A 107,503-nucleotide genomic window follows, 5' to 3' on the forward strand; every position below is an offset into this window, starting at 1 on the left:
ACTTTCATGGATGTACTTTTATAAAAGTGCTTTTACAAGAGCACTTTTATAAAAGTTATGCACTTTTTTGCATTTTCTGTAATTTGTTGGTATTTTCTGCATTTTTTGCTATTTTTCTACATTTTTTGAAAATTTCTAGTATTTTTCTACATTTTTACAACTTTTTGGTGCTTTTCTGCATTTTATGGTGTTTTCAATATTTCATGCATTTCCTGCAATTTTCTAGTATTTTTTGCATTTTTTCTGCAAAAGTTCTGTGTTTTCTAGTATTTTTCTTCATTTTTCATAATTTTCTGGTATTTTCTGAAATTTCTGCAATTTTTTGCATTTTCTGCTATTTCTTGCATTTATCTACAATTTTTGCATTTTCAGGTATATGGGTTGACCTGACCCTTTTTTTTTGGTCATGTGGCAATCTTGAGAGATGATTCTCTCAAAAATGTTTTTTTGAATGTACGGGTCAACCCAAACCCATTTCTGTCACGTGACAACCTTAAGAGAGATGAGTTTCTCAAAATGTTTTTTTTCGGGTATACGTGTCAACCCGGCCCGGTTCTTTTACGTGGAATCCTTGAGAGAGATTATTCTCTCAAAAATTGTTATTTTCAAGTATATGGGTTGCCTCGACCAATTTTTGCCATGTGGCAATCTTGAAAGATGTTGCTCTCAAAAATTTGTTATTTTGAGTATACAGGTCAACCCAACCTGTTTTTTCCATGTGACAACCTTGAGAGAGATGTTTCTCTTAAAAATTATTATTTCAGGTATACGGGCCATCCCGACCCATTTTTGTATTTATAGGTTAGGGTAGATGGATCAGTATGGGTGAAGGTGGTTAAGGGTCAATATGGATAGGTCAAGTGGACTAATATGGGTGGATTGGGTTAAAGTGGGTTATGACCTTTTAACAAAGATTGATGATGGATCATGATGAATTGATGAATCAATATAGATGAATTAGTATTTAACTCTTATCCAATCCAACCCACCCATTTAACACCCCTACTAATGGATAGAGTTTGATACCAAATGTACCATCCCTATAACCGTATTAGATACCAATAATGGTTTGCACTCATCATAAATTTCACAATTATTGTATTATACCATGGTTCGTAGACAGTAGGGAGGGATGTCAATAATGTCTGAAGTCTGACACTAGATCTGAGATTTCATTCAATTATTTTGGACTTTGGATGATCTGTTTAATTATCTCATTTCATTCACCATTTTGGATGATCTGAGATTAAATGTCAATAATATCAAGAGGCATATCTTTTATTATGATATTGTGTATTCATATACATGTATATAACCCCATATCTTTTTTTGCTTTTTTTTTTCCTTAGATCACTCATTGTTGCCATAGTAGTCTTCTATGCTTCAAAGAATTTCATTCCTCCATTTTATTACCTATCGGGCTACTCCTAGATTCTCATCAAATTGCAAACTTGTCATTCATTCACATTGACACACTCAATTCCTTTATGCTCATTTTATGGAGTCATTGATTCGTGGTCCTCAACCATTTTAATAATAGTAAATTGCACTCATCACATTGAATAATTAATTAAAGGCATTTAAATGAAGCTTTTTTTTTGTATTCCTTGGGCTTTATAACTCATGAATCAAATATGGTCCTGATTAACAAAACAAGTGGGTGGTATTCTGTTAGTAAATCATACATATGTTAAACCTTTTCAAAATGTATGATAAGAAAAATTTTCTATAAAACAATAATAGAAATCTATTAAAGAATTGATGATTAAATATTACACATATATAGTAGTGTATGGTTTTGTCAGCTTAAAATTAACGGTGGGTTGAATCCTTTGTAATGCCATGGATCTTAGTATGAGGTTATAATAGAAAACCCAGTAAAACCAAACAAAATTAAAAGAGCCTCACCCTTCTCCGCACTAAAATAATTATTTGTAATGTTTAATTATCGAAGACTCGTGCAATGTATGGAATTTGTTAAGTTAAAGATAAATACTAGAAATATGTAAGAGTATACAATTATTTTATATAATAATTAATAATTATTTATATTTTATATACTACTTTTAATATTTTTTACAATATAAAAATAACAATAATTAATTTTAGATAGAATTATTTATCAAACTTAAAGATGACAATTTTTCACATTTCCCTGATCCTCCTGGGGGTTTACCCCAAATGAAACAGAAATGGAGATGATTTCCCCCCCACATGGATCCCGATCCCCACTTTATATATATATATATATATATAATAAGAGATTTTTTTATGCTAACTTATATAAAGTTATAAAAATCTCATATGTGACAAGGTGGCACCATTTATTCTCAAGTAAGATTTAATTGTTATTTCCCATTCTAATAGAGTAGCTTCACATTTAATTTCTTAGGCTTTATGGGTTTTTATTTATTTATGATTTTTATGGGTACAGCCGTATAGGCTTTATGGGTAGTGCCTATGGGAATAAAACAAAATCTTCTAGAATGGCCATAATACCGAGTATATGGGAAAATGTATTCAGTGATCATAAACTTCATGGGACATGCATCCAAAACTTTTACTGATCAGCTATATTCATTTAACACCGAGGGTCTGTTTGATTTGATAACACTTGGAATGGATGACTGAATAGCTTATCGCTTTGTCATCTAACAAATAAGTCATGCATTGAGTTGTGACTTGTTAGTTTTTTAATGGCCAAATGGGATGTTGGGTTGATTATTATACCCCCTAAGTTTTTTCTAGTATATTATTGTTTTTATCCATACAAGACAAAATAATAAGTCATTCAGCTCTACCACCTTAGCCTCTTATCAAACAGCCCCTTAGTTGATGAAGGTGATTTTTCAAGTACATGGTCCGAGTGAAAATTGTATATGATTAATTTCATGAAGGGTAGGAGGAAAGGAATAAAACAAACCCAAATTAAAGCAACCAGTTTTTGCTTTTTAGACCCATTAATCCTTGAGTCCTTGACTACTTGACTAGTACAAGCCTACAAGGGTCGTTCATATAGAACTCTGCTTTTAAGTTTTAACCAGGGATTGGATAATTTCATTTGGTATTGGACTCATGCCTATCCAATATGAGGTTTATCACTTCTGCTACAAAAGGAAAAGGAAAAGGAAGTGCCATCTCATGTCAGTCGTTGAATGATTGATTCAAGTTCAAAACCCTCAATTCTTCTTTCTCTCTTTGTGTTTTTCAATAAGTATACAACTTTTGCTAGCTCACAACTCAATCTCGAGTCTTTCGTCGCACAAAAATCACCACTTGGGTTGTAGGTCATATCAATGATCAGCACAACTGGCACCCAATAAGCAACAAGAATGTCTATGACCCCCAGACCCCAAACAGATGTAACAAGGCATCTACCTCTGCTACCGTAAATTATTAATAACCCATCAATGTCCATATACTACACAATTATTTAATTAGAAGTTGTATGGTACTCCCCAGATTTGAACCACTCAAGCAATTATATTAAATCAGGCTGAAGTCTTATCTTAAGAACCAAAGTAGTGGCAACAGCATATGTTGTCTTACTATTAAACAAAACCACAAAGCAAACGTATTGTTGTTTTCAACTCACATCTTGTCTATTCCAATGTGAACACTTGCTGATCATCTCTCAAACATATAGTAAGGAATTTTCTGGTTCTGACTAACCATGATTCTCTCTTCATTTTATGTGGGGTAGGGTAAGAGTTGACAAATTAAACTTAATTATGCTCTAAAGCCAAACTTTTCCCATTGATGTACATAATATGGTTTTTTTATGCATTCCATTTCCTGATTCTCATGCTCTCATCAGATTTTAATCTGAGAAGTGATATAGCTCACTAGCTGCTCTCAGACATGGTGAAAGGTATGAATCCACCTCAAACACCTATGGTAGTGGCTAATATGATGGAGTGCATGGTAATAAATTTGGCATTTTAGAAATAGTGAGACCAGCCAAACAGTCACTCTCCCAAAAGCAGTGCTGAAGACAAATGTGTAAAAGGCATCCTCCTTTCCCTCTCCAAACAATCTCTTGGCAATCTGTTTGTTACTTGGGAATTACAAAATGGTCTTATTTTCCTTTAGCTTTTAAAAGCATATGCTCTCATACAAAAAGTAGTTCTTCTTCCTCCTCTTTTTGCTTTTTTTCTTTTTCTTCTTATTCTTCTTTTATTTATTTTTTCCTTCCTTTCATGTTGTCATGCTGTGAACACCGATTGCCTATTGTTGATCACCTAGATTCAAGCATCTTACAAGAAAAATAAATAGATGGAAAGGAACACACTCATTGGGTATGTGACACGTGGCAATCGGTAACATAGATTTGGGATGTCAGAGGAAACATGGGAGATGGCAATGGCCTGCCTGCATGGACTCTAGATGCCATGTGAAATGAACCATTTCATTTTAATCTAATTTAACATTTTAATTCACATTATCATCATTCAGTCAGAACAATTACTTATCTTCTACCTAGTACTTTCAAATTAGCTATTAACAGTGGAAATTGGAAAAGAGTGCCATTTTTTTTTTTGTAAAATGTCAGTATTAAAAATGATTTTTTTCCTTTTGCATTTTCCTGTTAAAATTTATTATCATTGTGATGATAACTATTCTATTTTAAAAAAAGAAAGACAGAACAACCCTGGCAGTGGATTTGCGAGCTCAACAAGTGAAGAAAGTTGTCCAGCTAACATAAAATAACTTGCCTAGATCGATTCCTAATTTTTCTTAATTCGCTTTTTTTTTTTTTGCCTAATTTTTCTTAGTCTGCTAGAACTTTTTAAAGGGTTGATTTTGTATTTGGCTATTTAAACCCATGTGACTTCCATTCATCATACAGTAAACAATTGTAGACGGATCTTGGAAATAAGATTGCCTTTAGTGTAGCTATTGATTGACTAAAAGTTTCACCTAAATGAGGAATGCCGTGGGGACTCTAGGGGCAGAAGAATAATGATAAGGGCATTGTGGTCCTATCAAATGAATTTGACTATTCTAGTTTTGGATTTTTCAGCTCTGTTTGCCTCTCCACTATGTTTTTGTATCTGTTTACATACAGTCTACACTGATGCACATAAACAAAGGGAGGGAAGGAAAGCAAGAAAAAAAAAGTGGGGGAAGAGAGAAAAGCTCATATGCTTTTGTGTCTCCTCCACAAACAGTGAAGTCCAGGTTGGTGTAAAAGGCAAGGGATGAAATACCCAATTCTTTTTTTTTTCTCTCCTCTAATTCCGGATTATTTCCATTTTTATCAGTTTTTTTTCTATTTCTGCAAAGTTCATGCTTCTATTTATTTTCTTTTATTTTTCTCCTGAACTTTGAATCTCTTCTTAATGTTCGCCCATCAACCACGTAAATAATAAACAAAGAGATATTTCACGATAGCATTGTTCTTTTTAATATTTTTGATCTGAAAAATATTCTTGGGTTGTTGTGGTTGAGGTGCTTTATTTTGCCCACTGCTTGCAGGCATAGATTCTATCGGTATTAGAAATCGAGAGACCCTCTTAGTTGGGGGGTCTCATTCATGCATGATGTGCTTTGATTTATGGTGGATTCTCTGCTCATAAAGATTTCCTGCTTTCCCCCCCTTTCTTTCTCTCTCCTTCTAGTGGACGCCTTTCTCTTTCTGGGCTTCTAGGTGGTTCCGGGCACAGCTTATAGCTGGTGTAAGCAAGAGCAGCTGATGTAGATTCACCAGTTTTATTCCATTTTCACCCACCCAGCTGGGTATAAATAGAGATTGCCAATTTGGTGTTTCTTCATCGCAGGAACTCTTCTTAATCATTGTTGCAATAGGCGGGCCCTGTTGGCGCAGTTCTTCGGGCAGTCGAGATGAGTTTTACTAGCCATTCTGCGGGTTCTGGTTAGTCTCTTCTTCCCCTCTCCCCTATTGTCTTATGTGCGTCTGGATTTTACATTTGGTGTAGTTTTCTATTAAGAATGGCAATGCATGTTGTGGATTCTGGTTATGTTCACATATTTTCTCTTGGTATTTTCTTAACCTAGGGATTGAATGTATTGATTTTTTATAATATTAATATGCGAATGATGATATTATTGGTCTATATTTTTTGTACTATTAGTTTTTTTTCCTGTGCTTGACTCCAATTATGCAAAATATCAGGTAGTAGAGCTGCTAGAAGGACATTCGAGTTTGGGAGGACCCACGTGGTCAGACCCAAAGGAAAACACCAGGCAACTATAGTTTGGCTACATGGTCTTGGTGATAATGGCTCAAGGTATTATTGCCATGTTTCAGTTGCCAACCCCAGATGCCATTATAACGAATGCTTGTTTAGCATTGTTGCTATTTAAAAATTCAAGGCCCGTGGTTTTCTTTAACTGCTTTTATTTAGTACTTGTTTCAGAAATGTGCTGTTCATTTTAGTCTGGATTTACATACTGTGACTGGTGAAAATGGTATACATGGTTAACTTCATTTATTAATTTGTTGATCAAACTTGTACTTGATATGTGATATAGTTGTTCCTTATTCATGGTCAGTGACAACGTGCATGAGTCAACAATGGGTGAGACAGGGACTAGGATGCATTTATAATTGCCTGGATTATTGTGTTCATCCTGTCCTTTGCACCAATGTCTGTTAGATTCCATTCTTTATCTTTTTATCTTGAGTATATTCTTTGTGTGGAAGACTGGGCGACCTTTTGTACAGGAGAAAGAGAGTCAAAATGTCAAATGCTATTTATGTTCTCTTACAAGGGTGATTTATATTTAGCCATCTTGATGAATACATCCTTTTCATCAAGATTCTTATTCTGAGTGATTGGATGGGGGAGAAACTGGTTCCATGAACTAATTAGCACATGATTTTTTGTCTCTCTTTTTTCTCTAAGCTTTGTTATGGAAGCCTCGAATAAGAAAAGTGAATATGCTGAAATATTTGAATGGGGGACCACTAGCTCACCACTTGAGTCATCCAGCCAACTGAACAAATAAATTAGTTTGGCCTCATATGGAACCCCATCTCCCAAAAGATATTTATATCATTATGCAAGTAAGTAAAGGATGGAATCTGTTTTGCTTGCATGCTTGAGCACTTTTAGACATTCATTTTAACAGAATTTGTAGTTTTCTGCCACTAGGATGATAAAGAAGATGCTCCACTTTGAGTGTGCTACCATGATTAGATAGATTAACACAACTGTAGCTGGTGAATCTTTAAGTTCTGCAATAACTGTCTTCAAACTTCTTAAAGAGTAATGAAGACTATTTCAAAATCTGTTCCTCATATTTCATATTCTCAGATAGGTTATTTGTCCTGCTCTGAAAAAGAATATTTTTCTTATTGAACAGAGTAAAAAAAAGTTTTCTTAGTGTTGTCTTTGTTTTTGTGCAGCTGGTCCCAGCTCCTGGAAACACTTCCTCTTCCAAATGTAAGGATAATAACTATTTTCCCATCTTATACAGTGTTTCACTAGTTTTCATCATTTCCATTGACTGAAAATTTCTTCCTTTATTGATCAATTTGTTATTTGTGTTTATTGAAATTCTGTGCTGCAGATTAAATGGATATGCCCAACAGCTCCTACTCGACCAGTAGCGATCTTTGGTGGTTTTCCTTGTACTGCATGTAAGATTGATTTGCCTTGGAAAAACTGGATTTGGAATCACCTTCTTGTGTTAATTTACTGCAATGGAATACTTTTTCAAATGCTTCAAAGTTGAGTTTAGCTACTGCACTAATGCAAAATATACTCTAACAGTGCTTATGTGATTTACACCAGGGTTTGATGTGGGAGACCTTTCAGAAGATGGTCCTGATGATGTGGAGGGTTTAGATGCTTCTGCAGCACATGTTGCAAACCTGTTGTCAACAGAACCTGCTGATAGTATGTTTCTCCTCTAGTAGTTTTCAGCACTCTTTTAAACTCATTATAATGGGAAAACTTCTTAGGTCTGACTACTGTCTTTTATGAAGATGGATTATTTTATGTAGACCTAATAATACTTCATCAATTTGAAAGTCTTATTTATTTAAAAAAAAATGAGAAAGTTTAATTCACTAGTTGTTTAGAAAGTTGAAGCATTTATAGCTAAGCCTGTTGTCAGGTAAGTTTCTATATTATATTTTCATTGCTGATTCTTTTTTTTCTTGGGGGAAAGGGACAGAGGACCTTCGTTATTTTTCTCTCTTCTGGTGTTTGTATGCTTACCCACTGTATCATTATCAACTAATCGTATCCCTCCCCATTTTTCCCTTGTAAATTAATTTCATAATAACAAATCTTTAAATATAACTATCAAATTATTTTGATATACAAGCGGTATTCATATCTCGCATCATGCCTCGTTATGTATGCTCATATAGTCAGTCTGTAGTTCAATTGGTCAATCTTCTACCTGTAACATGAGGTCTTCAGGTTCAATCCTTGCTTATTCACTGGTTCTGCAGAAATACAATAACCACACCAAGAACAAAGTACAAACTTACATTATCTCAAAATTTCATTGCCCTGGCACTTATCCTCTATTCCTCTTTCTTAACAGTTAAAGTTGGTATTGGGGGGTTTAGTATGGGTGCTGCAACTGCCCTCTATTCTGCAACTTGCTGTGCTCAAGGGAAGTATGGGACTGGCAACCCATACACTGTCAACCTAAGTGCAGTTGTTGGTCTAAGTGGCTGGCTTCCGTGTTCAAGGTCTGTATTTTTTCAGCCTGATCTTTTGTCCATCATCCACTGCCCACTTCCACTCCCACCCGTGCACTGTTGTAATGGCCATTTATGCACTCTCCCTTGATATATGTAGTTCATTTTTACGCTTATAGGTTGATGATTGTTGTTTTCTAGGAGTTTGAAGAACAAGTTGGAAGGGTCAAATGAAGCTGTTAGGCGTGCCACATCTTTGCCCCTTCTATTATGTCATGGCAGAGGTATTTTATATTTATTTCACTGTGATATGTTGATATGATAAGTTAATTCACTCAGAATTTATTGTTTAATTGTTTTATAGTCTGTTTATGAGAAAGCATGCAAACTGTTGCACATAATGAGTTCAACCACCACTTCTGTGATCTTAGGCTGACTTAGTTTTCTATTTTGTGCCAACACCACACTAATTTTAACGTAATGTGTATGCTTTCCTTTGCATAATTGATAGGTCTGACAATTATCATGATGTTAATTCAGACCATTTTTCGAAAGTTTTTCTTAAACCCACTGTAAAAAATATTCTTATTTTCCCAAAGTACCAGAGAAATGATTTGCTGTTTCCACTTTATGAAACTTGTACATCAGTATGACAGAACATTTTCAAGAAGCATAGGTCTGAGGAACTTATTTCTTGTCTTCACATTTTTTTAGTTCCTGACTTACTGTATTTCCTAATTTCATATTTTTTGCTAATTCAAGAAAAATAGTTCATCAAATTTGAGTATCAGTGGACTTATTTCAAAGCATAGTCAAATATTTAATAGGCACTGAAATCTAGAAAAGGGCAAAGAATGAAAAGATGGAAATAATCATTTTTTACCATATCAACTGAGATATCAGGTACCTAATTATCACAACAAGATAACTGTGGCTGCTCATCTCATGTGTTTTAACTTTTAAGACTTGATTCAAGATTCCCTTTTTTGCTCCTCCTTGATTCAGGATTTCCAAGAACCTCTCCTAGAGCCAGTCGATTTAGAGGAAACTTGGTCTAATAATTTAGATACTTGGAAAAATGATTGTAATAGCTGAAATAAGCATGCAAAGGCTATTGGCATCATCATCATTGTAGTCCTTAAATTATCCATTTCAAACCTCCTATGATTTGCTTAAGGTCCCAAATTCTAAACGAGGACCATCATGCTCCTCACTGATGTTATTCTAGGCCTTAAATTCTCCATTTCAAACCTCCTACGATTTGCTCAAGGTCCCAACTTCTAAATGAGCACCATCATGCTCCTTACTGATGTTGTCGATGGTTTTCATTGCACGGGTTGAAATTATATCATTTAATTCTCCTTTATTTTATGACATATTGAATTCATTATTGGTTCCATTGGACAAGATGAAGCTTATTTATGATCTTTCTCCTCAATTTCTATTTGATATGATCATTCTCATTCAATCTAAATGAACAATAAAAAAAAAAAAAAAAAAATTGCTTGTAATTTCCTGGCCACCAACAGTCATCTCCAATGCTCTATAGCCTATAGATCATAGCCCTTTTTTTACAATTTAGAAATTTACCCTTTGTATTTCACAATGTCAACCACATAGCTTGCATCCTAATTGAGGTTGCTTCTTGTGCTGCCTTTCATTTAGGATGCAGTGTCGAAGTCAGGTTCTGAACTTCACATCAGGCTTTACCAAATGTGCTGATTTGCTCATTATAAATGCCAAAATATTGTCATTTACTAAATAATTACCCCTATACATGCTTTAACCTGCAGAATGCAGAAGGTAAATTAGAAACGTTATTTTTTATATGGAGATTGTTGACTTGTAATTTTCTTCTGGCAGCCGATGATGTAGTCCTTTATAAGCATGGAGAGAAATCTGCAGAAGTGTTAAGTTCATCCGGATTTCGTAATCTTACCTTTAGAACCTACAATGCGTATGATTCTAGCCACAATGTTCCTGATTAATATTTGCAAGAAAGAGACCAATCTACTTAAAAGTATTTGGTTTTACTATGCAGGCTTGGCCACTATACGGTCCCAGAAGAGATGGATGAGGTCTGCAATTGGCTTACTGCAAGGCTGGGGCTAGAGGGGTCCCGCCCGTAATCATACCGCCATTTTAATTTTCAAATAATAGCTTAATTACAAGAAGTGTTAAGAGGGTGCCGGGAAATGATATTATTATCTATCTGTAATGAATAGAAAGTGAGCAGTTAGGAGTAGATGTGGGTGTGGAGTATATGGTATAGTGGCATCAATCTAGTTCTTCCCTTTTGCTCTTTTTTGCCTTTCTTAAAAGGAACTTTTGAATATGCTCCTCTCTTATTTAGGAGTAGATTTTGGCACCTAAATGGATTGGTAATGGCGCAGAAGAAGCATCCAAAGTTTTTCATATGGTACTCGGAATTCTTTTATCAAACCTAATGTGCTAAATCCCTTGGCATCAAAGTGTTTGTTCTAATTATAGTATTGCTACTTTGCCTGTTCTAATAACAATATTTCTTGCACAGGTAGAACTCAAATTCTGAATTATGGTTATGTCCAATTGATTGGGACATTAATAGGGTTAGTTCGGTTTTATGAAAGCCAGTTATCGGCTTGTTTGTTCACTCGCCATTAATCAATGGAACAGCTAGTTATGAGTAGTTTTTAAATTGTAGAATAATTAGGGAAATTTGAGAAAAAGAAACCAATTAGAGGGAATCGGACTTTGTTAAACACTCAGCCTCCTAACAGTACAACACATTGTAACGTTCCCACTAGCCCTATAATCACTTTGATAATTAGAAGAATAAATTCAAATAACACAACAGTCAGAATCAAAAGAAAGGGGGATCATAACCTTGCCCACTCGTCTGTTTCTGAATGAGATGTTTTCAATAGAAAGAGAACATGTATACGTGTATCATCCTGCGCATCAGTGAGTCCAAGTCGGGGATATCAACCAATCAAGGGTGTCAATGGACCGGTTTTGGATTGGATCCCGTCCAGTCCAAAAATCAATTTGGATGGACCAACAAGATATATTGGATTGAACCAATCTGGTCCAAAATATTTATTAGATTGGATTGGACCTGGTCTGTCCATAACAAACTTATATTAGATTGGGTTGGATTAAGCCAATATCTAGTCCATTGATATAAAATAAGAATACATGTGTCAATGGAATGGATTGGGTTTGGATTGAAATCAATCTAAATCAAAATGAATTTGAACAGATTGAATGGTCCAAATTGGCCCAAAACATTCATTGGATTGGATTGGACTCACATTGGACTGTATTAAATTGGACCAAATCCAGTCTAATTGACACCCCTACAAGGCTACAACCAATTCCTGCTTTTAAGTTGAAGAGATAATGAATGGATTTGGAGGATCCCCTCGGACCCCTCCATTAGGGCTGCAAACGGCTTCTGTTTGCAACCAAGATTTTTGCAGACCTTTCATGTCTGTCACTTTTCTCCATGACCAGGAATGCAACACCTAATCATGCAACGCACTCGTTTGGTTGAAACATGTCATGAACAAAGCATTTGAAGTTTTTGCTTTAGCATTTTGCCATATCCGACGGGGGGCATTGTCATGCCCACGTTTTACGATCATTTCTGCACAGCCATTGATGTGGTAAGCTACTAAGCTCATTGTCATGAAAGGTAGTCCGTAGTCATGCCAAACACTAAGGCTGCATTTGTCATTCCTTATTTTAAGGACTTGTCTCTTTTTTGCTGTTAAAATGCCCTTATAAACACTGAATTTTTAACACATAAGGAATGCCAAATGCAGCCAAGTGTTGTAAAACTGGAACGGTAAAGGCGTAAAGCTATAAATATCAGTGTAAATTTTACAGCCTACAGTCTAGCATTCATGTTACCACTCAGTAGTCAGTACCACAAAATGTTTTGTTAGAACTTGTTAATCTATCAAAAGCTGTTACTCTCATTTCAATATTGATTTAGCTGCATTTTTACCTAAATTTTTTTAGCTGCATTCATGTTACCAGTACCACAAATTTTTTTATCTAAATCAAGAACCAACTACCAAGCCAAAGAGGATTATGACAAACATTGGCCAGTTAAATTCGTATCACTTTCCGGCCGTTAGGGGCAAGAAAGCAGAAGTGCGGAATACCAACACGAGACCCATCTCCATAATGGTATACCTCTTTTTAGTAAAGGAAATGTTTTATATTAAGCAAACACCAAATAGAATAAAAAAGAACAGAACAGGAACAGCGAGAAAGGAAAGAAACCACACACAAAAAAAAGCACGGAAACAAGCTAAAGAATTTAAAAGAAAGATCTAAAATATAACAATTTTGACAATAGTCAACTATGCTGACTTTGTTACATTTTAAGAGCTAAACAACCAAATCATAACTAACAGCATAAAAGAGTCGAGAATAACAATCAGATCATAACTAACAGCATATAAAAGAATATAAATGTTTGAGCTTAAAATGAGAATTTATTTTGACCACCCAAGGCATGAGGACTAACTTCATGAAAATTAGTCTATCTCTTTCATCAGCGAGAAGGAAGCAAATCAACAAATAAACGTCCGAATGAAGAAAAAACAATATCAAGGACAATAACAGGAAAAAAATGGTTGACAAATGATGATACTTGCACTGTCACCATATTTGCCCACTCTAGCACATTAAACTTTTGGACAATTGTCTACATGAGTTACCATTTTCCTTGCTGATAAAACAAGCACAGAGCACTATTGATAAATATGGGGAAGTTTACAAGTGCTGCTGGTATCCAGTCCTACTACCATTCTTTGATGTTTGAAATGCTGCAGTTCCTTGTTGTAAATGATGCCATTCTGAGTTCAACCATTGCCTGGCTACCCAAACTATAATAACCTACAGGACCCTCCAACAAGCAAACATCAGTTGTTAGCACCTCTATTAACCCTGGAAAGAAGGTAATAAAATCTAAGTACAAGCATGATTAGGCTTACCTCATCTCATGTGCATAACTCACTTTCCAGTGCCACTACATTTAGGTTCACTATATGGAGTAAGAGGAGGAAATGAAGGTACAGCCTGCAATATGAACTTGCGCCCACTTTTCAAGCCAGGAGAAGAGCTTGACCTCAACTCATGCAAGCGACTGTGAGGAGGAGAAACTCGCTTCTGATTCGGGGAGCTTGCTTTCACTGCCTTGATGGGTGTCCGAGTGTCCTTCAGTATATCAGGTGTGTCATCCTCCAGGATGTCAAATAGCCTGTTATCAGAATCAGACTCTTGGGGTAGCTCACAGCCACCTAACCTAGAAATAGGAGTGATCGGTGAACTCCGCCATCGAAGGGAACCTATTGCTGACAAACGGCCACTTCCATGACATAGTTGGGTTCTTGAAACCTTGGTACAGTCTCTGGAATTGGATGAAACTGAAGAGGTTGAGAAATTGTCTCCACTCATTTTTTGTCTTCTTTCATTGCTGTTTGATTTTAGTGGAGATACCGGGGACTTTCCGTAAGATGATAAAACAATTGAATCAGATTCTGGTGAGGGGAGACATCTTATAGCAGGAAGCCTGGATTTTGATGCATCTTTCCCATGGCTGGATATAGAAAGAAATAAAAATGACAATATGATATCAGATCATTGTAATAAGTTCAGGCCCGAATCCAAATCTATGTTCCATCAAGGAATTTAAATTCACAACCACTGAAACCATACCTTGAGTACTGAAATGATGGTGTGAGGGGTGATAGGTTGTGTGGATGAAACTGCTCCGGGTCTAAAATATCATGTATTGTCTCCTTATCCAGCTTCTCACTAGATGTATCCTCCCATCTTTCTCCAGCCCTTTTGTATACCATTTCTGTGATTTCACCATATCCTATAGAAAAGTAAGTTTCTTGGTACAGATAAATGGAAAGAAGGAAACGCAGTACAAGCAAACCAGCAACGAAAGATATTTTAAATAAATTGCAATATTTAGTTACAAATTTCAATTAACTAAGAGTCAAGTGACTCAGGCAAGACTGACAAGAGTCATCACTTGGACTCAAAGGAGTCATGGCTTGGAGTCAACACCATGACCTAGCCCCCAATGCTTAAGAGTGAATTTGTGGGAGTCAAGGTATCAACTTGGGACCTGCAAGATATACTCTTCCGTAAGTAAAATCCTATTTTTGAAGGACAATTCTGAGGTATTTAACCATGGTTTTGAAAACCAGACCGGAAACAGAAGCATTTTGGCCACTGGTTCCCGGGTCAAACTGTCCAATTGCCTGGCCAACCCCAGGCCGGGGCAGTTTAGGGGTCCAAAACCAGACCTGGACCCATGGACAGTTCCCAGGTCAACCAGTCCAACCATCCAGTTCGATCAGGTTTTCAAAACCATGTATTTAACATAAGATGGTGAAAAGGTTTTTAGGGGTAAGTTCCATAACCAACCCTCACTCCCAAAACAATCATATTTTTACTGAATTGTTATTTGGATGGAATGAAGGTACCTTTGCTGAATGCGGATAAATTTAAAAGATCAGGGTAAGATAAAATACTGTTGCAGGATGTACTCTATAGTTTAATAAAAAAAAATTTAAGGTGGCCACCAGCCACCCGGAAGAAATGGGTACAATATTAATGTAACAGAGAAGATAGAGATAAAAACTAAAGAAACCCTGAAGGAAATCCTTTACTTCCAGGTAACCCAAAAGCCTTTTACGTGATTCTTTTACTTGTTAAGCTCATCAAGAAACACTTCCTATCACTTCAAAGTAACAATTTCTTTTTAAATTTGTATCAAAATGGGTGTTCAGCTGTGGAAAAAAAAAAACAAGGCCCTGGCTGACTTGCTTCGTCATCTTCTGATGGTTTGGCTGTAGTACCAAGAAGTCATGAAAGTTAAACTCCTAGAATTGACACCTACTTTATAGCATGCATTGTGCATGGCACAGGAAAAAGAAATTGAACCTCAACCAATATCAGGGAAACCAAACAGGAAAACAAATGGAAACTACATAAATAGACAAGTTAGCTTCTATTGTCAAGAACTATAGATAATGAGAAAAGAGGATGAGAATGTTTACGCAGGTAAGGATTAATGGTAAATAGTTTTCACCGCCAATGGTTATAATGCACTTGTTTAGAATTATGTGCAAATAATTATTGGACCATAGTACCATACATGTAAAGACGGTCCAAATCAAATATCCCACCACAGCAACGTTATATTTGGGCAGATGAGTTGCCTTCATATGGAACCATGGATGCTGGTATAGAGTGTTTTATTGCTCTCCAGTGCACTTGAAATATTGGCATTTTCAATCACAAATTTGTCCTATGGAATGGAGAATGACTTTGTTCTCAAATAGCACCACCAAGTATTTCAGACTAAAAAAATTGCAAAAAGATGAAGAAAACATAATGACAATTTTGATATACTTCCCCCATGACTATCATTTAACAACTCAAAATCCATGAAGAGCTGTTAGGGTGACCAGCACATTTTTGAGACATTTTCCAGTAATGCCCAAACCTGTCACGGTACAAGGGTATCCCCCTTACACTCATTTGCTAATTTTACAGGTATAGACTCCAAGAAGGCATCAGTGGAGAGGCTTTAGGTGGGCATCGTTTTTCTGTTGAAAATTTATCTTTGTGATTTTTGTAAAGTTTGCATCTACTTTTTCTAAAGTACTAATTTAACTTTGGAGAATAACAGTGAGACAAATTATGTTTCTGTATATGCACTAACATGTGAGACTCGGGCCTTGATTTCAATAATGATTATCAACAAATTGTATGAACTAATAATATAGTCATTCACTACCAACTATGGCATCTGTTTGGCAGTTTTTTTATGTCTCAAAACAAAATTGGTAGGGGCACAAATGGATCGGATCACCCTGTCTGATCTGAACTGGCCTATATATTATATATTTATAAACATATTTACTTATAAAAAGACATGTATATATTAATATATTTATTAACACATTTATTTATAAATATGTTTATATTGCGTTTTTTGTAATTTTTTTATAAAAAGACATGTATATATTAATATATAATGAAAATAGTTGAAAAAAATACGTATACTTTTTTCTTTATATAAACTTTTATGTTTTTTCTTTTAAAAATTTATCAAATTTTTCATAATTTGAATCAAACCGGATCATATTCGAATATCTGGCACCCTTAACGGATTCGTATTCAAATTCAATCACCATTTATGGGATCCGAGCGGATCTTTGATGTGTGCATCGGACCAGATCCCGGATATACCCTGATTTGAATCCAATCCGATCCGTTTGCATCCCTAATAAATGGAATGCTGTTTTCCCAAGCCATACTACCTAAAATAACCGGCTACAGGAAACAATACATAATATTTGCATCCCAGTTTGCTCCTCCAGAAATATTCATCCTATTCTTCACTTTACCAGGAAAAGACTTCAATATAGCATGAACAGTGATTAAACATTGTTATATTAGTGAAAAAACATAGATCAATCTAACAATAAGTTTCTAATAAAAAAATACTTACCTTCCTTCACACCAAAAACATTTTTGCACCCCTCACATCGGCATCCATCAGAGCATCCAACACCAGCCTTTTATTGTCAAGGAGAAGGATGCGTCCAATCAGAAGAAGTTCAAAGCATGCATAGCAATACATGAGATTAGAGAGAGCGAGAGAATCAAACCTGATAGCACTCACAATACTTTTTTAGACACATTGATTTCTTGCAGTTACATCCTCTTTTGTGCCTGGCAGAAGATGGTGTCATCCTGTTACCGTCTTCCTGCAGAAACATGACTATGAAGTGTCTATTTCAACAATGCAAAAGAACAATATTCCCATTGATTTAGAGAAATAGAGAATTGTTACCCCAGTGTTTGCTGGAGATTCAGTCACATGCCGTACAATCTTTGGAGCGAATGCAAGTGGGTTGCGGGATTCAATCTGTTGTCGGGTCCCAAGAACTGTGTCCTCATACTCAGGCTTGTTGAAACACTCTAGGCATGCACAAGGTTCTGCACAATATACTCCAGCTGCAAAGCACTCACAGTAACTGCCAGAAGGAAGAAGATTGCACGTGAATTGCAATGACAAGAATGTTAAGTTGCACTCATGACCAAACCTCATATCACTTACAGTTTCAAGCATTTTGACCTCTTACAATTGCAACGCTTGCAACCCTCCTTCTCAATTGTGTGTGATGCCCTCTTCCTGAAGATATCAATGCTCATCATAGTGCTTCCAGTAAGGCAAAAAAATCAAAAGGCATATCTTTTAGAACAATCATTTACACTTACCTCTTCTTTTTGGGGCTCAGTTGGTTTATCTCCTCAAACCTATCAGCATTCTCTGAGGCAGACCTTTTCGCATCAGGAGTCATGTGATGCTCAGCAACCTTCAACTTCTGTGAAGGGACCACCACTATAGCCAGACTTTCTTGTTGATCATCAGAAGTATTAGCTGAAAAGTTCTCAACTGTATTTGTTGCAAGAGAGATCATCTTTGAGTCTTCGGGTAAGTGGTGGTCAATAACAGCCTCTGACTTCGCCTCTAATATTCTAGGATGTTCCCTTTCAGTGAATTTCATGCTTGCAGTTGCACTAGAGCCCATCGCAGCAGCATTAACAATGCTATTTAGGTGCAAGCCAATACCAGATGGCCTAGGAACAGACAAGAGAGCATTTCCACTCTTTTGAACAAATCTATCAACATTATCTACATGGGCTTCTGTATTTTCAACTGCACAACGAGACAACCTGGAAGTTATAGGCTGGGATAACTTGACCGGTTGCCTCATGCTAGAAGTCGCACTTGATTTGAGATGAGATGAATCCAGAATCTCCAAAATAGCAGGTAACTGCAAATTGTCCATACTGTTCTCCGAGTTGCAACTATGGCTGGTCCCAAGAATGTTCCTTTGAGCCTCAGCTGCCTCAAATTGAAGGCAACGCCTACGGGTGCCACGGTTTTGACTGGCAGCCTACATTATTGACTGATGCAATTATTCTACTGCAAGGAATCTTCAAAAGCATTGATAATTTAAAAATAAAAAATAAAAGCATGCCAGAATTGCTTGCTTCGGTTCTCTCAGGATGGGGGGAGAGAGAGAGAGAGAGAGAGAGAGAGATCTAGCCTTCCGTCAGTAAAAAAATCAATTTTCCAACAGCATTTCTATCAAGGATGATAGCCCAGGAAGAAACTAGAAGAAGCCATGGAGTACCTTAAAAACAGAAAAGAAAATGAACTGTGGTTTCTGAAGTAATATTAAATTTCTGAAAGCAAATGCTTCACATCCATTCCGTACGGATAGCCTTAACCCCATTCGCCCTTACTCTAACTAGCCTGAGTAAATCAATTACCACAGCCCCATCCATCCCCAAGAAGTTAAAATAAGCAAATAATGGTAAATATCATAAGAATTCATAGAATCCTTAAAGAAGCTAAATGCTACAATTTCAACAATAATGCATAAATATCATATAAAACCCTTGAATATCAAAACGCTTGATAATAAAATCTTAGCATGATGCTTCAGTGCAGGGGGCCAGGGCTCAAGGAAGTCGTACCTGGCTTTCATTGACCACTGCTACATCCAATGCGGTTTGATCGGAGGAGTAACAGTGGCAAAGTTAACAGGGTAAGGAAGACAACCCAGAAGTTGGCACTCCAGCACCCATGACTAGGGGTGCTCATAAAAAACCCAAAAAAAAAAAAACAATCAAAAATGTGGTTAACCAAACCAACCAGTATATCTTTTTATATTATATATATAATATATATGCCACATATTATATATAAATATATATGCATTATATATATATATGATATAAATATAAAAAATCAAAAAACCGAAAAACTGAACCAGTCAAAAGCAGAAACTGGTCAACCAGTGGTACTGGTTCTGTTTCGGTTTGGGAAACTGCAAAAACCGTGAGCACCTATGCCAATGGTTGTTCAGAACAGAGAACTAGTTGTCATTCTGTTTGAGGCTAGATAGGATGGTGACCACATCACTCGACATTAATCAAAGAGTGATTAATACTCCAGGGGTGCCAAAGGCCCACTAATGCTCTAAGAGAAAGACGTAAGTGCCACCATCACCAGAGGAGACAGAGGAGACCAATGAGAGTTGCTTCGACATTGGGTGAAAGGGGTGGTGTTTGGGTCCAAAGACTCCAAACTATGGTGCAATCATCGCAAGGACACCTAGCGGTGGTTCCTATGATGTCAGTGGTCGGTGGAGGTAATTTGGCACCTAGTCAAAATCCCAAAGCTTTTTTATTCAATTTCAAATTTTGAATCACCCTCATCTCAATTGGAAACACAAGCAGAGAAGATGGAATCATGGAATCATGCTTGAGTTTGGATGCATTTGGCTAATGTTGTTCATTCATTCATTCTAATAAAATATCTTCTTAAAAGGCAATTAAAGTTATAAATTCAGTATTTTTTACGTGAGAATTAAGAATTTAGGACCCTAACATGGATTTTTTTGGCTTGCCTCGAGGGGCATGATTGAACCCCCCCCATCTTGAGGGGGAGTGTAGAAATAGTTAGTAGCCACGAGTGTGAGGTTCCATACCCACACTTAGGCTCTAGTGTGTGTGGTTCCATACCCACACTTAGTTATTTTAATCCTTTTAAGTTGGGCCGGCTGGCCTTATCCTATGTTATGATTTGTTTTATTCTTGATAGGACTAGAATTTATCTTTTTTTCTCCTATTCTTGTAAGGAAACTAAACTATATAATGAAATTTATGGGGCAGCAGAATTATCAACCAAACCCCTTTCTCCTCTCTTCTCTTCCCTTCTCTCCCTCTTCCCTTCTTCTATTCGAAGCCTAGTTCTTTTCTTTCCTTTCTTTTCTAAATTGCAGTAAGACAGAAATCTACTAGCTTTCTTTCAAGTCAGGTCCTGGTTCTGATTTACCAAACAAAAATAAAATCCCAGTTCTGATGTACTCAACTCAGCCTTAATCTCAACTATTTTCCAGTTCTAATTTACAACAACAAAAAATCAAGTTTCCTAGGTAACCACAAATATCAACTTCAGTATTGACCGGACATAACCGCAAGTAGTTGGCTCTAGAATCCCCCCCCCCCAAAATCGGGAAGACCATGGTTAACTCTAGAGAAGTTGAGTTTAGTCCAACTTCTAATATCCAAAACCATGAGAACACCTAAAACCCTTAAACAAAAATAAAAGATAAGTCAACAGAAGACTAGGCAACAACTTCTGTAACTTTTACCAACATACTTGCATAATTGTAGATTTGTAGTTTAAGCTTAGAGTAAGCCACATAGAAACAGTAATTGTTGTGACATCTTCCTGAGTAAACCATGTGAAACAACTATTTGGTTCAAACTTTTTTTCCTTATAATTAAAATGAGATTATGATGTTACCTCATTTAAAGAAGAAGAAGAAGAAACAAATTAAGAGGCATGTTATTTCTACCTCAAGATCTTGTGGCATCTTTTTCTCAAAAGATCTCCTTGATATTACTCCTGAGTTCTTATCATGATCTTCATCTGCCTGAGCAATATGCAATGATTCATTCAGCACCTCAGTAGTACAATCCCATTTGTCCTGTTTCCTCACCTCCGTATTCTGCAGCTTAACTTTTTGAGATTTATTGTGACAAACACTTATGGACAAAGTAGACCTTTCATTGTCAAGAGACTCAAGACCCACAGTTTCATGCTCCGTTTTCTTTGATTTTATGAAGGTAGATTCTGTAGAAACCTGGTCCACTAAGTTTTCATCGTTCTCTGTAGCAGAAGCAAGTTCAGGAGACAAATCTGATTCAACAAAATCATTGACTTGCTCGGACAATAAACATGGAGACTCATTGGACAACCTTTCAGCATCTTTTTGTTTGTCTTTGGTTTCAACTAATTTAATAGGCAACAATGACCTCCCTAGATAGTTCCTTCCACTTTTCTCTAAAGAGGTCTCACATGCCAAAGCTCTAGAATCTGTATCTTTCTTGGCATCAATCTCAATGTCAGACTTTACGACAGTTTCTTCTGAGCTGGTACATTGATTTTGTATTTGTTGAGGTGTATCATTAGATTGTTTCAAATGTGAATCAGCTGAATTTGGAGAATCCGCATCCACATGATCAGCCAGATATTCATCAATGTACCCTGAAGGACTGCATGAATGAACCTGTGGAGAGTCATTGCTATCACATTTTTTCTGAATATTATTGCTTATATCAACCATTGGTTCAGTAATAGATGGTCCAGACACATCTGAACTTGCTATAAGCATCTTGACTCTATCATCATTCTGAGAAAACTCTGTATTTGATGAGTGAAAATATTGGGGCCTGAAATATAACCAGGATTTCCATATGACCAACTTTTTTTATATTGTAGTAATGAACTATTCAAATTATAGAAACAGAAGAGGTAAAATGAAGGAATGAGGGAGTCCCAAAGAAGCTTGCCCTATTAAATTAGGAAATGCCTATAATGTTTTTTATTAGCAAATGCCCTATTAAATTAGGAACATCCAATACCTCTTCAGGAAGCTTGCTTCACGCTTAGTATTGATGCGAGGTGAGGTAAAAACAGGTGCTGGAGCAGAAAAATTAATCTCTGAAAACCCTTGTGCAACACGTACAGTCTTGACTGTCTTTATAGGTGACAGATTGCTAAGGTAATTGAAGAAGGGAGAATCCTATAATAGAAAAAAAAAATACATATACACAAAAAAAAAACATACTTTAGAATGTTATGTGTGCAAAAAAGGCCAATTCAGAGCATATTTTGTCAATTTCAGAAATGCACAGTCCATGATAAGTTAATCCAGAGAGCAATGACCCAATAAAGATGTCAAACTAATTTAATGCTCAATATCTTCAGAGGTTGGTGCCTTGTTCATCCGAGGGGGGAAGACCAAAAAAATTCAGAAAGTGATTATATGTTGAGCTTTTCTCCATTCAGCTTTCTACAGTAAGATTGTCATTCTCTAAGCAATTGTAAATCTATAAACCCTCACCAAGAATCAATGGACAAAGATGCAAATAGAAATAAGAGTTGAAAGTGGAAACCATTAAATGATTAACAAAATATAAAGAACAATTGAAATCAGAGCGTAACTTCATGAAAAATCCAAACAACGATCTTATTTCCAACCAAAATTACTCGGTAACAACTCGATCTCACAACTACCTGGTACCCAACTAAAAACTTCCCTTTCAAAATCAGTAGAACCGTCTTTCAAATCTACTTCACTCCTCAACCCCCAAACCAAAAAGGAACCACCAGATGCTACAATGACAAGGATCAGAACCCTAGACATCATGTCCCAACAAAAGGTCCAGAACAAAGCCTCAAACTCAGAGCATTAGAGCATGAACAAGCAACTAACTCCCACGCTTGTTGAAAAACAAATGGACCAAATAAAAACTGAAAAAAAAAAAGCATCAAACAATAAAATGCAGGACTAAATGGCATGCATTCATGCTAAACCGCTGCTGCAGATTAAGCAAAACACCAATCAGCAAAGAACCAGGAAAGTGCAAAAGGACTAAAATATTTAAATAAAAAATAACCGATTAACTGCTGACAAGGGAAAAAAGAATACTTGAACGGGGGGAGATGATGATGATGTAGTGACGATCCGGTTGTTTTCAGGCGAATCCATGATTCGAAACCCTATCCTTATCCTGGAGCCCTCTCTGCATCTTCTCTCTCTCGTTGCCTGAAACCGACTGAAGTCTCTAAAAAAAATGAGTTCCTTTTTTTTTCTTTTTTTCCCCTCTTTACTCAGGAGATACAAGTGAAATGGAGAGAGAGAGAGAGCGCCAACTCTTAAATCCGGGCGGGAGTTTGCTTACGCCGTGATATACGGAGTATATACGCTGTATTTAATAGAATAATGTATAAAGCACCTGTTTTATTACTACACTAGGGTTACTACCTCCAATTGACTTGGTGGGAAACTCGAGACAATCAACAAGAGTTTTTGCGGTTGTCTTAGGTCAGCCTAGGATAAACATTAAACGGTCCACGCACAGACCCTTGTCTGGATGATTAAAATTCATCTGCAACCAAACAGGCCTGTAAAATCGATGTGTATATTCAAATTCAGTAGGGTTGTCAATGAGTCGGGTCGACCCATGGACCTGAACCATTTGAAGTGATTAAAATGGTTCTGGCTCTACGATTTTGTTGTAATTAATAATTGAATATGTTCTAATTTTTGCTTGTCTCAAATTGATTAAAACATATAATCAATTATTTTATTAAATATATATAATATTTTTTTACTTTTCTTATAATTTGTATCATAGTTTAAACTTAAATGATAACTTTGATAAATAAATAAGATAATATTATTTAATTTATTAACACAAAATAATTTAATATTTTTTATCATTGTTATTAAGATTATGTTATTAAAATTTAAAATTTAAATTATTATTTAAATAAATAAGTATATTTTCAATATAATCGAGACTATCAAGTCTAGACTGTTCAGATTAAACTGGTCGGGATAAATAATGTTGTTGCACGGTACATCAAAAAAGCTCCCATCCTCCAAAAAGAATGTTGCAATAGGCAATAGCCACATTTGTAAATCATCTTTTCTCTTGGGGTGTTTGGTTGTATTGTCTTTGCATTTTAAAGTTTAAGTCGATCAATACAAATTATCTTATCGAAAATATTTTGAGTTCGTCAATATAAATTGATCAAACCAAAACGCAGGAAAAACAAAACACCACCTACCAAACACCCCGTTTGTTAACAAATTTTTCACCTTTCCTTCTCAAAAGAAAAGAAAAAAAAAAGTTCATGTTGATCGACATTTGACAAAAGTTGGATTGTATGTTCATTTTTCGAGGGTGTTTGGTTCCGTTTATGTTTATTCAATAAACGTTTATTAACGATGTCACATAGGCGCCACTTCAGCATTTTCTCTCTCTTGCTCTTCTGCATGCATAAAAAATGAATATAGTCAACTTTGGCATTTGTGCATGCCAATCGTTTGTGGAAGTTATTTTTTAAAACTTCCACAAATGGCTAAGTGTTTTTTTCAATGTTACAATCTGGTGGTGCCTATTTGTCATAAACGGTTGTAATTATTGTATTTCTTAGTTTTACCAACAAATAAGGTACAAACATTTATTCAATAAACATAAACAGAATCAAATACATACTTCTTTTCTTTTTTCCCAATAAACAAAACGACTTTAAAATATGATTCATACATGGGATGAATCAACACAACTTCATTAGGTTGGGCATAGTTTTCATTGGATATGAATTAATCCATAATGCTTCATAAATGGGTGTTTAAGCCAACTTTTAAGTGTTGGGGGTTGATGGCGTGTGATACTAGTTTTTTTTTTTATTATTGATTACTGGCCTTTGACTCCATAGGGGCCCTAATTCAATTTCCATGGCATGGTACAGCACTTTTTTATCTAGCAACATTATACTCTTCTCAAAGGTAAATTTGGAGTCATTAGTAACGGGCTCGAAACCACATCTCGTCTCGGGCTTACCCAATTACGTGCCAACTAAGCCACCACTCGATTGAGTGTGGCACAAATTGAACGGCTGAAATGTTGTTTTCATACTACAGATTTTTTTTTCCATATCCAACTTCAGTTTTTTTTTCACATTACAATTGCTATTATTTTTCATCAACTCAATATTGACCTTTCATTTGTATTTGTACTCTTTCCAAACCAAGCCTCAAATTCAATTTCAAATTCAAATTTGTTTTTATCATTAACATATATTCTCCATCCTCTCATTAACCCACCATTAAAATCCCTTGATTCTCTTTATACTAGTATTAATTGCATTAAATTCCCGGGATTAACTATTAACCCATAAACTCTATAGTATAAAATATACAAAGAGTATTCAAACCTTTTTTATTTTTTGTTTGTCAGAAGACAACAAATTCACCGTATATCAAGTTAAAAGACACTAAGACCTCGTTTGTTTTTTGGTAAGTTACTTACCCGGGTAAATGTACTTATCCAGATAAGTGTTTTCCAAGAAAGACTTACCTGGGTAAGTGTATTTACCCATGTTCTTTTTATTTTCCATGCAAACAAGACAATGGGCATTTTAGCCATAAAAATCCATTATTACAAGAGGCAATTTTGTCCCATTCAAGTGTTGGCAATTTTCTCCCAAGATGCGAAAGTTATTTACCCACCTAGGAGATGGGTACCTAGTAAAATAAACTTTCCCTAGTCCCCACCTAAATATGAAAAAAGAACATGGGATTCTTGGCCAATGGGAATCAAAATCCCATTGACCAACTTTCCCCCCTCTCAAAATCCAGAAAAAGAATGCCCCCCTAAGAATTACAACTAATGAGAGATGGGCAATAGACCAAGTGTGCACATCTGAGAATCTCCCTCTAGTCTGAATGAGGACGCCCCCGCCATGTAGCAAGAGCTGCTCGGGCCTCTAGCACAACTGGATCACTATTCACTAAACAGACATTTAACAACTCGACCAGTAATGATCTCTAATAGAAACCCTAATTCCTCCACAAGATTGCGCTAGCTGAAGTTCCATCAAAATTTACTTTTATCTGTAGAAACAATAGGTTTTTGCCACGATGAAAATAATGACTATAGTGCTGAATTCAATGAGGGGATCAGAAACAGTTTGTGTTCTGTGCACCCATGGGTACACTGGACGCATGAACCCACCAATAAGGAGTTACCCCATTAACATTTTGAGTTTTGGCTTTAGTTAACAGGCTTTCTCTCGTTAGTAACTGGAGTCCGATTGAACCGAACACAAAAGGACAAAAAATACATCAAACCACTAAAGGATTTCATTTGAACTCATTCCTTTCCTCCACCGAGCCTTAATTCAAAAACATCCACATCCCACCGGCATTCGTGGATGCAAAATCCACTAGCGGCGGTCCGGCGGTAAGTGGTCAATATTCTTCTTCTTTTTCTTCTTCCTCTCCTTATTCATCTTCCTCCAATCTTATTCTTCTTGCTCTTATATGAGTTCACGCTTCCCGAATTCGAACTCTTTTATGCAAGCTCAGTTCCACTGATGCATGTCTTTCCAATTTTATCAATGTTCTTATAAATCTTTCTCTCTCTCTAACGACCTAATTAATGACTGCATGTCTTTCCAATTTCCTCTGGTCTCTAATTTTTCCCTTTTGATTTTATCGCTTTAAAAGTAATTAGTGATAAACCTATTGATTTTTCCTCTGATCTCTGATTTCACTGTTTATGTCTTCATCATCTCGTATTGTTAAAAGCCTCTCTAAAAGCCTTTTCTGTGAAAGCCAAAATCTGGTCTGAATCATCTCATTGATCTTAAAACAGTGTGTAGATGTCGGCAACATGGAAGCTTGTTATACCCTAGCCAATGGGACGTGGGATGTGAGATGTTTTTGGGTTAGGATTCGGTGGAGTAGAGGAGGAAGAGGGAGTTTAAAGAAGCTTGGAAGAAGAGGAAGGAGAGGAGGATGAGTAATGGGAAGAAGAAGAAGAAATAAGATTCTCTGCTTACTGCTAGACTGTCGCCGGTGGATTTCGCATCCACGAATGCCGATGTAAAGTGAGATCGCCGGTGGGATGTGGGATGCTTCTAGGTTAGGGCTCGGCAAAGGAGAGGAGGAAGATGGAGTTCGAATGGATTTAATGTATTTCTTGTCCTTTTGTATCTGGTTCAACTGGATACCAGTTGATAACGGTAGAAAGCTCGTTAACTAAAACCAAAATTCAAAATGCTACGTGGTAGCTTCTTGTTGGTGGGTTCACGCATCTAGTGCACCCATGGGTGCATAGAAGGGTGACTCAAAGAAATATGACATTCAATTTCTTCAATCTATGCATGCGCTAAGATACCCACCTAGAGATGATCAAAACCATGCCTATCCATAATCCATTGGCACTAGCATTTCCATATGTGCCACATGAAGATCACTCATTATCTATGGAGAACAAATGATAGAGCCACTTTGATAAATTCCAATCCATCTAACTATGAACATGAAGAGAAATGTTGGAAGCAAACCAATTTGGTCGAGTAGCTAGGCATTTGAAGAATAAGTGTTTTTTATCCTCTCATTGTCATGATATTCTTCCCTTCGAGTGCAGCTATGTTAAGGCTGCAATGTATGAAAGAAGATGGTCATAGAGTCAAATCCATATTAGAGGGATGGAATGGTTGTTTTCTCTCCCCAGTTCCCACCCCAAAAGAGTAGTGGTAGTTGAATCTCCCCTCTCCCTTCTTATGCAATGGCCACTAAAATTTTTCCATATAACTTTTGTGAGAAGCTCACCTCGCTCACTAGAAACTTCTAGTGGGGCTTCACTGATAATAACCATATCTAATTATATGAAGAGATCAATGGTCAGTTGTTTCTGATTCAAAAGAGTTTGAGTGCATGATTAGGCTTCACTAGAAACTTCTAGTGTTTTGTTTTTGTTTTTTTAGCTAAAAGGTAATAGATTTCATTAATATAGAAGGGTACATAAGAAAATGTACAGTGGGGAGATTACAAGGGCATAACTCTCTCAATGTGTAAAATGCTTTTATGAGTTCCAACTTTAGCCAAACTGCCTACTATAGAATTTAACTCTATGGGAATCCAAAGCAATGATGCATTCAAGGATTCCAAGATATCTCTAGCCTCATCCAAATAATGAGCTAATCTCCATGATCCTCTAGTCTTTTTCCCTAACCATCTGATGGTGTAGATCAAGTTCCCTTTGATAATTAGGGAAGAGAGTTAAATTCCCTAATGCAATGGTTTATATAGTAATTTTTAACTTATCAAAATATGCCATGGGCTATTGTAAAAGTATATAGAGTACCTTTGGTAATGGAAGAAACTATTGGAATGTAAAATCTAACACCAGTTGCAATGATTTGTATGTGGTCCATCATGTTAAATTGTTGTATGCATTTCATGCAAGGTTCAACTTGGGTGGTTGGTAATGGATGATGGATAAAAGCCTTTTGGGACCCTTGGCTTCCTACAAGTGTTGAAGCACCCTTGGTTGCTAACAATATCAAAGTATGAAAATGGTGAAGATTGGTTATAATTGGTACAAAAGGATACGTGAGTTCTTTGGTGAGGGTTCTACCAAACTCATCATGGTCATTCCCCTTATGGTTGTAATTAGATTGGATTCGGATCGAATTAAGCAAAATTAGAGTTTGATTCGATTACTGAAACATACAGGCCATATTCGAATTTAATTCGGCTTTGCTCTATTTTTTTAAATACAAACAAATTAAAATTTAATTATTTTCAACTTTTATATAAAATAAATTAATATAAATATAACATACTGAATTTATTACATATACATATTTATATATAATATAATATATATTAAACATATTTTATAATATTAAATATAATTATATCGAATGTAGAATGTAACATCCAAACCCGATCCGATTTCATAAATACATCACATGAATATGAGATAATTGGATTGGATGTTGGATCAAGCCTCAAATTTCGATATCATTGAACGGACTAATTCCCATATCCTTCATCCTAAAACCATAAATGATGCATTGGGCTGGAGAATAACTTTTAACAACTACTTGACTACCTCTTCAACTTATAAGGAGCTCTCATTGGATACCTATTATTTCTTCAATTGTATCGTATCATTTGGGTCCATCTAGGGGTGTCAATGGACTAGTTTTGGGATAAGACTCGCCTAAATCAAAATCAAGTTGAATGGATTAGACGAACCAACAAGACACATCAAATTGGACCAGTCCATACATAATGGTCCAAAGTATTTATTGGATTAGATTGGATTTGGTCCATCCATTATGGATTTATATTAAATTGGGTCAAATTAAACTAATATTTGGTCCACTGATATAAGATAAGAATACAAGTGTCAACGGGCCAAGCTTGGTTTGAAACAAAACTAAATTAAAACCAATGTGAATAGATTGGATGGTTTGGATGTTGAATTCAACTGGTCCATAATGGTGCAAAGTCTTCATTAGATTATATTGGACCTGGTCCATCTGTAATGGATTTATATTAAACTGGGTCATATTGAACTAATATATAATCCATTGATAGAAAATAAAAATGTAGGTTCCAATGGACTGGGCTTGGATATAAACAAATATAAATTAAAGTTAATTTGATTATTTGAACATATTGGATAGTCTAGATGTTGAATTGGACCAGTCCGAAATGGTCCAAAGTGTTCACTAGATTGGTCTGGATGTAGTTCATTTGCAATGGACTCATACTGGACCAGATTGGATTGGACCAAATATGATCCAATTAACACCCTTAGGTCCATCACTTGGAAACTATTTTGGCATAAAACTCATCTCCCTCCTATGGTTCATTTATTTCTTTGTGTTATAGAATACAAACTTGTTGAGGACATCACCTAACAACTTAAGCTTTTAGGTTGAACGGTTTATTGAGATGATATCAAAGTACTACTTGACCAAATGGTCTAGTGTTCAATCTCTATTGCCCCCATTACAATTAATTAAGTTTCATCACAAGGGGGTGGACTTGTGATTGTTCATGCTTACAACTGATGATGCACAATCCAGCCGATCTTAACTGTCAACGATCTTGCCTCTGAACTGAGTGACAGGGACCTGAAACGGAAGGAGAAGAGAAGCTCCGGGGAGAACCCGGCGTAAGGGCTCCGAAGCTCAAGTTAGAGTCTTTCAAAGGCAAGATAGACCAGATAGCGCAAAAGTTAGCATACCTCGCTTCTGGGGGGTAGGAGCCTTTTATAACCACCTCACGCACTCACTTCCAGGCTTCCGTCAGATCGGACATGATTACTTCTGAACCCCTGCCAGTTCGGATGTCATTTCCTCTGGCTAGACAGAACCGCCACTGCTCCTGTTGTCGGAGCCGTCTCTGCGGCTAGTAACGACGGTTGCAGGTGGCAGTAGCAGGAGGTCGTTTGAAGTGCGGCTGTCAGGCGTCAAATCCCAAATCAGTCAGGTGCGTTGCCCTTGGATACGAACGTCCTTGGTGTCGGGTACATTTGGTCAGCCTGGTGTTTCGGAAGTGAAGTGTTGGAGTGGCAAGCGAGGTGTCTTGAGTTCGGTTTGGAGTGTTCCGAGCTGCCATGGGCCAGCTCGGGTCAGCTTTGTGAGGCTTGGGGCCCAATATAGTTCATGCTCCTTGCAGGGAGCTCGGGTTCTCAGTAGGGAGCTCGCTCTTAATAGGGAGCTCGGACTCCCAGTAGGGAGCTCGGACTCAGTAGGGAGCTCGGGCTCCCAGTAGGGAGCTCGGGTTCTTATTTAGGGAGCTCGGACCCTTAACAGGGAGCTCGCTCTTAACAGGAAGCTCGGGCTCCTAGTAGGGAGCTCGGACTCTTGGTAGGGAGCTCGGACTCAGTAGAGCGGTCTGGAGTTCGGGCTTGGTAGTGAGCTTGGACTTGCTTCCGATGTTCGCTTCGGGCGCTCTACTGTCCCGAGTTGCTTGCCTTTGCCACGTGTCGGGCGATTGCGAGGTCGGGCCAAATTTCCCTTCATCAACAACTGAATAGACTTTTGCGTGAGGGGTGATGTTAGATAATAAAAGGAGGACATCACCTAAGATCTTAAACTTTTAGGTTGAATGGTTATAAATTATATGGGTTATAACTTGTTATAATTATAGGGGTTATAAAAATACCCCTATATCATATATGAGTAAATTTCTTAAACTACCCTTATCGTTTAGCTAATTGACTAACTCTACCCTTACTGTTTACATATTATCTTAGAGTAGATCTATTCATGGGGTGGGCTTTCACTCTGTATTAACAGATTTTTCTAAAGCCCGAACCCGAACTTGGCCCGACCATCGGACCTATAACTTGGGCCCGAGCCTAGCCCTCATAAAAAGTCCAAAGCCCAGGCCCGAAATTTAGCCCATGTTGTTACTACTGTTGAAGCGGCTGAATAGAGAGAGATAAATTATAAAGAAAAAATGTATATATTAAATTATAAATATATATATATATATTTTAATAAATATTATATTATTTATATATTTTATATAATATATAAAATACACATTATGTATTTTATAAAATATATAATGCTGAATCGGGCTGAGTCGGGCTAGCCCAGCCCAAAACACAATCGGGCTTCCTGTGTTAAGCCTGAGGTCAGGCCCGCGGGCCTAATTACATGACCAAGCCCGACCGGGGTGCGGGCCGGGCCATCAGGCTACCCGGCCCATGAACAGGTCTATCTTAGAGTACCCTTACTATTAGCTTTCCGTTACATGTGACATCACATGATTGATATATTTTTCAAAAATTCCTAAAATACCCTATCATCTAAGTCCACTTCATCTCCATCTCCCCCATTAAAATCTACCTTGTTCTCGAATAACCTTGGGAGCATGTGGTCGCCGATGGGGTTACGACACAAAGAAAGATAAAGGGGGGGAGAGAGAGAGATATTGGAGGGGAGAAGGGAGTGTCATTGCTTCGCTGCTAGGTCAATTGTTCTCAGTTTCAATTTTGTTGCTATACGCTTGATTATCAATCAAGTATATATGAATCATTTTCACACAAAGTAAACCTTTCATTGTCAAGACCCACATCTTCATGCTCCTTTTTATTTGATTTTATGAAAGGTAGATTTCTGTAGCAACCCGGTCTACTTAAGTTTTCATCACTCTCTCTAGCAGAAGCAAGTTTAGGAGACAATTCTAATTCAACAAAATCATTAACTTACATTGATATTGTATTTGTTGATGTGCATCATTAGATTGCTTTGAACGTGAATCAACTTAATTTGGAGACAAATCTTCATGCTAATTTTTATTTCATTTTATGGAGGTAGATTATGTAGCAACCTGGTCTACTTAAGTTTCCATCATTCTCTGTAGCAGAAGCAAGTTCATGAGACAAATCTAATTCAACAAAATCATTGACTTACACATTGATTTTGTATTTGTTAAGGTGCATCATTATATGTTTCAAACATGAATCAGCTGATTTTGGATCCGTAGGATCATACAAAAAATGGTTTTTAAAAACCGACCTGGAGACTGAACCGGTCAGGGGCCTGATTATCGGGTTGAATGGTCTGACTGTTTGAATCAAATAGTTAGCCCGTTTTGACAAAAAAAAATTACAAATAAAAAATGGTAAAAACTGTTCAAACGGTTAACCGCCTAGGTCAGCGGTTTGCTAACCAAAATCAACAATTTTTTGAGAAATCTCGGTTTTAGGGAAAAATGGAACCGGTCACCTAACCGGTTCCCAATTTTTTGGTCCGACCGTCTGGTCCAGTTTGGTTTTGAAAACCATGATACAAAACATAAACCCTTAGTCTCAATATTGCAACCTCAAAGAACTAAAAGGAGGCAGACCTCAAAGAAGCTCCCCCATAGAAAAATCAAGAGGAAGGTTTCTTCATGCAAAGAATAGAACTACAATTGGGCATGCGGTTTAGCAAACACTATCATATCATTACTTCTTCCTCTGTCTTCGTCTGTCGACTACTAGTGCAAGGGCCGACGCAATCTCAGCTGCAGCATAAAGGATGCCATGTCCTTCCTCTTGATACTCGAAGATCCACCTAAATGAATGTTTCTCCTTGAATTCCAATTCTTAGTGCCAAAAGTTTGGCGATTCCAGTGGTTCACTTATGGCATCGGGGAAGACAACGAGAGGGAGAGGGAAGAGGAAGATTTCAACAAAGTCGTCGGATTTGGGTGAACCAGTTATAGCAACATTTGAAATTGGTCAATGGATCTGGTGTGCTATTTTGACCTCAGATTGACGATGGATCACCTGAAGCTCCTCACTTTAGAGTTTAGAGGCACAGGGGAAAGAAAACAAGAGATGGGTGAGATGAACAATACTCTTGGTGCACGTTGAATCAGTTATGGAGTGCATTTTCTTTTTCTTGTGTGCATTAAACATAAAGGCCCCGTTCGCTTTTCAGTAAGTTACTTACCCAAGTAAATGCAATTACATGGGTTACCTGGGTAAGCGCATTTACCCATGTTCTTTTATTTCCTAGGTAAATAAGGCAATGACCATTTTAGCCATAGAAACTCATTATTAAAAGAAGGCATTTTTGTCCCATTAAAGTTTTGACAACTTCCCCCCTATGTAGGAAAGTTATTTACCCATCTAAGAATGGGAATCACTTTTTTGGGTAAGTGGTACATAGGAAAATAAACTTTCCCTCGTCCCCACATAAAGCCAAAAAAGGAACATGAGATTCTTGATCAATGGGAACTAAAATCCCATTAACCAACTTTCCCCCCTCTTAAAATCCAAAAAAAGAACGCCCCCAAAGATTTTTTTGAAGGTTGAAGCCCTGCAAGCCTGAAAGTTGTGTTGACCACTAGTGACAATTGCACTTAAATCTAAAGCATTGTAATATAAGAACAGAATTGTGTTCTCCCTGTCTCCGCTCTCTTTTGTTCTACCATCCAATAGTGATGGCTGCGCTGTTGGTACACATTTCCTCCCTCCCTCTACCTGCTCTCTCTTTCTCTCTCTCTCTCTCTATCTATCTATATATATATATATATATATATATATATATATATATATATATATATATATATATATTATATATCATGGTTTATTTTGAAAATTGAATGAAAATAATGGATAAAATAGTCATTTTAGTATCTCTGTCAACGGATGTTAATGGCAAGGAGATCTTAAACAATTGTTAGAAAACTTAGGAATACTCTAAGACAACATGTAAACAGTAAGAAAAGAATTAGTGGTGCATCTCTCCGACAGTAAGGAATACTCTCATGCGGAAATCAAGAATTTGTTGTAGGCAAATTTTGTTCCTCTATGACACATACTATTGCTGATTTCTTAATGGTGCATCTCTCTCACTGCTTAGTCATTTGGATATCCATGAAGTGCAAAAAAGGTGCCCATGTTTTAGCCATAAAAGCACTTCACATACCTAGAATGTTCACTTGGACTATGGCACCTCATTTTATGTTTGAAACTTTGGTACTTTATTATATTGGGAGTTTATGAATGAATTGAGGCCCGTGCATGCTGCATCGGAGCCTACTTTGCCATAAAAAAATTATATGGATTATAAATTTTAGGTAAATGTTTTAAACATCATCTTTCTTGTTTTATGACAAATGTTTTTTAGACCTTCCATGTACTTCAATTTCTATATATTTCTCCCTAGAGAATTTATACAAATAGGCTCATTTTGTTCGTTTAATGTTATGAACCAATAAAAGACCATGATATCATGCTTCCAAACACTTTAAAATTCCTAACATGCTAACATATGATAATATTGGAGTTAGAGGCGTAAATTGGGATGTACCGCTTGCTGCTCTGTCCAATACACAACACGGTACGGCCCATGGGCCCGCAATGGGCCGGGTGCAGTCCATATGAGAAAACTAGCCGTTGGGGCCCTTGGGACCCCCCAAATGACTAGTGTTAGTTTTTTAGGGGGGTTTATATAAATGCCCCCTCAATCAACAACTATAAGCTTAAAAATAGTCATATAAGGGATTATTTATGTATTTTGTCTTTAAGGGAATAGAAAGACAATAATGCCTTTTCAACAGATATATCCTATAATATAACAGTTAGTTTGAGATTTTGGGGCATTTAGATAAAGTGATAAATAACTTTACAATGACCAAAGTACCCACCCCAACAATTTAAAAACGACTAGTTTTTAGAGTATTTTGGGTAATTAAATTATTTTCAATTTATATAAATAACCTTATCCTTCACCATTCTCATCACACTAATTCAACAATTCTCATACTCTCTCAGTCTCTCATCTCATATTGTCATATGCTTAGCAATTTAGGAGCTTTTGGCCTTTGAGGCTTCAATAGTTCAAATCAAGTTTAGATTTTGAATTGGTAATCTGACTATCCGGGTAAGTGTAGTTAAATTAATTTTATTTATTTTTTAGAATTAAAAAAACATCGGGTCTTCCTCCTGAAACAAATTCCTCAATGGTAAGTTCACTAGCCCGATTATAAAGTATTTAAAGTAGAGGAGGTTGCCAAAAATGTAGGATTGACTTTGCCAAAAAAGGTCGGGAAGGGAAAAAGAGTTGTTTGTCAAAAATGTATGATTGACTTTAGCTTCAATAGCAATGGTGGTATTGGCCACTTGAGCAAACATTTGCCCTTCCATGAGAAACAATAAAAAGACATATACTTTAAAGATTTGTTGGATGTTGAAGTTAAATTACAAGACAAAGGAGGGCATGACACTACTACACTTGATGAAGCAAATGATTAAAGTCAAGGATATGGAGTGTTTTTTTTTCAATTTTATTTAAATTATTTGTTTTTTTTCAACAATGTATTTTTTATTTTCATTTTGTATTTTCTATATTTTAAATAAAATAAAATTCCTATTTTTTTTCCAATTTGTTGTCTATTTTGTATTTTGGTAAGTTTTTTTTTCATTTATTTGTTAGATTTTTTATTTTTTCAATTTGTTTTCAAAGGAAAATTAAGTATTTTAGTTTTACTTAGAACAAAATAATAAAAAAAATCAAAATGTCAAAAAAAAAGTTTAGGATTTTTTGCCCCAATTCAGCCTAAGCCTACGATACAATCTATAGCCTACCCGGTCTAGACTTGTGGCATGGCACGGGCCTATACGGGCTTGGACCATGGGCCGTGCCAGGCCAACCCCCTAAATTATCCCAATGGAGGGAGGTACGGCCGGTCTTGGTCCCGTGTATCGACATGACATGGTTTTGCTCTTTGCACAGGTTGTGATGACCTAGCACGGGTGACCCTAAGGTTGTGTTTAGTTGTAATGTAAATCTATTTGAACTGATGTAGAACTATGGTAGTGCAAACTACAAAGTATTTGGGTGTAAATATATGGTTTATTTTTGTTTCAAATTTTACCTTGTTTTGTTTGATTGCATTACAAATGAAGTAAAATAAGACATGAAACAAAAGGCCCCGTTTGGCGCGTCTTTCTAGGTGGGTTATCGATAGTTTAAAAGCTTAGCGGTCTACGTTTTGGTCTTTTCCTATTTGGTTGGGAAAAGATCTAACTGCCAAAAAATGCCACTCAAAAAGACATACGAAGCCCATTTTGGGCTATTCAAGAAGCTCCAAATAGAGTTTTTTGACTTTTTTCATCGCGTCTTCACATGAAAATATGCGTCTTAACCAAGCAGTCTTTAGGCTATTAAGATCTTAATGCAAAATCTCACATCATCTTTTGTTTGCTAGATCTATTGGAAGATCTTTCAAAGAAGACTTGTCAAACAGCACCTAAATTAACACCCAAAACAAAATTAAACCAAAATTTGCATACTTTTCATTTGCACTCACATGCATTTGTACTAGTGCAAATAAGCGTGCACTGACCAAATGCAGCCTAAAAGGGTTTGTGTCGGGTGACTCGGGTCGCCTGGAGCTAATGGGTCGGTTCAACTTCCCCCGCAAAACCGCGCGATCAGAGAGCTCTTCGTTTTAGGGTTTAAAAGTGAACCAGAACGGTCAGGGTTTAGGGTTTAGTTTACAAAACATCTTCTTCGTTCTTCACCGGTTTGCAGGAGTGTCAAAGCTCAGAACATCGAAGCCATGAATTTCCGATTTCAGAACCTTCTTGGCGCTCCTTATAGAGGAGGAAATGTAGTTGTTTCCGGCAACTCTCTACTTATCTCTCCCGTCGGCAATCGAATATCGGTCACCGACCTGATAAAGTCCGAAACATTCACTCTACCCTGTGAGAGTTCCTCCAACATTTCCCGAATTGCTGTCTCTTCCGACGGTAACTTTCTTATATCCGTTGACGAAAATCTTAGATGTCTATTCATCAATTTACGTCGTCGAGTCATTCTTCATCGTATGTCGTTTAAGAAGCCTGTCTCTGCAATCAAGTTCAGCCCCGATGGGGAGTTGATTGCGTTCGGTGTCGGTAAATTGCTCCAGATATGGCGGTCTCCTGGGTTCCGTAAGGAGTTCTTTCCGTTTCAGTTAATTCGAACTTTTGCCGATTGTGATGCCACAGTTACGTCATTAGATTGGAGCCCGGATTCGAACTATATTCTTGCTGGTTCAAAGGATTTGACGGTGAGACTATTCTGTTTGAAGAAATTGAATGTGTTTAATAAGCCATTTTTGTTTTTAGGGCACAGGGATGCCATAACTGGTGCTTTCTTCTGCATTGATAAGAAGTTGAATAAGGTTTCTAGGGTTTATACAATCTCACGTGATTGCGCGTTATTCAGCTGGACTTACAATGACAATGAAGAGAAAACTGACGATTTAAAGGGGGAAGTTTCTGATCCTCCTTCTCCGGGCACACCAGAGCTAAGACCTCAGGGAGACGCGAACAGTGATTTGGTGAGCTTTCCCAATGGCAATATTAAGAAAAGGAAGAATATTGATGATCATGCCGACAATTTAGATGAAGAACGCGGATTTCTTCATAGAGGGAAGTGGGAGTTGTCCAAGAAAGACTATTTTACTCAGGCATCAGCAAAATTGACAGCCTGCGATTATCATAGAGGTCTTGATCTCGTAGTTGTGGGGTTCTCTAATGGCGTTTTTGGGCTTTATCAGATGCCTGATTTTGTATGCGTTCATTTGCTTTCGATATCAAGGGAGAAGATCTCAACTGCTGTTTTTAACGAGCTTGGGAATTGGTTGACATTTGGGTGTGCAAAACTTGGACAGCTGCTTGTGTGGGAGTGGCGATCGGAGAGTTATATTTTGAAACAGCAGGGTCACTACTTTGATGTTAATTGCCTTGCTTATTCACCTGATTCACAACTTTTGGCCACTGGAGCGGATGATAACAAAATAAAGGTGAATGATAATATAAGTGAAACTCATGGTATTCTCATTGTCATTTATTTGTTATCTGATGCTAATCCTCCATATGCAATTATACTTATATTTTGCACAATAATATATACCTGCATGCATGCATAACATGTATAGTCAAGGTTTAGAAGGCTGAGTGAATTGGTTGGATTTCTGTGACACATGTTTACCTTTCCTCCTGTATTTATATGTATGTTCATCAGTTTGTATGTGAGCTTGGTCAGCAGATTTATTGCTTCCTTGCACCAGGTATGGACAGTTTCATCAGGTGCTTGTTTTGTAACCTTCTCTGAGCATACTAATGCAGTCACAGCAGTACACTTTATGGCTGGTAACCATTGTCTACTTAGTGCATCTCTGGATGGTACTGTTCGAGCTTGGGACTTGTTCCGCTACCGAAACTTCAGGACATTTACCACTCCATCTTCTAGGCAGTTTGTCTCCTTGGCATCAGATCAGAGTGGTGAAGTTATTTGTGCTGGAACTCTAGATTCTTTTGAGGTATTTACTTTCCTTTATTGATATTTAAGGCAGCTCTGCATTCTTATTCCTGACAGAGTTTGTTGTTAAATTTATAGATCTTTGTTTGGTCAATGAAGACTGGCCGATTGTTGGATGTCCTTAGTGGTCATGAAGGGCCGGTTCATGGTTTGATGTTTTCGCCTACAAATGTAAGTGCATCTAAGTCTAGTTATGTCAGGTTGTCATAATGTTTCCTTACATTCAGTTATGTTGCTTTGCTGTGACTCTAGATTAGTCACAGGATTATGTGAAGCCAATCCAAGTGTACCATTCCCATGTTAATGGGAGATTTTACTTACTAGTAGGCAGAAATAACTTTTTCGTTGTTGCTTCTTCTTATGTGATGTAATGCTTAACATTTTAACAAGATATTCTGCTTCTTCCTGTAGGCTATATTGGCTTCATCTTCATGGGACAAAACTGTTCGATTGTGGGATGTTTTTGATGGAAAAGGTGCTGTTGAGTCATTTCCTCACACACATGATGTTCTCACACTAGTTTACCGTCCTGATGGAAAGCAATTAGCTTGCAGCACATTAGATGGTCAAATCCATTTCTGGGATCCTATAGATGGCGTATTAATGTATACAATTGAGGGTCGTAGGGACATTGCAGGTGGGCGACTCATGACTGATCGAAGATCAGCAGCTAACTCAACTTCAGGGAAGTTTTTTACCAGTTTGTGTTATTCTGCTGATGGGAGTTACATTTTAGCTGGAGGGAGTAGCAAATACATTTGTATGTATGATGTTGCCGACCAGGTTAGCTCCCATGCCTTTTTACCATTCAGGATGCATTTCTTTATATGTTTTTTGTGCATCTATAGTTGATTATGAGGGTGTGGTGATGTGGAACCCTTTTGACTCTGAGTGGACCTGGCATCCAGAAGCCTTCCTAGGTTGATTATTTCATTAACTGCATTTTCGCGGATGGTCGAATCAACATATTTAACAATAGAAGCTAGTGAATTGTTGCCCTAAGGTTGAACTGGTGAACCGGTGAATCAAAAAGATATCTGGCTCCCATTTTATTTGACAGTTTTTGCAGATTGAATAATTGAACTGTCAGTTAAACAATAACAAAACAATAGAAAAAATGTTACCCCCAGGTTCATAGGAGGGTAATGTCATACTGTGAAGATGAGTTGATAACTTGACAAATGCATGTGGATATCCTATTGCAGTTCTATCCTGTCATTTCCATCCATTGGGAAAGTGATTCAAGAGCAACCTTTTTGTCAAGAGATTTGTTTACAGTTTGATGGCATCTTGCTTGGCACCCATCACCCATGGGTCTTGTGGTGTATGGGAATTCCTGATAAGCAGTAGGTAGGCCTTGTGGGCAGGATTTGATGGGGGAAGGGTTTTGGGAGGCGTCCATGGTAACTGTTGTAGGAAAACATTTTTTAGGTAATGGCAGAGGTTGGGTCCATATCCAGTCCATCCTCTCAGGACCCCAGATAGCTGAGACCAACATTGGGTAATGCATTAATGGCCTTTTTTATGCACATCCGGAGATTTGAACTCCAGTAAATAGTCTAATTGGGTCTGGAGTAAACAGGGGGTGGATGTAGAGCAGATCTTCATTGTCTTAAATACATGTATAGCTTATTTCTTTGTACTTCTATTTATACAATTGAACAAAGTTAAAAAAGAAGTAAATCCTGTTTAAAGAGAAAAAAAGCATGCCATGCCACATGTGAGGCAACAAGTTGGTTATTGAGGTAACAACCTTTGATATATTCCTTTTTTTAGCCTAGAAATCACTGATGGTAGCTTTAGAGGTGGGAGGGCCAAGGAGGGGATCATAAAAAAAAACCTGGAGCTGCTATGGCAGCAGTTTCAAAAAGTAAAAAAAAATCACTTAGCAATAGATATAGACAGATTGGCAAAAAGAGAGAAAGGTTAACACTTAACAATGATAATCTGTGTTCTTGCTGATGTACTTACATGCACTGATTGCATGTGACTGGTTCTTGTACTACTGTTTTGGATATCATGTTAATGAAGCCGACTATAATGGATGATTTCTACTGTTTTTCCTTTTATTCTCTTGCTCGTGAGATTTCAGATTCCTATACGAAAAATGCTTGTGTCTACTACAGTATTTGTCAACTAAGACGTTCGGTTATTCCATTTTATATAATAGGTATTGCTGAGAAGGTTTCAGATAACACATAATCTCTCTCTGGATGGAGTTTTAGACTTTTTAAACTCCAAAAAAATGACAGAAGCTGGTCCTTTGGATCTGATTGATGATGAGAATAGTGATGTAGAGGAGGGCATTGACCAACAAACCCGAGCAAAGTTGGGGTATGATTTACCGGGATCCATGCCAAACCGTGGAAGGACAGTTATTCGAACAAAATGCTTGAGGATAGCACCAACCGGCAGGTGTTGGGCAGCAGCAACAACAGAGGGAGTCCTGGTGTATTCTATAGATGAATCTTTTGTCTTTGATCCAACTGACCTTGATATTGATGTCACACCAGAGGTATCTATCTTTTCTGTTTGGCATTTCATGAGCTTCTGAATGTGCTTTTTTTGTATTTGTGCTTTTACCTTAATGTTCTCTTTATTGTAAACAGGCAGTTGATGAGGCTCTTAATGAAGATCAACCTGCGAGAGCGCTATTGCTTAGCCTTCGTCTAAATGAAGATGCTCTTATTAAGAAATGCATTCTTTCTGTGAATCCAGTTGATATACTAGCTGTTGTTTCTTCAATCCCATTCAGATATTTGCAGAGGCTAATTGAGGCAATTGCAGATCATATGGAAAACTCTCGACATTTGGAGCTTATTCTTAAATGGTGGCAGGTCTGTTTATGGCTGTGGTTTTGGGACTTTCTGCCATTTGTGTTAGACATGGTAGTTTACACTGCACGCGTGCTATATCTATATAAAAAAAATCTCATCAGCTTCTTTGTGCCACAGGAACTCTGCAAAGCCCATGGTCACCATATTCAACAGAATTCCAGAAGCCTGCGCCCGTCTCTAAGATCCTTGGAAAAGGCAATTATTAGGTCACATCAGGATCTGGCAGAAGCTTGTTCTTCAAATGAGTATACTCTTCAATACATATGCTCAACAGGTGCTAAGAGTTGATGCTGGCCTTTCAAATTGTTAGACATGTATGGTAAGATTTGTGGAAAATACTGTAATGTCTACACTATTCATTATGTTATGTGGATCTTATGGTGTAAGATTCATGTATTTTCTTCTTTGTTTAGTGATTGATTCCTTGGCTTTTATTCAGTTATTGTTTTCAATGTTACACTTCCGTGTTTATTTTTACCATTGTATTAGTAAATCATCTGTTAATAATTTAAAGCTAAAGTGTCTATACAAGTCCGTTTGTTATGCAGTAATTTGCAGTGTCAGTGTGTCACTTCATAGTTTTCCTCTTCCAAGGCAATCTGGACACTGCAAACTTCCTATTTTATTTTATTAGAACAAAATACAAATAGGCTGAGGACTTGAAACAGTAGTTGAATATTATGTCCATTCAATGCTTGCTGGAAAACTCTTGTGGTTGCAAGAAGGTTTACGAGTGGACGAAACACCAGGTTCCTCAAGATTCTTTTTTGCTTTTTGTTTAAAAAATGCTTCTAATGGTAAATTGTTAATTGTAGAATATTTATTAAAATAAAACTACAGAAAAGATTTAGAGGATGAGAGATGTGATGATGGAATACCCTAACAAAAAGTGTTATTAAAGCTCAGTTTGGAAGGAGTACAAATATAAATATGTACAGTGCAGATACATACAAAATAATACAAAATACAAGTTTTTGTACTCTACATATTTGTATTTGTACTCCTTCCAAACTGAGCCTAAATACATACAAAATACAAGGTTTTGCACTCTACATATTTGTATTTGTACTAATATCCTTCACAAACCAGGCTGTATAAGGACTAAAAATCCAGTCTAGAATAAAAAAATCTAGTACTTGACACATAACCTCCTTGTTGATATTTTCTTGCCCTAAAGGTTCTTCCATCTATCTCCCTGTAGATATCTAAAAAAGAACATAAAATGATGCATTCTAAAATATTTTTGCCTTGAGACCCTCATAGAAGGTGGGCCAACCAGAGATATTTTCAGGGTGTCCATGCGTGAATGTACTCCACCCAGAAAATTCATCAATTTATTTCATTCCTAAATACACTGTGAAAGGGATGCCTTAAAATATATTCTTTTTGCCTTGCAACCCTGCAGAACAGGTGGGCCATCTCGAAAAGTTACCTTGATGATGTTAAAGTATCCTTCCAAAAGTTTAGAAGCAAATGAAAAGTCCAAACCTTTTGAAATGGATAAAACTGTGACTATATTTGCATGGAACTTTGGTGGCACACTTAATCTAGCTAATTTCTTTGCAACAGATATTAGTATGCTAGTTTTTTTATAGTAAATACAAAAGAATTTATTTTTTAAGAAAGGAAAAGATGTAGTGATTACAACCCGAGGCACTACCAAGACAATAAGCAAAGAATCATACCATTCTGCACATCTATGGTACCCCACCCTATAATCCACCACCAAAAACAGCAAATTAGAAGTACCACCACATGCCCCTACTAGTTGCCTTCTGCAGATTGTAAGGTTGTTCTAGCATTGCCGGGTGCCTTCTGGCAAAAGGTTTCTCCTGCAAACTATGATTAGGTTTTCCAATTTTAAGTTGAACAAGAAGTAGATTAAGTATTGGCAAACCTTTTCAAGGATTTCCAGGATTCGTAATTTCACTTATGTTGAATAGTTCACTCTGGGCTAAAACTGACTTGTCATTTGGTTGTCATCATGCATTCAGTGTCAAACAATGTTGGTTTGATATTCTGGTAATCTGATGACCTGACTTCACAGTGTGCACATTAAAATTCCAGTTAAATTTGCAGTTAGACCATGCACCTCATACACATGGAATTGGTATCCCTCCACCACAAAGAGATAATAAAGGAAAAGGGGGAGGGGTCTTCATTATCAATAAGCCACGGAAGCTTTATCTATTGCATGTGTTCTACTAGAGGTACATATTCTACTAATAATGCTTTGTGATACATGATTTGCAGTTTTGCACTATGCATTTTGTTGCTTCTGGATACCACCTTTTGGGCATTGCATTTTAGGCTGGTTGCCTATCCGGCTATCCCTAATCTGGGTCATTTGCAAGAACAGAACTATACTTTCATCTGATCTATATTTTCCCACTTGAGAAATGCCATTTTATTCTGGTTCTTCCAATTTTTCAAATGGGCCCAAGTTCTGACAGAAGATGGGGGGAGACCCTGGATTTTAGAAGTTATATTTGATATACTGGATTTACAGAGTTAAAGATGTTAGAAAACTTACGGTGAGCTGAAGGGTACTTGGGAGGTGACCAATACTGAGGTGGTCGAGTTGTCGATTGTGCTGCTAAGCTCTTATTGGTGGCCTTGTGTACTTTATGACTGAGTTTTCTGCTTGGGAGTCATCCTTGTTGAGAACAACACTCCCCATTTTGATAAGTGCAACATCTATTGATGGCCAGCTATTCAATTTTGATTACATTTCTGAAATTGACAGAGGGTGCATAGAAATCTGAATGAAAGGCAATTTTCCCCGTTTGTAAAAGGTTGTTTTCTAGTGTTAGCTTTCCTGAATTTTGATCTTGTTTTCTGTAATAACTTAACAAAGCCTTATTATCCCAGTCATCTGGTTGGTGTTTTTTTTTTTTTTGTATTTTTTCCTGAAGTAATTATTTCCATGATCCATAATTTGTACGATAGGCATGATTTTAATCCAATGTACTTTATCATCCATAATTAGATTGTTTCCATAATCTAATTTGTACGATAGGAGGCAACGCGAAGGCAATGCCGTGACATTACACAACCACACTAAAAAACACAGAAACTGGATGACTGTCTGCAGCAAGCTCATGGTTGAAAGATCATGCCAAGTAAAAAAAGGTCCAACAATTCAAAGAAACTGTCCAAGTGTCCATTACTCTTATAATACCCTCAATCCGTGAGGAATTCCTTTTTGCTCTTCTTGGGTACGGGGAGTAAAACAAAATGCAGAATGCTCTGTTGTAAGCTCGAAATAACTCGTTATGAGTCCTCTCAACCCTGGTTATTGAGGAGTCCATATGTGATCCTTGAAGGAATGGAGTGGATGACAATCCATATCCAGCATTGCAAAACATGGCCACGTATTATGAAGTTAAAGGTTCCTATTCTCTAATGGTTTTTAATCCATCGGCAGAACTCAGAAGTATCGTTTCTCTCCCTAAGGAGTAAGGAGCAAATGTTCATTAGTCTCAGTTTGGGAGGAGTATAAAATACAAGTGTTTAGAGTGAAACTTTGTATTTTGTATGTATTTACACCGTACATATTTGTATTTATACACCCTCCAAACTGAGCCTTGGAAAGTGTACAATTACAAATATGTATAGTGCAAATTAAAAATAACAGTATACATATATTTGCACCGTACATATTTGTATTTACACTCTTTCCAAACTGAGCTAAATGATAGCCGAGTTAGGAGCTGGGACCCGGATGACGAGGATTAGGCCTACAAAGACCACAAGTGTGTAACTCCTCGTATACATCCATGAGAAGACTAAGCCGTGGTGGGATTCTCTGAACACATGGAGCTTGTATCAATCAAGAATCAATGGGTTGAGACTTGAGAGGACTCGAATTTTGTTTTATTTTCTGCTGAGGATCAGGGGCGAGAATCCTCGTTTCCGTTCAAACATGGAGACGGGTGCTAAAAGAACAAGAAAGTAGTAAAAATTTCAGGGAATTGCAACTGCAAATCTTTCCATGTTTACGAAGAAGTAATAAAAGAAAAGCTCTTTCGGTGACTCTAAAATATCAAGCAGGAGTTCGAAATATAATATCAATGGCATATTTAAGCATAGCAGTCCAGGATGTTGTAGCAAATATGCAAGAGCATCTGGCTCGGGTCCATATACTATATTTATTACATACCCACGATAATAATAATTGGAGTCTGGGCCCCCATCAACCACTGTCTGGGTGGCTCTGGGTCTGTCCAAGAGTTACTGCTTCTACGATATGCATTTTTGGACGGTGGTCAGAACTCAGAGGTTCTACTACTCCATGTGATAAGACATCTTTTAACATATTATTGCCTTTTTGGTGGTTGGCGTGTTGTCCCTCCCTAAGGTTATGTAGGCCCTGGACGGCAATTACCAGTCCTCTGTCGCCACTCGCCACATTCAATTCCATCCCATGTGTGTTCTCAGCTGTACAATGCATCCCACCAAAAAAATGCTTGTAAGTTGTAACCTTGTTTGTAACGGGCTAAAACGCTGTTAATACAATCTCGATTGGATGAGGATGTATGTTGTAACTTGTGAACCTTTTCTGTGTTCAAAACGTTTTGGAAAAAGACCTTGACAAAATGTAAGTGTTGTATCGTGTAGGGAAAAAGAATATAGATATTAGTCTGCATATGTTACCCAACATTCCATAACTATGCATGGTGGGGTGGGATTGGGATAGTTAATTATCAACTAATAGTTTGTTACCTGTGGGATTGGCAACAGGAGGCTTGTTCAATAACTGTCCTTTGGGACTACAACTTGAATACTTGATAAAACTCATGTCTTACTCTTAGCCTTGACCCCAAGATCCCAATTGATATTTGTTAACGACGACATCTCCATTGCTTTTTGGTAATGTCCCCCCCCCCCCCAGTTACTCAGGTTGCAATTATTCTCAAACACCCTCTGATGCCGTTTAAATAGGACAAGGGGCTCACTGTCCAGTACAGAGAGTTAATGCCCACCTCTCAGAAACAATCCATACATTTTCAATGGCAACAAGAGAAAGAGAGAGAAACAGAAACAGAAACAGAAACAGAAACAGAATTCGGCAATGCCTTGGCCAACATCTAAATGGATTATGAAATATTTGAAGAAAAACACAATTGATGGTAAGAAATAAATTTCAGACTCAGAGATTCAGGTTTTTTCTCTATTTCCGTTGCTAATCTTTTTTGTCTATAATATCACATCACTAAAACCCTTCAAGCCAGAACAGTTTCAGCACTCTGCTGAGCAGTCTCCGTACTCAAAGTGAGAGTTGAGAAAGTTAGCTTTGATTGCTTCCTCCCGACCTCCCTCCCCCTTCCCCTGAAATGCCAACATATATTCAATAAAAAATTTGCACTTTGTAAACATGAAACAGTCAAACAAGGCAACGACGATCGACGTGAGAGGAAATAGGATATTCCAGGGGGTAAAAAGCATCGAGTGAGGTGTCACCTCACCTTTGAAACAACCCAGACCAGCTGACGAGCAAAAACACATAGGAATGAGGCTGTTCACTTTCATGGCTCGTTATCTGGTGATGTCCGTCGTCGTCGTCGTCGCCACAGAAGCGACACACTCTCCAATGACTCGATGTCACCCTCTGCGGTTGGAGACCCATTGTCTGTATCATAGCTCTCTCCCCACAGGGTTGTTCTCCGGCGGCTCCTTGGCTGCCCTCGAGCTCTTGAGGCACCAGACCAGCTGCTGTTACCGGCACTGGAACCATTCTGGACGCTGAAGAATAAGAACACGAGCAGCCTTCCTCCAAAAGGCAAAAAATCGTCATCCCCCATCCCCATCTCCTCCCCAAGTGCTGATCGAATCGTGCTGACCACATCCCCAAGGTCCCTTTGCCGTTCTAGCCTCCGCCAATCACGCTGTCTCTCGGGGTCCGCTTCTGATGGCCGCACAAGGGGGTGTACTAGTCTTGCATGCTTCCTGAGGTCTGTATACGTCCCACTGAAATCGCACGTCTCACACGAGCAACTCCTAGATTTTGCATTCATGAACCGGCGAGCAGCCTCCACAACAACCCACCCGTTTATTTTCCCGCGACACAGTGGGCACACAAGATTCGTACTCGATTCGCCCTCGCAGAACAAACTGGTGTCTTCGGGGTCAAGTTCTCCACCTGGTTGCTCTTGTATATCCATTGGAGCAACAGCCGAGGTCACTCTACCAGAGGCCGTGCTCGATTGAAGAGCCTCATTTTGTGTTGCTTCTGCTGATGGGGTCTGTGAAAATGCCTTGCGGAACTGGTCAAGACAGTTCGAGTGGCGATAACTTGTATCACACATGTAAGGGCGGCATCCCTTCTCATGGGAAGAACAGAGGAGGAGGACTGCGTTGTGGGGATGTTCCATGCAGACAGGGCATCTAGCTTCTTCCCACTCTTTCACATCCTCTAAGGATTCCGACGGCTGTTTGGATGAAGACCTAGCCTCTTCCCATTCTTTCACATCTTTCGCGGGCTCCGAATGGTTTTTGGATGAAGACCGCCTAGCGCGACTAGAGCTGCAAGGAAAAGGAGAAGCCCTAGATCTGTCAGAAGACAGCGAACGGTCTCTTCTCTCCTTCGGCATTCTGCCACTTTCAGATACGATCACCAAACACTAACTATACAGAATGTCACTCTTTTAATCTCAGAAGAAGCAGCAGCAACAGCGGCAAATTGAAATCTTGAATTTCTATAACATCATATCAACACAAAAAGCAGTTCTTTAAGTATTCGTTTACTAAAGACTAAACGCCCAAAAAACCACAAGTAAAGCAGATAATACTAAGCGAATCTGATATCCCAACACATCACAATCGCATTCAATTTGAATCTAAAACATACAAAGGAAATTAAAGAGAAAACCCATCATCTTTATAAAATATTAAGGAGGTCTGGGGTAAATACGAGAATACAAGAGAGAAAAAAATTCCCCCGATTGAGAATAGAAGTGAATCCACGACTAGTCAAACAATTATAAGAAAAACGAATTAAAATCCACAGAAGATGGTGGGTGGAACAAGAATTGAAGACTCAAAATTTAAAAGTCAAACTAACAAAAGTATATTTATTGGGTGGAGCTTTCATATAGTTCCTCAAATTAAAGAGGCTGAAAGATCAACACCACTGTAACCGTGTAACGAAGCTTCCCTTTTCTTTTTAGTTTTTTCTTTCTCCTTTTCCAAGTGAGAGTATGAAATAAAGAAAAGAAAGGCGTCACATCAAATTCCCAACCATGTACACCAATCGCATACATCTCGAAACAACAAACCAATTGCGAAACCCCGATCACAAACAACAACAAGATCCGAATTTCTTCCTTTGCAATACAAGGTACCATCCTCAAACACGAAACCCTAATCAGACACGGGAAACGAACGGAAACACCCAACACCAAACCCCAGAAAAAAGCAATCCGAGACTAGAACGACCGACGGAAAGCAGAAATCCACCGGATCCCACCGGATCCAAACCATAAACGGGGACTAAAGTATTCTGTACATAGGGTTTACCAGAGCCTTCAATGATCCGGAAACGATTGGATAATTAGATCCGTTGTCCGTCAAAGGCAATCGCTTTCATTTGCTGGGATTGAGTTGACACAGTCGGAAGCAGCTTCGAGCAGGTTAAGGAAGAAGATAGTAGTTCCTTTTAGGGCTCCTTCCCCTGAGGAAGGAGAAGAAGACGACGACGCTTGAGAGAAGAGAGGAGAGGAGAGGGAGAGAGAGTATTAAGAGAGAAAGGAAAAGAAATTATGTGGTATATTTATAAGGCATCTCTATGCTGACGTGGATGGCTCGGCTTCTCACATGCGGTGTTGAGGAGTGAGAGTCTCAACAAACTTTATGAATTTTATTTAATTTTAAGTCGGCGGTAAATATTTTTTTTTTTTGGAAAAAAGCCGGCTTCCCTAGTTTAAAATTACCAAAATAACTTTATCATCGAAAAGTATTTAAACAGAATAACATGGTAAAAGGTTACAAATCAAACCTGAGGTGAGGGCAAAACGGACAGTCAAGAGAATAAAATCTTTTTTTTGGACTTTTTGGGGTGGCCTATGGATTCCATCAAATGGAGTTGGATGTTAATCGAGTTCGAAGGGTAAGTTTTTTTTATTAATTATTTATAACTCGGATTAATCAATAAAATTAATTAGTGAGTTTGATTCGATTAAAAAATATAAAATATAAGAATATATTTTTTTGGCTGAATTCGAATTGATGGAATATTAGTTATTTTGAAAGGTAGTGGAATATTACTAGCGCTAACCCGTGCATTCACGATAAACAATAGAAACATGTAAGAGTATATATGTTAATGAGTTGGATTTAATATGGGTTTGTCTCAATCCTAACTCAACTCTCCAATACTCCAATCTGAATTTGATCCAACCCAACTTAAAAATACATAATTCTTGAATCCAACCTGATCATATAGGGTTTAACTCGATTTTGACCCGAATTGACTTGTACAGTTTTAAATGTATTTTTTAACACATTTGAAGACCTAAAATACATTAATTTAAATAAGGAAATTGTTTTATAGATTTTAAGGTGTTATTTTTTTTTCATTTATAAAAAAGAAGAAAATCAAAATCAATATATAAATAAATTATAAAGCCTATAAAGTTAGAAGTCAAAAAATTGCAAGAATACTTAATATATATGCAAGATATCATGACCCTATGGGGGCAGGTCAATCAAAACCCGAACTCGACTCGAGTCAAAGAATCAAAACTCTAACCTGACCCTAAACCAAATATACTTGACCCTAACCCAACCCTATAGGGTTGGGTCAAGTTGGATTTACCATCTAACCCGACCCATTGGTATCCTTATATACAATTATTTTATATAATAATTAATAATCATTTATATTTTATATACTACTTTTAAAATACAAAGAATAACAATAATTAAGTTTAGATAGAGTTGTTTATCAAACTTAGGGATGACAATTTTCTCCATTTCTCTAATCCTCGTGGGGATCTGCCCCAAATGACAAGAATGGCAATGGGACGTGGTGGGAACAGAGAACCTCTCCCCATCCTCGTTCCCGCAAAAATTCCCATCCCCGTCCCCACGAGGATCCCCATTCCCCATGATTTGTTATAATGTTAACCATTTTGTTTTTATTTTATTTAAAACAATAAAAATAAAATAATTAAAATTTACAATACTATTATAAAAGATTCAAACATATTGAACCATATTTTCAAAAATATTAATATATAGATGTATGTGTACATATATACATATATAAGGTATGCATAATATAAATATATATAGTAGTGGGGATCCCATGGGGCGGGGATCGGGGTCCCTACGAGGCGGGGAGTGCTCTCCCCATATAAAATTTTCCCCATCCCCATCCCCACCCCATTCAGGGCAGATCCCCACGGGGATGGGGATGATTCCCCCCCCGCGCTTGCGGGGACGAAGATGGGAGAATTTTCACACCCATTGGTGGGGATGGTGCGGGGACGGGCAGAGAACTCCTTGCCCCATGTGGACCTCGATCACCACTAATATATATATACACACACTTAGTTTATATATATATATGTGCACATACATCTATATGTTAATATTTTTAAAAATATGGTTGAATATGTTTTAATTTTTTATAATATGATTGTAAATATTAATTAATTTATTTTTACTTTTTAAATAAAATAAAAACAAAAACATAATAGTTGACATTATAAAGATCATGGGGAGTGGGGATCCCCGTGGAGACAGGGATGGGGATAACTTTGTCCCCGTTAGTAGGGATAGTGATGGGGACGTGGATGGGGATTTTCGTAGGGATGGGGGATGGGGAGAGATTCCTCATCCCTGCTCGGCCCCGTTGCCATTCTGAATCAAACTAATGAAACTAACCAACTCGATTTCTAATATTTATAGTCGGTTTTGGTTCAACAATTTCCTATCCGGCTGGGTTGGATCAATTTCGCTTTGGCCATTTGTAAACTAATTAAAATCTAACGACTCGACCATAGATATATATTAATATTTTATATTTTAAATATATATTTTTAATACGAGAGTGGAAAATGCCAATATTTCTTAGTTTAAAATAGTTTATACCATAAATTTAATTTTTAATAATGCCATTGTATTTTTTTTTAATTTAAATTTAATTTTTTAAGTTTAAATCTTTTGAACCGACCGACCAAACAAAAAATTGACCCAAATCGATATAACTTGAGTGACCAACCCCCCAATTTGACCAGGTCGATTTGGTTGGCCAAATAACCTACAACTGAAATGAACCAACCCGTGAACAATAGTTTAATCTCCAATAATTATTAAAAATGTATAACCAAATACACAATAAATTAAATTTAAAAATCTAAATAACAGTAGTTTAAACTCCAATAATTATTGAAATTTTTTTTATTAAATAACAAAACAAAAATAGATTTTTACATAATTATTGAAAATATATTTATCACAAAAAACAATAAATAATTACTAAAATACAATAAATATTAATTTTATTATAGATAAATATATAATAAATAAAAATAAAAATTTTAAAATTATATTAATAAATAATGTTTTTTTGAAAGTTATTTTCTATAATTATTAATTGGTATAAATGAAATTTGTTATTTACAATATTATTTATTTATTTAAATTTTAAAATATTAATTACTTATTAAATTTAATAATTCATTAAATTATAGTATTATTAATACATAATTTTGTTATTTTAACTATTTAAACTATATTATTATTTGAATAACATTTAGATTGAATAATCTAGAAAATCATAATTATATTATTTGTACATAATTTAGTGATGAATTTTGTAAAAATATGTAATTATTAATAATATTAAATCAATTATATTTTTTGTCTTTTTAATAAATATTTCAAAGTTATTATATGTTAGAATATTTAAATAATTCTTAAATTTTTTAATTCAAACTTTCTTTAGATAGATGTAGATAAAAAGTGAGGGAGAAGATAAGTAAGAATCAGAGATAATTTAGGGGAGAAACTCTCTACTAAATTAGAAATAACTTAAGAGAAAGTTGGGGATAGTGGGGGAGGTTGTTTAGGAATAAATTTTTGTGTGGAGAGAGAGAGAGAGAGAGAGAGAACTTTTGGTTGGGTGGAGAAAAAGTTCTTTTTTACATTTTCAACAAATAAGAAAAAAATGGCATGTTTGATTGGTTGCTTTTCGGTCTCATTTTTTTTAATTGTTGTTCATCTTGACCAAGAATAGGCAAGAGAATGAATAACATTAGAGCGTTTGGTTACAAAATTCTTGTCATGGGCTTCATTTTTTTAGAATGAAAAAATAAGCCTATAACACAAAAATTGAGGTAATCTGCAATATGAAAAATAACCATGGTCCATGTTGCTCATTTTCATTCTTTGAAGAAACTCTATGCCAACAGTCATAAACTGCGAGTGTAGGTCTTCAAAACTGTTATGATAGATGTTTGTTGGCGGATTGCCATGAAAACTTACACTAATGGACAATGATCATTGATCATCTGCTTGTAAACATCTATACCAACAGTTTTGGAGACCCAAATGGACAGGCTCTGCAAGGAACATAAATACAAATATATACAAAATATAAAGTTCTGCGGTCTACATATTTGTGTTTGTACAAATAAACTGGAATGAAAGTTAAAGAAGGTAATTGTCATTGAGCAGCCATACAGTACATAGTACAAGTTATGGGGTTTACGTCTACCTTCAACTCAAACTCAAACTCGACTACAAAAGAATTGAATTGAAGTCGAAAGTGAAACGAATAAGACGCGCCCAAGTTCCACTCGACTCGATTACAATTTACACCGCTTCTGAATTTTGATGATGGCCGGCTTAAAAAAGGGTTTTATTTTGCTTTCTCTCCGTCAAAACCACCACCAACGAAGAAAGTAATGATGGGCGCACACCCATGACCCATGACCCATATAGACTACTGGAGTCTGGACATCCGGTTTGTTTAGTGGATAATTTTTTTGGATGGTAAAGAAAACGGTCGAGGTCAACTTTCCCGGAAGGAAGGTTCATCAGCCAAATTTGAAAAAATTAAGCCATAATACGGTCACATATATTAACGAGGAGTGTTGAAAGTCGAAACATGATGAGATGATGAGAATCAATGGTGGATTGGTTCATTGCATGGACACCCACCCATGCATAAATCGAAATGTCCCACTTCCTACCAATACCATGAATGTTCTCAGGTGTCGGCCGGGTCACCATTGTGACGCCATCGCGATTCGCGAAGAGGAGACTGCATTGACATTGGCATTCATGCACGTGAACCGGACGACGGAATCAAGGTCTCTGATGAGGCGGCGAACGATGTTGGCAATAAGCATTTTAGAGAGAGGGAGAGAGATAGAGATGCATTGCTTACAGACAGGTGGCTTGGAAGAATGACGAGGAGTCACGATTCAGATTCCGAACGTTGGGTTCGAGTTTGGAGTTAGTAATGGCATTAAGCTTGTTCTGGGATGATCGTTTAGGCTGAGCCATTGTCGGAGATGGAAACCATTGCATCTATACATTGACTAAGATCGTCCCCGTGGTCAATCACACGGTGCAAAGCTACGGTAACCTAGACATCATGTGTAGCATCGCTGGTACCTTCTTGAACATTTTCAATAGACTCAGCTAGCTGCTGGGATTCACGTTGGTAGTGCATGGTGAGATTATTAAAAAGGAATAAGAGGTTCAACGGATTTATATACAAGAAAAGGCCTATAGTTCAATAGTGGGGTTTTTTAGGTTGTAATCTTAAATGGTGTTCTTGTCTTGTATATAAATTCTGCCTGCATGTGTGTGTGAGCCTGAATCCGGATCTCCTGCCGATACAAACTTTGCCCATGTCTATCCACATAATATTGCAACTATACATGGAGAACATCTCATCCTCCTACATAGTATTATGTGGGGGGAGATGTTCCCAATCCACAGAGGTAATGTGTTGTGAATAAACGTGGGCAGAATTATCGTGCACAGGAGATCCAGAGTCTAAAACTAATGGTGCTGTGGGGGTTTGAGGAACGTGGAAGTGGAGGGCAATTGCAATTGGATGAGAACCGATTATGAGATTGCAATTCAGGCCTATGGTGAGAATGGATCAATCCGTAGGTGCCAATTTGAATATCTCACTCAAATTGGTTCCAAGGAGTGTCAATATGTTGGCAGAGGGCCTTGAATTGTTAGGCTTATGTCTGCCTATTTCTGTGAGCAGTTTGGTATTTAGAGTTCAGATTGGCACCCGACAGAGCGTGCCCCACACACGCACATCTCAGCGTGCATTGGAAGCATCTTCGGTAGTCGTTATGGAAAGATGTTCCCAACATGTATTGCAAGACGCCCATGCAACTTCTGCTATTTGTTCCTTTTTAATAAAATATTCTGTTATCTTCAATTATGATACCGGAAAACCATGATACCGAAAAAACTTACAACCAAGAACCAACAAACAGGCATCATAAAAGTGATACCAAACACATGGATTTTCATCAAAATTCACGGAGGTTGTGACTGGTCAAAGCCTTTCCGGCCCCTACAGAAAATTCTTTTTAGCCAAAGATAAGCAAGGGACTGCAAGGGGTAACTGTCATGTACAGAATGCTCTGCTCCCAAACAGTGCAGGATGTTTTTAACTTTCCTCATTTATTTGAATATTTGGACGTTTTCATGGAAAAGTTTTAAGGGTAAAAAGCCTTACTCCAAAGAGATTGATATGAAATTCTTTTCCTCGATCCAGTACAGAAAAAGTTCAGCTTGAGAAGATAAAACCTTCTCTGTGAGCCCATGATAAGCTTTTAAAGCCAAACAGCCAAACAAAACCATCAGGATTGATGTGGATCTCGGGGCCCATGTTTCAACTTATATCAATAGCCAGATTTTTCTGTACGTTGTGCTCACACTTGACGTTGTTTGCTCACACCTTCCCCCCTCCCCCCTTCCCCCTTTCGGGTTAAAAGGACTTTTGGCTCAGTTTGGGAAGAGTGCAAATACAAGGTTTAGAAATACTGTTTCCATGGTTTTGCGCTGTAAATATTTGTATTTTGTACTCTTCCCAAATTGACTCTTCATTTCAAAAAACCAAACCAATACAATAGAAACAAAGAAAACAGAGATCAACAAAGAAAAGAACCAGCACCAGACTCAACACAAGACTCGGAACCAACAAAACAAACAGAAGACCTGAACCACTAGACTCAGAACCTAACAACAGGACCATGAAAACAGAAGAGAAACACTCAGAAATGATGGACAATAATTCAAGAAGCAACAGCCTATCACCCCTGCTGTCTTCACCCAAAACAGCTTCTAACCAACTTGGGATACACCCTGTAAAAAACCAGATTCAGATAAACCCCTTTGAGAGGCAGCATGAGCTGCTCTATTTGCTGATCTCTAACACTTCACTGTCACTATTCCTGCCCTTCTGAGCCAACCAGTCCATAACTTCATAATCACACATCACAATGATCTGATCTAGGAGCAATTGCTTAGCCTGCCCCTCAAATTTCCTCCAACAAATTTGTTCAATATCCTTTGTTACCCTCTCATAATTGCACAATGCACTCATACATTAATGATCATGTCTTTAGAGCCTGAAACCTCCTGTATGGAGTGAGTTAACACATCAGAACCTTTATGCGACTATAGATGAGCAATGGATCCTTCTCTTAAACAATCACTTGGAGGGTACTTTTTAGTTCTTTGGGATGACAATAGAAGGGGGCTAATAGGGATGAAATAAGGTATTAGCTCTTCTAGTGGATGATGAATCACTAAGGTTGTGTTTAGCACTGTTGGTGTTTCAACTTGAAGCGTTTTGGGTTGATGCACTCTCCATCTTTCATGCTTGTATCCTGTTCAGTGGAAAATACGTGTTTAATGGGAAATGTGTTTCCTCTTGGAGAAAAAGTGTCAATTTGACATTTCTTCAAATACACCTGATATGGATTTCCATGCAGAGTATTATAATTATTGACTGAACATTTTCCAGCCAAAAGAAAAAGCCTATGGAGATCTTAACACCCATGTGGCATTAATACAATTGACTTACTAATCACAGTACCAAACACCTCCTAAAGGAGCAATGCTAGAACCAGTGGCCCTCAAATCACAAAAGGATAAAACATACACATGTTTTTGCACAAAAGCAGGGAGAGTTTGTGGACATGTTGTCTTTTAGTGATTCAAGGACTCTATTGCAGGCAAGCTCATCAGACTGGGATTTGTCACACCAAAGTTTTCTCTCATAAAGAATGCAATTGCATGACTGTCAGGTTCATAGGAAGAAGGAAAACAGAGAAAGAGATGTGGACACGCTTTTTCAATGCACATAACCTTATTCTTTTCTAATCTATCTCAGGTAAGGAAATGATGTAAAATGATATTGATAAAAAAAAGATGGAAAATGACAGCATTTCATGTTGGTCTGCTAATTGAATCATTTAGTGAAGGATGAACAATCAAGGAATGTTGTGGCATCAACTTTGGGGCCTCACTTACTGTTTGTATATATTTAGGCAAATTTGAGCCCCCAAACCCTTGCCACAAGGCCCAAACAAAGCTCTTTTTGGGAAAGTTTAATATAAAAATATTGAAACTTAAAATGGCCAGTTTCACTTATGGCCCTGAGAGAAACACCAATAAAAGGTGGGATGTGTTTTAAAAGATTTTTATTAAAAATAAAGAAAAAATGAGATCCCCTCTTCCTCTTCATCCTCCTCCTAACCCCCCTCCTCTTAAGGAGGCTTACACCTCCTTGTGTTTGGGAGGCTTACGCCTCTTGCGTTCTGAACTACACCTCACGCCTCTAGGTAGTGGAACACCTTGCGTCATGCCTCCGCATTTTAAAACATTGGTGGGATACAGGGTAGATATGGATTAATGGAAGATTGAACAGGTGACCAATCCAGAAGAACCCTATTCGGTGGATGGCTTGGATGGTACCTCCTATTTTTGTTTGGGGTAGCTTATCTTTGTATTTCCACTGGTTCTACTTTTTATTAAAATCTGAAACAATCAGAAGAGAGTGGTGGCAAAGAGGTAAAAACACCCTTGTGGACAGTGATAAACTGATAATAATATCATATAAAAGAGACTACCTACAAGGCTACAATTACAACAACTATAGTAGTATGCAACAAGAAAAATCATTTTGCAGAATTGCAGTCTGGCATGTATTAACACAAAAATAGCAATAAAAACGGATATAGCATGCTGGGGCAACAATTAGCAATAAGCAGTCCTTGTTACAGGCTGGGAGTATTATGTAAGGGTACAAGAATGTACTTCCACCTCTTAAATTAGAAGTAGCCCTTTCCAAGACAGTTTAGACAGCGTTGCACCCTGTAAAACCATGACAAACCTATAAGATTATGCACATAGGTTTAAAACTCAGAATCAAATTCAGTCTACAACCTCTTTTTGAGTTTCAATGCTTGAAAGATCATTTAATGATTGAGGTTTTCAGTATGGGATCAATTCATGAAAGTCAAGCCTCTTTGACTTTATCTGAGTCATAATGGAGTTCAACTATCTTGACAAATTTCCAAGTTTTTGACCAAATTTAATTTGTGAGAAGCCCAAGTCATGTAGCATATACCAGAAGAGAAAAAGGGAGGAGTATAGACCTGTTTCCTTCACATGTAGGGCAAAGACAAGGATTTATGACAACAGGATCATATAAAGGTGACCATTCTATTGTAGATTTCCCTTTGCATAATTTGCACGGATAGAAACCTTTTCCTTTACAAACTCCACACGGCATTGCGACTTTTTTCTACAGAAGCCAAAAATGAAAAATATAGTTAAGCACAATAAAGTAGAGAGTTGTGAAAACAGAATCCAAAAGAAAAAGGAGGTTCAAAGAGAGGGAGGTTATTTTGGGATAATATTAACTTCAAATGGTGCATTGACTTGGAAGAATGACTCCAGATGCTAACCAACTCAAGTCTCTTGCATTCTCTTTTTATCCTCTGGCAGTACATGGATCAATCTCCACAAATTTTATTTAGTCATCCTACATCTAAAATATGTGAGGGCAACTATATATTGGCTGGTTAAAATTTCCCTTGTGTGTGGTAGAACTTAAAATTCAGTCTACTTGGCCAAATTCTTTGTCAACCAGTTGACTTTTCCTATGAAAATTAAGTTAAGGAGATGAACTAGAACTCAATATCCAAATGGGTTAAATTCTTCTCTAGAGTCTAGATGACCTATTTCAGCCATGTTATGATAGATATTGATTTGATGTCCCACCATATACTGTTGAACAGTTCAAGTTTATAATTCCCAATTTTAGCATGCCCCAAAATGTCTTTGCATTGTCATATGCAGGGCTTCTAGACTGAAACTTGTCCCTTGAACAAAGGGTGGAGCAGGAAATATGTAATCTCTTCTTGTCCACTAAAAAATTTGTTAGGTGGAAGGTTCCTGATTATCTACATGAAGCATTGAACTAGGCAGTGGAGATATGACCAGGCCAGGTCATCTTTAATCTTGTGAATGGTTTGTGAGGGTCACATCTTCCTCCAATGGCTGAAATAGAACTGTTAGTGGGTTTCTCATTGCTCCTGTAAATTGCTCTGTCAGAGCAAGAAGGCTCCCTTGCTTCAGGAGGCTTCACTGGGAACTTTGCAACATATAGATAAATAAGTCAAAGTATCCATCTTAAAAAAGGATAAATAATTCAAAGAAGAAAGTAACATTCTCCATCCTTCTCAGGAATCCTGGCTAGGCATGACATTACTTTTAAAGCTTGATATTAGTGGCATTTTTTTTATCAGCAAGAAAGCTTGATATTAGCATTAAATAAATAAATAAGCTTACCCGTTTTGCTTCGGAAGTAGCTTGTAATGCTCGAATGGTTACAGAAGATGCAAGTGACATAGTAAACACTCCCCCAAAGAAAATAGCAGCAGCAGAAGCTACCATGCGTAATGGATAAGGAATACCATTTGCCATTTCTGTTTAGCTTCTCATTGACATTACCTAAAGCTGTTAATAGAGTCACAAGCGGTTGAGTAAAATGCATGTGATAAGAAATAGATTGCTAACTTTTGAAGGAGAAACATAATTTATGATCTACTATACTTAGGGTTGAATTCCATAATTTTTAATTCATCTTAACGGAAAACCTAAAGTATTATCTTACAACTACGAAGATTCTCCTGATTTACATTTTTTGTTAGAAAGAATAGATATCATTCATTCAAGGTGGAAAATAAGGAGCACAATCCAGAGGGATAGAGTTCCACCAACTGGGCCTAGGGCCAAGCTCATCACTACAAAATAGGGTAATAGACACCTGAGAAGTAAGACAAGGAGCCAGCTTGTTAGCAGTCCTTCTAGAGCAGAAAAACTTAAGCTGGGTAAAATGGCAAGATAACTGCAGATTATCTCTGGTAACATAGTCAGACTGCGATGGAATTTTTGTGTTTTTCTTTGTAATTTCAGTGTTTACTCACAATGCATCAGACTCCAAAATGGACTGGGAGAATAGAACCAAGCAACTTGTACGGCAGAATAGAACCTTGGGAAATTGAATTAATGACAAGATGTAGGATTGGTGGGTACAATTTGGTCTGGAGGAAGTGTTAACAAATGTCTGTTGAGTAGAATACAGGCTTTGTATGATGTATTTTCCCACAAGGAGTAAGAACATATTTAACAAGGAGACATAGAAGATAATGCCTTCCGACTTGCATAGTTATAAGGGTAGCTCAACTCTTTTTTTTTTTTTAATTGGAAATGGTAAAATTCATTAAACCGTTGGATTAAGGAGTACAATTGTCAACCACCCACAATGAGGCTAGCACAACTATTTCTTAAGCATACAAGAAAATGCAGCTTTCATCAAAACAATGTGCATGAATTTACACCTAAAAGTCTGAAAGTCTACCCACTATTAAAGGGTAAGTAAATCATTACTTAACAGGAATTTAAAAATGGATTCCTTTCTTGCAGAACAAGAGTGAGTGCTTTCTTAGAACAAAGGATACGAAAAATGTGTTATAATCAATAAATCACCTGGGCTGTGAAATTAATCATTCCAGATATCCACAGTCACAAATTCACAATCCTTATCAGCTTTTGGTAGATGTCATTAAGTACTCTACTTGTAGTCTCCTGTCTCCATTTAAGCCCTGTGCCAACTATAACAGAATTCAATTTCATTTTTTCAGCTTCCCGAAAATGAAAGTAAGAAAAAAAAGAAACTTTTCATGAGGAGAATCAGATCCAAACATGCTATTAGAGTGCTGGACTCATAATCAGTACGTGCATATTAGATAAGCCTGTGTAGAGTTGTGAGTAGCCGATAACTCTCACCAGATCGGCTACAATGGAGGATAGGATGGAGCAGATGCAGCTGAACTATCACAAGGTGGCTTCGGATTTGAGAGAGGTGAAGGAGACTCTGTCGGTTATGGCGACGCAGTAGGAGAAGGTGAGAAAGGGTAGTAGCCGGGACAGTGATCAAGAGGGCTCCAGTCAAGGGAGCAACCGAAGGGCTGGGGGTCCTTTCTGCAACTTTCCAAAGCTGGAGTTCCCTACCGTCTCTAGCAACGATCCCGTGGTTTTATAGGGCGGAGAGGTATTTGATTTTCACGAAATACCCAGTCACCAGAGAATTTAAGTGGCGGCAATCTACCTACAGGGGGGGGCGGTACTCTGGTTTCAATGGTATCGCCGTTCGCACCCTCAGGTGTCTTGGACGGAGTTCACGGAGGCCATCTGCATTAGGTTTGGTCCTACAGCTTTTGAAGATCACGATGAGGCGCCAACAAACTGGTACCTTGGGAGAGTACTAAGCAGAATTCGAGAAGTTGGCGATGAGGGCGCACGGGTGGCCGGAGAAGGCGATGGTGGGTTGGTTTATTGGAGGGCTGAAGGAAGAGATACGCATAGAAGTGAAAGCTCTGCAACCTCCAACAGTCATGGGCTCATGGCGACGGTGGGTCTCGCACGTCTCCAGGAGGAGAGGATAAAACGGTTCAGGTAATTGAACCGACCGGCTGGACATCCAAAATTACTTTTATCAAAATGTTTATTTTTCAAATATTTTCTTCATATTAATTGTTACCCCAACCCTCCCGATCTTTTTTTTTAAATTGATTTATTTTTCAAAATTGCCTTTCATACCTTAAAGTATTTAAATAAATTAATTAAGCAAAGTAAATAAATTCCACTAATTAAGATCATTAAGTAAACTAAATAATTAAATAAGCAAATTAAATTAATCAGGAAAACAAAGTTAATTAATTAATTTAAATAAATAAAACTAACCAATCTAAATAAATAAATTAGACCAATTAAGCAGTGACGGGATCTGCTCTTCACCAATGGGCGCCTCACAGGCACATCCACTCTGCATTATGAACATCTCCCGTGAATAATAACAAATGAGTGCGGGAGATGTTCCCAATCCAGGTTTGAGGAGAAGATCCGATCTCAATTAAGCAAGGCTTTAAAAAACAGCCCAAAAGAGAACCACTTTGGTCACTCGTTTCTAGGTCAATGGTTCAACCGTCTAGTCTAAATGGATCAGCCATGATGTTTTAAAAAATAAAAAATAAAATATAACAAAAAAAAAAGAGCCAAAACCCATTTATCAGATTAAACAATTGGACAAATTTCTTAAACTATCCCTAAGATTTAGAAAACTGAGTAACTATATTCCTCCTATTTCAATATTCTCTTAAAGTATCTAATTATTGCCATCGTTAAATTGTAATGGAGACATACGAAAAGTTATTTTTACCCTTACATTAAGAAAGGATGTCAAATACTCATCATAAATTACTATTTGACCCTATATTTAACACAATAGGCGTAGAGTGGAGAAAAACATCGTTGCCTACAACAACCGTTACAACTTTTGTCCGATGGTGAGACGGTGAGGACTCTCTCTCCACATTAGAATTTAGAAATCCTGCCGTTAATATTGCCATCCTTGAATGGTCTGCTCACACGGCCCTCTCTCGGTCGGGATTTGGATTGTTCAAACAGAAGGCGTTGTTGCTCTCTTCTCTGGCGTTTCAACTACCATCCTATGGCAAATACAATACTCCACCATGTGTATGGGTCTCTACGATGTCATGAAGCAAAAATGGTCCGACCCTAATTAGGCAATATGAAGGATGGGTAGGAATCGGAGAGGAAGGGAGAACCAGAGAGAGAAATAAGAGAGAGGGGAAGAAAGTGAGAGAGGCGTTTAAATCCACTGTTGCAACTTGCAGCGGTGGTGACAAAACAAGGATAAGGGAAAAGAGAGGATGAAGGGGAGAGAAGAATGAAATCGAGAGGGAAGGAGAAGAAAGAATGGTGGGGAGAAAAGCATAAGAAAAAGAAGCAAAGAAATGCTTGCTGGTAGTGATAACAAGGAAGACTAAGAGAAGATCACCGTTGAGATTCATTGTTCTTGTTGGAAGACAATGAACAATGGCCAAAAAATGGAAAAAGAGAAAGATGGAAAGGAAAAGAGGAAAATATATATATATATATAGAGAGAGAGAGAGGATGATGATGGAAGGATAGTCATCACCACCGCCGACTTGAGTAGAGAAGAGGATGACCTTCGCTGGAAAGCAGATCGAACATGGCTAGGCCTTTGCTAACTACAACATCCAGAAATAATCTACATTGCATATGGTTATGGGGCTTTGTGGAGGAATTATTAAGCCTTCTTTGATGGCTTTGAATCGGAAATACAATTAGGACAAGATGATTTGTAGGAAATGCTATGTAGTCCGCATCCCAGGGTTGTCAATTACAGAAAGAAGAAATGTGGTCATAGCAAGCAGCTGAGGCCAAAGAAGAAGATCAAGTGAGCACTTGTTAAGGGTTGTTTACATCTATCCGGTGGGGGTATTGCATCGTAAAGTATCGACTAGTCACTTTCTAACAGAACGGATTGCTTGGTTTCAAAAGGATTTTGTCTTTGTAATTCCTTTAATGCGTTAAGTTGAATGCTTTGTTCATGACCTTGGAACAGGGGCTATTCACGATGGTGTTGTTCGTGACCCTGGAACGGGTCCAAAAGATTCTCAAGGATTTCTAAATTCTAATTTGGAGAGATGATGGTGGTGACTGATGAATGATCTGTTCACACGGTTCGTTGATGTGCATGCTACACAAAATCCAGTGTACTTGCGAATGACTACCACATGTTTTGGTCTTCATCTCTTTGTGTAAGTGAAATGGGCATTTATGACCATTAAAGGGTATTTTGGGTATAATATAACATTAAATCAAACACACGAAGTTATGTGTAAACAGTTTATGATAGAGACTTAACGGGAATGGAGCTATGCGATAATTGTTAGAAATAGTAGGGGTACTTTAAGACAATATTAAAACAATAGGGGTATAGTTAATCAATTTCCTAAACCTTAGGGGTAGTTTAAAAAATTTGCCCCAAACAATTTAGCGGTTCAATCATCTGGGACAGTAGTTTGTTGATTAAGTCAATGTTTTTTTTTTTTTTGAAAAATTTTGGGCCAAGTATAAAATGGAATTGAGCAATTCTTGGGTTGAACTGTAATTTTAAACTTAGTCAACAACCATTGACTTGGATGGTTAAACCACTAAACTGTTTGATCAAGTAAATGGTTTTTGGGTCATTTTTTATTATTTCAAAACATCATAGGTTGATCCGTTCGAATTGGAAGATTAAACCATTGACCTAAAAACTAATGGCCAAAGTAGTTTTGTTTAGGTTAAATTTTAAAACCCTACTTAATTAGCTTGATTTTACTTATTTAGATCAATTAGCTTTGTTTATTTAATTTAATTAATTAATTTAATTTGCTTATTTATTAATTACTTAATTATCTTATGGTCTGTTTGGTTGCCGAAAAAGGATGGGATGAGAAGGGAAACTTTTTTTTCTCAATCCTATCACCTGTGTTCGGTTGCTAAGACCAATTATCCTGCCAAATCTGCTTCCCAGTGTTTGATTGCTGAGAAAATTTTACAAGATTGTTGGATCCATCACAGTTTGACAAATCCATACACTCTCCAATTACAGATAGACACAAAATCTAGAGGCCCACCACAATTCTTTTGCATTGCCAACTTGACCACAACTCACCCAAACAAATGAATGTTTTTCACTCTTTACTGTTTATAAAATAAGTATATTACATATAACTTCCAAAAAAAACCATTTTGATTAATTGAGAAGTTTATGTTCATCAATCCATCCATGTGTTACAATCAAATCAATGGTCATGATCATAAATAGATCATACTAGGGGACCCCAACTCCAATTGGATGGAATGGGTCAGTTTGTATAGTCTATAGAATGAATGAAGACATGGAATCATTCAGCTTTACCATTCCTTGGTTCCATTTTTCATCTTCTTCCTAGATGATTGATATTTACCAGTCAGCTTTAAATTTTACATAAAAAAAATGATTGATATTTCCATCACGCAAAAGCCAACTATGTCTGTAAAGAAATCAGTTTGACTAACACTCAAGTTGTATACTATTGCTATTCATACTACTGCTATTCATCATCTCAAAGCCAACTCAGATTGGCTCAAACTAGCATATACTACTGCTATTCATCATCTCAAAGCAACAGAGTACGAAATACCCAAAGTATATACTACTCCACTACAAAAAATGAAAACCCCTTGCTTGGGTTGACAGAGATGTATTACCTAGCTTAAAAACCCCTTGGGTTTCTTGAGATAACCTGGAACACAACAAAAAATGAAAAAAAAAAATACGTATATGAGTTTGAGCATTATTGAGAAGAAGATGAATGTATTTGAAACCAAATCTACAACAGATCTAAAACAAATCTACAAACAGAAAAAATTTAACACAGACAAATGTATTCGAAACCAATATAATCAAATCTAAACGACAATTCTGAAACAAATATATAGCACATAGCAGGTCTAGAAAAAGCAACAGATCTATAAAAAGACAGATACCAGATGATAGATTTGGAGCTCCGGCGTTAAAATAAACGCCTTCAATGGTAGACCAGGCGTGTTTTTGGATCTGGACGACCATAGATGGCTCTAGGCGTTGGGAAAATCTCATGGAGAGCTCATTCATGAAAATAGATAAAAATGGTACAGAAAGGAGCAGAAATCGTGAGAGGAACACAAATATGAGCTTACCTCCGAGAAAGATCGTTGGAAATGTCGCCAATGAGAAGATGGTTGGATGGCGACTGAGAAGAAGACGACGCAACTTTACCTCCTTCGATAAAATTTTTGCAGTAGTTTCCAGTCGCAGTGGGGCTGCACCTATTTGGTGAGACCCCGTGTCCTAAAAATTGAGAACCTAGTTCTCATCGCATCTCATCATTTCTCTCAAAACAAACGTGGGAAGAATATTCCTATTTTCCTATCCCAGTCACACAAACCAAATGGACTGTTAAGGGCAAATTTCTTAAACTACCCCTACTATTTAGCTAATCGACAAACTATTACCCTTACTGTTTAACTATTGTCTTAGGGTACCCCAAGTTTTTTTTACAATTGTTTAGCTCTATCCTTGAAGTCAGTATCCATTAATACTCCGTCAAAATCCGTACACACGTGACACCATGTGATGTTTATTTTTTTTTTAAAACCCAATATTACCCTTGTCCTCTTCCTCTCCACCGGCAACCCCTACCTCCTCCTCTGACTCTCTCTCTCTCTCTTCCCTCCATCTTTCTCTTTCTTCCTATTATCCTTCTCCTTCTCCTTCTCCTCCTTCAAATTTGCCCTCCTTATTTCAGGCTTCATTATTTCAGATTGGGTTCTTCAGACTAAGATGAGAATTATGGGAAAGGGAAGTGGAAGGGACTGTTTTAGAGAAAACAGAGGGAGAGACGAGGAAAGAATTGCATAGGGTTGCCTTCCTCATGTTACTCTTTGCCCCTCTCTCTCCCTCTCCTTCCCCTTCGTTCTGAACCTTCTAAACCCAACCACAACTTCTTTCTTACAACCCCAGCAAGTTCACGCCTACATTCTTATAGGGTCAGTAGTTTGGAATGGGATTTGACCTACGTTCCCCAAGCTTGGTACTGTACACATCTAGATAAAGACAATGGTGTTTTTGGTCCTTGGGGACCCAAATCTAGAGAGAGAGAAGAGGAGAGGGAGAGAGTGAACTCTCTGTAAGGAGGCTGAGATACTTACCTCGGAGACCCAACACCATTGATGTCTCCCTCCTTACTATTGAAGAAGGTATCTTTGAGGTGAATGCCACTGCTGGAGATACTCACCTCAGAGGGGAGGACTTTGACAACTAAATAGTGAACCATTTCGTTCAAAGAGTTCAAGAGGAAAAACAATATCAGTGAAAACCCCAGGGCTCTAAGGAGGCTGAGGACATCATGTGAGAGGGTCCTTCTACAGTGGTTCCAGATCCCAGTCTTCTACAGAGTTCAAGAGGAAGCATGACATCTCTCTCTCTCTCTTGCAGGTCCCAGCTCTGCTATTGGAACACGAAACCTGGTACTTCTACAGCGGTCTAGAACCTGAAACCTGCTCCTACTGCAGCAACCCCATTGTTCCTGCGGAACCAATCCAGACAGTGGAACCATTTTGAAGTGTGCCATTGGCCTCACGATCTCGAACTCACCAGCGAAATCCATGTCCACGAAGTATCTCTCTCGTTCGCAGGTCCCAGATCTGCTACTGGAACACAAAACCTGCTCCTTTTACCGCAACAACCCTGTTATTCCTGTAGAACCAATACCAAACAGCGAAACCAATCCAGACAACAAGGAAGTGCCCGCTCTGATTGTTGAATGGAGAAGTGGCGGCAGAGCAAAAAAAAAAAAAGAAGAGGGTAAGAGAGAGAGAGAGGAAGGGGTAGGGTAGGGTGGAGTGGGCCGAAGTCGGATTCCAAAATGCGTGAAGGAGATGCCGAAGAAAGATGGATGAGGTTTTATAGGAGGGTAAAACTGACATTTCATGCTTTTGTCAATATTTAACGGCAATAGTAATTTTTCGAAGGGTAAATTTTTTAAATTACCCTTAGTGTCTAATCAATTGACTAACAATACCTTTACTATTATCTAATACTATCCTTACTGTTTGAAAAAATGGTCATTGACGTTAAATATTAACGGGAAATCTGAAATGCCAATTTTACCCTTTTGTTAAATCCCTGATTCTCTCTCCTCTCGCTCTTCACCTTCTTCGCTCACGGTATAGTGTCAACGAAGCCATCGTCACCACCGCTGCAACCTTTGAAAGCGGTGGTCATCACTGACGGAAACCAACCGATACCATATGAGCCACCGGTGCACAGAAATTTTGTGTTGACATCGATCCTACATGAACCAGAAGAGTGAATGAGTGTTGCAGACCAGAGGATGGTGGAAATGCTGCTGGTTTGGCGTCTGATTGGCTCGAGGAAGAGATTAAGAGAATCCATAGCCCTTGAATAGAAGCCTCTATGTTCTGAAATTCAAAGAAGAAAAATAGCACCGCCAACAAAACTTGCGTCAGAATATTCTGATCCCCTCTTCACACCTCCTCCGTCAAGCTCCCTCACATGGTTTACTTCCATGGCGGTAGCTTCGTCCTCCGCAGCATAGCTTCCACAACCTATCACGACTTCTGCTCAAACATGGCCATTCAATTTCTTGCCTTGATCGTTTCCATCGAAAACCACCTTGCTCCCGAAACCCCCTCCCAGTGGCTTACGAGGATGCAATCTAAATGTTGCACTGAGTTATGAAACACGCCTCACATAGCACCGTTGGAGGTTGAAATGCACTTTAGAATATGGAGTATACCTTTCAAATCCATATTCACAATTTATTTTTGCCATTTTGTGTTCTTCAAACAAGAAAGAGAACTATAGAGTAACGGCCTTGTTCACCTTCTTCAAGCTCGTGACACCAAACAGAGCCGGCAGTGAGCCTTAATGGAAGTCGTCAGATCAGAGCCAACGACGAACCTCAATAAATTTCTGGTTGTTTTGTGCTCTGAGTTCGAAATAGGTAATGGGTGAATGAAAAAAAAAATCAGGTAGTTGGCGGTGGCGATGGAATCGTTGAGAGGCTTCTGATGAGGCCAGAGAATCGTTGAGATGAATTGGGTTGTCGATGCTTAATGAAAGCTAGGAAGAATCATTCGAGTAGGGATTTTGAGGGACTTATGGGATTTGGAGATTTAAAGAAGCATCGACAACATCGCCACGGGTTCGGAGGAATCAACACTACCTAAGCTTAATGGAAGATGCAGAAGCCTCGACTTGGCGCTGAGAAAAAACAGCTCCAGAAACGGATATTGGCAATCTCAGCATTCTAGCGCCACTACCAACACCCCTCGAAAGAAGTAACTATTGTTGAAGGGCCATCAATTTGGTTGTTGGAGAATTCCGCTTATCTGGTGACGAAGACGGTTGGAAGAAGATAGAGGGAAGAGAGAGAGAGGGATTAGAGGAGGAAGGGGTCCGGTCAAAAGGAAAGGGACGAGGGCAACATTAGTTTTTTTTAAACATCAGATGGTCACGTGTGTACGGTTTTGAGGAAATATTAACAGATACTAAGAGGGTAGAACTAGTTAATTGTCAAAAACAATAGGAAAAGTGTTAGACAATAGTTAAATAGTAGGGGTATACTTAGTCAATTAGTTAAATCATAAGGGTAGTTTAAAAAATTTACCCTTTTCCAAAATAGTAGTAGTAATATTAAATAATAGCCAAACAATAGGGGTATATTTAGTCAATTAGCTAAACCATAAGGGTAGTTTAAGAAATTTACCCTTATCTTAATTAATATAATGTATTTAATTTACTTATTAACTTAATTAATATTTTAAGGTCATTTAATTAATTAATTTAGTAAATTAAATTCTTAATTATAATTTAGGATAATTTAATTAGACACAAAAGTGATTTACTTGATTAACTTAATAAAGTGCCCCATTTTTAAACTTTAGGATCGAAAGAAGACTTTTTCAAATTTTTGCAGTGCCACATAACATTGCCTAACGCATTTGTTAAGTTTGCCTACAAATGGTCTTTTTACCAAAATTTGTAATTGAAAATGACATTTTTTTTTTCTTTTGACTCCATTTGGAAGAAGTATAAATACAAATATGTAAAGTGCAAAACCCTGTGCTTTGTATATATTTGTGTTGTACATATTTATATTTGTATTCTGGTATGGATCTCTTCTTTGATGAGAGAAGGCATCTTCTTCTTTCCCCGAGCAATGGTGCCTGGCACCGCTCATAGAGGAGTATAAGGACAAGAACAATGGATATTTAATTCACTTTGGTGATTTTATTCATAGACAGGGGTGTTTATATAACCCAAACTGTTACAGTTAGTAGTGGATGATAACTAGATTGATCCTCTACCACTGGGAATATTCTTCCATGCAAGGTGGCAGGTTGCATGTGTGTGACCCTCATGCAAGGTAGTGCTCGGGTGGTGGGTGCCCTTGCTGGGTTGTATTCGGAATCGGGTCAGCAGGGTTCGGGATCCGTATCAACTCCCCACCCCTAGAACTCTTGTCCTCAAGATGGGTACCGGGATATCGTTTCAGAAGATCAGTATAGAGCTCCCATGTGGCATCTGTCGGAGGAGTGCCTTGCCATTAGATCAGGAGTTCTGTTGCAGCTTGCTTTCCCTTCTTGATGATGCGTCGATCCAATACTGCTATTGGGCTGGGTAGGAGAGTGCCTTCAGCTGTCAAAGGCAGCAAGGTGGCCATGGGGTGTATATGGGCCCCCAGTTTCTTCTTCAACTAGGAAACATGAAAGACTGGGTGTAGCTTACATCCTGTTGGTAGGTCCAAACGATAAGCTACTGGGCCTATCTTTTCCAGAACTTGGAATGGCCCAAAGAACCGGGCTGATAGCTTCTGGGAATTCCTTGTAGCTATGCTGCTTTGGCGGTATGGTTGCAAGCATAGATAGACCCAATCTCTGACTTCAAATACCCTCTCTGTTCGATGCTGCTTTGCAAAACGCTTCATCCTTTTTTGGGCTTGCCTCAAGCTGTCTCTGAGCTTAGTTAGGATGACCTCCCTCTCCCTGAATTCTTCATCCACTGATTGTACCTTAGTGGTGTCGAGCACATGATAATAGTGTTGGAGGGGGATACCCGTAAACTTTTTCGAACGGAGAACTTTTAGTTGAGGAATGGTGTATGGTATTGTACCACCATTCGGATAAAGAGAGCCATTTGGTCTAGCGATGGGGGAGAGAGTTGGTAAAACACTAGAGGTATGTCTCAAGGGTCCAATTCAGGACCTCAGTTTGCCCATCGGTTTGGGGGTGGTAAGCTGAACTCATACAGAGCTTGGTCCCCTGAAGCTTGAAGAACTCCTTCCAGAACTGGCTAGTGAAGGTTGGGTCTCAATCACTTATGATCGATATTGGCATCCCATGCAGCTTGAATACCCCGTCTATAAATGCTTGAGCGACATCCTGGGCTGTATATGGGTGGGACAAAGGGAGAAAGTGCCTGTACTTACTCAGCCTGTCTACTATCACCATGATCACTGATTTGCGATTTGAAGTTGGAAGTAGGAGTGGCAACGAGCCGAACTTTTCACGAGCTACTTGAGCTTGGCTCTGCTCGGTTTTAGCCGAGTTCGAGCCCAATTCAATGGCTCGATTGTTAAATGAGCCGAGCTCGAGCCTATTAGAGCTCGACTCGTGAGGCTCGCGAGCCGACTCGAATATATATATATATATATATATATATATATATATTTGATATTTAATAATATATATATAATAAAATTATAGAAAATAATATATAATAAAAATATTATAATTCTTAAAATTTTAATTATAAAATAAAAAAATTTATATATAATTTTTATTTTTATAAAATATTTTTTCATAATATCTTTATAATAAAATATTTTTATAAAATATAAAATGAGTTGAGCCGAGCCGAGCCGAGCTCGAGCTTATGAACTCTTGACTCGAGCCGAGCTCGAGCTCAAGGTTCTGGCTCGAACCAAGCTCGAGCTCAAGCTCGAGCCTTATTGAATAGTCATGAGCCGAGCTCGAGCTTGGTACTATTCGGCTCGGCTCGGCTCGAATCCACCCTTGGTTGGAAGGCCTTCAATGAAATCCATGGATATTTCAGCCCACACCTTTTCAAGGATAGGTAGAGGTTGGAGTAGTCCCGGGGTTGGGAGATTCTCGGCCTTGTGTCGTTGACAAGCATCACATTCTCGGACCCACGCTCACACTTCCTTCCTGTAGCTCTTCCAAAAACAGATCCGCCTAAGGCGTTGCAATGTGTTCTGGTACCTCGAGTGCCCACTTGTAGGGGAATAATGGGCTTCTTCAAAGAGTTTGGTTCCTGGGAATTTGGGCTTAACATCACCCACCCATTCTTCCAAATGAGCCCATGCTTTACTTCATACCTTGGGCCTAGCTCGTCTCCCCTTAGTATGCCTCATTGAGCACTTGTAGGTTTGGATCAGCGGCCACCTCTTCTCTAAGTGCTTTAATCCAGCTAGGAATTGGTTTTGAGAGGACATGCAAAGTTTTGGTGTGGCACCTTGAGAGAGCATTCACAACAAGGTTCTCTCTCCCCTTCTTGTACATTACTTCAAAATCAAAGCCCATTAATTTACTTATGAGTTTCTACTAGGATGGAGTGTGGATTTTTTGTTCTAGTAGATATACTAAGCTGCGGTGGTCGGTCCAGATAGTGAATTTCTTTCCCAACAAATATGACCTCCATTTTTGAGTGGCCATCACCATAGCTAGGAGTTCCTTGTTATAGGTCGAGAGTGAGAGGGCCCGACCCTGTAGAGCTTTGCTGAAATAGGACAAGGGTCGACCATTCTAGGAGAGTACTGCCCCAACCCCGTTTGCTGATGCATCACACTCAATGGTGAAAGGAACTAAGAAGTTTGAAAGAGACAGTAGGGGGGCTGTGGTCATTGCTGTCTTCAATTTCTGGAAAGCCAGATCAGCCTCTACCGCCTAAGCCCAGCTTCCCTTCTTGAGCAATTGGGTAAGTGGCCTTGCTAGAAGCCCATACCCCTTAATAAACATGCGATAGTAACCTGTAAGGCCCAAAACCCCCCTTAATTCTTTTTGTGTCCAAAAAACCCCTTAATTCTTTTTGTGTCTTGGGCTTGGGCCAGTTCTGAATGCTTTGTATTTTATCTAGATCCATGCCTACCCCGTCAGCTGAAATGATGTGTCCCAGGTACTCAACCCGATCTATGGAAAACCTGCACTTCTTCATTCTAGCATACAATTTATTTTTTCTTAAAACCCCCAAGGTTAGTCTTACGTGAGTTATGTGCTTAGTGGTGGATCTGCTAAAAACCAATATATCATCAAAAAATACCAGAACAAATTTTTGAAGGTACTCATGAAAAGTCTCGTTCATTAACACCTGGAAGGTTGAGGGGGCGTTACTAAGGCCAAACGGCATCACTAGAAACTCATAATGCCCTTCATGAGTTCTGAAAGCGGTCTTATGCTCATCATCGTGTTTGATTCGGATTTGGTGGTAACCAGACCTCAAGTCCAACTTAGTGAAAATACATGCTCCCTACAACTCATCAACCAGTTCATCAACTACCAGAATGGGGAACCTGTCGGGAATGGTCACTCTATTCAGAGCCCGGTAATCCACACACAATCTCCAAGACCCATCCTTCTTCCTAACCAGAAGCACTGGGGCTGAATATGGGCTAGTGCTGGGGTGGATTATGCCCTCACGGAGCATCTTCTTAATAAGTCTCTCAGTTTCGTTCTTCTGGAAATGGGGGGTACCTGTATGGACGAACATTAGAAAACTCAGTTAGTATTTTATCAATCTTCATACATGGGCTGCTGATTTCTTGTGTTACCATTTGGCCCACCATCTGTAGTAATTAGACTTGATGGGCCTTACTAATGGCCCGCTGTATGGAATCAGTCTCTTGGGCCTCTTGTTGTTTTGTTCCCTTAAGGATATGTGTACCCAACTTATCTGAAAACTGAAGGCTCATTGTATTAAAGTCCCATTGGACTGGGCCCAATGTTTTAAGCCAATGAGTTCCCAGTACCGCATCATACCCCGTTAGAGCTAGGAGGAAGAAATTTGCAGTAATGGTGGTGCCTTGGACTTGTATATTCACCCCCGGGCAGACATCGTTTCCAGTGAGCTTCTCACCGTTGGGAATTACAACCTCAAATGCCTGATTTGAGGTAAGTGTGATATTGGCTTTTTGGGCCAAACGTGGGTCGATCCACTATCCACCAGAATGTGCAAGGGATGTTTACCAATCCTACCCAACAGTCTCATAGTCTAGGGAGAATTGCTCCCGATTAATGCTTGCAGAGAAATTTCGGGTGTTACCTCATAGTCACCTTTGTCCACCAATTGGCCGGGTTCATCATCTGTGACTTCTAATTCCTCCTCCTGTGGCCCCACGATCCAAAACAGTTTGGGGTTCTTACAACGGTGCTGGGGGTGGTAGAATTCATCACAGTGGAAGCATAGTCCCTTGGCCCGCCTTTCTCTAGCTTCTGCGGGAGTTATCTTCTTGATCTCCGGCACCTTGGTAGTGGTCGAACTGGGTACAGCCTTGGATTTCTGGAACTCCGCCTGGTCGAGCCTCCTCCTCGCATTGCTCTCCTCTTCCTCGAGAAGAGCCAGCCGTATGGCCCGGGACAGTGTGGCGGGCTCAAACTTTTGACACCCGCTCTGAGGTCGGCTCGGAGTCCTGCCACAAAACAGCCCACGAGAAACTCCTCCGACAGCCCCTTCATGCAGCTAGAAAGTCTCTGAAAATCCTCCAGATATTCTTGAACTCCGGTCACCTGGGTGAGCTTGGCCAACCTACCAACATAGTTCAATCCCATGGGACCATTGAACCTCCCGTCCATAGCCTCGACAAACTATCTCCAAGTGGGTAAGGGATGGAGATCTCGAAACCAACAATACCATTCAGATGCCTTACCTTCAAAACTTAGACATGCCACGGCTATCCACTGTTCCTCCGGCACCTCTTGAATCTCAAAGTATTGACGGATCTGGAGGAATCATTCGTCCAGGTTCATTCTGCTAAACCAGGGAAGGTCTAGCTTGAGTCTCCTCTGGAAGCTACTGTGAGAGCTGCTACCCCTGCCATTTTCACCGCCCTAGTTTTGTGAAGCCTCTGGAACACTCCGTCTAGAAGCCCCTTCGCCTGAAGTAAGAAGGTTGAGCTTCTGAATGATCTCGTCCAGCCTCCTCCCGAAGTCTTCCTGGTTCCTTTCAAGGCTGCTGAGCCAAAGTTCCATGTCCCCCATTTCTGGCTGCCGAGGATCCGATGGCTCTGTTACCAAATTGGTATCGATCTCTTCTCCGATGAGAGAAGAGATCTTCTTCTTTCCCCGAGCAATGGTGCCCAACACTGCTCATGAAGGAGTATAAGGACAAGAACAATGGATATTTAATTCACTCTGATGATTTTATTCATAGATGGGGTGTTTATATAACCCAAACCATTACAGCTAGTAGTGGACGATAACCGAATTAATCCTCTGCCACTGGGAATTCTTCCATGCAAGGTGGCAGGTTGAATGTGCGTGACCCTCATGCAAGGTAGTGCTCGGGTAGCAGGTGCCCTTGATGGGTTGTATTCGGAGCCGGGTCAGCAGGGTCCGGGATCCGTACCATATTCTTTCCAAACCGAGCCTTAAGGTCGAAATTAACCTTTTCCTAAAAAAGAGTTAAAACTATCTACTTAGCGTTAGGAATCACCTAAGAATGAAATCAAGTGAAAGACACCTATAAGACTATAAGTTATCAAAAACGTAAAAGACACCTATATTGATTTTTGAAAAAATAAAATCACCCAATATTATTTTTCAAAATGATTTACTTCATTGGTTGATGTGTCAAGATGAGAAAGCGGAATTACTATTTTCGCTTTTTTCCGAATGTCAGAAATCTAAATCGACTTTATAGGCAAACACACCCTAAAACGTCCTCTGCTTTTCTATACCTCCCTTGCAAAATTTTTGGCCGTTAACAAGTAAAACCGTGTATCAATCATCACCCTAACTTTTAAAAACTAAAAAATATCCTAATTCAAGATTCTTTGGCATATTAAGATGAAAGTGCTCAAGTTATAAGAAGAAAGAGAGACGACCCTAAAAGCCTTTCATCCTTCTTATAGGCAAGTGCATGACAGTGGAGGTTGACCAAACGAAGGAGGCGACTAACATAGATCCCACTGGCACGATAAGAATTTTCTGGGTTCAATTTGGTTGTATCTGTTATTCAAGAACAGCTTAAGCTTTTACGTTGAATAGTTCTTTGAGACGGTTATCAAAACCATTTTGATCAAGTGGTCTAACGTTCGATTCTTGTCACCCCTATTATAATTAATTAAGTTTCAGCACAAGCTATGGGTGGGCCTGTGTTGTCCGCCCATACCCATACCTGCTAATAATGAAGATTACAGCTTCTTACAATGGCAACTTCTTGCAATCCTACAACAGTCCCAGTGGTTAAATTTTCCCTTATCCTAAACTCGCCAATATCTTCTCTAAACATACTGTTATATTATCAATTTTCAAGAATTTTTACCCTATTTTCCTTAATAATCTACAAACTTCATTACTTCTTCTCTATCCACCACGTTCAACCTAGGACTTCTCCTTCCCATCCTACAGAGCTTCATTCGGGAAATTCCCAACACATGGATAATAAACGGAGAAAAAAAATGTCATGATTGACCCTTCTCAGGGGGCTAGGCAGGGTACTGATCAGCCAAGCCTAGCCCCATCATTCCTAGAGTGGAAGAGGTCAGACAAACATGAGAAGGAAAGGATTAACTCAACCAATTGAGCCAAGTTCTTGAACGTTGGCTTTAAAGCTTACATAAAGTGAAAGAACAAATATGTTATCTGTTTCGCTTCAGCACCACATTGTAGTGCTTGAATGGTCACAGCAATGCCAGTGAGAGAGTGAACAAACCCCCAATGAAAACAAGTGCAGCTGCAGCTACCATGTGCACTGCATAAAGAATCCACTCACCCCTTCTGTTAAGCTTCTCATCAACCTCTCCTCATGCTGTTAACAGAAATAGAAGAGTGACTAGCCAGAATCAGACAATTAAGAAACGGATAATTAACTTCTGAAAGAGAAATATAATCTATAATTTTGTATAATTGTAGTTGAGTACTTGAGTTTCATAACTATATATTTTGCATAAAATGAAAACCCAAAATATTATAAGTATTGGCCAGTTGCCTGATCCATTGACATCATGGAATTCACCATCACAAAGGGAGCAAGTCATCTTTGTCCCTATAGATCCTAGAGGAATCCATGACTGACAATATACTAGAAACAAGTGACCAACTAAACATTATTCTAGAAATAGGTAATGGGTCAAATCAAGTGGGTTTAGTGAACACAATTTGATTTATGAAACTGTTTTTGCAAACATGCCCACTCAGATGGAAAATGAACACTATGTAATGTGAGACAATGAAAGGACCATGAAACATATTTAAGAAGGCACCATATAATAATAAATCTCTTCCTGTCTTGGTAATATAGGCAATATGACTATTTTGAATCAGAAACTCATGCATTTATTTATGCATATAAGAAAGATGTGCCCTTGCAAGGACCAATAAAAATTGAAAACCACAGAGGAATACAGAATTTACATGGTTCATCAATAGTAAGCTTGTCAATGTGATACAGAGGCTACAAATTCCAATCTGAAAGTTCCCAGGAGACTGGTTTCTAACCCAACGAGAAATGCAATATGGATTTTCCACTCCTAAATAAGAATTCAAAGGATTTCCATTTTACAAAATATAGCATATGTAGCTTTGGAGGTGCTGCTCCTAAATCCTCGCTTGAAGAGCCCATAGAAACAGAAATTGGCACCCCCAAAACTCCCCTTGCTAACCCTTATATTCTAATTGTCAGGAATGAGGAGGTCCAACTAGGATAGAACTTACACACACTATGAGTAGAAAAACTTACACCTAAATTTTGTGAACTAAGAAGAAGTAAAAACAATTTTCCACAGAACAAAGGAAGGGTTCCTTTCTTACAGGACAAGAGTTGGTGCTTGCAATATAACGAAGCTGGAGAGAAAATGTAACATAAACAATGGATAACATTAGCTGAAATATTAAACCGTTTGTTTTCTTACAATCAAGAACACACCATCTGGTCAACTACAGCCTATAAAATAGGGCACTCACTGAAGTAGAGTCATCATAGGATTCAGTTATACCCCAGGTGCTAACTAATACAGAATTCACAACATAGTTGTGCAGCAGAGCTGTACCTTCTGTGCCAACTAAACAGATCTGGTTAATACATTTTATGTGCCTTGAGCAGAATCAGGTTCAGAAATGATACTAGATGATTAGGATCAGTCAAACTCACGTGCATAAGAGTTGTAACATTATAATAAAAAGGTGGAAAAGTAATGGGTTGTTCAACTACAGTTTGAAGGTATATTCATAATTGTCTGAAGTGGTATCTTGGTATGTCCATGCAGTGACTTCAAGTTGAGGGGAAGGGAATCCATGCTACTACTCTGCTCATGAAATTTATAAACAATACTGGCATTGATTTTCTTTGGAAGATTAGGGATTCAAGTTCAAACACAGTGTGAGGGATATATACATAAAACAATACAATCAATTAAAGTACACAAAGGTTGTTATTCAATTTTTGACATATAGAGTCTTAATCTTTATAGGAAATAAACTAGAAAGCAACTGTTAGCTAGATCTTACAAAAAGTTGGTGTGTGTGATCAAATAAATCAATCTCATGGGTTCAGAAAGAAACAATTAGTGAAACTAGCAAACATAAGCTCATAAGTAACTAGAGTAAAGCATTTCCAGGAAAAACAAATGGGAGAAGATAAGGGTTGCGGAACTTACAATCACTGAGGTATTCTGGCACTGTCAAAGTATTTTAGCTAGCAACTGCTTTTCGTAAGTATCATTTTCTCATCTATTTAAATTCTAAGTGAACCTTAACCACATAAGACAAAAATAAAAAAAGAACGTAAGATATTAAATAATGTGAAATGTAGTAATTTTCTCTAGGAGGATAAAGCAGGAAGTAAAGAGAAAAAAAAAGGCAACAAAAAACAGTTGGTAATTGAAAGTTAAAAGGGCTAGACTTGTGAGTTTCTCACTTGTCATATATGTAGCTTTTTATACCACATTACTGCACACATGGAAAGCCTAGAGGCATCAGTCAAGGGGACCCATCAAGGAATGTTCTGGTATGGGCCAAAAGAATGAACTGATCCATCCCCTTTGCCTAGCTCCATGTGAGCTTCATGTCTGATAGAGGCAAAAATTGGTAAGGACATCCTCAATTTTGAAGCTTCTATATACTTCCCATCGATTTTGCATATTCATGGGCCTTAAAACAATTCCATTTAACAGACATACCTTGAGGTCCAGATGTCCTCCTCTTCGTCGGGGGTGTATTCTTCAAACAGGGGTTGGAATGTGTTATGAGTGTCCACATCACCCCACTGTAGTTCCTTCCACCAAAGCCTGTCTCCCTTGATTTGAGAAATGGTCCTTGCATTATGGCTTCCCAGTGGAAGCTTATGGAGCCTTGGGCATTCGCAGACTTCAATCTGCCTAAGTGAAGGCCAAGCCAACACCCATGAACAAATGGATCTCAATTTTGGTAAATTGACCAATGATATGCTCTGAAGTCTTGGGAGTGCATATTCATTAACCGCCTTTGCTGCTATCACTTCCTCCATTGAATAACAAAATGTTACCTCAATTTCTCTGAGATTCTCAAGTTGTTGAAGCAAAGCATAAGAAATCAAGCTTTTTAACCTTGGACATTCATGCACTTTTATCTTCTTGATGTTCCTGAGGTTGTCTCCATCTGGAACCATTCCTTCCCAGACTCCCTCTAAGTTCTGCATATGGTAGAGGTTTAGTTCCTCTAAACTCGATAATTCACCAACTACATCCTCTCCTCTTACAAGGTTAGTGATCCCATCACAACCCATTACTGTGAGGGACTTCAATTCCATCATACTTCGAATACTTAACTCAGATATCTCACTTATGCCTTTACATCTCTTCAGAACTAGGGATTTTGCATGCTTCAACAACTCTTCCACTCTTCTCCCCAGAAGATCAACATCTTCAAGAATCACTCTTTTCTCAACATAAGAACTGGGTAGATAGCTGGCATCATAACTTGTTGGACCGATGCATATGCAGAATCTTTTCAAATCCTTCAACCAATTAATTACGGATTCTTGGGCTATCAGATCTATGTTATCCACTCTAATACTAAGAAATGCTAATCTCCTTAGTGACCCAAACTCCGGCAGAGTAGCCTTTTTCCTTTCTTCTAATTCACCCCACCTATAAGCACTGGAAGACATGTCCAACTCCTCTAGACTGTATAAAGAAGAGATGATGCCAGTGCCAATCGTTTCAAGATGGTGTGTGTAGGAGAGGTTCAAGTGTTTTAAATTACACAATTCCTCCATTCCTTGAGGCAAATCTTTGATGTGAGCAAAACGAAGGTCAAGCACTTCTAGTTTCTTTAGGCCAGCACAAGAAGGCAACTCTTCTAAGGAATGACAATCACCTAGGAAAAGAGCTCGAAGGTTTACCAAACTTGATACTGAAAGGGGCAGAGACCTGATGTGCGTTGCACTTAAGTTTAGAACGGTAAGATTCTGTAGCCCAATGAAGAACCCTTCAGGGATCCTTTCCTTGAGAGGGTTACCTTGTAGGAATAATGTGGAAACTTGCGAGCATTCCAAGAACTGATCTGGGAGCCTGGTTATTTTATTGTTTATTAGAGAGACTCTCTTAAATGATCTCCATATCTCTTCCTGTAGTGGTAGCTCTCTCAAACCCATACCTGATTGAACCATGAATTTTGTATCCTCTATACCAGAGAACCCAATCCATATGGCCACATCACGTATTACATCATGCATTTTAACAGTTCCCTCATATGCACCACATTCTAACATGCAACAATCTTTGAGATATTCAGTCAAAGCAATTCCTTTGTTTTTTGATTCCTCCATACTTTGTTCATCGATTAAACCTTCAGCTACCCAATATTGTATTAATTCACTAACTTTAACTGAGAAATCTTCAGGAAACAGAGAGCAATACAAGAAACAGAGCTTGGTATTTTTACCTTGTAAAGAGTCATAACTCCATTTTAAAGGTAGAAAGACCTCCTTCTCAATGCCCTTGATGTAAGGAGCTGACTTTTGCAGTTCACTCAGTGCATTCCTCCACAACTCAATTTTGTTCTTTTCCCTCATGGCCTTCCCAACAGTGGTGATAGCCAGTGGTAGCCCACAACATTCCCTACTAACAGCCTTCGCAATTGGTTCTATATCTTCCAGCTTAGTTACCTGGCCTGCATTTTCACAGAACAATCTCCAGGACTCTTCCTCATCAAGCACTTCAACTTTAATTTGCTTGTTGGTCTTCATCTCTCTACAGACATCTAGAAATCTAGTTGTCAAAATGATTTTACACCCCTTATGAGCATCCCCTTGTGGAATCCCCACATCATCGAGGTCTACCTTTTCCCACACATCATCAAGGATCAGAAGAACCTTCTTCTCCTTCTTCAACCTCTCAAATAATCGAACTGCTCTTCTCTCAGTGCTCTCTCCTGCCCTCAGTTGCAAATTCAATCTCTCAGCGATTTCGAGCTGGAGCCTTCTGAGGTCCAAGTCTCTAGACACTGTGACCCAAACGACGACATCAAAAGGATTTGTGGAGCTCTCAAGGCTGTTGTTCAAGTTCTTCACAAGCGTTGTTTTCCCAACTCCACCCATCCCCCAAATGCCTATGCTTGCAATTCTGCTATCCTCCAACAAATCCAAAACCTGATTTAGCGTATCAGACGCCGCCTTTTGGTTTATGATGGATGGGGCAGGAAGTGTTTCCACCCCCTTGGCAGGTGAATCCATAGATACTCCTGCCGGAAGAACCACAGAATCTATAACTTTCAAGACGTCCTGGAGCATTTTCTTGGCTCTTCTGCTCAACTTATAACGCCGGTAGAAATTTGGACAGAAACCACGGAGACATGAGTTATTGGTCGCAAGCTTTCTATCCAATAGATCTACTTTAATTTCGGTATCTTGGACCTCCCTTAGCCACTCTTTGACTTGAACTGTTGGCACTCTACCTTGCTTTTGATCTGATTCAAGTTGCTCGTTTATCTTAATCTTCAGATTTCTGAGCCTCTCTGTTTCTTGCCGGAGGAGGTTGACATTCCCATGGAGTTTTGTGACGATCGTTACTGAAGAAAAGAGTGAAGAACATGCTTGTTTGGCAGCTTCGACCACTAGTGAACTCAATAACTCCATTGCTGCCAGGTTAAGATTTTTTAAAGCACCAAACTGATAAAAAAATTCTGAAGAAAAAATTACCAAAAAAAAAAACAGGCTTTTCGAATTGCAGATGAAAAATCAGAGACTAAAGAAAGAATTGAAATTAGAACAGCTCACTGAGCAAAGAAGAAGAGAGAAATGTTCAATATGGGATTGTTTGGTGCACCTCCAACTCTCCAAGCAGTCGTAGAATATCCCATAAAGAAACGAAATTGCTTTCCACGCAGTTGGAAGTTTGAAGAGGTTTCTTTCACATGGGAAACGGTTGGTGTCGACTGTCCGTAGAGTGCAAACCGAATATCAAACATTGGCAAGATGCAACTCTCTGATTCTTCGCCCTACAGACAAGGAGGGACCCATTCACATTGGTTACTATTCAGTATTCACTTTATGGGTCATAGCGAAGAAAAGTCTTCTTTTTATTTTTTTATTCTTTTACCCAACTGAGCCAGTTGGCACCTTGGAAGAAAAGTCAAAGTCGATGAAAGAGAAAGTGCTGCCATAGCTAGGTTTACAGCAGAAACTACACCCATGCTGGAGACCACTGTTCACTGAGCACCAACCATCCGTTGGATAGGAATCCAGGAAATTTTGTCCGCTTTTATTAATGTAAAGCCGAGGTTTGCCTTGGCTTCAGGTCAAAACTAATATCCCAAAATTTTGATCCATTATTTTTTCCATTCATCTTCTCCCCTCTTAAAGATAAAGTCATCTATATATTTATAAAGAAATAAAAGAAATTTCTTCCCCCTATCCTTATACATGTTGATTTTTTCTTTAACTTTATACAAGTTGATAAAACTCTATATCATTGACATCAATGGATAGTGTTTTTTTTTTCCTTTTCCTTTCCTGCTAGAATGACAAAAAAAAAAGAATTTTATTGATCAATAGGCCCAAAAATATACCCAATACATGGTGTTGGGCTATTGGGCTATTGGGCTATTTGTAAGACAGTCTAGGTACCGCAATATACTAGAGGGCCCCAGAATGGCCTAACAAGTATCAAATATGCCCTAAGATGAATGTCTCTGATTTAGGGATGCAAATGAATCAGATTTGTTCTTATTCGAAACAAATTCGTTAATTGGGATATTAGTAATAAATAGGTCAAATTAGATGAGAAGATATGATTATTTTATTAATCTGATCGAAATATTAAGCGAGAAATTTGGAGAGGTAAGGGTCCTTTTTTATCTTTCTTTTTTGAGAGGTTAATTTGCCCTTTCACAAAAGTATGCTAATTTTACATAAATCTATTGATGTTATAATTAATTAAATGGGGGATTCAAATCATATATCTGGATAATCTCTCTCTCTCTGATCCAAAAGAAGTGACCCTTCTACGAACGAACTGGCTGCAAGTAACACTCTAACATGGTGAAGAACAGATCTATCTTTAAATTTATTGTCATTAACAAAAAAAAAAAAAAAGAAAAAAAACAGATCACACATTGGCACTGGTAGAGGGGAAACCTTATTTAAGATTACATTTTGATGGAATGATAAACCAAAGAACTTACAATTCTTCTGGCCACAATCCAGTTCCTCTAGTCCCCTTTCTGCAAGCGATTAAACATCAAACAACTCCCCAGGAGCTCACCAAAGACACAGAATATTAATGAAATGATGCGCCACATCACACCCACACATGACAGGAGTCCATCACCAACTTAATTAGTTAATCCCTTTTGGCATCTTCATTGCTACTTCCATCCAGGCCCAAGCTGTGCTTCACGGCATCAGCTGCACCCTGAGCCAGGTTCTTCATCTGATCCCCTGTCTGCTGCAGGATACCGCCCGTCTTCTCCTTGCCCGCTTCGGCCGACTGGCCAGCCTCCTCACTCTTCTCCTGCAGGAAGCTGCCCGTCTTATCTTTGCCTGAACCAGCGTTGTCTCGTGCAGATTGGGCAGCCTTTGAGGCCTTGTGTTTTGCCGCGTCGGTCTTCTCACTGATATAGCTGCCTGTTTGGTCCTTCATCTCTTGGGTACGGCCTCCGGTAACTCCGCCACTCCCTGATACATTGTCTTTCGCCGCATCGAACTTCTCCTTGAGATAACTCCCTGTTTGATCCATGCTCTCCCGTGCCCGGCCTCCGGCAGCTTGGGCAGTCTCTGATGTCTTGTCCTTCGCTCTGTATGTACTGTCTTTCATTGCCTCTCCGGCCTCTCTTCCCTTCCCCATCATCCGATCCGTGCTCTCTCGTGCCCGGTCTCCGGCAGCTCGGGCAGTCTCTGATGTCTTGTCCTTCGCTCTGTATGCAGTGTCTTTCATTGCCTCTCCGGCTTCTCTTCCCTTCCCCATCATCTGATCCATGCCCTTTCGTGCCCGGTCTCCGGCTACCTGGGCAGTCTCTGATGTCTTGTCCTTGGCTGTGTATGCACTGTCTTTCATTGCCTCTCCAGCCTCTCTTCCCTTCCCCATCGTCTGATCCATCTTTTCCTGCACAGAACGAAACCCATCCAAACACAATTTAAGAGTAAAGGAAAGCAAAAGAATTCCTTTAACTACACACTGTTACAGACTCCAGTGCTTATTGTGATCATCACCATGCACACTGCAACTACTCATATATATAGGTCATGCATTCAACCTCAAAGTGCTTATTGTGATCATCACCATGCACACTGCAACTACTCATATATATAGGTTATGTATTCAACCTCATACATGATATATAATCACTACATGGGTCGTTCCAGAAGCATCCCCATGATCGTTTTGATTTAAGTACTTAACTCATATATACCTGAGCTTGGCCTTTGGTCTCGCCTGTTTTGTAGCTCTGCTGGTGGGATGACATGGAGTCGGACTAGAAAGAAAGCAAAGCAATTCAACAACGCTAACTCTCTGTAGGAAATGCTTCGAAAAAACTGATGGATAAATGGGGAATGAGATCTTCTGTTCTATGTGGACACAATGGGTTCTAGCTTGATCTTGCATGCGCATTTATAGGCACTGTTGATTGGACGCGTGTCCTGCTTCCCGACACGTGTTACCTTACGTGTGCCGCTTTCCCTTCGTAAAATGCACAATCATCAGAAATCAGAATAGCCGTTTGGATTCTATTTTCTGCTCTGCTGCCTTCTTGAGACGATCAGATAAAATATTAATATTACCATCAAACTGAAACCGTCAGTTTAGTTGCAAACCAGACACAAGGAAAGACGGGGGAGAGTTTTTTGACTACCTGTACTCATATAATTGGATGCTAACCCTTCACTATCACTTCTACTATATTATATATTTTTATTTACCTATAAAAATATATTTTTTATATACTGGTGTGTGGCACGTGCATTGCACGTGAAAAAATCATATATATACTGGAGAAAGACAAATAAATGGGTTGTTGGGCGTAATTTGATGATTGACTAATGTTGTGAAGTGTTGATGATAGAATAGTAAATTATATATGCAAGGGTATTTAGATAAACAAAAGTTGAAATTATTGGTTAAAATTGGGATGCAAACAAAGGATAGAATAGAAAATGAAGTAATTAAGATGTTTTAAATATATAAGTTTGAATATGAACCCATTAATAATTTTTTAATAGACCTATAAATAAATTAATATATTATAAGAATAAAATGAAAATTTGTGTTATTAGAAAAGGGTATTATAGGTATACAAAAGTTGGACCCCAAGGGGAATGAGCCTAAAACTGTCTTTCTTTTTACTATATAGAAGTGGAAAAGTTTGAATATAAACCTATTAATGAATAAACATATGATAAGGATAAACTAAAAATTTGCATAAATAGAAAGAGCATTATAGATATATGAAAGTTAGACCAAAGAGGATTGGTGTGGAACTGTCTCCTTTATATATATATATATATATATATATATATATATAAAGGAGAGAGAGAGAGAGACTTTTCTTGGTTTTCTATAGTTCATAAAAATTAAATTAAAGTATTTCAATACCATCGTTTAACACTTACAAATGATAGTTGTTTAAATATTTTAATTTTTAAAATCAATCAATGATCTAAGATTTCAAAATTAAAACCCCTTTTCATTTTTCTTTTTGGTTTTTACCTTTGGTCTTTAATTGCACATTTAACTACACATGCACATGACACGTATTATTACATTAGTAAGGGAAAAATTAATCCAAGTTCCCACAATGTGATTTCTATTTACTCAAATCTCTGCTGTATTTTGACTCCTCTTCAAACCATCCTTCACAATGTGGATTGTGAAAATAATGAGGTTTTAGCCGGTATTTTCTGTGGTTGATTAATCTAATCGATCCTCTGAAGAGTCACTAGGCAAAATCAGGATGCTAGAAAACTTAAAGCCTCACGTCAATGCTTTCCATTAACCAAACTAACAGAAGGGGTGTCGATGTTACTTTCTTTGAAGGAGGTTTAAGTAGAGGTCAAGGTACACATTATTATAACCGTGGATCCATATTTAATCCACATTATAAATTAATTATATTCGGATCTCCTTAATCGGATCGTGTTGAATTTGGATTCAGACAAACGAATACCATTTCATCCCTAATGGACAGAGGCGTATCTTATACATAATTTTGCTTACTTCTTTTTTGGGTAGTGCATAATTTTGCTTACTTAAAAGAAGTGATTAGGATCTGATAAAATAATCCAAAGTTTATGTTTTCCTCAATTGATGAATTTGACTATTTCGAATGGGGGTGATTATGGGCTGGGCTTAGCAACTGTTATAAGAGTTATAGACCAGGCCTGGGCTCGGCCCAGCCCAAGTTCCGGGCCTCTGATATATATATATATATATATATAATATTTTATATTATCTAAAACTATGTATAATTATAAATATATGTGTAAGCAGTAAGTAGAGCAGGGTCTAAGCCCAAGCCTGAAACTTCCGGGGCGGGCTTTCTGGGCCAGACTGAAAAGGGAATTTGTGGTTCTCCATTACCAAGAGTTCCTTGAATAAAATCATCAAGAGTTCCTTGAATAGGGATTTGTGTGGATAATTCGTTCTCCATTACCAAATCTGTAGGGAGAATTTGTGGTTCTCCTCCCAATTCCGAGACACCAGTGTTTGAAGGTTTCATTGTTTATGGTCCTAGTCAAGCGGAAACGATTTTTGAGGGTTTGTTTTCACTCCATATGTAGAACAAGCCATAATGAGGCAACAAGTATGGGGAGGGATACATGTGTCATCGCTGCAGATAGACTCAGAAAGCTATAAATGCCCCATTGCAAGAACTTGGCTTCAACACACAATCCAAGAATTCAACAAACAAGAGCTTCTCGATTCCCCTTGCAATCTCTCTTTCTTTTGTTTTCGCTTCTATCAAACAAAAAATGGCAAGCCAAGATCTTAGCTACCAGACCGGCGGTGCAGCAGCTGGTCAAGCTCAGGTGCATTTACTAGCATCCACCCCTGATGATGATGGTGTTATTGATTAATTCATGGCTTTCATAGTATATATTCATGGTATCATGATCAATTTTTGCTAATTTTCTTTTCTTTGTTTTCTGAGCAGCTTAAGAGGGACGAGCAGGTGTCCAATGCTGCCCAAGCCGCCCAGGGAGGGGCATCTGAAGCTGCACAGTCTACCCAAAGCTCCCTCCAAGAAGCCAAGGAGCAAGCAACCAACTTCCTTCAACAGGTATATAATAATAAACATCTCTAATATGGGTTAGTGCTTCTCTCAAGCCAAACCAGAAAACCCAGATTTTTCAAGGTTTAGGGTTGGCTTTTCAAATAGATGATCAAGAGTTATATGAATTCAATTAGCCTGACATTTTGATTTTGTGTTACTGAAAGACTGGGGAGCAAGTGAAGAACATTGCACAAGGAGCTGCAGAGGCAGTGAAGAACACTCTGGGGATGAACAATAGCAATGAGCCCAACAACCCAAGCTTGGACTCAAGCGCCCACCCTAGCAACCCCGGCGGCCCAGTAAGCCACTAAGAAGATTTGATCCAAGCTTCTGTCTTCTTGTTGCTTCTGAAAGTTTATTTTTTATTCCCAATTCTTTCTGAGGTTGTTAGTTATGGGCCTCAACCAATTCTATTGTGGAAGTGGTTATCTTGTTTGTTTCTTGTAAGAAGAGAGTGCTGCAATCTCTCTCTCACTGACAATGAAATTATAATTTTCTTCTTTTGTTTCTTCTCCCGTAAATCAGAATGCTATTTGTTTTTTTTTTGTTTCTTTGAAGGATTTGACTTTGTTCCTTTCTCTTCAACAATTAATTTACTCCATACAAAGATCCGATTTGATTAAGAAACTAATTGGGTCCAAATGAGCCATAGGGTATATTTGCCAAAAAAAAAATAAAAGAAAGTGGTAAGCTGAATTAAGTTTTATCTCAAATACAAAGTGGGTTGGCCCAGATGTGGCAGGCTTTAGGTAATATCCGTGCCACGTGGCAAAAGAAAGCACCGCCATTATGCATAAATTTCCAGACGTGAACCAAGTGAAGTACTAATGTGGTCTTCAAAGCTGCCGAAATAAGCCCTCAAAGCCAAATACAAGCAGAGAGGTCCAACCCAGAAGGTGGGGAAGCCCACACACAGAAATCATCCAAATATTTGGCCTTTTGGGCCACAAGGTGAGCAGGCCTAGAAAAAGTCTACGAATATACAAAGCCTTGCTAGCACTGGCCGGGATTCTGGGCTTTCTGAGTCTATAAACTTATATATTGCATATTCTGGTTCGACCCATGTTCTGGTTTCTGAGAGAAAATTTAAAGGATCAAAGACAAAAGAGATGATGGGTCTCCTTCTTGGAGAATCCTAGCTCTCCAAGTTAACTTTTGCTTGGTAGGTTAAAAGACAAACAAGAAAAAAAACTGTAAACACCAGGTGAGAGGACGGCGCTTTGAACTACAAGCGGCCTATGAGGTGTGTGCACCAAATGACCCACACCTTTGGGCTAATGGGCTTAAAGGTGTCACTGGACTGGTTTTGGGTTGTACTCTGTTCAAATCAAAATCAATTTGGATGACTTGGATGGATCAATAAGACATTGAATTGGACTAGTCCAGACTTAATATTACAAAATATTGATTGGATTGGATTGGATTGGACCTGGTTCATCCATAATGGATTGATATTGGATTGGGTCGGATTGAATCAATATCCGGTCCATTGATAGAAGATAAGAATACAGGTGTCAATGGACCAGTCTTGGGTTGGAACCAATTTGATCAGATTGGACGGTCCAAAATGGTCCAGAGTATTATTCATCAGATTGGATTGGACCTAGTTTATCTGTAAACTGTAATGGATTCATAATGGACCTGATAGGATTGAACCAAATCCGGTCCAATTGACACCCCTAGTCTGTAGTCTGTACTATGATGCCATTGAAAGACCGTTTACGTGATGAATTATCTGCAACTATGTTCTTATTTGGTCCTATGGTATGAGGTGAGAAACTAACTAAAGGCTAAAGCTTTTCTGAAGAACGGTTGCCTATTCTGTCAGAGGAAGCAATGCAATAGAGATGGTCAGGAGGAATAATCAGTGAGTATACCGGGAGCTTCCAGATTCATGGGCTCCGAGGCAGTCTGCAAATGAGTCAATTAGTCGAAGGAGTTTCTGTTGGCATCAGTGGCCGGAGAAGAAAAAAGTTGTTTATTATGTACAAGTACAACAACAATGTCTATTTTTGAAGCGTATATCCTGCAATTAGTCTTATGTCTGCTGCTTCATCTCCTCTTTATTGTTGCTTCTTTCTTCCTCTTTTCTTGTTTCTTTTCCCTCTTACCTTGGTTTTTCTTTTTTGCATTAGACCGATAGTATATGGAGATGGAGCTAGGTTCAACTTCATGAGCCCATGGCAGAGTGCAAACATTAATTATAGAGTAAAAAAAATCTTGGGAAAAAGGAACTAATGGAAATATTTAGAGAATAACTAAGAAAACCCATTGAAGAAAAAATATTTTTCTTTTTTGATATTGTGAATATGTGTATTGATCTGAACATTGAGAATACGTAAGTGAATGGAACATGCATGAGGATTTAATCACAGCCATACATCAGGAATAGCCACGTGTGCAATAAAAAATAATGGTTAGAAAAATGGAGCACAGTAAAAAAGACTCAAGAAAAGAAAAACAAAGTTATTAATATATCAAGGACTAAAGCCAGTTTCAAATGCATTTAATACTTGTACAGAAGAATAAGACGTAAAGTTGCACTGAGACAAAACGAAATGCAATTTTAGTAACGCCAGGAGTAAAAGTAAGGAATTAGTTAATGCATGCTTAATAGTCTAGAAATTCCTTAAAAACTGTTTTTTCTCTTTTAATCCAAATTGGTTAATTATTACCAGTAAGGAGAGGGATAGAAGGGGAAATCATCCAATGAATCTAGATTTGTGGCAATCACAGAATATGTCCACAAAGTGAGCATAGTAGATATAAGAATGTTGAGATACATATATAGCCAAACCAGTAGGGACAAAATAAAGAAAAAGGAGTCAAAGTATAGTAGTAAGAAAACAATTCTTTAGCAGAAAATATGGTCATAGATAGACTAATTGAGAAATAGGATTCAGGTAGAAGATCCCACACAGATTGGATAAGAAGAAGAAGATGATGATGAAAAATGTTTGAGGAAACATTAGGTAGAATTCTGTGAAAAATAAATAAAGCTTATATATTGTGATAAGGTTGCTTAACCTCTAAAATCAGACTCAACCCCACCTATAGAAATTTATGTGGGCTAAAACCTTTCAGTCTATTCCAGCAGAAATACCAGAGTTTATTCATTTTTCTCCATTTCATTTCCTGTCTTATTTTCTACTTGGTGTTTGAGAAAGGATCATAAATTTTACCTGGCTTGATACAAGATGTATATTCTAACAAAGGAGTCTTTGTATGAGAAACAGTGTTTGGAAGTTGCTTCATGCATGTGCAGGCATGTTCTCATCCATGTCGATTTGGTACATGAGAAATTGACACTCTTTCAACATGATATGCTCATAACCACAATGATGATACTCTCTTTTCCCTTTTCTCTTCAGGATTGATGATGATGATGATGATACACAGTTAGGTCCCTTCTTACCTGTAAGTCCCCACCTCTGTCTATACCATCCTAAAAAGGAACTAAAAGGACCATCTTAATGGGAAACATTATAGGTGAAGAAACAATCAATCTTCAATAGGTCTCACATGGATGGACAGTTTAGTTGTTTGTAGGGTGGGGCTCCAATGCCATCTTCATCTAGCTTCAATTAGTCTACAGAAACTTCAGATTATCTTTGTTTCTTTTAGTTCTTCCTTGCTATGAACTCTGAATATTAATGCTTTAGAAGTAGATATTATGAGAAAGAATTAATTGCTTTAATTGTTGTTTGTTTCTAGCTAGTTCAAGCCTTTGGGTAGTGCAAATGAGGAACACCTCACATCTGTTTTGAACTCAACTAACCAAATTTCTGCTACTGTTAATATTGGGTAGTCTTTTCCTTCGCTTTTTCATGGCCCCTACCAACCAGACACAATGTTAACTGAATTAGACTGCAGATGCAAACGTGAAGAAAAAGAAAACAAAAGGGGAGATGAATTGTAGATTCCAGTTTTATACTTAATTACTTAGAAAAAAAAAATAGTGCAAAATTTCTTAAGTAACGGCCGAAAGCTAATCATTTAAACTGCCAAGTGTCAGACATGATCTACTGTGATAAAATGAGTTTGAATGTAAGTTATATATAACATAGAATTTTGCAACAATTATTTCTACACTTTGAAATATATGTGGATGTCATTGATTAATTCTTGCTTGCTTATCCTGCTTTCAGACAGATATGCATGTCACCTTTTTGAATGAAAAAGGGGGGGGGGGGGGGGGGGGGAGGAGTGTTACCCTATGAAAAAAAGCTTTAACTCCTCCAATTGACCAAAATGTCCTTACCTCTTTAATGACTAAAATACCCTTGTGAGCCAAATGGTCCTCATCCTCGCTGAGACATGGTGGAATTGTAATTTGGAAGCAAATTTTTAAAGGGAATGATTTACCTAGGGTTGATATGGGATTTGATGGATGGGAAATTTGGTATAGAATCATTCCATAAGAGAAATGTGATGGATCATATATATTTGCTAGAATCATTGGACAAATCTCGGTCTGGACTGGAGAATTCCTAGACAGGCCTTGAAGAGTGGTCCCAATCCTCCCCCTCACCACACAAACTCACTCTATACCAATCTCTACTGACTACTGACAACATGAGCATGGAAAGACGGGTTTCCCATTCTTCAACTTGACAGTGGATATTCCTTTGAAGAGGTAGAAAAAGTTAGGTTACTTCAAAACAAAACTGCACCGAAATTTACACAGGAACAAGAGGTACATCTTGGATTTGTTCAAAACAAAACAAAACTGCACCGAAATTCTCATGTAAGTTCCTTTATTATATATATATATATAACTTGCAATGATTTGTATTTGTTTTGAAGAAAGTAAAGGGCAGTTAGGAGATCTTCACTTTCATACTCAATAAAAAAAGAAAAAAACATGAATGTAGTATGTATGTATTTGTTATGTAGTAATGAACGTAACAAAGAAGAAAAATGAATATCTTGGACCACATAGTTTGGATATGCTCCCCGACAAGTCTCTATATGATGAACAGGACGAGTAGATAAGTTCCATAGTAGATGCTGGTATAAACCCTTTAGAAATTTGTCCACTTTCACTGAAAGTCATGGATCCTCCTGTTAAATTGTTTTTAAGAAGAACCCATTTGGATTTTCTCACAAATTGTTCTTTTTTCTTTGGTGTTGTGGGGTTGTCAGGTTGGTCATGTCTGTCTGGTATTCTCGGCACATAATGGGAGTGGAAGTCTGCAGTTTGGTTGTTATTTTAGGGATGAAACTCCCCATCTCCTCAGATTCTGTCCTCTTATTGTTTTCTTTTGTTTCCTATTACTTTGAGCTGAGCCATTGACATGTTTCCTGCCAAGTTTCATTCTGTGGGTTTAGTGGTGCTGAAAGTTCACTTTCGAATTGGTTGCTCATGCAGCTGTTGTTTTCAGGAAAAAACCAGTTCAGTTCTGGTTGAAGCCCACAAAAAAAGAAGAGCTAGCTAGGGAGGCATGGTCCTTGTACATAGTACATACTCGATCGACAGCCCAACTACACCACTTTGTAAAGTGATTTGTTTGCTCAGCTTTGCTCAACACGTCTTCTACTTTAATTTGTTCTTGGGGGATTAAGTTTCGGATCCAAGCCACAGGATGGATATCAGACCAAGACCCCTCCAACTGTAAGCATTGGACACTTGGACAGAACACCCGGGTTGATGGGTCAAGTTAAAAATTGCCACCTTTTAAGTATTATCCGTGCACCCACCTGATTATTTCTCTAATTTATTAATGGGCCTCACTAATCCTCATGTAGATAAAAAAGTGGTAGAAATATTAATTGAGCACTTTCTTTTGGGTGGTGGGTGTGGGAGAGGGTTAAAGTGTTAGCTAAAAATCTGTCTCCTTTAATAGTTAGTTGGGGACCCTTTATCAACCCTACCCCACCCCATGCACCCAGAAAAGGATGAGACTTGAAGCTTTCTGAAGAGGGGAATGAAATTTAAACAATAAAAAAATAAAAAAAGGATCCTAATGAATGGGTTTGCTACCGAGTCAAGTCTTTCAGTGACCCTTCCTTCCTTTAGCAGAATTTGATGGATTGATCATTTAGATATAGGGAATAGAGAAGGGCCTTCCTTGATCTCATTATGTTTATATAGTTTATGGTATACACAACAAATAGACAAGGAAATGACCAAGGAGAGTGGATGGGTAGTTGAGAAGTAGCGGGAGAAGTGTATCTATGGACAAATGATGGAGTTTTGAGTTTTCCAATATCTTTGGTTCTCTGAGACGACGTTGCAATTAATTCTCGCTTGGCCTGCTTCTTGGAATTGAAACCAAAAGGAACAAAACAAAGATAAGATCCTCTGCAAAGAAGAACGAAGATCTATCTGCTGCAATAAATATTCAAATAAAGAGTGAGAAGATTCATGTTTTATTGTTTTCTCAAATTTCAATGACCTAGCACCTCCAAGTTTGCGAAATATTTTAAGGATCAATTGATAAGAATGGGTCTCAGTTGAGTTGTATATATTTGATGGCCCACCACTTCTGGGTTTGATGGAAATCCCAGAAACCAGACTGATGAGTGAAGAATCTTGAGCTGATACCAAGTACTCAAAAAAACAATAAAGATAATTTGGAAAGCAAGAGGGATTAAAAAGGAGTGGTAGACTGCAGAGTCCTCCTGATTTTGCTTCAACTTGGCCTGAAGCCAAGGGAGATGAATGATGGAGATCCATCAAGTGAAGGGTCTCTATCCATGAATTTGTGAGCCATCGCCATAGCCATACGTACTGCTCTTGCTTGGGCTTAGGAATAGGGTCCAACGTGAAGCAATGAACCTCCAAAGGGCAAAGGCCATCCATCATGTATTCTTCTTGCTTTACCTTTTACTCTGTGTTTTTGTATCTTTTGTTTTTTGGACCGTCTTGGCTTTCGGACCACTGACTCGTAGGTGAGACTTGACCTCGAGTTGTCTCATGTTAAAGACTTAATAAGGGGATTGCCGGATTGGGACCCAACCACTCAGCTCTCCTAACAAATTCCAATTAATTAATTTGTCATCCTCGGCAAGCATATTACATCCAATTGGGTCTCATTAACGATCAAGAACCTAACCTAATCTCTTTCCTATGAGTTCGGATTCGGATCCGGGTTCGGGTATGTATACGAGCGGTTCGTCTTGGTTCTAGCCCACTCTCCCATAGCCGGCTGTGGATTCCACTGGTCATTAGACTTTGAAATCCAAAAACTCTATGTATTGCTGCAAGTAAAAGGCAAGAAAGTAAGCTAATTCAAGCTGTCATCATGCCAAATTATTGAGCAGAATATTAAAAAGCACCACCAACAGATCAGAACCTAAGGTTAATTATTATACCCTACACCACATATGAAAATGAAACTAATTGGAGGGTTGGAGCTGGTAGTCTGGCACCCATAATTCTGACCTGATGGGCCCGTTTCCTAATCGGGTACAAAAGTATGGACCCAAATTGGACCCAGATCCCATTAGCATCGGACGAGGGTAATTGAGTAACTGAATAATTAGGTACCAACCAGACCCTATGCATCCCCAAGTCGGGTCCTACATGAGATGGCCGATGGGTGTTTCAACTCTCAATAGTTGGTAAACCGGCCTAGTCCATCCATGTACATAAATCAACATGTAATGATAGAGTAGGGAACTACCGGCTAGGGATAGAGTAGGATACACCTGAGGCCCATTGTCCATACCACGGAGACTCTCTGAGAGTATGCACTTCCACACTTATTATGGAGGGATGGTGACCGACCATCTGAGCTATTAGGTCATCAACCCAAGAATGAGTCAAAGGTCCCTCAGTCCTTTGGGATAGTATTATATATTAGGTGGAATCAGACTGGGTCATTGGTCGGTTAGCCCGATGGATTGGTCCGGTTCACCCATTTTTGGGTTCGGATTTCATCAAATAAGCTTGGATCGATAATATTATATTATTATTAATAATATAAGTTTATTAAATTATTACCAAATACTAATTTATAATTTAAGAAATAGGAATTAATTTATTAGATTATTAAATTACATATAGGAAGGACTTTTCATGTCCAAATTGGGCTTCGGGGTTTATATAAGGATGGGTTTGGGCTTAAACATAGACATTTTCTGTTGATGAAGAGATAAATCTCAACCCGGCCATGAACAGCTCTTCTTGGTGCGAATTCCCCATTAATTCATTTATGAAAATCGTACAGATTTTTTTGATAAATTAATTATTTATGATTATTTTATAAGATATTTATATTTATATTTTTGGAATATTGAATGAAATAAATGACTGCTCCTTTTTTGTTCTACATATTATATAGGAAAATAGGAAATGATGCGGGTATGCCAAGGATTGGAATGGAAGTCGGCACCGTAGTCCGGCTCTACAGGACCAGAGGTACGCCATGGTGGAAAATGATGTCCTTCACAGTTCAAATATTGCTTCTAAATTCTAATTCAATTATAGCGCCACGTGTGTGACAGCTGACCGGTAACGGTTTTAGTTTTACATTTTACAATTCACATGCATGGCAAGCTACCCGTACTGTAAACAGGATTTGAGGTGGGAATTTATTGTGACCACGGGTGCTGCATGCATGCACCTCCCATTCATTCCAAGCTCCGCTCTCCACACCCCCCCCCCCCCCCCCCCCCAAACAGTCAAACCCTACTTGCATGCCCACCTCCCTCTACAACTGCAACAAATACGGTTCCAATTGTAGAGAAAGTTTCCCAACTTTGGAAGTAAAGAGATATTAGAAGTGGGGTTATGATTTAATTAATTGGGTGTTATTGGTTCTCATAGGAGGGCTCTTTTTGTCCATTGGATTGGTATCAGATGAGGCTGAAGGGGGGCCCTCCTCATGCGAGGGGGACTGATTCTCACTGAATCAATCAAAGTCTCAAAAAGAAGAATAATAAATTATTAAAAAGGATGCCTCATCTTTTGACAAAGACAGGGAGGTCTCATCTCCGTATTTCTGTCTTTCTGCAAGAAAATACCCAAAATGCCACCAGTCGTCCCAGACTGGGCTCTGGGATATTTGTATTGTATAGAGCTTCAGTGGCAACATAGTAATATGATGTAAGGCCAAGGGTATTTATTGCCCTTTGTTGTTAAAACATGGACACTTTAGTAAAGGTGGGTTTTTCAAAGCTTAAACTTCATGCATTAAAGGGAATACTCATATATATATAAAGCCTTGCAGGCCAAGAGAAGAAGGACATAGATGTTGCGTTCCACAGCCACAGGCCACAGCCATGACTACTACTACTACTACAACAAGCAGAGATGAATCCGACTACGACAGTAGCTGTTCTTCGACCACAGTGCTGGACTCCCGCCACAGCTGGATAAGCGATTTCAGCTTTGGCAGCAGGAGCTCTATCTCAGTCTGCTCTTACAGTGACAACTCCCTCTCTTGTGCTCAAAAGCCGCACAAGGCCAACCAAGCTGCCTGGGAGGCCATGAAGCGGCTTAGGGGAGAGAATGGCCAAGTTGGGCTTGACCACTTTCAGTTGCTTCGCCGCCTTGGAAGCGGAGACATCGGCAATGTCTATCTTTGCCGGCTCAGGAATCCTGTCGTGGGCTTGCCTGAGTGCTTGTATGCCATGAAGGTGGTGGATAGAGAAGCACTCGCGTTTAGAAAGAAGCTGCAGAGGGCAGAGATGGAGAAGGAAATACTGGGTATGCTTGATCACCCTTTCCTCCCAACTCTCTATGCCGACTTTGAAGCTTCCCACTACTCATGTCTGGTCATGGAGTTTTGTCCCGGCGGCGATCTGTATGCTCTACGGCAGCGCCAGCCAGGGAAGCGGTTTAGCATCTCATCTGCTAGGTACGCTTCTGATTCTCTCTCACTTTCAGAGATAAGATCAAGTGTCCTCGGTTGCTCTCTCCTTTTCGCTAGCTATTTCTTGCCTTTTCTATTCTGGATGGTTCATGGACTAAGTAGTGAACAAAAATTACAGGTTTTATGCAGCTGAAATCCTCTTAGCTCTGGAGTATCTACACATGTTGGGGATTGTATACAGGGACCTTAAGCCCGAGAACGTGCTGGTAAGGGAAGATGGGCACATCATGCTCTCAGACTTCGATCTCTCCTTCAAATGCGACGTGGTGCCCAAGCTTCTGAGAACGAAACCCAACCCAGAGGCTACACACAAGAACGTTAAGAGCTTGATCCCTTCATGTGCTACACCAATACAACCTGTGCTTTCTTGTTTCCTAGCGTCTACTAAGAACAGCAAGAAAAAGAAGGAAGTGAGCTCGGGCGCAGTAGCACCTGCAGAAGTTGATTTGCAGGAGGTCGATCCCGAACTGGTAGCTGAACCCATTAATGCCCGTTCGAAATCTTTCGTAGGGACTCATGAGTACTTGGCTCCAGAAGTAATCTCGGGGTCAGGCCATGGAAGTGCTGTGGATTGGTGGACTCTCGGGGTGTTCTTGTATGAACTCCTGTACGGGAGGACACCCTTTAAAGGTGAAAACAATGAGAAGACTCTCGTCAATATCATTAAGCAGCCATTGACCTTCCCTAGGATTGGTGTCAGCAGTAGCAGAGAACTTGAAGAGATAATGAAGGTTCAAGACCTTATAAGCAAGCTCCTGGTGAAGAATCCAAAGAAGAGAATAGGGAGCTTGAAGGGTTCAGTTGAGATCAAGAGGCATGAGTTTTTCAAGGGTGTCAATTGGGCTTTGATTAGGTCAGTTAAGCCTCCTGAAGTCCCCAGAGATTTACACAAAATTAAGAGCAAAGCTTCTTTACCAAAGCTAAGCAGAAAAGAAAGAGAGGCTACATATCAGCTCCCTCACCATTTTGACTATTTTTAATTGTAAATAAATATGAATAGATAGAGATGAAACACCCATCTTATACTAATGAAAGAGTTCTTTGTTTCTTCTGTTTTTGGTAGAGAAATAGAAGAGTTATTTACTTATTTTGTGCTTTCTCTCTTTCTCTCTCTCTCTCTCTCTCTGTTGTGTGTTTATTTGAATCTTTTCTACACCTGAAAAAAGACTCAAGACCTATTGACTACTGTTATGCTTGACATGTTAATGCAATTCTTTTCTGTTTCCTACTAATGAAATAATCTCCATGAAGTTTTTAATTTGTCTAATTTCCTCCTCTAGTTTGGATCCCTTTTTTCTCTGTATGAGTGCATGCCCTCAAGCTAACATGGGAAAAACCATAAAAAAAGGAGACCCATAATTATTCTAATTTCTTTTGTAATGAGAACTCATGTGATGATAATAATGACTCTTTTCAATGATGAAAATAATAATAATAAAAAGGAAAGTTATAGTAACTTGGCATCAACCATCCATAGTTTATTTTAGCTTTTTTATTTATTTTATTTTTTTTCCTGTGTTTGGGTACTCACCTCTTCAGTCTCCACAGCTTGTACAAGTTATACATTGTTCTCTTTTCTTATTTTAAAGAAGAAAAACAAGCCCATTATGGTCATCACCTGCAACTTTTGTATGAATTCTCTGTATGGCACTTTGCTTCCCTTTTGATATGATTATCTCAATCACAGCTTAAGCCACCAATATAATGGATGAATTAATAGTTTTTACTGACATTATTATATATGTAATTGTAAGTGATTGAGGATATTGAGTTCTATCTTTTCATTTGTTTAGTTTACTTGGATTGTGTTTGTGTTTGGAAAAAAAAAAAATCATGAGGGGAAAAAAATTGTTTTTCTTAAAATTTTTCACTGAGGAGGTTATGATGGCTTGAAGTGTGCTGAACTGAACTGAACTGAAGTGTCTGAAGAAGAGCACAGAAGCAACAACTAGAATCAAGTAAAAAGGTAAAGGGGTATTGTCGTCATTTTTGGCACTGTCAAGCTATTGATGGCTTTTACACTGACGGTCAGCTCACAGATGCACGCGGGCTTTGGGCTTTTCTTTATGCGGGAAATACGACCAAGAGTCCAAGAAAGGGACAGAGGTCAGGGGCAATCTCGTAAGTAGAGTGAGGTTTTTGAGGACTGGGTGACTGGGTACTGGTCCAGCACAGGCCCACAACTTTACATTCTTGGACTTGGAGTAGGGATTAGGGAGCCTTTTGTAGTACTTCTCTCTCTATCTTGCGCTCTGGGGTGGAGTGTACACAACCCTCAGTCCATCTCAGAGATGTCTGGAAGAAAAGTGGTAATTAACTGAGATGGTTACAATCATTAGTGTTTTAATTTAGCAACTCATAGTTAGAGGACTTAGGAGTTGAAAGGTTGTTGGGCTTGGTGCAACACATACGCACCTAACCAGAAAAGGGCCTCCATATTCCAATGCTGTTTTATAGACCATAGCTATGATCTAGAAGCCGTCTGTTGCTGTTGGTTCTTCATCTGAAAAAGTGAAAACTGCTCTCGGCCCAGTCTGCCCAACAGAAAGGAGCCATGGTTGGTTGGAATGGAGAGTGGTAGAATGGTGGTGATGGGACCTGGTAGCTGCAACACAACATGAAACCTAGGGCTTATGCATGGTGCCACGTGGAGCCATCCTGGTAAGGTCACATCATGACATTCTTTTTCCACATTCATAGGGACCCTCATGGTCATGGTCATGGTAGGGCTCAATACATTGAGTCAGGATCTCGACCTGAAGGTCAGATTTATCGACAATGGAGTCATGGAGTCATTCTTGGTGTGAATGCAGCCAACCCTGGGCTATCAATGATAGGAGATTGGGAGGGCTTCTGTTTGGGGGGTGCTTTGTATTATTTGTACTAATTTAACTGTGGTGGTTGAACACCAATGTTCCCGAGAAGCTATTCAGAGCATATTCATATTTGAGCAGTGGTTTGGGTGTTCAAAAAGCTCATATTTGATTTCTGGATTTTTACCAAATATAGCTTATGGAACTCCCAAATGGGCACTAAATCTACTTTTGTCTTTCTGGATTTTTATCAAACACCGCTTCATGACATTCTGGATTTCTCAGCTCAGGTAATGTCATAAGCCTCTGTGTGAAAGCTGTTCCATATGGGTATTAAGTAAGGATCAAAATTTTGATACAATATATCCTGTATTGGACGTCTCATATCGTACTATATATTTTGGATAAACAAGTGTTTTAGGACTCTTTTTTTCTTTTTAATGCAAAATTAAAAAAAAACAGTTAAAAATTATAACAACTGATGGTTTTTAGTACCGATACCGGAGAGTATCTTCAACCATGGCACTAGGCTTGGGTTGTCATTTATTGGCTTGGATCAGCTCTTTAAATCCATTAGATTCCTTTAAAACCCAAAGTTTGAAAAACATGTTGAGCCCACGGTTCAAGGCCCAATTTGCATTCTATAAAAGAAAAGAATTAAGTCCACCCAAGTTCAGTTCAGCCTATTTAGCTAAATAAGTTTGAACTAGGTGCTAGGCCCACAATCCATGGAGGGAAAAGCTTATGAACAGCTAAGCGAGCTTGTGATTCCATCAAGTCCATCTGGAACTAATCCAACAATTTTAATGCTAACCGGGTTTGTTCTGGTCAATCTTTATCAAGAGCATCCATTTTGCAGGTGGGCCTACTAGTCCAGACCCAAGACAACAAGACTTTCAGAAAACAGGGGAAGCCCAAATTTGGACCTAGAAAACATCTCAGACCCAAGATTGGGTCTAGCGTAGTTTGGCCCCCAAAAGTGCAAAATATGAAGAATTTGTCGAGAAATATAGGGACCTAAAAAAGTTGATATATACCTTATGTCCAAACACGGTTCTCCACTATAAAACCAGGACAAAAGAGGGTAAATTTTATATTTGAGCAGATATATGTCAGATGTTATAAATGATATTTTATAAACTAAGCTACCTCAGGAATGATTATCCAGTAACAGTAGTAGTAGAGATGCACTTTTCTTACATCTTTAAATATTAAACTAAACCCAATGTCAAAAGACACAAACACCCTTGTGTGGTGGCAACCATGCATTTGATTTGCATCCCCAAATTTATCAGAGGATTGCTCCTTCATCTTCATTGCTCTTGCTAATGACGCTAAAATATCTTTGATCCCAATTTTTGAACTCAATCAACATCAAGATAAGCACAAAAGTCAGATACAAAGAACCTCAAAAAATGGAACCAAAGCTACAAAGAGATTACTCTTTGTACTTTCTCTCCAGTCTAAGATAAAAATCAAAATCTGAAAAGCCTCTAAATCTTCCTCTCCTAAACAAAGTATGAGACTTTGTAATAAGAAATTGTTACGGTAGAACAAATTCTAGACCTGCAACTGATTGGCAAAAATAGAGAAAACAAGAAATAGAGGAGCTGAAGTCCACTATAGAAAACGGCAATGGAGATTACAAAGATGTGCAGAAACTTTTCACACAGAAATCCTAAATCCCAATACACCCAATCTCTCAATCTCAACTTCTTTTTCAAGTCAAAAGATACATAAAAGAGAAAATCCCTGGTTGCAATGCAAATTTATTTGCACTAGTACAAATGCATAAGGGTGCAAATGTAAAAAATGCAAATCCTTGTGTAATTTTATTTTGAATTTTACTTTATTCTGCTTCATGTTTTAATTTACTTCATTTGCACTGCCATGGTTTTGCATCATTGCAAATTTATTTGCATTGCAACCAAACATAGCCTAAGCAACATAACATATTGCATTCAGGTTGGACTCACAAACCACTATGAATTTAGTTTAACCACTATAAAATTTTACTTTTGAATTTTCTCAACTTGATTGGACTAAATCATGAAGCGGATCGCAATAAAGAATTCAAGTCACAAATACAACAGAAATCTAATTGCCTAATCTAAAGGAAAGGAATGAAAGTAGTGATGGAGAGTAGCAGCCCACGGCCTAAAGCTTTGGAGGAATAGAGAGATGACACTGCCTGATTGGGTTAATTAAGCATGAGGTTAGCTGCAAACCCAGACTAGATAGGCTCTATGCCATTAAATCTTTTATCTTCTTCATCTTGGAATTATGGATACAATTTTTTTTTTTTCAAAAATGGGGTCCACCTGGGGCGTCAACCAAATGCAACTTGTTTGAATAGAGTTATTGGGGATGATGGACACAACCTTATTGAAAGGACAGGACAGAGTCACAGAGGGATGGGCCTAGTTATACTAAGAAAAAACGACCAACCCACCTGGAGAGGAAAACTGGGCCTTTCTCGAGAAGGCCCACATTATCCAAAAATATTAATATATTTTCTTGACATTGTGAGGCTAGATAGAAAAGGGGAGATGTAATCCGGGGCTCTTATGGTACGTAAAGTGGCATGCAATTGTTGTTTTCATTTCTGCTGCTGCCATTGTTGTTTTGTTTTGATGGGCCATCGTTGTTTGTTGTTATTGTACATTTAAGGTTATCTCTTTCATCCTAGCAATAGTGGTGGGCCATCTCTATCTGTAGAGTCTAACTCTAGATTACTACCACTACTAGAGGTATAGGAAGAGGAATTACCAAAGAGGGTTGGGCCTATCCAATTACAACCTATCCTAGTAAAGCGGATGGGCTGACTTACAGTTTAAATCCATTTTGGATTTTGGGTTAGCTCAGCCCTGGATTTGAAATTATGTGGTTAATTCAAGAGTCATTTATTAAAACACACATTATAGTTTTATGAATTTACTAAAATTTATTTATAGTTTAAGTTTTAATTAGATAAAAATGGAAAAAGACAGTTTTGAACTTAATATTCATTCAAATAAATTTAATAAAAATAAATAAAAATGAAAATGCCATTTTTGCTCTGAACAACTACTCTAATTTGCTCTATTTAGTCAATTTTATTTTCTATATAAAAGTGTTAGGGATGCTTTTACAATAAACAAGGGCATTCTGGTAAATGATCCTTAAATCTAAAAAGTTTTAGAGGCTGAAATTTGGCCCATGGGCTCAAAGTGTTAGAATTCATGGGCGCCTCCACCATGTATTTGAAAGGAAGGGAGATCCATCATATGGATGGACAAACCTTGCAGGGAGGTTGAGCAAAATTTCAAAAATTTTCTTTCTCCATTTCGGGAATCCTATTTTCTGATTTACAAAACTGCATTTTTAAGGTTTGTTCTTGAAACAAACTGGACCAGATCTGAAACCAAAAGGAAGCAAGTAGGGAAATACCAGATATGAAATAATAGTAACTCCCAACGTAGGTGTTCACACCCTAAGAGTTGACCAAAACCTCCTCCACTAAAGATGACACAGATTATGGTGAGGCAGGATCAAAAGGATGATTCTTCAGCAAGAACCCTAATTCTTCAGCAAAAATCAGGCAAAGGGCTGGTGAGCACAACTTTAGATTTTTTCTTGTAGCAAGAAACAATATCAAGAACTATTTTTGATCAGATCCAATAGTAGAGATCGAACTGGGTAGGGGCAGCAAGAGCTGAGGGAGAAAACTACAGAATGTTGAATACATAAACTAGTGAATTCACCCCCCATTTATAGTATTCTTTGGATCAGCTTCATAATCCAATTAAGAAAGAGTTTTTTATCCAAATTTGATATTTAGATCTGGACTCTTAAATGGATAAGACTTCGCCCCCTTTTAATTAACTGACTTAAGCCCAGTTCGAAATGGGCTTTAGGCCCATTTAATCACATAGCTCACTTTCCCTTTAAATGCTGGCTAGCTTGGCTCTCTTTGTATGGCGTGAGACCCTAGCATTGATCTACACATCAGCCACATGGCTTTAGCCTAGCCTCTATTACAAGGCCTGGCCGAATTCACTACTAAACACAATGAACCCCTGAGTTTATTAATATGGGCTCTAAATGGGCCCAACATTTACATTAAATGGTCCTTGGGTCCAGCCACCTTATGAAGGCCCAAGGACTGTGGGTAGATGCAAGATTAGCTCATCAGGCATTACCCTCAATGGTCTTACACTTAACCTCAGCCCAAAATGATCAAACCCTGCCAAACACGAGAGGACCTCTCCCTCGACTGCAAGATATAATGTTGCACTCTCTACTCACATGGATCCCGTGAATTAAAATCTTTTGCAAACAATTTATGAAACCCTAATATATAAGTATATCTCTATATAAATATATTTTGCAAAACAAATTTCAATAAGTTTGAAATCAACTACCGGTAGTTTAGGTTTCCATCAGAGAGAGTGCATTCCCCGATCATTCACTTTGTTCGACAAAGGGGTTGATCCTATCACTATGATCACCCACTCAGGTGAATTCTCGGATTGCCCCAACATACCTAGGTTTTGACCCCTTCTAAGGATCTCATTGATTGACATATCAAAGACAACCCAATCCGACACCTAGTGTAGTACCATAATCGAGTCTAGAGGTCAGGTGTAACAATTCAGTTTTGCCCATCTATCTCCAAGGTCCAAGGCAATTCTAGAATTTGGTCTAGTTCAAGGTTTCAAGAAAACCCACACTGCATGTACCTTAAGTCTCACCCTGGTAGCTGAGACAAGTCACCCCAACTCACTTGGCGGCACATCAGTGTCAGCCTTGGCAGGATAAATCTCCCAAGATCTATCTAACGACTGTGAAGATTTTAAACTAACACGAGTATCATAAGTGTCCAATTTAAGGGTATTACACAGAAACACACCAAAATAACATGAATCAATTATGCACTTTATTCCTTTACAATAAATGACAATAAGTACATCAATTTGATTGGAGCTAAGGGCATACACTGTCTAACAGTATTCTAGCTGTTGATTAGGAATATCATATAGAAGTATTTAATGACATTATCCCAGATTGAATGTAAGAGTGGGTTCATGTTGCCTTGGTATTCTAATTTTCTCTCTATATTTTTTCAAGGGAAATTGTCCAAAAATCACCATGACTTTTCACAGATTTCCTTAAACTTTCCATAACTTTTCAAAACATCCAAAACTCACCATGTCAGTCAATTTTTACTTTCCAAAACTCACTACCCGTTAGAGCACCATTAGGCTTCGTTTGGTTTGTGGGAAGATTTGGGTGGGATGGGAAAAGATGGGATGGGATGGGAAAGTGTAAAAATTTAACTTTCCATTGTTTGGAGGTTCAATCTGCAGAGATCAATTCGCTGTTTGATTTCCCTTCATCGCTAGTGAATGCCTTAGTGAGGATCGTGCAAAGGTGGTTACCAGTAGCGGTGGTGGCGGCAAAAGGTAGAAGGGAAAACCCAAAAGCGGTGGTGGCGGTGATTACCAGCAGCGGTGGTGGTTACCAAAAGGGAAGGAGAAAGTGAAGGTGGTGGAGGCAGAAGGTAGAAGGGCAAACCTAGTAGCGGTGGTGGTGGTGGTTACAAGAAGTGGTGGTGCAGCAGTGGTGGCGGTTACTAGAAGGGAAGGAGAAAGTGAAGGTGGTGACGGTGGAAGGTAGAAGGGCAAATCCAGCAGCGGTGGTGGTAGTGATTATTAGCAGCGGTGGTTACCAGAAGGGAAGGAGAATGTGAAGGTGGGGCAGAGGATGAGGATGAAGAAACTCGACTTTTCTCGAGTTTTTCCATTGTGGTGGCACTGTTTTGGTGCGACCTTGATTACACAATTTTGGGATCTTGCATCCCACTTTTTCTCATACCATCCCCCTATTTTCCTCGAAACAAATGAAAGAAAAAGGAATATTCCATTTTTCTCATCCCCATCCAACAAACCAAACGTAGCCTTAAAGTTTATTGACCCAAGTTGTCCACGTCAACCAAAATGCAAATTTCATGACCAAACTGCCCCTGTATAGTGAGTTAGCTTATTAAACAATTTTTTTGACAAAAGTACCCTGAAGCGCCCAAACTTCTTTCATATATAAGATTTCTGCTTGTTGAGATGAGAGTCTTTCTTGCTCTCAACATCCAAGGATGAGTCATTGCTCTCAACGTCCAAGAAAGAGTCTTCTTACTCTCAACGTCTAATGAACCTCTAACCGGTTATTTCACCTTCATTTTTTCCATTTTTCTTAATTAGGGTACTCATTTTTTCATTGAACGTGGGGGTGGTTTTTTGTTCCAAGACCACATGTTCCCTAACGAGAAGCGGCTAATGAACACAAAGAAAAAGCAAAATTTTCAGAGCACCCATCACCCACTAAGGCCATGTTTGGGAGTGCTCACTCAAAATAAGTTTTTATTTGGGCCATTAAGCACTTATTGATATTTGATAAATAAGTCTGAAATAAGTGCTTATTTTAAAAATAAGGGCTTATTTTTTAAGCCCAAATTTCCATTTTTTTTTTAAAGTGCTTATACAATAAATACTTATTCAATTATTTTCTTCTAAAATTATGCCTAGTTGAATTTTATAAAAGTACTTTTATGAAAGCATTTTAATTTAATAAAAGTTCTTTCAAAAGATATATTTTGAAAATTTGAAAGAAAATGAAGGACAAAATAGTCACAAATGCTTATTTAAGTGTTTATTAGAGAAAAAGACTACCAAACACCCAATATAAAAAAAAATAATTGCTTATTTTAAAAAATAAGCACTTGAAAAAGTTAGGTGCCAAATGCAAATAAGTGCTTATTGAATAAGCACTTACTCAGTAAACACCTATTAACTTAAACACTCCCAAACATGGCCTAAATTCTAAAACGAATAGGTTAATTGGCTGGGTGTCCATTAGAATATTTTTGTTATTTCTTTCTTCTGAAAAAAATGTGGTGGAGAAATTTCATGTTCCAGGACTGAGGAGTGAGTGGATTCCTTTTGGAATGAACATGAATTTGATGTTGTGGTGGGAAATGTAACAATCATAGCAAATCGATCATAGGAAGAGTACTTGGATTTTTTTTCAAGCCTTTGAGTTGAGATCTGTAGGTGACGATTTGTATAGCCTTCATCTTTGCATTGTGGTTTGGGTTCTTG

General features: G+C 38.3%; 9 protein-coding genes and 1 long non-coding RNA gene across 23 annotated transcripts; 4 read left to right on the forward strand and 6 right to left on the reverse strand.

Annotated features, from left to right (window-relative positions):
• The first annotated feature begins 5,043 nt into the window (after window positions 1–5,043).
• On the forward strand, window positions 5,044–11,094 carry LOC104592359 (uncharacterized). Of its 5 annotated transcripts, none has more exons than XM_010251692.3 (11): window positions 5,045–5,181; window positions 5,479–5,678; window positions 5,781–5,875; window positions 6,137–6,251; window positions 7,373–7,409; window positions 7,537–7,606; window positions 7,761–7,865; window positions 8,524–8,674; window positions 8,825–8,907; window positions 10,487–10,580; window positions 10,665–11,094. In XM_010251692.3, the coding sequence occupies exons 3-11, from the start codon at window positions 5,845–5,847 to the stop codon at window positions 10,750–10,752; spliced, it is 774 nt and encodes a 257-aa protein (XP_010249994.1). In that variant the 5' UTR covers window positions 5,045–5,181; window positions 5,479–5,678; window positions 5,781–5,844; the 3' UTR covers window positions 10,753–11,094. The 5 variants fall into 5 exon arrangements, with proteins under 5 accessions (XP_010249993.1, XP_010249994.1, XP_010249995.1 ...); XM_088893148.1 differs by having other exon boundaries at window positions 5,076–5,194; XM_010251694.3 differs by having other exon boundaries at window positions 5,090–5,181; window positions 5,622–5,678.
• Window positions 11,095–13,060: 1,966 nt separating this feature from the next.
• LOC104592360 (uncharacterized) lies at window positions 13,061–23,423 on the reverse strand. Of its 3 annotated transcripts, none has more exons than XM_010251698.3 (11): window positions 23,224–23,423; window positions 22,154–22,314; window positions 21,085–21,961; window positions 17,927–18,609; window positions 17,766–17,840; window positions 17,499–17,682; window positions 17,314–17,412; window positions 17,154–17,220; window positions 14,336–14,480; window positions 13,612–14,216; window positions 13,061–13,513 (listed from the first exon to the last, which is right to left on the reverse strand). In XM_010251698.3, the coding sequence occupies exons 1-10, from the start codon at window positions 23,281–23,283 to the stop codon at window positions 13,631–13,633; spliced, it is 2,937 nt and encodes a 978-aa protein (XP_010250000.1). In that variant the 5' UTR covers window positions 23,284–23,423; the 3' UTR covers window positions 13,061–13,513; window positions 13,612–13,630. The 3 variants fall into 3 exon arrangements, with proteins under 3 accessions (XP_010250000.1, XP_010249998.1, XP_010249999.1); XM_010251696.3 differs by having other exon boundaries at window positions 14,336–14,498; XM_010251697.3 differs by having other exon boundaries at window positions 13,386–13,523; window positions 14,336–14,498.
• A 13,668-nt stretch (window positions 23,424–37,091) lies between these two features.
• Window positions 37,092–44,060, forward strand: PWP2 (periodic tryptophan protein 2). Of its 3 annotated transcripts, none has more exons than XM_010251699.3 (8): window positions 37,092–38,415; window positions 38,683–38,934; window positions 39,012–39,104; window positions 39,345–39,716; window positions 41,104–41,448; window positions 41,543–41,770; window positions 41,888–42,089; window positions 44,024–44,060. In XM_010251699.3, exons 1-7 carry the CDS (start codon window positions 37,186–37,188, stop codon window positions 42,056–42,058), a joined length of 2,691 nt encoding a protein of 896 aa, XP_010250001.1. In that variant the 5' UTR covers window positions 37,092–37,185; the 3' UTR covers window positions 42,059–42,089; window positions 44,024–44,060. The 3 variants fall into 3 exon arrangements, with proteins under 3 accessions (XP_010250001.1, XP_010250002.1, XP_019052420.1); XM_010251700.3 differs by having other exon boundaries at window positions 41,888–42,084; XM_019196875.2 differs by lacking the exon at window positions 44,024–44,060 and having other exon boundaries at window positions 41,888–42,301.
• A 2,768-nt stretch (window positions 44,061–46,828) lies between these two features.
• LOC104592362 (uncharacterized) lies at window positions 46,829–49,513 on the reverse strand. 2 transcript variants are annotated; one of them, XM_088893309.1, is made up of 3 exons: window positions 49,289–49,513; window positions 47,239–48,468; window positions 46,829–47,101 (listed from the first exon to the last, which is right to left on the reverse strand). In XM_088893309.1, exon 2 carries the CDS (start codon window positions 48,361–48,363, stop codon window positions 47,299–47,301), a length of 1,065 nt encoding a protein of 354 aa, XP_088749435.1. In that variant the 5' UTR covers window positions 48,364–48,468; window positions 49,289–49,513; the 3' UTR covers window positions 46,829–47,101; window positions 47,239–47,298. The 2 variants fall into 2 exon arrangements, with proteins under 2 accessions (XP_088749435.1, XP_088749436.1); XM_088893310.1 differs by having other exon boundaries at window positions 47,239–48,295; window positions 49,289–49,512.
• An 8,335-nt stretch (window positions 49,514–57,848) lies between these two features.
• On the reverse strand, window positions 57,849–61,796 carry LOC104592363 (plastid transcriptionally active protein). 3 transcript variants are annotated; one of them, XM_010251702.3, is made up of 5 exons: window positions 61,118–61,796; window positions 60,818–60,942; window positions 59,618–59,785; window positions 58,420–58,568; window positions 57,849–58,135 (listed from the first exon to the last, which is right to left on the reverse strand). In XM_010251702.3, exons 3-5 carry the CDS (start codon window positions 59,750–59,752, stop codon window positions 58,093–58,095), a joined length of 327 nt encoding a protein of 108 aa, XP_010250004.1. In that variant the 5' UTR covers window positions 59,753–59,785; window positions 60,818–60,942; window positions 61,118–61,796; the 3' UTR covers window positions 57,849–58,092. The 3 variants fall into 3 exon arrangements, with proteins under 3 accessions (XP_010250004.1, XP_088750045.1, XP_010250005.1); XM_088893919.1 differs by having other exon boundaries at window positions 60,818–60,933; window positions 61,118–61,790; XM_010251703.2 differs by having other exon boundaries at window positions 61,034–61,790.
• Window positions 61,797–73,078: 11,282 nt separating this feature from the next.
• On the reverse strand, window positions 73,079–75,452 carry LOC148789639 (uncharacterized). The gene is made up of 2 exons (XR_016079728.1): window positions 74,094–75,452; window positions 73,079–73,525 (listed from the first exon to the last, which is right to left on the reverse strand). It is a non-coding gene; the product is annotated as an uncharacterized LOC148789639 (long non-coding RNA).
• An 835-nt stretch (window positions 75,453–76,287) lies between these two features.
• On the reverse strand, window positions 76,288–82,542 carry LOC104592365 (disease resistance protein At4g27190-like). Of its 3 annotated transcripts, XM_088892635.1 has the most exons (5): window positions 82,294–82,542; window positions 79,168–82,105; window positions 78,906–79,056; window positions 78,646–78,739; window positions 76,288–76,799 (listed from the first exon to the last, which is right to left on the reverse strand). In XM_088892635.1, exons 1-3 carry the CDS (start codon window positions 82,433–82,435, stop codon window positions 78,981–78,983), a joined length of 3,156 nt encoding a protein of 1,051 aa, XP_088748761.1. In that variant the 5' UTR covers window positions 82,436–82,542; the 3' UTR covers window positions 76,288–76,799; window positions 78,646–78,739; window positions 78,906–78,980. The 3 variants fall into 3 exon arrangements, with proteins under 3 accessions (XP_088748761.1, XP_088748762.1, XP_010250007.1); XM_088892636.1 differs by lacking the exon at window positions 78,906–79,056 and having other exon boundaries at window positions 82,294–82,541; XM_010251705.3 differs by lacking the exon at window positions 78,906–79,056 and having other exon boundaries at window positions 79,168–82,433.
• A 963-nt stretch (window positions 82,543–83,505) lies between these two features.
• LOC104592624 (uncharacterized) lies at window positions 83,506–85,056 on the reverse strand. The gene is made up of 2 exons (XM_019196929.2): window positions 84,878–85,056; window positions 83,506–84,570 (listed from the first exon to the last, which is right to left on the reverse strand). The coding sequence occupies exons 1-2, from the start codon at window positions 84,929–84,931 to the stop codon at window positions 83,809–83,811; spliced, it is 816 nt and encodes a 271-aa protein (XP_019052474.2). The 5' UTR covers window positions 84,932–85,056; the 3' UTR covers window positions 83,506–83,808.
• A 2,259-nt stretch (window positions 85,057–87,315) lies between these two features.
• Window positions 87,316–88,257, forward strand: LOC104592625 (uncharacterized). The gene is made up of 3 exons (XM_010252066.2): window positions 87,316–87,491; window positions 87,617–87,742; window positions 87,901–88,257. The coding sequence occupies exons 1-3, from the start codon at window positions 87,435–87,437 to the stop codon at window positions 88,045–88,047; spliced, it is 330 nt and encodes a 109-aa protein (XP_010250368.1). The 5' UTR covers window positions 87,316–87,434; the 3' UTR covers window positions 88,048–88,257.
• Window positions 88,258–96,911: 8,654 nt separating this feature from the next.
• Window positions 96,912–98,644, forward strand: LOC104592366 (protein kinase PINOID 2-like). Its single transcript, XM_010251706.2, has 2 exons — window positions 96,912–97,542; window positions 97,676–98,644. Exons 1-2 carry the CDS (start codon window positions 96,965–96,967, stop codon window positions 98,535–98,537), a joined length of 1,440 nt encoding a protein of 479 aa, XP_010250008.1. The 5' UTR covers window positions 96,912–96,964; the 3' UTR covers window positions 98,538–98,644.
• Window positions 98,645–107,503: the final 8,859 nt, after the last annotated feature.

The sequence above is a fragment of the Nelumbo nucifera genome, chromosome 8 (genome assembly GCF_055504915.1).
Source record: "Nelumbo nucifera cultivar China Antique chromosome 8, China Antique-T2T, whole genome shotgun sequence".
Taxonomy (NCBI): domain Eukaryota; kingdom Viridiplantae; phylum Streptophyta; class Magnoliopsida; order Proteales; family Nelumbonaceae; genus Nelumbo; species Nelumbo nucifera.

Excerpts from the sequence above, each read along its gene's own strand:
- LOC104592365 (XM_088892635.1), bottom strand. The coding sequence starts at position 82,435 with ATGTTTGATATTCGGTTTGCACTCTACGGACAGTCGACACCAACCGTT. Across the intron at positions 82,106-82,293 it reads GACTGCTTGGAGAGTTGGAG|CAATGGAGTTATTGAGTTCA; the intron begins GTGCACCAAACA and ends TTAACCTGGCAG. Across the intron at positions 79,057-79,167 it reads GAGGACATCTGGACCTCAAG|ACATGAAGCTCACATGGAGC; the intron begins GTATGTCTGTTA and ends TGCCTCTATCAG.
- LOC104592363 (XM_010251702.3), bottom strand. The coding sequence starts at position 59,752 with ATGGCAAATGGTATTCCTTATCCATTACGCATGGTAGCTTCTGCTGCT. Across the intron at positions 58,569-59,617 it reads CTACTTCCGAAGCAAAACGG|AAAAAAGTCGCAATGCCGTG; the intron begins GTAAGCTTATTT and ends TGGCTTCTGTAG. Across the intron at positions 58,136-58,419 it reads CCTACATGTGAAGGAAACAG|GGTGCAACGCTGTCTAAACT; the intron begins GTCTATACTCCT and ends ATGGTTTTACAG.
- LOC104592359 (XM_010251691.3), top strand. The coding sequence starts at position 5,845 with ATGAGTTTTACTAGCCATTCTGCGGGTTCTG. Across the intron at positions 6,252-7,372 it reads CTTGGTGATAATGGCTCAAG|CTGGTCCCAGCTCCTGGAAA; the intron begins GTATTATTGCCA and ends GTTTTTGTGCAG. Across the intron at positions 8,908-10,486 it reads TCTATTATGTCATGGCAGAG|CCGATGATGTAGTCCTTTAT; the intron begins GTATTTTATATT and ends TTCTTCTGGCAG.
- LOC104592366 (XM_010251706.2), top strand. The coding sequence starts at position 96,965 with ATGACTACTACTACTACTACAACAAGCAGAGATGAATCCGACTACGAC. Across the intron at positions 97,543-97,675 it reads TTTAGCATCTCATCTGCTAG|GTTTTATGCAGCTGAAATCC; the intron begins GTACGCTTCTGA and ends CAAAAATTACAG.
- LOC104592625 (XM_010252066.2), top strand. The coding sequence starts at position 87,435 with ATGGCAAGCCAAGATCTTAGCTACCAGACCGGCGGTGCAGCAGCTGGT. Across the intron at positions 87,492-87,616 it reads CAGCAGCTGGTCAAGCTCAG|CTTAAGAGGGACGAGCAGGT; the intron begins GTGCATTTACTA and ends TTTTCTGAGCAG. Across the intron at positions 87,743-87,900 it reads CAACCAACTTCCTTCAACAG|ACTGGGGAGCAAGTGAAGAA; the intron begins GTATATAATAAT and ends TGTTACTGAAAG.
- LOC104592362 (XM_088893309.1), bottom strand. The coding sequence starts at position 48,363 with ATGCCGAAGGAGAGAAGAGACCGTTCGCTGTCTTCTGACAGATCTAGG.
- PWP2 (XM_010251699.3), top strand. The coding sequence starts at position 37,186 with ATGAATTTCCGATTTCAGAACCTTCTTGGCGCTCCTTATAGAGGAGGA. Across the intron at positions 38,935-39,011 it reads GAACTCTAGATTCTTTTGAG|ATCTTTGTTTGGTCAATGAA; the intron begins GTATTTACTTTC and ends TTAAATTTATAG. Across the intron at positions 39,717-41,103 it reads TGTATGATGTTGCCGACCAG|GTATTGCTGAGAAGGTTTCA; the intron begins GTTAGCTCCCAT and ends TTTATATAATAG.
- LOC104592624 (XM_019196929.2), bottom strand. The coding sequence starts at position 84,931 with ATGTCATCCCACCAGCAGAGCTACAAAACAGGCGAGACCAAAGGCCAA. Across the intron at positions 84,571-84,877 it reads AGACCAAAGGCCAAGCTCAG|GAAAAGATGGATCAGACGAT; the intron begins GTATATATGAGT and ends CGTTCTGTGCAG.
- LOC104592360 (XM_010251696.3), bottom strand. The coding sequence starts at position 23,283 with ATGGATTCGCCTGAAAACAACCGGATCGTCACTACATCATCATCATCT. Across the intron at positions 14,499-17,153 it reads TGTTTTTGGTGTGAAGGAAG|GATATGGTGAAATCACAGAA; the intron begins GTAAGTATTTTT and ends ACTTTTCTATAG. Across the intron at positions 14,217-14,335 it reads CCATCATTTCAGTACTCAAG|CCATGGGAAAGATGCATCAA; the intron begins GTATGGTTTCAG and ends TTCTATATCCAG.